Source organism: Hakea prostrata, chromosome 3 (assembly GCF_041222555.1).
Source record: "Hakea prostrata isolate BN-2017 chromosome 3, UWA_Hpros_2, whole genome shotgun sequence".
In the NCBI taxonomy this organism is placed as follows: Eukaryota; Viridiplantae; Streptophyta; class Magnoliopsida; order Proteales; family Proteaceae; genus Hakea; species Hakea prostrata.
Window position 1 is genome coordinate 27,281,851 of NC_142602.1, and position 144,179 is coordinate 27,426,029.

The 144,179-nt window shown below is 37.5% G+C and overlaps 4 protein-coding genes across 5 annotated transcripts; all 4 read right to left on the minus strand.

The window, feature by feature from the left end:
- Positions 1-29,759: 29,759 nt before the first annotated feature.
- LOC149021943 (pumilio homolog 4-like) lies at positions 29,760-63,989 on the minus strand. Its single transcript, XM_089150150.1, has 10 exons — positions 62,713-63,989; positions 58,956-59,793; positions 58,291-58,870; positions 58,050-58,191; positions 57,758-57,865; positions 43,975-44,187; positions 43,781-43,891; positions 36,432-36,626; positions 31,537-31,711; positions 29,760-31,451 (listed from the first exon to the last, which is right to left on the minus strand). Exons 1-10 carry the CDS (start codon positions 63,391-63,393, stop codon positions 31,414-31,416), a joined length of 3,081 nt encoding a protein of 1,026 aa, XP_089006276.1. The 5' UTR covers positions 63,394-63,989; the 3' UTR covers positions 29,760-31,413.
- A 16,442-nt stretch (positions 63,990-80,431) lies between these two features.
- On the minus strand, positions 80,432-90,887 carry LOC149021944 (putative receptor-like protein kinase At5g18500). The gene is made up of 8 exons (XM_089150151.1): positions 90,196-90,887; positions 88,974-89,651; positions 88,767-88,871; positions 88,201-88,323; positions 87,942-88,112; positions 87,615-87,744; positions 81,513-81,725; positions 80,432-80,910 (listed from the first exon to the last, which is right to left on the minus strand). Exons 2-8 carry the CDS (start codon positions 89,624-89,626, stop codon positions 80,788-80,790), a joined length of 1,518 nt encoding a protein of 505 aa, XP_089006277.1. The 5' UTR covers positions 89,627-89,651; positions 90,196-90,887; the 3' UTR covers positions 80,432-80,787.
- A 4,835-nt stretch (positions 90,888-95,722) lies between these two features.
- Positions 95,723-119,408, minus strand: LOC149021945 (amino acid transporter AVT1C-like). Of its 2 annotated transcripts, none has more exons than XM_089150153.1 (14): positions 119,090-119,408; positions 118,837-118,918; positions 118,424-118,640; positions 116,869-117,212; positions 113,356-113,570; positions 106,230-106,253; positions 105,475-105,655; positions 103,969-104,188; positions 103,319-103,454; positions 102,348-102,371; positions 102,011-102,152; positions 101,715-101,758; positions 101,531-101,593; positions 95,723-96,262 (listed from the first exon to the last, which is right to left on the minus strand). In XM_089150153.1, the coding sequence occupies exons 3-14, from the start codon at positions 118,603-118,605 to the stop codon at positions 96,167-96,169; spliced, it is 1,671 nt and encodes a 556-aa protein (XP_089006279.1). In that variant the 5' UTR covers positions 118,606-118,640; positions 118,837-118,918; positions 119,090-119,408; the 3' UTR covers positions 95,723-96,166. The 2 variants fall into 2 exon arrangements, with proteins under 2 accessions (XP_089006279.1, XP_089006278.1); XM_089150152.1 differs by having other exon boundaries at positions 118,837-118,921.
- A 13,881-nt stretch (positions 119,409-133,289) lies between these two features.
- Positions 133,290-136,122, minus strand: LOC149021946 (Pentatricopeptide repeat (PPR-like) superfamily protein). Its single transcript, XM_089147222.1, has one exon. The coding sequence runs from the start codon at positions 135,882-135,884 to the stop codon at positions 134,013-134,015; it is 1,872 nt and encodes a 623-aa protein (XP_089003348.1). The 5' UTR covers positions 135,885-136,122; the 3' UTR covers positions 133,290-134,012.
- Between the last annotated feature and the right edge of the window lie 8,057 nt (positions 136,123-144,179).

Here is a 144,179-nt window from a genome sequence, read left to right on the forward strand (position 1 = left end):
CTGTCCAACAAACAAATGACATAAAAAGTACCGACCGAGGTGTCAAAATCGTGCAATCTTCAGCTTGGTATTGAAAGTTGAGTTCCTTTGTGCAATACCATGTAAACGATGTTCATCATATATCAAAGAATAATGCTTCTTACGCTAAAAAGGCTGACATCTTGCATTGTGAAGGCAAAGTAACAGACCAAAGCACCAAAGAAGTAGATCCAAATATAGACCAAGATGCAATGCAATAAAATATTTGATCAATGTTCAAAGAATGTATGCTTATTTAGGCACCACTAAAACAAGAAACATTACATTTAGAGTGGTTATATAATTTTACCTACCAACTTGGTCAAGATGGGGGGGGAGGGGAACTAAAGAACCAAAAAGATTCACACCCATTCTTTCTAGTATATACCATCTTTTCTTCTTTCATTTGGAGGGGGGCTGGGTAGCAATCACACAAAATAATATACAATAACAAGAGCAATTTAAGAACATTAATTTTGAACATCAAAACCTAATTATTTGAAAAAAAAAAAAATTTACAGTAAATTGTGAGCAATGATCCATATATCCAATCTCAAGGTGTCCTAATCAATAAAAGAAACTTCACAAAGTGTGATAGGTCTGAACTTTTATTAACTCGAGGCCTAGATAAGTGTTAGGAATAACCTCAAATGCGCAGCAAAATCAAGCATAAAAGAGAGACAAGAGACAACGGCTTTACTTGGTTCAGTCAAGTGACCCACATCCAAGGATGAGTCCAAAGGACTCAAGATAACATGCACAACTAAATCAATGTAAAGTTGGGTACAAGGAGACTCTCAAATAACATAGACAACCTCTCAACAAAAGGAACTTTCAAGAGATCAACCAAGAAGACATGGCATCACAACCGAATACCAAAGGAAAGATCTCACCTGGAACATGCACAGCAGCATCACATCCACGCACAGCACAAACCTAACACCGGAAGCTAGAACACCATTGAATCACAGAGGAAACCAACCACCAAGCCTCAAACCAAAGAGCAAGACAACTAAAGAGGAATTGCAACTCAAAGAGAAAGAAAACCCAACGTTGAACATATGAAACCCTAAACTCAAAACAGGGGTTTAAATATACAACAATAGAAAGTACTGAAAAGCCCCTCTAAATGAACACAAACTAGAAGTAAAACACTTGAACAGAGAATGATCAATATGCCCCTGCTAAGAGAGAGATATTCCAACACTAAGCCAATACAGTAACTTTTATTTGTCTAGTCTATTAGAAAAGCTTTAGGACATTCTGGTGAAACTAACATGGTGATTATCATCTATAACAACCATTTCATTCTCAGCAAAGGGGAAAATACCATCCATTTTATATGCTTACTTGGGACAGTCAGCTTGAAGTTGATAGTTATCTGTATCTACATAGAACCTCCAACTAACAATAAACAAATCAGTCAATGTTTCAAGAATTCAATAGATAGATTGAAGCAGTAACATGGAGCCAAATTCTTGAAAGAAATTTAAGGCAATCCATACAGTAATATGATAAAATAATTACTAAAAGTTTGACTTAGCTCGGACAGTCAGATCTAGAGTTGCCACTATGATTCTGGCCTTCAGGTTTTCTAGAGCAGTAGACAAAATCAGACTTCTAAGGATCCAAACCAGCAATCAAAAGACGAACAAATTAGTAACAGATCTAAAATAATAGCAATATAATTCCAATCTGGTACCTGAACTGAAAGAAAAGATCAAGCTTCATAGATTTAAAATATTAGACTAATGGGACTCTCAAGGAATCAATGTGAAAAGTAGATTGTGAACAAATGAATAGATTGATAGGTTAGAAATCAGAATAGAAAACCATTTTATTAAAATTTAAAATTTTCAAAAAATCTTACTAGAAAAGATTCCTTGAAATTGGTGCAAAGTTGAAGATTTTCCAGTATTTGTGTCTTGAACTCTTGTACCCGTTTCGGAGATTGACCAATTATGACATTTTTGTCGCAGCCGGAATGGGACTTTTCCCAAGGACTGTGATGGTAGAGTAGGCTTGCACCTATCAAACCTATTTTGGAGGTGCAGAGGCAAAAGGAAGGCACACAATACATATTGACCTATCTTGTAGGAGTATAACAACATACTTCATTGGCTTGGGGGTTTTTGAATTGGGACTTTTCTGGGTAAATGTTCTTCCATGACTATTGGTCTTTTTGAGAGATCTCCGATGTCCCTCTCTTCCCAACTTCAGCATCACTTGGGAGAAAGCATATCTTAATTGTGTATATACTACATTAAATCTGCATGTGATCTTTGATCTGTTTAATTTTTTTCTTCTTCCTTTGTTTTGTATGTCTGTTCACAATTCCAAATAACGATTTGAAAACAAATCCTGAAGATTATAAACAGAAATTAAAGTTGCAGTTTCAGAATAAAACACTCAATCAGAAGTACAATATTAGAAGAAAAGAAATTGAAGGAATGCACATAAGCATGGTATTCCAAAATACTAATCTAAAGCCGCACAGAATCAAAGAAGAGCAAGAACCAGGAATAAGGAGATGTGGCGGGCAGTTGGTAGGTTGAGCTTGGGCTAAACGCCTCCTGGACAACAACCCCATTAAAACAAACAAATAAATCATTTTGAAAGTCAACAGAGAATTCAACATTTTCTCAAGGTCAAACTATTGTCAATCACAAACAAGTAGTGGGGATATACCCATTAGAAGATAGTAATGAAAGTAATCAATCAAAATCAGGAACTCAAATTGAAGTTGAGTTCTTGAGCTCTTAGGAGGTCTAATCAATTCCCAAATTATAAATCAAACCTAGAGATATAATTGAGATAATTTGGAAAACTTAGTTCTGGACCGTAGCCTTGAAAAAACAGGAGATTTTTAATGTTACTCTAGAAATAAAACTCAGAATGGAGAGACAACCCGCTCGAAAGATCCTCCTGAGTGGTTCCCTTAAATGCTTCAGACATCGCTCCTACCAATGAAAGACACTTGTGTATACCTAGATTCACAAGGATCAACTATCGGCCAGCCAGTACACAAGGACCTTGCATGAACCAGCCAAGTTCAACTAGGTCAATAGAGTACGGGGATTGGGGACCACTTAGGGAAACAAAAGTTGAAGAAATGGCAATACTTGTGCACCCAAAGCTCTTGGCAGCTACAACAGCAAAACCTTTTATTCCGTTCCAACACTGAAGTTAGATGATTACATGCATCAAAATATAAAGACTAAGATCCTAGCTTATACCCTGGAACAGAAAGTGCACTAAAATCGAACTCCAACACAGACTAAAACAAGACTAAATGTTAAATGACAACAATAACCCCTAATAACTATAAAGGCCCCTATTGAGGTCAGTCCTACCTTGCAAATGCATCATCAATGAACAGAAGAAACATTTCTTAAATGTGTTCATGAAAGTAAACTTTCAATTTTAACTAGAGGCTGAAGAAGAAAGAAGTATAAGCATATCTGAAATGAAGTTAAAATCTACTAGAACTACATACTGGATGGTGCCCAGAGCAAATATGCATTTGGACAGGTTCATCATCATCCACAAAAGTTGGACAAACATGATTCTGCAACATATGATTAAAAGAATTAATATAACCGGACCATCCAACAAGTAACAAATGACGTGAAAAAATAAGTGTATGCCACTAAGAAAGACATAAGTTATGACAGAATTAACCTTATTTCTCGAAAGGCTGGCAACTGAATGTAGACAATCCAAAGCAGCTAGGGCTTGAACAACAGCTTGAAATTCAGGATAATGTTATAGAGAAGTCCATTAACCATGCAGCCCGACAAGCAACGGCAAGTTCCTCTTTGGCGAGTGATGATGAACTGTCACTTTGGTACTACTGACCTCAATCCATTTTAATAGAACCTTTACATTCGAAGGCAACTGCAGCCAAAGCTGAATCCATATAACCTCCAACTAAAAACCAAAATGATGAACAAATTATCCCGAAATTTCAAGTTACTACATAACCAGTACTCACTGAAATCATGAGCCTTGCAAACTTACATGAACGGCCTGAAACGACTAGGATTGAAACAATGCCATCAACTAGTTGTAATTTTAACTACAACAAGATAATATTATCCAATAATATTATCCTAATTCCTAAATACATTAAAAATGAAAATGGTAGAGTATATATAATTAACAAACGAAAAGGCAGAACTTCTATTGACAAATCACCTACTAACTTTGATGAAAACATTAGGAAAAAAAATAATAACTGAAAAATAGCCCAAGAATTCTACCTTATTACGAGTCCTCACCTGCTGAAATTGTTTCATGAAAACCAAGCACAAAAAGAACGAACATCAATGTAAACCTGAATCCAATCTGAAATTAGAGGCTGATCTCCCCATCATATTAGTCCGATTACCATAATACTAAGAAAATCCCCAAGTACCATTTACAAATAAAAGCTTGCAAAAGATAAGAGAAGAAAAGAAAACAGTCTCAGGTTCTTATAGATATTATCAAGGACCATTCACAACAGAGAGAAGTGTCCTGACTGTGATGTGAGTTGAGTCATAGAGTTAAGTTAGTTTGTATCTTTTTTTATTATGTTGTAATTAAGTGTTAGTAAGGTTCTAAACTCAGTTTCACCCCAGCCCTGAGACCCAGATGGGCCAGGTTTCAACCATGTCTCAGTCAAAACCAGAACTTTCTTGAGGCCAACTCAAAACTTATTTCCATGTCTCAGAAGGTTTTCGTGCTGCCCATTTTTGACATTGTGAACCCAAACCATGCATTGTTTTCTTAAACAAACACTCAAAATAGTACATGCATATTTAACCCAAGTTTGATACTATATTTTATTCTTGGAAATTGTACCAAACCAAAATTGCCACATCTTGCATATGAAAATATCATTTGAATGTTATTCCATTTACTTGATATTATTCAAAAAATAAGCAAATAAATTTTAATCCAATGATAACAGTCAGATAGAAGTACTGAGAATGGCAAAGTATGAACTGAACTAAAGCAAAGGCAAGCAGACTAGAATTGATTGGTTAAAAGAATGTTATGGAGGCAATAAAATTAAAAAAAAAAAATTCTGGTCTGGTACTGATCCATGACAACTGACTTCATAATATTTCTTTTCAACATTTCAATGTTGTGAAATTACCTCTATTAATTCATCCAAAAAGAAAAGAAATTACCTCTATTAGGTGTGTGGATTGTGATACAGACATGAATTCCGAATTCCAAATTGTGCATCCCAAGCTGTTTTCGGTAAAGATCAATTAATAAATCAAATTTGCCTTTGGACCTGTGCAATTGTTGGGTATCTCAAATAAGCACACAAACAAGTTAAGAAGTCACAAAGTTAAAGCAGAAAGACAATTCTGCACTCACCTCTGGGTTTTGTCCTTTAGAAACATCAAATAAGTCCTCCAAATCCCCTTGATCTGCTACACCTTTGCACGACCAATAAAATTGGATAATGAGACTGTCAAAATCATCTCAGCAGAGCTGAATACACAACCTGCTCCTCCACTCTCCCACTGCAGTCCGAATCACTCAAAAAAACTGTAGCATTTTGGCACAGTAAACGTAAGTGCACAGGGACAAGATGACAAACTGATAGTATATTGAGCTATGTTCAGAAGTCTGGGAAACATGTGCAGAACTTCATGAATTGATAGAAGTGAGAAAGAAGATAGAGGGAGAGAGAAATGATATAAAATTTTATATTATTCAGAGAAAAACAAGATGAACTGGAAGAGTACATTTGGTGTACATTCAAAGCAGTGTTTGATAGTACTCAATTGACCAGAAAATAATTCAATGCATCTGAATTGCCTTTTTTATCATAAAACAGATCTTTTTAGGACAAAATAAGCATAAGCAGGCTTATTATTTTTGAGTGAAGACAAACCATCAAAAAGGCAAAGTTTTATTTATTTATTCAAAGATGAAGTATGCAGTGGTACCTAGGAAGCATCTTAAATAGGTAAGCTATTTAGATGCCTACATAACACATAAGTAAAATAAGCAGCAATTCGTATAGGCCAGCATTATAGGAAATGCCTCTTAATCTTCGTCATCCTCTTCCTCTTCTTCTACAAAATACACCATCAAATTCTATCACCCAATACAATACAATTGATATTTAATGACACCAAGGACTCAATCTATAAAAAGGTTTGAGGATGTGTTAATACCTATAGGATGCATGTGTACATATCAAGATGCATCCGCCAACACTGGTTGATACATCTCCATACGCACCAATACGATAAACGTTCGATATGCTCCATAAAAAACCCCTTTTGATTCAGAAACTTAATATAAAAGGAAAATTCGTCAACAAGAGTCTAATATCTTGCACTTAATCATGGTTTTTTTCTTTCATGCTCTTGGTTTAAAAAATGAATCAAGGAGTGCTACAATACCATCCTTTCCAAGTTTCCATCATCCATTGCTCTTCATGGTTATATGATGATTATATATTGCTTATCTATGTAAGTATTTCTTTTTCTTTTTTTGGACCTTGACTATTTTCATGTGTATCTGCAGTGTTGGATATGCATCACCAATAGAGTACTTAACATTTGCTAGTCCTCAAGCAAATATCAGGATCAGACAAACTCTCATTTTGATTAAATATTCAATCTTAGTCAAGTTCAACCATAATTCAAAGGAATGTATAAAATAAGCTAAATAAGAGATGAGTAGATAGATCACAAAATCAAAACTTTGACCCGTGTGTGTGTGTATACCTTAACCAATCAAGTGCATGCATGTTTGAGATCCCAAATTCAACCGACAACTCCCTAGTTTCAAGGTCAATTCTTATATGTCCAGCCTATCATCCCTATCTCCACTAATGAAGAGCAATCACTTATCCAAGGTCAAGAGGACTTGTGAAGGTGGAAGAAATATAGACTAGAGCTGAAATACATATATGGAGATGATAACATTGAAGCACCAATTTTCTTTTCTTTTCTTCCTTTTGCCAAAAATTAGCAATTTCATACTTCTTCTTCTTCTTTCTTTTTTTTTTTTTATTTATTTTTTATTTTTTTAGGTGATAACACATTTCCCAAGAAGCAATCCAAGACATATCCTACACCCGTAACATGGCTCTCAAATAACTATCTATCTAAGCGTTGCGGTGGCCTTTGTCCCTAAGCCCCAATTGTGCAATGTTAACCTAGTGAGAATCCAAAAGGCTCACTCAGTGGCATTAACTACGGAGACCCGCAACTACGAAGAAGATCTACTCACAATGCTTTTAACCCTCACCATGCTTTTAACAATCCATATCACCTTCGGTCTATTCAAGGGATCACACGACTTGGGAGAGTCACCAATGAGATCTAACATATAAACCATATACATCTCCACTAAGTGAAACATGGTATAGTAGAAGTGGAACAGATTAGAAGAGAATATATATATTTTAAAAAATTTAAATGAAAGAAGAATGGCCTCTATCATATCCCTAAACAAGTGGCACTCATGAATTTCGCCTCAAGAGGAAATCTTGGTGGATTCTAATATGTTGACTGAACAAGAAAATTGCAGTCTTATTTGAAAATCCCTAAATGCAATAACTCAATAGCAAGGTTTAGTGCTCAAAGGGTGGGTCGCATAATCAAGGTTAAAGTGATTCACATACTCATCTGATATTTAGCAAAGTCATCATATTCAAAGAATTATAGAGGAACACAACTAAAACATGAAATACTAAATAAGATTAGAGATTTACATGTCATACCTTCCTTTTATTTAACTCTACTAACTAGACAAGTAAGCTTCAACCACTGATAAAAAGTTTTGAAATGATTTGAAAATTCTGCTTTTGAAAAGAAATTTCAGCATAGTGAGTCTCAACCCATAGACAGAAATCTTAACATCCACCCCCAACTTTATAATGAGCATTGTCCTCAATGCAGCGAAAAAATGAAAATATTAAATGTATGCAATGGGAAAGAAATGTAACAAGATGTGAAGTAAGGTGAAGGAGACTCCCTTGATTCATAGCTGTAAGAGTGATGTAGTCCAAATCTGTCCTCTTCTTTTCATTCTCCTAATAAAAAAAATTAAGGAAAAAGAAACAAAAAACATCAAATCTAAAAAAATTAACAATTGAAAAATCAAAGAAGTAGTAAAGAAAATCACCAAAGATATGATACATGACAGTTGATACATTAAACCTTGAATTTAATATTACAAATATGTCCTGGAAAGACTGTTTAGTACCTCAGAGATGCTGGCAGTCCGATGGAAAATTATTGCAATCCCACACTGAATAAGCGGTGACCTTCCTAAGGTTGTTAAAACTGAAGAAATCAAAGACATGACTTAACATCTTGCAGTCACACATGAATCTTTCTCACAAACTCCACCAAACTCTGTACAGCTCCACACAGTCCAATTGAATCTGCAATTTCAGAACCAGCATTCAAACACAACATAATGAGCTTCTATCACACAAAGGATGGGTTACCTGCTAATCAAATGAAAGATATAGTAAGAGTGTGATCATTAACTATAGCAAACAGCCAGTCTCAGACCCATCAGAATTACTCTTCAACACCCTAAGGACCGTTAACTGAATAATTTAACAGCAGACCTATGGGGAAAACACAAAGAAAAACAATTCAACTAAATGAAGGGAATTCATGAACATTGACAAGGGGGTAGTCAAAAACCACCACTATAACACATTAACCATGTAGCCTACACAAGTGGCCCACCCATTTGACTCAATCCCTTCTGAATATGTAAGGGCGCACAATAAGCTGAAACCCACTTTGGATTGTTGAACTGGTCTTTGGGCCCAATTATTTCTGACCATCTGTGTTTCCTTTTCAACATATACTAGTACCTTTGGAAAACTCATCAACTGCTTTCATTTTTCTTTTCTTCTATGTCTTTTTATCTTCTTCTTTCAGTGGGGGGTGGGGGATTGGTTAAGTTAACGAGGATTATCAACCACCAGCGATGAAATGCTAGTAACAAGTCTATTTCCTAAAACCAAGATAAAATCTCCATTCAGTCTCCATCTGTATAATAATGTACTTGAACATCTTTGAGCATGAAATAGTAGGCTTTCTGATATAACTTGACATCCTTTCCCCTTACTTCCTATGAAACAAACTCCATAATTGCAAACTTCGCAGCCAATAATAAAGTTCAAGAAGCACAAAAGACAGAGACTTGCCAAATAAAGGAGCACAAAGACAAGAGATGAAAGAAAATACACACAATCACCCTCTGCTCTCAATGGAATTTCATATCGGGTGGGAACATCTGAGTAAGAAGATACCAACGAAGGACAACATCTAGTCCTTTTATGACGTCGGTCAGTTGTACATCAAAAAAAAAAACAGAGCCCTAAGGAAATCAATACATTCTTTCTATGGATTTTTTTCCCTATGTAATGCAAAACGGAGACAACCATTCAAAGAGAAGGCAACAATAAGAATAAATAAATAACTCTGATTCAAGATTACTATGCAAAAAACAGGCAAAGCAAAAATAAAAGGCTTTATTACACAGGGAAAGTACAGATATGGGGTGGATAGGCTTCTTCTACCTGATTACTCAATACATTAAACCACAATACATCCAATCCCCATCCCCATATCAGAAATCAATTTACACCTCACCAACCATTACTTTTCCAAGTTCTTGGCCTTCGCTATAGCAATATCAAGCCAGACCAAAGAGCTCAATTGATAACCAAATTAGACAGTCCAACATGAGTGAAGCACTCAGATCTCGATAAATCAATAGGACGCATAGTCGATTTACAAACAAAAGAGAGAACGATGAGTGAATTGATGGTAATAGGAGGACATAAAGTAAGACAAATATGTGAAACGGAAGGATAACGATCAAGGATTGTGGTGAGCAACTCAGCTTCAAAGTCTTCCTGTGTCGAGCCTCGGAAACATAAAAAGATTTGCAAACCAAAGAAAATTATTTCCTGTCAAGACTCGTCAAGGAAGTCGATGATAGAGAAGACTTTAGTGAGAGGATCAAAAGGATTGAAGTCAAGACATCCCAAATCTTATTGACGATTATTGAAGTTCCGATTTGTTTGCAGAGATTGCTATTGTTATTAGCGAGTTCATCAGAACAGCAACAGATTTGAGGGCTTTGGTAGAAAAGACCGAAGAAGATAAATGATGGGAGCACATTGGCTGGGGAGAGGGAGTGTCCAACGGTTTTATTGAATGAAGTGTAACGGTCAGATTTTTAAAACTTCAAAATTGAATGAAGAATAATGATCGTTTTTTCTGAAAAAGAAAATCAAATCAAGCTCGACCTTCCAACTTCCAGACATGCACTCCTCCATCAACTAGTCTCCATACATGCACTCCTCCATCATTTGACATGCATTTGTTTTTATGCACATCATTGTATAACCACCATGTATCATAAATCAAACAATTAGGCCTCCTATCCAACAAAAAAAAGACGTAATGCAACGTTAAGAGAAGTACCGATCAAGGTGTCAAAACCGTGCAATCTTCAGCTTGGTGTCAATAGTTATGTTCATTGTGCAATACCATGTAAATGTCGTGCATAATATATCAAATAATCATACTTCTTATGCTAGAAAGGCTGAAATCTTGCATTGTGAAAGCAAAGTAATCAATTGAAGCACAACAGAAGTAGATCTACATATAGACCAAGATGCAATGCAATAAAAATGTTTTATCAGTGTTTGCTCTTAAGCACAATCACAACTCAAACAATCACCTAGCATTACAACCAACATTAAAGGATAGAAACATATATTCAAAGATTTTATGCTTATTTAAGCACCACTAAAAAGAGAAAACCTTTCATTTAGAGTGGTTATATAATTTTACCCTTATAGAATACTTATCAACTAGGTTAGGAAGGGGGAGGGAAACAAAAAGAACCACACTCATCCTTTATAGTATATACCAATCTTTTCTTCGAAGTGGGCTGAAGTACCAAATTACTAAAGCACATTGAGCAATTTAAGAACATTATGTGTGAACATCAAACATAATTATTTGAAAATCAAAATTTACTTAGAACATTCTGGTGAAATTAACAAGGTGATTATCATATATTCCAACCATTCATTCTCAGCCTAAGGGGAAATAACAACCATTTTATATGCTTTACCTGGGACAGTCTGCTTGAAGTTGCAATAGTTATCTGTATGGACATAGAATCCTCCAACTAACAATAAACAAATCAGCCAATGTTTTGAGAATTTCAGTAGGCAGATTAAAGCAGTCACATAAACTCAAATTCTTGAAAGAGATATAAGACATTCCATACAGTAATATGATAAAATAACTACTGAGACTTTGACTGAGACCTGATAGTCAAATCTAGAGTTGCCACCATGATTTTGGCTTTCAGGTATCCAGAATGGTAGACAAATCAGACTTTTAAGGATCCAAACCAGCACAACAGACAAACAGATTAGTGACAGATCTAAATAATAGCAATATAATACCAATCTGGCACTCGAACTGAAACAGAAGACCAGATACATAGATTTCAAATATTAGACTAATGGGACACTCAAGGAATCAATGTGAAAATCAGATTGTAGAACAAAGGAATAGATTTAGGGTTAGAAATCAGAATTGAAAACCATGTTAAAAATTTAAATTTTATTTTCAAAAAATCTTACTAGAAAATTCCTTGAAATTGATGTCATGTCATGTTGAAGAGTATCCGTGTCTCGAATTCTTGTACCCATTTGGAGATTGACCCATTATGACATTATTGTTGCAACTTGAATGGGACTTTTCCCAAGGATTATAATGGTAGAGTAGGGCTTGGACTCATCAAGCCTATTTTGGGGGTGCAGAGGCAAAACCAAGGCGTACAATACAAAATGACCTCTTCTAGGAGTATTAACATACTCATGTGGCTTGTTGTATAAGAAAGTGAAACAAGAGGTTTGGGGGTTTTTTGAGTTGGACTTTTCTGGGTAAATGTTCTTTCATGACCATTGGTCTCCTTGAGAGATATTTGATGCCCCTTTCTTCCCAACTTCAGCATCACTCGGGAGATACCACATCATAATTGTGTATAAACTACATTAAATCTGCAATTGAACTTCGCTCTATTTCACTTTTCATTCATTTGTGTTTCATTGGTGTTTGTGTACACAATTCCAAATACTGATTTGAAAACAAATCCTGAAGATGATAAACAAAACTTAAAAGCTGTAGTTTCAGAATACGATACTCAATCAGAAGTACAATATGATAAGAAAAGAAAATGAAGGAATGCAAATAAATACTCAATCAGAAGTACAATATGATAAGATAAAATGAAGAAATGCAAATAAAATACTAATCTAAACCTGTGCAGAATCAACATAGAATAAGAACCAGGAATAAGGAGATGAAGTGGGCAGTAGGTAGAATGAACCCTATTCTAGGGCTAAACAACTCCTGGATGAGATCTCCCAGTAAAAACAAACCAAAAATCATCTTAAAAGTTAATAGAGAAGTCAACATTCTCAGATGAAGGTCAAACTATTTGTCAATTACAAACAAGTACTGGGAATACCCATTAGAAGATAGTAATGAGTTTACTGTCTGATTTAATGTAATCAATCAAAATCAGGAACTCAAATTAAAGTCAAGTTCTTGAGCTCTTAGGAGGTCAAATCAATTCCTTAGAGATATAATTCAAATAATTTGGAAAACTTAGTTCTGTGATTATAGTTTAAAAACAGGGATTTTTAATGTAACTCCAGAAATAAAACTATGAATGGGGAGATGCCCTAGTCGAAGGATCCTCTTGACTAGTTCCCTTAAATGCTTCAAACATCACCCCTACCAATGAAGAACACTGGCGTATCCCTAGATTCACAGGGATCAACTACCAGTACACGAGGACCTTGAATGAACCAACCAAGTTCCACTAGGTCAATAGAGTATGGGGACCACTTGAGGAAACAAAGTTGAAGAAACAGCAATACTTGTGCGCCCACAGCTCTTGGCAGCAACAACAGAAAAACCTTTTATTCTGTTTCAACACCGAAGTTAGATGGTTACATGCATCAAAATATAAAGACCAAAATCTCAAATCATACCCTGGAACTGAAAGTGTATTGAACTCGAACTCTAACACAGACTAAAACAAGACCAAATGTTAAATGACAACAATAACCCCTAATAACTATATAGGTCCATTGAAGTCAGTCCAACCTTGCAAATGCATCACCAATAAACAGAAGCAATGTTTCTTAAGTTGTTCACAAAAGTACACTTTCAGTTTTAACTTGAGGCTGAAGAAGAAAGACGTACAAGCAATACTTATTGAAGATGGTTCAACATATTTGTAAAGCAGTTAAATTCTACTAGAAATACATACCAGATGACGCACATATCAAATATGTATTTGGATAGGTTCATCATCATCCACAGAAGTCGAACAGACATAATTCAGAAACATATATATAAAAGAATTAAAAAATAAACTACCTATCCAACAAGTATCAAATTAAGATGAAAAATAAGTGTACTCCACTAAGAAAGAGATCAGTTATGACTGAATTAACCTTATTTCTTGGAAGGATGGCAAGTGAATGCAGACAATCCAAAGCAGCCAGGGCTTGTACCACAGCATGAAAATCAGGATAATATTCTACAGAAGCCCATTAAGAAACTATCCCATTCAGCCAGACAAGCAACAGCAAGTACCTTTTTGGCGAGTGATAACTGATCTAAAGCTGTCAAAACTTTAGGAGGGTGATAAAAAAAAAACTGTCTTTTTGGTACTATTGACCTCAATCTAACTTAATGGAACCTTTACATTTGAAGGCAACTGCAGCCAAAGCTGAATCAGGTTAACCTCCAACTAAACAACAAAAAGATGAATAAATTATCCAGAAATTTTAAGTTTACTACATAACCAGTACTGACTGAAACCATGAGCCTTGCAAACTTACATGAAGAGCCTGAAATGACTGAGATTAAACAATGCCATCAACAGGTAGTAATTTTAGGCATAAAAGAAAATATTATCCAAAACATGTTAAAGATGAAAAAGGTAGAGTGTATATAACTAACAAACAAAAAGGCAGAAAAAGAATAAACATCAACTAAATCCTTTATCCAATCTGAAATTTGAGGCTAATCTCCCTAGCATATTGGTCCAATTACCCTACTACCAAGAAAATCCCCAAGTACCATTTCAAAATAAGACCATGCAAAAGGAAAACAGTTTCAGGATTTTATAGATATTATCTAGGACCATTCACAACAGAGTGGAGTGTCCCCATTATGAAGTGAGTTGAGTCGTAGATTTATTCAGGATTGTATCTTTCCTTATTATCTTGTAATTACGTGTAAGGTTATAATCTGAGGATCACCCCAGCCCTGAGACCGACATTGGCCAATTTTCAACCATATCACAGTCAAAAGTTTTCCGTGAGGCCCATTTTTGGCTTTTGAACCCAAACCATGCATTGGTTTCACAAACAAACACTCAAAATAGTACTTGCATATTTTATATGAGTCTGATACTATAAATTATCGGGCAAATTACATATAAACCCCCTGATTTTGAATCAATTACATCCACTACCCTGGGAAAAAATCAATTACAAATGCCCCCTACTGTTAAGTATTGTGGTTAAATGATGATGTCATCGGTTAGCAAATATATTAAATGCCCATTTTATCCTTGTTTCTTTTGGTGCCTTTTAAATGGAAAATGACATATAGACCCCCTGGATTTTGAATCAATTACATCTACTACCCATGGAAGAAAATCAATTACAAATGCCCCTTGCTGTTTAGTGTTGGGGTTAAATGATGATGTATTACACTAAACTAAAGGAATTGGTATAAGAACCCCTAGAACATAGTAAACTGAGAAAACTGTAACTTGATTTTCAATAATAAAATACCTTTCCATAAAATAAAATAAAATATAAAATGTTCCTATTTACGATTTATGAACTTTTTCAATTTTTAGAAGAAAAAAGGGTAAAATGGGTATTTAATATATTTGTTAACCGATGACATCATCATTTAACCCCAACACTTAATAGTAGGGGGTATTTGTATTTGATTTTTTTCTGGGGTAGTAGATGTAATTGATTTGAAATCCAGGGGTCTTTATGTAATTTGCCCTATATTATTCTTGGAAATGGTACCAAACCAGAATTGACATATCTTATATATGAAAATATCAATTAAATGTTATTCCATTTACTAAAGATATTATTCATAAATAAGAAAATACATTTAATTCCAATAAAAACAATTAGATGGAAATATACAGAACAGCAAAGTACGTACTGAGATAAAGCCAAGGCAAGCAGAGTAGAATTGAGTGGTTAAAATAAAGTCTATGTACTGATCAAAATAAACCTTCTCAGCAAATCTGAATACAAAACCTGCACCTCTCCCACCGCAGTCCTCTTCTTCAATGTAGAGTTTCTTAAGTTGTTTTCCAGCATCTAAAGTAGCATGCATGACTGAAACAAACTGTCACATTTTGGCACAGTAAACGTTTGTGAACCTTCCTGCAAAATGTAGAAATCACACTTGTCATTAACTGATCCCCATCTCGGGCAATCTTTTCACTCTCCCCAAGTCCAATCCTCTTCTGATAATTTAACTCCCTCACAAGTATGCAACCTCATGACCACCCCATCTACTCTTGCTATAACCTGACCTCTTTATCTTTGGTCTGCGGCTAGAAATGCCTCCTCCAACCATATCTCACCCCTTGGTGAATCGTGATCTGGTTTTGAGTTTGGAATGATGTGAAAGATGGGTGTTTGGTTGTTGAAAAGATCAGGTAAGAAACAAGACATGTACATAAGACATAGGAAAGCATGGAGTAGATTTAATGAGAGATCAGATAAGTATAATAAATAGGCACACACTCTCAAAACTGCTCTATCCGAAAAAGACACCAAAGAACTAGGAAAGCAAGGAGTAGAACTAATGAGAGATTAGATAAATGCATGGTAGATTTTTGGGTACATGCACACTTAATTTTTTAGGGACGTGCAAAAACCAACTAATTGTAGGCACAATGTAAGTAGAGGTTAAAAAAGAAATAAACAAAGAAAACTTAATTGCTAAATAAAAATGGATGATAAGTAAAAGAAAATCAGAATATATCACGACCAACAAACATTAGTCAACAAAACAATTTCTTCAAAAAATTAAAGAAGGGCCAAAGGAAAGGAAAACTGAATAGTAGGAGAATATTTCCTTCCCTTCTGTGTGACCCCAGCAAAAAAAGATGCTATTAATGTCCATAGTAGAAATCTCTCATTCTAGGTTTGAACAGAATATAGAATCAACTTACATAATGATAATCACCAGATTCAAAACAGAATACACTGAGCAAAAAGCTAAAAGGGAACATTCTCTTTTTTCCAAAATCTAGAAGAGTGTCTAAAGCACAACAGCCAAGTATCCACTCATGAACTCAAATTTGTAGAAAAAGGGATAGCAGGAAAATGGTTACATCCCTTCTGTGTGACACTAGCTAAAAAAGATGCTATTAATGTCCATAGCAGAAATCTCTCATTCTATGTTTGAACAGGATATAGAATCAACTTGCATAACAATAATCAGAAGATTCAAAAAAGAATACACCAAGCAAAAAGTTAAAAGGGAACATTCTCTTTTTTCAAAATCTAGAACAATGTCTAAATCACGACAGCCACCAATGAACTCAAATTTGTAGTAAAACCAAACAATAAGTATCTAGGGATCCAATAACAATCTGAAGAGGAAACAAATTCAATAGTTTTAAAAATTTAATATCGAACATCGCAAAGAATCCAAACCCTTCAACATATTAAATATTTCAAAAGAGTTCCCCTTCCCTCCTCCCTCCTCCCTCCCCCCCCACCCAAAAAAAAAAAAAAAGAATGACCACAAATGAACACAAACTACAATTAAACACTTGAACAGAGAATGACCAATATGCCCCTGCTAAAAAAAGAGATATTCCAACACTAAGCCAATACAGTAACTTTCATTTTTGGATGAAAAATACAGTAACTTTTATTTGTCTAGTCTATCAGAAAAGCTTGTGGATATTCTGGTGAAACTAAGAAGGTGATTATCATCTATAACAACCATTTCATTCTCAGCAAAAGGGGAAACACCGTCCATTTTATATGCTTATCTGGGACAGTCAGCATGAAGTTGATAGTTATCTGTATCTACATAGAACCTCCAACTAACAATAAACAAATCAGCCAATGTTTCAAGAATTCAATAGATAGATTGAAGCAGTCACATAGAGTCAAATTCTTGAAAGAGATTTAAGACAATCCATATGGTTATATGATAAAATAGCTACTAAAAGTTTGACTTAGCTCTGATAGTCAGATCTAGAGTTGCCACTATGATTCTGGCCTTCAGGTTTTCCAGAGCAGTAGACAAAATCAGACTTCTAAGGATCCAAACCAGCAATCAACAGACGAACAGATTAGTAACAGTTTAAAATAATAGCAATATAATACCAATATGGTACCTGAACTGAAAGAAAAGATCAAGCTTCATAGATTTCAAATATTAGACTAATGGGACTCTCAAGGAATCAATGTGAAAAGTAGATTGTGAACAAATGAATAGATTGATAGGTTAGAAATCAGAATAGAAAACCTTTTTATTAAAATTTAAATCTTTCAAAAAATCTTACTAGAAAAGATTCCTTGAAATTGGTGCAAAGTTGAAGATTTTCTGGTATTTGTGCCTCGAATTCTTGTACGCGTTTCGGAGATTGACCAATTATGACATTTTTGTCACAACCGGAATGGGACTTTTCCCAAGGACTGTGATGGTAGAGTGGGCTTGCACCTATCAAGCCTACTTTGGAGGTGCAGAGGCAAAACGAAGGCATACAATACATATTGACCTATCTTGTAGGAGTATAACATACTTCATTGGCTTGGGGGTTTTTGAGTTGAAACTTTTCCTGGTAAATGTTCTTCCATGACTATTGGTCTTTTTGTAAGATCTCTGATGTCCCTCTCTTCCCAACTTCAGCATCACTTGGGAGAAAGCATATCTTAATTGTGTATAAACTACATTAAATCTGCATGTGATCTTTGCTCTGTTTAATTTTCTTCTTCTTCCTTTGTTCTGTGTGTCTGTTCACAATTCCAAATAGTGATTTGAAAACAAATCCTGAAGATTATATAAACAGAACTTAAAGTTGCAGTTTCAGAATAAAACACTCAATCAGAAGTACAATATTAGAAGAAAAGAAATTGAAGGAATGCACATAAGCAGGATATTCCAAAATACTATTCTAAAGCCTCACAGAATCAAAGAAGAACAAGAACCAGGAATAAGGAGACGTGGCGGGCAGTAGGTATGTTGAGCTTGGGCTAAACGCCTCCGGGAAAACATACCCCGTAAAAAAACAAACCAATAAATCATCTTAAAAGTCAACAGAGAAGCCAACATTTTCTCAAGGTCAACCTATTGTCAATCACAAACAAGTAGCGGGGATATACCCATTAGAAGATAGTAATGAGTTAACTTATTGAATGTAATCAATTAAAATCAGGAACTCATATTGAAGTCGAGTTCTTGAGCTCTTAGGTCTAATCAAATTCCCAGATTATAAATCAAACCCAGAGATATAATTGAGAAAAATCTGGAAAACTTAGTTCTGTGACTGTAGCCTGAAAAATCTAGAGATTTTTAATGTAACTTATTGAATGTAATCAATCAAAATCAGGAACTCAAATTGAAGTCGAGTTCTTGAGCTCTTAGGTCTAATCAAATTCCCAGATTATAAATCAAACCTAGAGATATAATTGAGAAAATCTAGAAAACTTAGTTCGTGACTGTAGCCTGAAAAAACTGGAGATTTTTAATGTAACTCCAGAAATAAAACTCAGAACAGGGAGACAGCCTGGTCAAAGGATCCTCTTGACTGGTTCCCTCAAATGCTTCAAACATCACTCCTACCAGTGAAGGAAATTTGTGTATACCTAGATTCACAGGGATCAACTATCGGCCAGCCAGTACACGAGGACCTTGCATGAACCAGCCAAGTTCAACTAGGTCAATGGAGTATGGGGATTGGGGACCAATTAAGGAAACAAAAGTTGAAGAAATGGCAATACTTGTGCACCCAAAACAGAAAAACCTTTTACTCATTTCCAAAACTGAAGTTAGATGGTTACATGCATCGAAATATAAAGACTAAGATCCTAGCTCATAACCTGGAACGAAAGTGCGCTTGAACTCGAACTCAAGCACAGACTAAAACAAGACCAAATGTTTAATGACAACAATAACCCCTAATAACTATAAAGCCCTTATTGAGGTCAGTCCTACCTTGCAAATGCATCTTCAATGAACAGAAGCAACATTTCTTAAATGTGTTCATGAAAGTAAACCTTCAATTTTAACTAGAGGCTGAAGAATAAAGAAGTATAAGCATATCTGAAATGAAGTTAAAATCTACTAGAAATACATACCGGATGGTGCCAGATTGAATATGCATTTAGACAAGTTCATCATCGTCCACAAAGGTTGGACAAACATGATTCTGCACATATACTTAAAAGAATAAAATTATAACCGGACCATCTAACAAGTAACAAATGACGTGAAAAAATAAGTGCATGCCACTAAGAAAGAAATAAGTTATGACAGAATTAACCTAATTTCTCGAAAGGCTGTCAACTAAATGCAGACAATCCAAAGCAGCTAAGGCTTGTACAACAGCTCGAAATTCAGGATAATATTTTAGAGAAGTCCACTATTTCCCATGCAGCCCATAGATGCCATACCAACACCACCCTTTGGCGAGTGATTACTGACCTAAAGTCAAAACTTCAGGAGGGTGATAATGAACCGTCATTTTGGTACTACTGACCTCTATCCATTTAATGAAACCCTTACATTCAAAGGCAACTGCAGCCAAAGCTGAATCAATTTAACCTCCAACTAAACACCAAAATGATGAATAAATTATCCAGAAATTTCAAGTTTACTACATAAGCAATACTCGCTGAAATCATGAGCCTTGCAAACTTACATGAACGGCCTGAAATGACTACCAATTGAAACAATGCCATCAACTAGTTGAAATTTAGCTACAAAAAGATAATATTATCCTAAATAAATTAAAAAAGAAAAACGAAAAAGGTAGAGTGCATATAGTTAACAAGCAAAAAGGAAGACCTTCTGTTGAACAAATCACCTACTAACTTTGATGAAAACATTAGGGGGGGAAAATAACTAAAAAATAGCCCAAGAATTCTACCTTAACAGGAGTCCTCACCTACTAAAACTGTTTCATGAAAACTAGGCATTAAAAGAACGAACATCAACGAAAACCTGAATTCAATCTGAAATAAGAAAGGCTGATATCTCCCCAGCATACTAGTCTGATTACCATAAGACTAAGAAAATCCCCCAATACCATTTACAAATAAGACCTTACAAAAGATAAGAGAAGAAAATAAAACAGTCTGAGGTTCTTATAGATATTATCAAGGACCATTCACAACAGAGAGGAGTGTCCCCATTGTGATGTGAGTTGAGTCATAGAGTTAAGTTAGTTTGTATCTTTTCTTATTATATTGTAATTAAGTGTTAGTAAGGTTCTAACCTCAGCTTCACCCCAGCCCCCGAAACCCAGATAGGCCGGGTTTCAACTTTCAACCATATATCTCAGTCAAAACCAGGAACTTTCTTGAGGCCAACTTGAAACTTATTTCCATGTCTCAAAAGGTTTTTGTGCTGCCCATTTTTGACATTGTGAACCCAAACCAAGTTTTGAAAAGTACATCCATGTTTAACCCAAATTTGATACTATATATTGTTCTTGGAAATTGTATAAAACCAGAATTGACGAAAATATCATTTAAATGTTATTCCATTTACTTTTCACAAAATAAGCAAATAAATTAAATCCAATGAAAACAGTCAGATAGAAGTACTAAGAATGGCAAAGTATGTACTGAACTAAAGAAAACGCAAGCAGACTAGAATTGATTGGTTAAAAGAAGGTTATGGAGGACAGTAAAATTAAAAAAAGTCTGGGTACTAATCCATGACAACTGACTAATGCAAGCAGACTAGAATTGATTGGTTAAAAAGAAGGTTACGGAGGACAGTAAAATTAAAAAAAGTCTGGTACTGATCCATGACAACTGACTCCATAATATTTCTTTTCAACATTTCAATGTCATGATATTACCTCTACTAATTCATCCAAAAAGAAAAGAAATTACCTCTATTAGATGTGTGGATTGTGATACAGACATGAATTCTAAATTGTGATTCCCAAGCTGTTTCCGGTAAAGATCAATTAATAAACCAAATTTTCCTTCAGACCTGTGCAATTGTTGGGTATCTCAAAAATAAGCACACAAAACGAGTTAAGAAGTCACAAAGTTAAAGCAGAAAGACAAGTCTGCACTCGCCTCTGGGTTTTGTCCTTTAGAAACATTAAATAAGTCCTCCAAATCCCCTTGGTCAGCTACAGCTTTGCATGACCAATAACATTGGATGATGAGACTGTCAAAATCATCTCAGCAGAGCTGAATACACAACCTGCTGCTCCACTCTCCCACTGCAGTCCTCTTCTTCAATATTGAGTTGCTGAAATTGTTTCCCAGCATCTGAAGTAGCATGCATCACTGAAACAAACTGTAGCATTTTGGCACAGTAAATGTCAGCGCACAGGGACAAGATGACAAACTGATAGTATTGAGCTACATAGCAGCAGCTTAGACAAAAGCAAGGTTCAAAAGTCTGGGAAACATGTGCAGGACTTCATGAAATGAATGAAGTGAGAGAGAAGAGAGAGGAAGAGAGAAATGATATAAAATTGGATATTATACACAGAAAAACAAGATGAACTGGCAAAGTACATTTGGTGTACATCCAAAGCAGTTTTGATAGTACTCAATTGACCAGAAAATAATTCAATGCATTTGAATTGCCTAGTTTTGATCATAAAACAGATATTTTAGGACAAAATAAGTATAAGCAGGCTTATTATTTCTGAGTGAAGACAAACCATCTAAAAGGCAAAGTTTCATTCATTTATTCTAAGATGAAGTATGCAGTGGTACCAAGGAAGCATCTTAAATAGGTAAGCTAATTAGATGCCTACATAACACATAAGGAAAATAAGCAGCAGTTTGTACAGGCCAACATTATAAGAAATGCCTCTTAGTCTTCATCATCGCCTTCCTCTTCTCTTCTACAAAATACACCATCAAATTCTATCAGCCAATACAATACAATTGATATCTAATGACACCAAGGACTCAATCTATAAAAAGGTTTGTGGATGTGTTAATACCTATAGTATGCATGTGTACATACTACATATCAAGATGCATCCGCCAACACTGGTTGATACATCTCCATACGTACCAATACGATAAACGTTCGATATGTTCCATAAAAACCCCTTTTGATTTAGAACTTAATAAATTCGCTAACAAGAGTCTAATGTCTAGCACTTAATCATGGTTTTTTTTTCTTCACGCTTTTGGGTTAAAAAATGAATCAAGGACTGCTACAATACCATCCTTTCCAAGTTTCCATCATCCATTGCTCTTCGTGGTTATATAATGATTATATATTGCTTATCTATGTATGTATTTCTTTTTCTTTTTTTTGTACCTTGACCATTTTCATGCGTATCTGCAGTGTTTGATATGCATTACCAATAGGATACTCCTCTTAAAATCACCAAAGATATGATACATGATGGTTGATACTTTAAACCTTGAATTTAATATCACAATATGTCCTGGAAAGACTGTTTAGTACCTCAGATGCAGTGGCAGTCCGATGGAAAATTCTTGAAATCCCACACTGAATAAGAGGTGAAGAAATCAAAGCTCCACCAAACTCTGTACATCGTGCAGTCACACATGGATCTTTCTCATAAGCTCCACCAAACTCTGTACAGCTCCACACAGTCCAATTGAATCTGCAATTTCAGAAACAGCATTCAAATGCAACATAATGAGCTTCTATCACACAAAGGATGGGTTACCTGCTAGTCAAACAAAAGATATAGTAAGAGTGATCATTAACTATAGCAAACAGCTAGTCTGAGACCCATCAGAATTACTCTTCAACACCCTAAGGACCGTTAACTGAATAATTTAACAGCAGACTTAGGGGGAAAACACAAAGAAAAACAATTCAACTAAATGAAGGGAATTCATGAACATTGACAAGGGGGTAGTCAAAAACCACCACTATAACTCATTAACCATGTAGCCTACACAACTGGCCCACCCGTTTGACTCAATCCCTTCTGAATATGTAAGGGCGCACAATAAGTGAAAACCCACTTTGGTCGTTGAATTGGTCTTTAGACCCAATTATTTCTGACCATCCCAATTATTTCTGACCATCTGTGTTTTCTTGTCAACGTATACTAGTACCTTTGAAAACTCATAAACTGCTTTCTTTTCTTTTCTTCTATCTCTTTTTCTCGTTTTCTTTCAGTGGGGAGTGGGGGATTGGTTTAGTTAACAAGGATTATCAACAACCAGCGATGAAATGCTAGTAACCAATCTATTTCCTAAAACCAAGATAAAATCTCCATTCAGTCTCCATCTGTATAATATTGTACTTTAACATCTTTGAGCATGAAATAGTAGGCTTTCTGATAGAACTTGACATCCTTTCCCCTTACTTCCTATGAAACAAACTCCATAATTGCAAACTTCTCAGCCAATAAGTTCAAGAAGCACAAAAGACAAAGACTCCGCCAAATAAAGGAGCACAAAGACAAGGGATAAAAGAAAATACACACAATCACCCGCTGCTCTCTATGGAGTTTCATATCTGGTGGGAACATCTGAGTAAGAAGATCCCAACAAAGGACAACATCTAGTCCTCTTATGACTTCGGTCAGTTGTACATTGAAAGAAAAAAAACAGAGCCCTAAGGAAATCAATACATTCTTTTTATGGATTTTTTTCCTATGTAATGCAAAACGGAGACAACCATTCAAAGAGAAGGCAACAATAAGAATAAATAAATAACTCTGATTCAAGATTAATATGCAAGAAACAGGCAAAGCAAAAATAAAAGGCTTTATTACACAGGTAAAGTACAGATAATGGTGTAGATAGGTTCTTTCTACCTGATTACTCAATACAATACATCCAGTCCCCATCCCCATATTAGAAATCAATTTACACGTCACCAACCATAACTTTTCCAAGTTCCTGGCCTTCGCAATAGCCAGATCAAGCTAGACCAAAGACGAATTGATAACCAAATTAGACAGTCCAACATGAGTGAAGCACTCAGATCTCGATAAATCAATAGGATGCATGGTCGATTTACAAACAGAAGAGAGAACGATGAGTGAATTGATGGTAATAGGAGGACGTAAAGTAAGACGAATATGCTGAACGGAAGGATAACGATCAAGGATTGTGGTGAGCAACTCAGCTTCAAAGTCTTCCTGTGTCGAGCCTCGGACACATAAAAAGATTTGCACACCAAAGAAAATTATTTCCTGTCAAGACTCGTCAAGGAAGTCGAGGATAGAGAAGACTTCAGTGAGAGGATCAAAAGGATTGAAGTCGAGACATCCAAATCTTGTTGACGATTATTGAAGTTCCGATTTGTTTGCAGAGATTGCTGTTGTTGTTAGCGTGTTCTTCCGACCAGCAGCAGATTTGAGGGCTTTGGTAGAAAAGACCGAAGAGAAACGATGGGAGCGAATTGGCTGGAGAGAGGTAACGGTCGAATTTTAAAACTTTAAAATTGAATGAAGAATAACGGTCGTTTTTTTTGAAAAAGAAAGTCCTATTGACGACCGTCCGGTTCAAGTCTCAAATCAATTAAACCCGTTAACTCAATATGTCAGGTTAAAGTCTCAAATCAATTAAACCGGATAATTCGATATGGGTGGAAAATTGATACACGAACCGAAATGTAGACTAAAACTGGTTAACTCGATATGGGTGGAGAATTGATCAACGAACCGAAATATGGACGGTCTCCTTTGCTAATGCTTTTGCCACATGGCTTACGGAAACTGTCTTTTTTTTTTTTGGTAAACAGCACTTCATTCATATAACTAAAAGTACAAACATAACTGCATGAGAACACAAGGTTCGAAACAAACCAAAGAGCGGACAAGGACCAAAATGTCGTACATGCAATAGACAGGGTCAGCCAGGGTAAGGGTTGGGTCAAACCCAAAATGGATCACGTCCACAAAACCCTTAGAACAGAAACACCAATAAAGCACTAACACCCACATAGGGGGACAGACATACAACATGGCAACACCCACATAGGGGGACAAACAACACGCCTCAAGGGCGGACACATAACTTCTATAGTTGTAGCGATGGTAGTAGCGAAAATGCGGATCAGACCTGCCATTCGGCTCTGCCGTATAGGCGTACCTATCAAGTTCGACGCAGAAGAACTTGTACCCAAAGCTGGAGTTGTTCTGCGGTGAGCACCAAGGAAACGCTGCAAGCAATGGAGCTGTTATGTTTAAAAAAAAAAAAAAAAAAAAAAAAAAGTACTGCAACCGCAGATCTAAGGGGAAACCCTAGATTTGATTATTAACGGAGAAAGTGAAACGAAGGCAGACGGAGACGGGAAAGAGGACGGAAAAGGGGAGTAGGGAAGGCAAGCGCGAGGGGACGGGGGTGAGAAATAACAAAGCCGACGAGAGAGAGAAACAGATAGAAACTGAGAAAAAAAGGGAAAAACAGGGAAACGGGAGAGAGAGAGAGAAAAGAGAGGACAGGAGAGAGAAACAAAAGAAACGGAGGAGGTGAGAAACGGAAGAGAAAACAGAAAGGGCGGGAGAGAGAACAGAGATGCCGGGAGAGAGGACGGTAGAGAGAAACGGGAGAGAGAACAGAGATGAAGGGAAAGAGAGAAAACTGGAGGAGGTGAGAGAAAAAACAGAGAGAAGAGATGGGAGAGAGAGCGGCGGAAGAGGAGGACGGAGACAGCGACGGAGATGGAAAGGAACAGAGGAGGCGGAGAGACTACTCAGGCGAGCCTCTCCGCCTCAAGCTTCTCGATCTGGTGGAGGAGTTGCAGAACTTCTCGATCTGGAGGAGGTGGAAGAGCTTACGGAAACCGTCTAGTGGACACTAAATAGATATTTAGCATTACCTACAAAAAAATGTGGTGTCTAACTACGAGGGGTTGTCTAGTCGGCAAAAAACCAATGCCTTATAGTATGAGGTTAAGAGTTCAATTCCTTTCAAGGTTAGGGGCAAAATCGTACCTTTAATTCAAATTATATGTAAAAACTACCCCTAAAGATACAGTGAAGGTGTACATAAGCTGGCTTAGGCCAACCTCAGCTCCAAAAACAAATGTGGTCTCAATGGATCTAAGTTGGCACTGTAAAGTTGTTTCAAGTCTTGCCTTGAACTTGGCACACCAAAATTATGGATGTTTTAGGTTGTAATTTCATTTTTCAAATACTAGTAATAACACACATGTACATGCACTAGTGACGTGTTCATGAATATATTGCTTTATTTGTGTAATTTACAAATTTTAACCTTTTTTTCTCTGAGTTGAATTTTAGTCTAAAACCTATATATCCGTGATGCCTAATCATAATGGTGGTTGCAAACGGACTAAAAATGACATTTTACTACTATGGTCAAACATATCACCCTTAAGTTTGGATAAATGATAACATGAGTATCTCGCCTAAAATAGTGGATACTCCCCTAAGATAGTGGAGCAACAATATCTTAGCTTTGGGGATCTTGGAGATTACTTCGAGATCAATATCTTTAGAGACTATCAGAGAGATTGTGTTATAGTCCAAAAAAAACTTAAGGCATAATATTGTTAACCTTTTTTTTTTAGATATGATTTTCCCCCTTGTAAGGTGCGCTAGAAATTATGTATATGTAATTGCCAAAAAGAATTATATTTAGGGGAGGTACTAAACGGCCGTTTAAATTGCATGGTTGAATGGTCCTGGAAATCCTACCATTAAAGTTTGTAGTATTCAATCTGGATCGTCCATCATAAACGGTTCAAATTTAATTCAATAAATTTGATGGTAGGATTTATGTGTACATAAAACTATTTTTCTTTTATTGTCAACTACAAATTTATCTTTACTTTATAATAGAAGGAGGCTAGATCTTTCATTATAAATTATAAATTTTATTTTTATCAATAGCATAACTATAAACCACAAAAAAAAAGTTTTTTATTTTTTTTTTTTGTTTAAATTTCCTTTTGTTGAGCACATATTCTTTTGTTAGTTTCTTCAACGTTCTTAGGGGTAATTCTATAGTACAAAGCCTCTCTGTTTTTTATACGTGATACATCATTACGATCTATGAGTTCTAGCTTGCACCGTTGTTGTCATTATTGGAGTAATCTTTGACGTAACTCCTCTAGATTATCAAATATATTCATCTCCTTTATTAGGATAAGAAAATCCATAAAGACCATTATCACCCTATCTTGACAATTAATTTGTTTGAATAACTTCTTCTCTTGAACTATGTGAGACATGAAATTTCTTAAAATCCCAAGAAAAGAATACAAGTTTTGTATGAGTCTATTAAAAAGCTTCATAGAAAGTTGCTTTGCTTAGAGAAAAACCTAAAATTGTAATGAAAGTGACACTAAGGATGTGAAATGAAAGTTTTGTTTTCAATTATTGAAAAAATTTATAACATTAAATATAATTAAGTGGAAGAATTTGTACAATTAGATATAAGTGATCAGCAATGAGGAGAAAAAGGACCCGATCAATATTAGATGTAGGATCAAATTATGCTAAGGTGGAATATTTTCATGAGAGGTAAGATTATTGTATTCAAATTAGAAAACAAAGAATATATCTCTATTGTTGGGTTGATTCAACAATTGAGAGAGTCAAAACCATGATCATGTATATAATAGCAATAAAAAAGCTTGAGCTACCTCAAATAACTCAAGCGTCAATTAATGATGAACTTAAACTAATCATCAAGGGTGGGCTTTACTCACTTCCGACTGAAACCTTATCTAAAGAAAAGCACTTCTATTTCTCAAAGTGTTCTATCTCAAGAATATATAGCTCGGGTGTTTTTCGAAGACCAACAATTGCTTACACGTATGCATTTTTCAAAGCAGCTGTCAGTCGGAGACCTCATATCTACATCAAATACCATCATATCTAAGGAACCAAATGCATCTTTAGTATATAGCTACAAGATTAAATCATAACAAAATAACTTTGACAATTAGTTTGAAATAAATCTTTCTACTCTTATATTACTTATAATGCTTGGAAAACCATAGATCTCATTCACCAGAATCGTGTGAGAATGGGGCAACAAACAAAAAAGTTTTAATACGTATTTTGATCAAATATTCCACTGAACAAAAGCATGGGCAATCAAACCATGTCCAGATATCTTTAGATTGGATGTGTCTCAATTTAGTAGTAGATACTTTGAAGCGCTGTTCTTTATTTCCTAGGGTTTCTTTTAGCTATATTCCTAGAATTGGCAATGTCTTTGCTGATTTCCTTGCTAAGGGTGGTTGCAGGTTATCTCTAGACAAATCCTGGTGGGTATACCACCTTTGTTTATTGTGGATTCCTCTCATTTGTATAGGTCCTTTGACCTAAACTCTTTCATTTAATATATTCGTTGCTATTTTGTTTTGGCAAAAAAAAAAGGACGAGAGGGCATAAAGTGTAGAGTTGGATTTCAGAACAGGAAGTTTTTTATTATTTATTATTTTTTTGAAAATTTGTAAAAACTTAAGTTTTGTAAAATAAAAAAACTTATGTTTATCTTCGCCCATGAGAAAAATGGTTATTTGAGTTTCAAAGTTCATAGAGAAGTGACAGTGGGCCACTTATAATTTTTGAAAAGGGCCAGTGTGGGTAGCATGTAATTTTTGCCATTAAGTGGACAATCAAGAATTTTGGCCCACCATTAAGTGGACAACATGAAAAAACCTCTGGAATAAATCTATTTTAAACCAGAGACTACAATAAGGGTGTCAATTGTGTACCAAAACCGTTTAACCGTGCCGTCTAAAAAGCACCGTTCAAATTTGGTACTGTTTGTACTGGTATGATACTGGTTTGATGGAACATATACTGCGATAATGTCCTGAAACCATACTGAATTTTCATAAAATGGTATGGTACCATATAAAACTGTAATATATATGTAATTTGCACTTAGATTAGAAAGCCCTAACCCGGTAACCCCATCATGCATGAATAAAATTTAGATTTGAGTTTTTCGAATTAAGCCCCATTAAATACCCCACCATGCATGAATAGAAGTTAGATTTGAGTTGATCGAATTGTTGTTGTTTGCAAAGTTGGTTGTTGCCTTTTTATTCTATGAGAGAATCATCTAGTGTTTGTTTCAAGTCAAGTAAAATGATTAGCCCTTTGATGTTTAAAGTATGTGCTGTTGGAGGTTCCTTGGTGTCTAAACTCAAATTCTCCAAACCTACCGTGAAACCACTCTTCCACTTCAACCTACAAGCTGCTGCGTTAAAGATCATGTCCATAATAACTCAATAAAATATTATTTTAATTTATGCTCTTCTTGATCAGATATTTGATGATACATATAAAAAGCATTGAATTATCTTTCATGATCCTACGGTCATAAGTACACATTGCCGATTTGGACAATAAACGCTTTCCTTTAAAGCATAGGATCTTAATAAACCAATAATAAAAGTGGAGTGGGTTCTTTGGTACTGAAATCATACCGCACTATATACCGTGTTTAAATTGTTTTTCTGCACTAGTTTCAATATGAAACCGTACCATGTCATTTTTACAATACAGAAATGGTACCATATCGTGTAAATTCGGCATGGTACGATACCGTTTTCAGTATTCAAAGTCAGTACCATATCGAATTACCAGAACCGTACTGATTGATACCCTTCTCAATGCACAAGAAAAATATTAAACAAAATTACTATTGGTAAACACAGATCATGGATTGATAGTGACACATTGTGAGTTACAATTAGAAAGAAGAAAAGAAATACTAGAGAGCTGGTCGAACGGCATCATATGCTACAGCTTTCAAAGGTTATTTCGAAAAGGAGGTGAAGCCAAGAACGCCAATCCAAACCCCCTTAAAACCCAAAATTTTCCCAAAAACCTTAAAAAAAAAACGTTTCCGGTCTTGAACAAAAAAGGATGTTGATCCCATTCTAGAGTACAAAACTTGGTTGAAGAGCCTCACAAAAATGCTAGGCCCAGAAAGGAGAAGCATGACTCTAACCAGGCATTCCTTGAAAGGCTAAGGGGTCTTTGTTTGGTGGTTCAGATAAACCTAAAAACTAAAAGAGATCCCTTCTTAGTAAAGATTTTAGAATCAGATGAAATACAGCAAGGAGTGAAAGACCATTACTGGGTAGAGGAGACTGAAATGCTGATCAATCGATCTGGTATTCATAGCGGCCATAACTGATAAGGTACCTAAACTGTGATAAATAAATGGTCAAGGGTGTGCTCACCAGTACTGAAATGATGGTTTAAGTTGGCCAGAAAACGTATGATCAGTCTATTGCAACCGAGCGGTCATAGATCCCGACTGTTAAGCCGAGAAACTCTGTGACTAAGTGGTCACAGGTCTGAGTCAACAAACTGTCCTCTGCCAAAGAAGTGGTAGGAGACTCTCAGTCTCATGCATTTTGGTGTATTTCATGTCATGTCTCTTTCGAGGACTGCAGTTGACAGTATTTGAAACAAATAACAAGCCAGAGTCGCAACAAAAACGAAGGAGAGATGCACATGAGGACAACCGAGAAATCTAAGAGAAACAAATAATAATACATACATGTTCCATGAAATGAAAATATTTGTAATACATACTAGTAAATCTAGAAAATAAAATAATAATATACACATTGATGAGTCTCAAGAAGAGGTGAGAATATTTATTGATTTTATCTCCCACATTCAAACCAAGAACCTGACAGCTGACCCTCCTCATAGATACATTCCCTTTCTTTCTTTACAGTAACAATTTATAGATTAAACCCAAGCAAATTTCTTTACAGATTCTTGCGGGCATTGTAAATTTGCCTCGCAAGGATCATTCTGCCTCTAACCTCAATTGCCTATTCAACCTAAGTATGACCTCCTCATAGATGCTCTCTCTTCATAATCAAATTACAATAATGAGCCGCATATACATGGTATGGGAGGGATGGGGAGAGAACAAAAACTTATTACAGTGAAGAGCCTACAATTTCTTTCCTTATTTACAACCACTTATAAGCTCACTTATGCCCTACCTCTAAACTCTAATAGCTCCGGTGGTTCCGACAAATTCTCGGAAGAAAACAAAGACTCAGGGTGATATGCTAAGACAACCTGCCTTGTTAGCTGTACAAGGATGCCCGCCGATTCAACGCCCAAAGGGACTGCTTAAGAGGAATATGAGGATGAAATCCCTATGCGCCTTTCTGCAAACAAAATGGAGATGTAAAATTAGACTCGATGGGCTCACCGAGTAACAAGAACCCATTATTGCGGCAGAACCATTCTCACCTCCAGCTGTGATGAGCTTTTCAACACGTGCGACAATATGTTTACCATAAGTGTATCTCTTAAGCGCATTCAAATGGACCTTGATTCGAGACAGGATTAACTCACGGCTTTGGTCATCACATGTTTCTAAAACCTTCTGTACAACATAATTTGCAAATGGGTCTTTCATCATGGCCTGTCATTTTTCATTTTGTCAATTACCATCAACGAGCACTACATATATACACACACACACACACACACACACATGCATATGTATAGATGAACCAACTCCTTAGGTCAACCAAAGTTGCATATACCATAGACCCTTTTAGGCATATTTGCTTGAAGTAGTGAAGATAAAAGCAAGAGATAAAGCTTCACCATTTGATACAGGATTAAAATTATTATAGAGACATGTAGCAACAGAAATGGTCCACAATGAAGAGTCTAACTGTAAGTTATGCATGAGGGAAGTATTTAAGTCCTTAGGGGTGTCATTGATGCCAATGTTCAACCAAAATGTAAAATGAGTACGGAGAGATGGTTTTGCTTCTTTCTGGTTTCGTTTATTTCACCATAAAGTTTTCAACGTTAGGGAAATAATGAGAGTTGTTGCTTATCGTTGCATAACTTCCTGTAACAATTCACCAACTTAACTTGAATGCAGTTCATAGGACACCAAGCAGTTGACTGTCAAGCCAATGATAATCAATGATGGGGCTGCATGATAACAGCCCATCAGTCCAGCCCCAGCTATGAACTCTAATTAGCAATCACAACTACCAGACTCAAATTATCAGGATAACAGTACAACCCATTCCCAAATTTCCAAATGACTTGAACAAAGTGTAATGCAGAAACAGTAGGCCATTTCCCAAACAAAGCTGAACCACACCCTGTTAACAAACAAACCTGACCTCTCCCACCACCTATTGTAAGGCTGATAAAACTGGATCATAAAGACACTATGACAAAGTTCAATGCTAATTTTGTCTTCAAAAACTGAGCAACATTTGATGAACTTGTAATAGATACTCCTTAATTGATCGCAGAATTTAGCAGACCACACAATGAAATCGATTGAAATAAAATAAGGAAAATATAGAAAATAAGATAGTCACTCACAGATTTGGTCTCTCACTGTACTATGGTCTCCAATGGCATCTCACCATACTCTCAAAAAGCTATGTCTTCTATTTTTCTCGATCACATCATTCAGATTCGTATACAATGTTGTGGCTCCTTACAAACTCATATAATACTAAGAAATAGACTCAAACACTGAAAAGGAAAGATATAACCGATCCTAATCCTAACTAATAAGGTAACGTAAATTAAGGAAATAAAAAGAAAAAAAGTAACCGAGTCAAAATAGGACTTTAACTAAATTAATGGAGTAAAATCCCATTTTCATACTCCGTAACCATGTTTTAGTTTCATTAATTGGCTAATTATGAGGAAAATCCATGGGATCAAACACCCAGCACCAATATAACCAAAGCTTATTTGTTATTAACCCTTTACATAACCAACAAAATAAAATATGATAAACAGTAATGCACCTACACAGTCACCTAGGTAGAACAAGAAGAAGAAGACCAACTAGTCCTCCTCTCAAATGAACAAGGTTGGTAAGGATCCAAAGTATAGAGGTATAAAGTATTGGAATCGAATACCGTATTGTTCAGGTGATTTTAAGAGACGTATCATCTCGTATTGACTTAAAAAAGAGAGAGAGAGACAGGTGTATTGATTTGACAGTATCCAATATGGATACATATCGGTGAATATCGTATAGTATTATGGGATACTTTAAAACATGAGTAAAAGAGAGGTGATGGTGCTCTAAATGAGGTTCTGGAGTCATCTCTCCCGAATCTCGACTCAAAAATACAGGGTTTATGGTTTTAAGATTTTGGGCTAGTATTTAGAGTAATTGGGTGTATGTGTGGATGGTGCAGTTCATGAAATATGGGGTAAAAGGTAATTGGAATGGGGAGAAACTTGGAGAGAAGTAACGATATATGGGGATGATCCCTAAAGTTTGGGATGGTTTTACTGTTTTATGTTTTAACTGTCAGATTGTTGATCTAAATTTGAAATCTGGTTTTTTTTTTGGGAGTTTGAAGATAGGAAAGAATTAGAGAAAAGGGCCGCCGGGGTTTAGAGTTGGGGAATTTAAAAGGTTAGAAGAATAATTGGGGATGGGGATAATTCAACTTACTTTTGTTGAAAATGTTCTTAAAAATCAGGTTGAATGAGGAAATGTATTCTTCGGAGAAGAACCAAGGAGAAGAGAAGACAAGAAATCACAGTAAGAAGGATAGAGAGGGAGACAGAAAAGGGGGGGGGGGGGTTTGAATGTCATTTAGTCATTGTACCTCATCGGTAAAACTAAAGATTCAATTCATGAATTCATAAATTAATGGTTCCACTCAGCAATTACATTTATACATACAGCCACATTGGCTGACATAGTTTCAAACTCAAACTAGGACTCTAAATTACAAACTAACTTTTAAAATAGGCTCTCATCCTAAAAGACAAAGGACTAACCTAATCCTTAACCTATAAGGCAACCTACATTCGACTAGGAAATTGAAATAATAAAGGAAATATTTAAAATACGACTCCAACTAAACCAATGAAAGAAATACCACTTTCCTACTTTCTACCCATATCTTAGGCCCATCAAATTGGCCAATTACAAGATAAATCCACAGAATTGAAGCCAAATAGATATATGATCCAATCCTAGACCATTCCAAGAAAAGAAGGTCAATTTGGTGATGATTCTGCATCAAGAGGAACACCAAACTGTCGACAAGAAGGCAGCAATATCCCACCTATATGTGGTTAGCTAACTTGATACTTACCCTCCAATCAGCTCTAAAGCCTCTACTCAAGGTCATGCATGAGCTAAGGCCTAAACTGTGCATGTCCCTCACCACCACTTCTCCTATGTTCACGTTAGACCTAGCTTTGACTCTTTTAGTCCCTCCAATCTGATTCAGATGACTGCCAAAATGGTGCATCCAAGCTTTTTATTGGACATGACCATGACACCTCAAACACTATGATGAAGCTAATCATGAGTTGGTGCCAATCCCAAGTCCCAACCCAGTCCTAATATGACCCTTTCTTACACTGTCCTTCCAAGTTTTGACATCACATCCATCACAACATCCTCGTCGCAGCTACAATTAGTTTATCCATATGGCCATTCTGAACTGCCCAACATTCCACACCATAAATCACAGCAGGTCATATGACAGTCCTATTTTCCTTAAACAGCCTTAAGGGAATACAACAATCACCCAACACTCCAAATGCATCCGTTCAATTCATCCATCTAACTAATCCTTTGGACAACATCATTCTTTTGTATTGAATAGCCACCTGGAAATCCAACACAACCTCACCTACACTAGGCTCACCAAGATCCTGATTGACCAAGGTTCAAGAACTCGAACTTGAGGCCCAACTTGGAACCTCAAAAACTAAATTGGACAGAGATCTCGGCGAGTTGGGGTTTTTCTTTCCTTCTCCTATTATTATTATTATTATTATTTTTTTTTTTTTGGGGGGGGGGGGTGTGCTGAAACTATACTTTATGAAACAACAGCACCATCATATTTCTGAAAAAAAAATGAGTCTATGTTAGAGTTTCATTTTGGACCATAAAATGTAACCATTACAATGAACTGAAGTATATCCTACTCCAATACGTTGGAAATGTTTAGACTATGTTCTCTTGAATGTGCTTGAAGTAGGCACGATTGGTTGTAGACATAGGTTAGATAATAGAAATAATTTGCAGGGGGCAACTCTGATGAATTTGTAGCAAAAATCAACCAAGATCATGAAGATCTGACCTTCCAGCAGCAAAATGCAGGAACTTGATCGAGTTGAGGCAAGAACTCTCATCTCGACTGAGTTCTAGGTCCTTTCTTGTGTCAAGCTGGTTTGAGATCAAGTCATCGAGATCTAAAGCTAACTGAGATACCTGGTGAGTTGGGGTAGTTTCCTAATTCACCTTTATCTCGTCTCTCACCTTTACAAAGTAAAGAGACAGCACATGAGATCTCGTTCTTAAAGTATGTGGCCACCTAGACATACAGCCATGCCTTGAGAGCACTTATTATTACTCTCGTAACTTTATATTTGATCTTCAGTCACTCATGAAAATTTTGTCAAACCTGCTGCTAGTGAAATTTTCTGTTGACAAGTAATATTTGCATATTGCTGAGACTTTGTAGTTGTCATTTTGCTAACAGGCACAAAACTAATATTACAAAATTTCAAGAACAAGATGAGCCCAATTTGAAAATAGCAACCATACACCAAGAAAACTAAGATCGATGGAATTCATGACTCTCTAGGTCTACAAGGTTTTCCAGATAAAATTAAGAATGAAATGTAAGAAGGTTATCATATGACTGATTTTTTCCAGATTTATGTTGTCTTCTTCATACCTTTTTAATATTCAATTTAATTCCAAACATCCAAGTAAAGTAAACAAGCTACAAACCAAATAAATAAATAAAAGATTGCCAAAGTTTTTAATAAATAGTTCAAAAATGATTCATTGTGTCACTGACACTTGCATATTTATACAAGAACAGTGGACATATTGCAGTGCAGCTGTCTGATTGATAGGAAACCAATCTTAACTAATAAAAAAAAAAAAAACACTTCAATTTTCATATTTTTATTATGCAACTAAATAATAGCATTTCAAGAATTAGAATATACCAAAATTTGTTTGGAAGAACATGACACAGTGGAACCAGATTGCTTAACCATGTCGTAAGAAATAACTTCAGGTAACGTCATTGCAATTAATATAGAGTGTATGATTTGTTTTTCATTTTAATATCCTAAATATTAGCTCATGAAAATGTCTCACATACCTGCAATGGCTCATTCTCCTCTGTGGAACCAAGCATCTCATTTACCAAAAGTTGACGTTCTTTGGGACCACCATAAGTCAAGCACTTCTCTACAACATTAGAAGCAAACTTCTGTTGACTCATCTTTACTATCTGTCCAGCAAGCTTGCTGATTATAGATGATCGTTCATGTGGTCTCCCCTTTTGCAACACATGCTAAACAAAGAGAAATGGGAGAAAATGAAATGCCACAAACTTCAGAAACGGAAAAAAGAAGAAAAAAAAAAATAGAGATCTTGAAATAACGATACCAGGAAAACGAAGAAATTAAGGTAGACCATCAGTACAACATTCAAAATAGGACAAATCGCTAACAAAAATTCAGGATGCAAGAAACATCTTGATAATGTTTATATGAAAAGCTTAGCTACATGCCTCCAACTGTAAATGTGGGATAATATAGTCTAGGCAAAGGTGAGGGAGAGCTACATGGAATCTGAAACTGATGGACTACTATTTTATGCTAATTTTTAACAGGGGAAAGGTTGCCATAATGCCAGATTTTAGGCAAAGCTGTGATCTGACACCCCTCCCCAAGAACCAGATTATTGTAGCACAGTTGGGAAGGCATGAAACTTCATGTCCCCACTACTACCCCTCTCCCAAAGGCATGAAACTGCAAAACAATAGTGTAGCAGAACCTTTCCATTTTTTATTGTGAATTGTTGCCAATGGGTTCTTCACAGCCTTATGGGTACTATTTAAACCCCATTTTATGATGACATTTTTATTAACTGCTAAAAAGCAACAATATAACAACTTCAGCTACATCTTTGGGTTCCCAACCAAAACTGTGCTACAGTTGCAGATACATGACTGGGAGCAGGATGGATCTGGAAACACCTGGACCAATGTGAACCTGGCCAACAGAGTTTCTGGTCTAATAGGGGTTGGTGGGTTTTTCTTATTAGTTGTAATGGTGCAAATATTATGCGTTACTGTCCTTTTTCCACTCCAATGCAGCCCCAGATTTAAGGGAACCAATCAACCAACTAGGGGCCGGTTTTTCCAAGATCCTATATTAACCACCCAAGTTCAAGTAGGTCAACAATTGGTATGGATCCACTCGAGGTTATGGTCAGTTACAATTGGTTTGAAGGTACAGTTAAAACCAATGACTGATGGGTAAATTAACAGTAAAGGTTAATAAGGGGCTAGGAATTTTGACCAATGCTTAATTAGGAATTCACTCTATCAGAAGATGTTAAGAAAGTCGATTGTGGTAGAACGGCTTATTGATCAATGTGATCTCAAGCCCTCAATTTATAATAAAGTGGAAAGTACACTATTACATAAATACCCTTACTTGGTTAACAAGAAATATAAATTTAAATGAATAAAAACTCCAATAGGGTTGAACTCCTAGTAGAACTCAACCAACACTCCCCCTCAAGTTGAGGCATAGATATTAGTCATGCCCAACTTGCCTACAATAGGAAGGTAATCTCCTTCTTTCAAACCCTTAGTGAAAACATCTGTGACTTGGTCTCCAGACCACACAAAAGGCATGCAGATAAGCCCTTGTTCCAACTTTCCTTTGACAAAAAACCTATCAATTTCAATGTGCTTAGTTCAATCATGTTGCACAAGATTATTAGCAATACTAATAGCAGCCTTGTTGTCAAAATATAGCATTGTAGGGTTTGGAACTTGGACTCCAATATCTTGTAGCAAGCCTTTCAACCATAGTAGCTCACAAACTCCACCAAAACCATAGCTCTATATTCAACTTCGGTACTGAATAAAGCTACCACATTTTATTTCTTACTTCTCTAAGTAACTAGATTACCTCCAACAAAGGTACAATAACCTGAAATTGACTTCCTGTCTGGAGATCCCGCCCAGTCTACATCAGTGTGTTCTTCTACTCTTAGATTATCAATGGGTGACAAAAGTATTATTTTTTCAAGAGTTCCCTTCAAATATTGAAGTATTCTGGTAACAACCCTTCATGTGAGCTAAATATGGATCATGCATGAATTGGCTCACTATCCCCATGGCATAAGCGATGCCCAGCCTGGTGTGTGACAAGTAAATAAGCTTCCCTACCACTACCAGCCTTTGGTATCTTCCTTTGTCCATTGGTTCTCCCTCTTTTTCTTTAAGTTTAGCTCCAGCTTTAATAGGGGTATCAACTGCTTTACACCATAATATTCCCACTTCTAATAATAAATCTAGGACATACTTTCTTTGGGATAGGAATATACCCTTTTTTGATCGAGCAACCTCAATCCCTAAGAAATACTGTAACTTCCTTAGATCTTTAATCTCAAACTCTCTACCAAGAAAGTCCTTCAACCTTTGAATTTCTTCACCGTCATTCCCTGTGATGACAACATCGTCTACATAAACAATGAGAAGTGTGATGTTAGTACCTGACTTCTTGACAAATAGTGTATGATCAACATTGCTTTACTTGTACCCAATAGAAGTCATTGCCTTCATAAGGCGTCCAAACCAGCATCTAGGAGACTGTTTTAACCCATACATTGACCTCTTCAACCAACAAACTTTCCCTGCAATACTGTCATCGAAGAAACCATGTGGGATTTCCATATAGACTTCTTCATCTAACTCCCCATGTAAGAAGGCATTCTTTACATCTAGTTGGTGCAAGTTCCAGTCTTTGTTTACAGCTACAGACAACAGAACTCTAACAGTGTTCAGTTTCGCAACATAGGCAAATGTGTCCTGATAATCAATCCCATAGGTCTGGGTAAACGCCTTTGCAACTAGTCTAGCCTTCAACTTGTTGACTGATCCATCCATATTTTGTTAAATCAGAAACACCCATTTGCAACCCACTAATTTTTTTCCTAGAGGAAGTGTAACCAGCTTCCAAGTATCATTTTTCTTCATTGTCTGCATTTCCTCTACCATAGTTGCCTTCCATCTCTTATTAGCATAGGCTTCCTGCCAATTTTTAGGAACAAATATAGATGATAGAGAGGATATAAAAGCACGGTAAGAGTTAGACAAAGAGTCATAAGAGACATATTTAGCTATGGGATGCTAAGTACAAGATCGGACTGCTTTTCTAATAGTACTAGGAAGATCAAAAGAAAATACCTCAAGGGGAACAGTAGAATTTGATTCTAGAGCAGGAGACTAAAGTGGTAAGTAACATGTCACCTTTCTCCACCTACTTTAGCCTGTTGTACTTCCTCCTTTGATAAGTCTGCACCTCTTTATTCTGGTCAATCTTGTTTTGAAAGACCTCAATAGTGTCCCTCATAGGAGTAGTCTCCCTCTGACCAGGTTCTTCACATGGTTCAGAAAACAGAGGGGGAGAATTAGAGTCTTCAGGTATACTGGCTGAAGTCTCCTCCTGGTCATGACACACTTCTTGAACTCCTAAGTTGTGTTGCAGTGGTGTAATAAAAAGGTCTAGCGTTGGAAAGAGCACCTCTCCTCTAGGACTCTCCCCCTGCAAAGGTGTATAGTAAGGACAAGACTCATTAAAAATGACATCCATGGAGACAATGGTTTTCCTAAAAGGAGGAATATTTGTCCCTTTTCTGAGTAGCAGAATACCCTAGAAAAATGCAGCGTAGGCCACAAGGAGCCAACTTACTTTTATGGGCTGTGATTCTGGCATAACAGACACATCCAAAAACCTTTGGGGGGATAATAAAAGAATAAGTTCCCTGGAGAAGCTCATTAATGCATTTAAAATCAAGTATCCTACTGGACATCCTATTCATAAGGTAAAAGGCAATGAGTATAGCATCACTCAAGTATTGGTCAGGGACATTCATTGTTAATCATAAGGGAACGGACTATCTCTAAAGATGCCGATTCTTTCTTTTGGCAACCCCATTTTGGGCAATTGTATCAACACAATTGGTCTCGTATATTATGCTAGAGTCAAAGAGATATCTCTGAAATTCACCATCAAAATATTCTGTGCCATTGTCACTGCGAATGATCTTCACAGTGGCATTGAACTGAGTCTTAATAATATTATGAAAATCACGAGAACATTGAAAAACCTCATTTTTTTTTGTTTTAAAAGATAATTCCATGTAGAACGAGAGTGACAATCAATAAAAGTAACAAAGTACATATGGCCAGTAATAGACCCACGTTGGGAAGGGCCCCACACATCAGTATGAATTAGTCCAAAAGAAATAGATTTTCTATTATGAAAAGAAGGTAAATAAGTAGAACGAATCGCTTCGTAAAAATGCAAGGCTTCACAAAAAAATTCATCCTTTTTACAAGAAGAAACTAAATCGGGAAATACTTTCTTATGAGTTCCTAGCGGGGGGGTGACCTAGCCTACGATGCCACTATTGAAGGTTTGATATTACCGAATGGACCTAATTAGGAGATGCAGTTAGAGTAGAAATGGATCCTCCAATTGGCTCCAACAAATAAAGTTCATTGTTTAGTTTACCACGTCCAATCTCCTTCCCCGTTACTAGATCTTGGAAGACACAATAAGATGGGAAAAAAATCACTTTACAATTCAAGTCATGTGTAAGACTACTGATAGAGAGCAAGTTAATAGGGAAAGAGGGAACGTGTAAAACTTTTCTAGCAATTGAAGAATAGGATCCATCAGCAATTCAAATTTTATCTTTTCAGGAAGTTTGAGCATAATGTAAGAAAAAAAAAAGATTAACACTGTCATTTGATTTGTGGCTCCTGTACCAATGATCCAAGGAGCAGAAACTGAAGAATCATGATAGCCTATAAAAATTTTACCTGAAGTAGCAAGGTAGGAGTTGGTATGGGTAGTGGAGGAAGCAGTAGTAGAGGTTGTACTGACAGTAGAAGACTGTAGAATACGTCGCAGAGTAACTAACTCTTCATGTGAAAACCAATGTTTGCAGAGGGTGTTATGGAAACTATCTCAGAAAGATTAGCTTTCCATATTCCCCTTCTTTATGCTTTTTTTTCTCAAAATCAGCAAGCTTCCCATAGAGCTTCCAACAATTTGCCTTGGTATGATATGTTTATGACAGTGCTCGCATTTGACAATCTCCTTAGCCGAATCAGATTTAGTGCGAACAGACAGTAAGGCTGATTCCTCCACAATAAGAGCATGAACCATGGCTAATCGACGACTTTCCTCACACTGAACAAGGGCATAAGACTACTCTAGTGTAGGAAAGGGATAACGACTTAATACTTGCATTGTGAGCTGATCATACTTCACATTCAAACTTGCCAAGAAGTCGTTACCCGAATCTTATCAAGGTGATTCCTATAAGTAGTCACATCATCTGGATTAGTGGGGTGATAATCCCCATAATGATCCAACTTTTGCCAAAGAGATTGTAACTCAGCATAATATTGGGCCACAGTCAGTTCCTTTTGGGTAGTCTCATGAAGCCTTTCGTAGCTCATAAACCTGTGCATCATTCCCCAACTGTCCATATGTTTCAGTAGTAGCTTTCCAGATTTGGGCTGCAGTATCAAGTAATAGGTAACCACGGGCAATATTTGGATTCATGGAATTCAAAACGAATGACATAATAAGAGAGTCATTTGAGATCCATTTATCATATGAAACACCTATGGACTAGGTTTGATAGTGGTGCTCATAATGTGTCCAACAAGTCCTCTTCCGACAGTAGTCAGGTAAGCAAATCAATACTAGATCAAATAATTTGTTCCATCAAATCTTACTGAAAGAGGATAAAGAGTGGGGTAATGTTTGGAGCCAGTGGGAGCAGTAGTACCATCAGTAATTGCCATGTTTAAAAGATTGTCTATAGTTCTTTAGTCTTCACCCTTTCAAAAATAACTAAAACGTCGCAGAATGCAATAGCCAAACCACGATTCAAAAAGTGCATATAAGGAACACCAAGTTTCTCTCCTCTTCTTCTTCTTCTTCTTCTTCCTCCTCCTCTTCTTCCTTTCTTTCTTCTTCTTCACCCTCTTTTTTTTTAGAGTTAATAGACCCGTAGGTAAGGAGGAAAATACCTAAATATGATTTGAATAAAGTTGGGCTTAATTCAAGGGTTGAAAGAAGAGATTCAGACGGAGACGAAAAGATTCAGACGAAAAAATCAGAGGAAGGCGGTGGTGGAGGTTCTTCTTCTCTTCTTCAAAATAACTATTCTTGGTTCAAAAAAAAACTCACTGTTTGAGAAGACGATCGATGGGCCAAAACTCACTGTTTGGCGGTACTCACATTTTGTATTCTGCGATTTCTTTCCTAATCGCAACTGTGGTGTTGCAGGAGTAGGAAGCAGCTGACAGTTAAATTCCTCAACGTGGAAGCAACAGGGTGTTTGTAATCTGCGATTCTGTTCTTGTTCTTCCCTAATCGCAAGAAGCAGCAGGAAGCAGCAGCGGTAGGTAATCCGCGATTCTCTCCTGTTGTGGCGGTACCAGTGGCGGCGGTGGTTCTTCTCCTCTTCTTCTCTCTCTTTTTTCTTCTGTTCTTGTTCTTCCCTAATCGTCTCGAGGCTCTGATGCCATGTTGAGAAAGTCGATTGAGGTAGAATGACTTATTGATCAATGTGATCTTAAGCCCTCTATTTATGATAAAGTAGAAAGTACTCTATTACATAAATATCCTTACTTGGGTAACAAGAAATAGAAATTTACACGAATAAAAACTCAAATAGAGTTGAACTCCTACTAGAACTCAACCAACAAAATAATTTCTTTCGGAGTGTAAAAACCCACCTTTTTGAATACTCATGCTTCCCAACATTTCCCAATTTTCTCATCCCTCCCCCCCCCCCCCCCCCCAACACAATATTTCCTCTTTCTCACCCCTCTCCACGCAACAAAACCGTGAACACATGGGATTGCATATAGGGGGAAAACCACACTCCATTGTTAGATTTTTTATTTATTTTAATTGACTTGGGTTCTAGGGTTTGAGTCACTTGTTTATAGACTTGGAAATGGAAATAGGGATCAAGGAAGTAGAATAGCATACCCAAGTTAAGAGAGAGCAATAATTACAGCCTGTAGAGTCTAGTAAACTGAAACAGGCCTAAACCAAGCCATTTCTTCAAAGAACCTGCTGTATATTCAAGTAGCAAGCAGGGTAGTGCTCAGCTAGACTGACCGCCAGCCCATGAAGTGTATAGATTATTAAAATTTAAAATAAAGAGAGAAGGAAAAAGGGAATGCCCTGGATTACATGTTCCGAAATTATAAAAGGAAACAATGAAACTTAACATGCCTGAATGTTAGCATCAATAGGAGTGACAACATAAGGATAGGAGTGACAACATAAGGAACCCACCTCCACTATATAGACTAATTTTTGAAGGCAAGAACATTTACCAGCTAACAGAGAGACCCTTAGAACTACAAAAGATATCTACACAATCACATACCTGAACTACATAATTTCCATATTGGTCCTGTGCCAGTGTACAAACAGATTGCAAGATTTCTTCCATGATAATACGCTGTGTATTAGCATCATGACAGTACTCGAGAACCCTCTGCTAGTACCAAGACAAATTATTAGAGGTTGGCATACAAATACCTGGTGATATAGAATGATGACAAAAATTGAACTTCTCACCTGGATGACCCGGCAGCCATACGGATGGGTGGATAGTGCCACAACTTGCCCATAGAAAGATAATATAATAAACTGAATGCGATCCTGAGGGACACACTCAATACACTTCTGGATGACATGATTACCATTTTGATCACGAACACATTTCATGACTGAACCATCAAGCTCTGCCACCAACTGAGTCTGCTGATCCACATCAACCACCTCTAAAGCCTGTAGAATAAGTAATGTAAATTGATCAAGGAGTAATACACTCTCAAGAAGAAGAAAAACCAAGCAACATTTATTTCTTATGTCCCATTTGATGCAGTTTGGGTGTCTAAAAACAGCCCGTGGTGTAGAAATACCTCCCTACCCCAGGTCAGGTCTAGGGGTTCCCTACACCAGCCGCTAAAATTATGGGTTTAGGTTATTTTAGTTTTTGATTAGCCTACGGTATATTTAAGTCTTAATTGAAGTTGTAACATGCTGAATTTACTATTCACGTGAACAGTACCCGTGAGTGGTAACTCTAGTCCTAACTCCTAATTGAGTCCTAGTTTCTATTTTAGTCCAAGTATTATGTGCATGGTTCAAGATCTTGCTCTTGAGCAAGATCTCGACCGAGTTGACGAGATCTCGGTCGAGATATGGTTTTTTATTTTGAGCCAACTCGATGGGTTTTAAGGTCCAGGTTGGAATCAAATTGGGTAGTTTTTTTTTTTTGGGTAAGAACTTGGTAGTTACTAGTTAGACTAATTTATGCCTTCCAAACACACGGGTGGCCTTGGATTTGTAAGAAAATAACCCTAAGTGTGAAACCGAAACGCTACAGGATTGGGGAATGTAAGGTTATACAATATGTACTATAGAACCTTCAACGCTTATAAATGAAAAGTAAGTGTACCAAGTACATCAAAAAACTTAAATGTCATCAAGATTTTATCCTTAATGAGTATCAAAATCTCGACTCTCAAGAATAGAGTAATAAAATTATGCAACTATTAGAAGTTCTATATAAGTCATAACTCATAAGTTTATAAGATAAGCATAGAATGATTGATCTTCCTTTGGTGTTGCAGATGTGCTAAGAGTAGTTGCAAGCGAAAATCCAGCTGAAATCCGGAAAAAATCCAGCAAAAATTGAGAGTTCAAAAGAGATATGACGAGATCTCGAGCGAGATGTGGGAATCTCACCCTTTATCTCGTCTAGCCTTCTTAAAAAAGCAGAATGCCTCACGAGATCTCAAACCATGATTATGTGTCGGTGTTTGTGTGTTTGTGTCTGATGTAATAGCTCAAGACCATGATTTGATTAATGAAATTTTAATTTGAGCATTGTTGCTTTGTGAATTAGTAACCTAATTCCCTATCTCTCTCCTACAATTCCCCTAAGCTGTCCCATTTGGTCTCCATTGAAGAAGCTTCAACATTATACAAAATTCTGAAAGTTCAAGGATTGATTCAAGCATCCCCTGGGCTACTCTTCAATAATAGAAAGTTCTTTTTCTTTTAGTCCTCTAAATTCCAACCCTATATATGATGTAACAACTTAGTGGAGGCCAAGATTTGATTCATGAAAGTTTATTTTGAGCATTGTTGCTTTGCGTATTAGTGTTACTAGTTCCCTATCTCTCTCCTGCGATTCTCCTAAGCTGTTCCATTCGATCTCCATTAAGAAGCTTCAACATTGTAGAAAGTTCTTAAAAGTTTAGGGATTATTCAAACATCACATGTTGTTCTTTGTTGAAAAAGCCGATTGTGGTAGAATGGCTTATTGTCATCAGTGTGATCTCAAGCCTCTATTTATAATAAAGTGGAAAGAACACTATTACATAAATACCCTTACTTGGGTAACAAGAAATAGAAATTTACATGAACACAAACTCTAATAGAGTTAAACTCCTACTAAAACTTAACCAACACTCCCCCTCAAATTGAGGCATAGATATTAGTCATGCCCAACTTGCCTATAATAGGAAGGAAATTTCTTTCTTTCAAACCCTTAGTTAAAAACATCTGCCACTTGGTCTCCAAACCTCACAAAAGGCATGAAGATAAGCCCTTGTTCCAGCTTTCCTTTGACAAAAAGCCTGTCAATTTCAATGTGCTTAGTTTGATCATATTGCATTGGATTATTAGCAATACTAATAGCAGCCTTGTTGTCACAATATAGCATTATAGGGTTTGGAACTTGGACTCCAATATCTTGTAGTAAGCCTTTCAACCATAGTAGCTCACAAACTCCACGAACCATAGCTTTATGTTCAACTTCAGTAATAGATAAAGCTACCACAGTTTGTTTCTTACTTTTCCAAGTAGCTAGATTACCTCCAACAAAGGTATAGTAACCTGAAATTGACTAGCTGTTTGGATATCCAGCCTAGTCTGCATCATTGTATTCTTATACTCTTAGATTTTCAGTGGGTGACAAAAGTATTCCTTTTCTAGGAGTTCCCTTCAAATATTGTAGTATTCTGGTAACAGCCTTCATGTGAGATATGGATCATGCATAAATTGGCTCACTATCCCCACAGCATAAGCGATGTCTGGCCCCGTGTGGGAAAGTAAATAAGCTTCCCTACCAGCCTTTGGTATGTTCTTTTGTCCACTGGTTCACCCTCTGTTTCTTTAAGTTCAGCTCCAGCTTCAATAGGGGTATCAACTACTTTACACCCCAATATTCCCACTTTTGATAATAAATCTAGGACATACCTTCTTTGGGATAAGAATATACCCTTCTTTGATCGAGCCACCTCAATCCCTAAGAAGTACTGTGACTTCCCTAGATCTTTAATCTCAAACTCTCTGCCAAGAAAGTCCTTCAACCTTTGAATTTTTTCACTATCATTCTCTGTGATGACAATATCATCTACCTAAAGAACAAAGAAGTGTGATGTAGTACCTGACTTCTTGACAAATAGTGTATGATCAGCATTGCTTTGGTTGTACCCAATAAAAGTCATTGTCTTCAGGAGGCATCCAAATCAGCATCTAGGAGACTGTTTTAACCCATAAATTGACCTCTTCAACCGATAAACTTTTCCTACAGTATTGTCATCGAAGAAACCATATAAGATTTCCATATAGACTTCTTCCTCTAACTTCCCATGTAAGAAGGCATTCTTTACGTCTAGTTGGTGCAACATCCAGTCTTTGTTCACAGTTACAGACAATAGAACTCTGACAATGTTCAGTTTTGCAACAGAGGCAAAAGTCTCTGGATAATCAATCCCATAGGTTTGGGAACAATAGATCAAAGTACAAGATCTGACTCCTTTTCTAATAGCAATAGGAAGATCAGAAGAAGATACCTCAAGGGAAACAATAGAATCTGAATTTGGAGCAGGAGATTGAAGTGGTAACGTGTCACCTTTCTCCACCTGCTTTAGCCTGTTGTACTTCTTCCTCTGATAAATCTACACCTCCTTATTTTCGTCAGTCTTGTTTTGAAATACCTCAAAAGTGTATCACATGAGTGGTCTCCCCCTGACTAGGTTCTTCACATGGTTTAAAAAACAAAGATGAGGGGGGGGGGGGAATAGAGTCCTCAGGTTTACTGGTTGAAGTCTCCCCTGGTCATGAAATACTTCTTGAACTCTTAAGTTGTGTTGTGGAGGTGTGATAGAAAAGGTTTAGAGATGGAAATAACACCTCTCCTCTAGGACTCTCCCCTTAGAGAGGTGTATAGTAAGGGCAAGACTCATTAAAAATGTCATCTATGGAGACAATGGTTTTCCGGAAGGAGGATGATAACATTTGTACCCTTTTTAAGTAGCAGAATACCCTAGAAAAATGCAGCATAGACCATGAGGAGCCAGCTTACTTTGATGGGTTGTGATTCTAGCATAACGGACACATCCAAAAACCTTTGGGGGGATAATAAAAGAAGAGGTTCCTTGGAGAAGCTCATTAGGATATTTAAAACCAAGTATCCTACTGGGCATCCAATTCATAAGGTAAGAGGCAGTGAATATAGCATCACTCCAGTATTGGTCAGGGACATTTATAGAAATCGTAAGGGAACAAGCTATCTCTAAAAGATGCCGATTCTTCCTTTCGGCAACCCCATTTTGAGCAACGGTATCAATATAACTAGTCTGGTGTATTATGCTAGAGTCAAAGAGATAGAAATTCACCATCTTGTCATTGCAAAGGATCTTCACAGTGGCCTTGAACTAAGTCTTAATCATATTATGAAAATCTCGAAAACATCGAAAAACCTCTTTTTTTTTTTTTTTTTAAAAGATAAATCCATATAGAATGAGAGTGACAATCAATAAAACTAACAAAGTACCTAAGGCCAGTAACAGACACACTTTGACATAAGTATGAATGAGTCCAAAAGGAATAGATTTTTCATTATGAAGAGAAGGTAAATAAGTATAACGAGTCTACTTCGCAAAAATGCAGGCTTCACAAAAAAAAATCATCCTTTTTACAAGAAGAAACTAAATTGGGAAATACTTTCTTAAGAGTTTCTAGAGAGGGGTGAGTCAGTGACCTAGCCTGCAATGCCACTTTTGAAGGTCTAATATTACCGAATGGACCTGATTAGGAGATGCAGTCAGAGCAAAAGTAGATCCTCTAATTGGCTCCAACAGATAAAGTCAATTGTCTAGTTTACCATGTCCAATCTCCTTCCCCGTTACCTGATCTTGAAAGACATAGTAGGATGGGAAAAAAGTCATTTTACAATTCAAGTCACGTGTAAGACTACTAATAGAGAGCAAGTTAGTAAAGAAAAAGGGAACGTGTAAAACTTTAGACAGAGAAAGTGATGGAGAATGTTGAATGGTCCCTTTTCTAGCAATGGAAGAATATGAGCCATCAACAATTCGAATTTTATCTTTTCCGGAAGTTGGAGCATAATGTAAGAAAAAAGAGGATAAACCTGTCATATAATCTGTGGCTCCTGTATCAATGATCTAAGGAGCAGAAACTGAAGAAACATGGTAGCCTATAAAAGTTTTACCTGAAGTAGCAAGGTAAGAGTTGGTATAGGTAGTGGAGGAAGCAGTAGTAGAGGTTGTACCAGCAGTAGAAGACTGCAGAATACATCGCAGAGTAGCTAATCCTCCTATGAAAAACCAATGTCTGCAGAGTGTTGTGGAAATTGTCTCAAAAAGATTAGCTTTCAGTTTTCCCCTTCTTTGTACTCTTTTTTTGCTCAAAATCAACAGGCTTCCCATGGAGCTTCCAACAATTGGCCTTAGTATGATATGGTTTTTGACAGTGCTCACATTTGACAATCTCCTTAGCTGAATTAGATTTAGTGCTAACAGACTGTAAGGCTGATTTCTCCACGATAGGAGTATGAAGCATGGCTAATCAACGACTTTCCTCACACTAAACAAGAGCACAAGACTGTTATAGTATATAAAGGGAGAACGACTTAATACTTGCATTCTAATCTGATTGTACTCCACATTCAAACCTGCCAAGAAGTCATATACCCGAATCTTATCAATGTGCTTCCTATAAGTAGTCACCATCATTTGGGTTAGTGGGGTGATAATCCCCATAATGATCCAACTCCTGCCAAAAAGATTGCAACTCGGCATAATATTGGGCCACAGTCAGTTCCTTTTAGGTAGTCTCATGAAGCTTCTTTCATAGCTTATAAACATGTGTATCATTCCCCAACTGTCCATATGTTTTAGTAGTAGCCTTTTAGATTTTGGTTGCAATATCAAGTAATAGGTATCCCCGAACAATATTTGGATGCATGGAATTCAAAAGGAATGACATAATAAGAGAGTCATTTAATATCCATTTATCCCTTTTCTTTCTATTTTCAAATCCTCAAACCAACCATTACAATCCATTAGGAACCCATCCTATAGTCTGCACCTATCATCCCCTTTTCCCAATCAAGAGTATACATCACAAGTCTTAAGCACCTATCTTAAACTTTCGTACTCCCAAAAAAACCCAAAATTTGAACTTAGCTATATGCCAATGTAACCATTAGAATAGTCTCAAACTTAAGGGACCATCCTTATATACGAGTATGTAAGTTTTCTCCAACTTTCACCTTATTCCATAACTCTTCATTCCATATATGAAGAACCTATCCTTCCATCTCTGTACCCCATTACTTGAAATCTCTCTAAAACCACTTAATCTTTTCTTGGTATCCCAATTAAAATTTCCAAAATCTAATAACCATAAACCCTTACCTTTTGAGTTAAGATACTGGAAAGTTGATTCCAGTTGAACCTCGTCAATTTAGGGCTGCATCACCATTCAGCCCAGGTTTGAAAGCTCACTTGCACCTGATAGGCGAGGCCTAGACCCATTCAGGCCCTTTATAATGCCTCGCACAGGAAGTCTTCAGTAAAAGAGTTTTAAACACATTCAGGCCCTTTATAATGCCTCACAGAGGAAGTCATCAGTAGAATAGTTTTAGTATTTGTTTTGGCTCTTATTATCACATCGTTTGGTAAAAGTGGCTGTGGTCTGATCTAAACATGATGGTGGTGAGGTTGCTCCATTAAAACATAGTGGTCACAGCCTCACAGGTTCTAGTCAGCAAACAGCCTTTCCACAAAGTGGTGGTAAAGCTGCACATATTATGACCATTCCCAGAACCCACAGCAGCAGGATCCTCATGCAGCGGTATGCCACTATGCCCTTTTCTAGTAATGGTGGTTCCAATTGCAGCACCACATAATGCTTTCTGTTTCTAGATATATCTATTTGAACAGATCACATTATTACTAGAAGGTGCTGTAGATCTCCAGGATTTTGAGATTGAAAAGATAGGTTGTTGACGAGGCACTAGTGGAGGTAAGTGGCCCTATTGGTTGGTGAAACCGTGAAAGACTGACCGTAGTTGAGAAAATTGGCTAACAAGGTCGTGGTCTTCTTGTGAGGGCCACAGCAGATTTAGGAAGTTTTCTTCTTCAATTTCAGCAAGAGATCTTGAATTCCAGCAGCATTCTACCCCTCCCTCATTCTTGCGTAGACACCCGAGCCCCTCCCCTACCCTGCAGCACCATCAAGAACCACTCCCCTGCCCCTCCACTACCCTGCGGCAAACCTGGGAACCTTCCCCCCACCATTCCCAAACCCCGCGGCACCCCCCCCCCCCCCCCCCCCCCCCCAAAAAAAAAAATTTCGTTTTCTCTCCCTTCCACATTCTTTTTCCCATTTCTTGGATCTTGTGGCAGCTCAAGAAAAGAGAGACAAGAAAATTCAGAAAAGAAAAAGAAAAAAAGCAAGTGAGAGAAAAGAAAAGAGGAAAGAAAGATCAAGATGAGAGAAAGAATCCAAGATCCTCCCAAGATCCCAGAAACCTGCTCAAGATCTGTCCTATACCCTATAACAGCCCACATATTTTTCAATCCATCCCTAAACCCAACCAACGGCAGTTCCCCCTTTCAATCCTAGGGTAAGTCTAGGTATCTCTAATTTTCTCAAAACCTTAACCATCCCTTCACCATCGGACCCATCCCATATATGTTTTGTTAAAAACTCTAATACCGATGTTGGGTTCGTTTTTTGCTTGTTCACAAAGGAGAGGATCATGGAGAAACTTAATTTCAGGGAAATATCTGCACGTCTCAAAACCCTCAAATCTGGGTTACATTATTTGGCATCAGAGCTATGGACAAACCAGCAATTGCCAGACAGCTTGAGAACATCCAGAAGGCCCAAAATGAGATGTTGATACAACTCCAAGGCATTGCAAATCAGGTACAGGACTTGAATACTAGGGTAACCAATCTAGATTAGACAAGACAAGGGGAACCCATTCAAACTCCCCCACCAGCCCCAAGTCACAATTCTCAAGTCAATGTAACCCATCATGAAGAAACTAGTGGAGCCCAAAGGTATAGGAACGAAGCTGAAGGAGAACCATACCACCCTAGAGCTATGAAAGACAAGAATGGTCATACCAGAGAATCAAGGCATGACGATGTGTATGATAGGTATGATATTGAGGAGAGACCACAGAAAAGGCAACAACCAGCACCAACCACATTGGAGGATCACATTCAATCCTATTTCACTGGAGGCCAAGACCAAACAAGGGGTGTAGATCACCAGAAGGTAAAATTAGAATTGAAAGAATTCAATGGCTCCTTAGATCCACAAGTTTTCTATGATTGGAGAGCTGCCCTAGATGACTACTTTGACTGATAATGACCTATCAAAGGATAAGAACATGAGGTTAGCTAAGACCAAACTTGTAGGGGCTGCCAGGGATTGGTGGAATACCATGAGAAAGAATTATACTATGAGGGAAGAGAAACTACAACCTAGAACCATGGTACAAAATTTTAGCGAAATATCGCTGAGTTGTTGCTAGGTGGCGAAACGACTTTTGCAAAAAATCGGCGATATATCGTCGAATGGTCAAAATATCGCCGATTTCTCAAATTATCGCGATAAATTCGGGTGATTTCTCGCCCTTTATAATCTATCTTCCAGTGAAATTTCGCCCATTTTTGGGTGAATTTGGTTTGATTTTTTAGTGTTTTCCGTCTTTGGTTTCCAATTATAGGAGCCAATCAATCGTGAATGGGAACATACTTGACAAGATAATTGGAAACCAAAGATGTGATTGAAATGCATAAGGTACAATTGATTGACTCTTGTAATTGAATCCAAAGATATGATCGAAATGCATATGGGAAGATTTGATTGATTATTGTAATTAAAATCACAAGATATAACAGAAATGCATATGGTAAGAGTCAGCCCTCCAATTCGAAATTTGATTGAAACACCCACCAAATGTTGGCGAAATTTTGTCAACAAGTCAAGGTTTCGGCAGTTTTGCCAACCACCGAAAACCCGACATAGGGCAAAATTTGGGACATTGCCTGGAACTAGATAAGGAATTGACTTAGACATACCTACTTGAACACTACAGAACTAGACTCCTGGAACAATTCCATATACTTAAATAGGGAATTATGTTAGCAGCCGACTACATCTAGCAGTTTGACTCCCTAGTTTCCAGAACTAGTACATTAAGGAGCAAAGTGCAGATCCTGACTCGGTCCAAACTGGGTCTAAAACAGAACATACCCTAGGAGTTGCTGATATATTAAATCTCCGAGATCTATTTGATAAAGTCCTACGAGTAGAGGCCCTCCTTTCCTCAAAGAAGCAGTCCACTCAAGACTACATGAAGGCTCTTAGACCATACACTCTAGCTGCTACCACCCCTCCCAAGGTGCCGAACCCAATCAGAGTAGAGAACAGAGGCCCAATCTTCAGAACCCTGGTGAATATTTCCACGGCCATGCGAGAAGACACTTTGCCAAAGAGTGTCCAAAGAGGAGGACTTGTAGTCCTAGACACCAACCAGCAGGAACCAGAGGAAGTACTAGAATGTCCACCACTAGAATTTGAGCCAGACGAGGAGTTCAGTGAGGATGGTCTAGATCTAGATGCCCAACTGAATGTCATGTCTAAAATATGTTGAAGGAGAAGACTGGAGAAGGAACATGATCTTCTATTACTAGACTAAGTCCAAGAGGATTGTTAGCTCAGACCACTGTAGACAGTCGCAGTAGTGTTAACGTGGTCTCAGAGAGTTCGTGTTGAGGACAGGACTGAAATCAGAGACTCATCCCCAAGCCTACAAAGTCACCCTACTCAACAGTGCCAGGCTTGACATCACAACCAAGTGCCTAGTTCTAGTCACTTTACATTCCTATTCTGATGAAATCTGGTGTGATGTTGTACCCATGAAGATGTCTGATATCAAAGTTGGAAGACCCTGACTCTTCGACAACGATGTCATGATTGCTTAGTAGGAAGAATAAATGTGTCTTTGAACATAGGAGCCACAAGATAATGCAATTATTATTGAACCTATCGAAGGATGCTAGGAAGAGACGAGCAATTTGTCTCAACCTTGACCATGGAATCAAATTTCCTCGCTACTATCTTCCTTCCCCTTTTCTCCTGGTTGGCTGCAATTTTCGAGCTAGGGATCAATCAATTCCCAATGAAGCTCCCTGAAAAGCCCTCAACCCATCTTTATCTTGGCTGGCTGCCTAGATTGAGTGTTGGTACTGATCTTACAGTTGACTTTGCTTTAGCAGTACTCACAGTGTAAGGTCGGTCGATAACATCCCTTCTCTCTACTACGAACCAACCAGAAGGACTCAAACCAAAGCATTGATGGCTTAAACCAATGGAGTTACCAAGTAGCCCAATAGAGGTTAACACATGATACATACAGGAAGCATGAAGTTCAACCAAAGATAACCCATTCATCGGCGATGAATGGTTTCAAGAGGGCGATAAGTGATGTTTTCTTGTGCTTTCAAAACTCTTATAATATGGTTAGGACACAGTTTTGGGCCACAGTCAAAATCCTTCGTACGGATAATGGAACTCAATACTTGGGTGGTGCCTTCCCTTCTAACCTAGCTGCATGGCATCATACACTAGACTAGGTGCATAGACACTCCACCTTAAAATAGGGTTTCCGAACGCAAGAATAGACATCTACTTGGGGTAGCACATTACCTATTGTTTACTATGCATGTGCGTCCTTAGTTTTGGGATGATGCTATTCTTATTGCAGCTTATCTGATTAACCCAATGCATTCCTGAGTCTTGGAATAGGGTTGCCCCCTTGAGGTTCTTCTAGGAGCAAAAGCCTTTGCAGTACCACCTAAGGTTTTTGATTGTGCTATATTTGCTCAAAACCACCATGTTCATGGCAAGCTGGATTCATATAGGTTATGGTGCATTTTATTTTCTTGGGTTATCCTCCTACACAAAAGGGTTGTAAGTGTAATCTTCCTGGGTGTCGTCGTTACTTTGAATCTATGGATGTTGTGTTCCAAGAACAGGTTCCTTTCTTTTCCCTACACATCTTCAGGGAGAGTCTTAGTGAGGAGGTTCCAATCATGATTCCTCCTTTAGCTATTTCTCCTGAGATTCCTACAGATGATCCTCCTCTAGAAGATGGAGTGACCAGACAAGAACAGCTGGTGGATGATGTGCAAGGAAAGCAAGGACCTCTAAAGACCTACCAAAGAGAGTAGCGAGAACCCCCTGTTGTGACGAGCCAGTTGGAAACTTCAGCCCCTAATCTTGTAGTACAAGAGCCTCCAAATGAGCCTATCTCTGACCCTTCTTTTGACCCTACTTTATACATACCAATTGCATTGAGAAAGCAACCATTGACTTGCACAAAACATCTTATTTCCAATTATGTATCATATCAATCCCTATCCCCAGAGTTTTCAAAGTTTTGTTTCCTTTACTTTTGTTTAGGAAACATTATACAACTCAAACTGAAAGGAAGCAATTGATGAGGAAATGCGAGCATTGGGGAAAAACAAAACATGAGAGTTGGTGACTTTGCTTGCTGGGAAGCGAACTATTAAGAGGATGGGTGATTGTTATCAAGCACACGGCACAAGGTAAGATTGGTGGCCAAAAGGCTTCATTCAGACTTGTGGGATTGACTTTACTAAGACATTTTCCCCCACAGCCAAGACGAACATAGTTTGGGCTGTTCTTTCATGTACGGTGAATAAGGGTGAGCCTACAACAAGTAGATATCAAGAATGCTTTTCTACATGGAGAACTCTAAAAGGAGGTGTACATGGATGTGCCACCTGAGTATTCCACTATTGAGACTCATGGGAAAGTGTGCAAGCTGAAGAGGGCATTATATGGATTGAAGCAACCTCCAAGAGTGTGAGTTGGAAGGTTTTATAAGACCATGATCTTTAATGGCTACAAGCAAAGCGATGCAGACCACATTTTGTTCATTAAAAAAGATGGTTCCCACATGCACTTTTAGCATATGTAGATGATATTGTGATCACAGGCAGCAGTGAGGATGAAATTTCAGCCTTAAATACGGTTTTGAGAACTGAATTTGAGATTACAAATACGGGGAAGGTCAGACATTTCCTAGGTTTGGAGTTGGCATATTCATCGAGTAGTGTCTCTTTTTTAGAGAAATTATACTCTGGATCTACTTGAGGAAATTGGGATGCTAGGATGTAAACCTACTGAAACTCCTATTGAACCTAGCCCACACTTGAAGGCAAAAGGAGAAACAGTTGACGAGATGATGTATCAAAAGTTGGTGGGAAAGTTTATAGATCTGTCTAATATAAAACTAGACACACATTTGCAATCAATCTTGTCAACCAGTATATGCATGATCCCTACTCCTCACACTTGGATGCAGTATATCGTATTCTAAGGTACCTGAAGGTCACTCCAAGAAAAGGAATTTTAATTAAGCTCATAGACACTTAAAAGATTGAAGCATATATGGATGCATACTAAGCAGACTATCCAAATAACAAGAGATCTACCACTAGGTATTGTGTGTATGTGGGAGGAAACTTGGTGACTTGGTAGGGGTGTCAATTTGTAGCCCGAATTGTTGAAACCGAACAGCACCAGCCTGTCATAGCCCAAACCTTAATGGGCTGTGTTTGGGCTGAGGGTGGTGGAGCCCGCACCAACCCAAAACCGAACCGCAACCCGTTATAGCCCGTTTTACAACATGTTTTAAAATTTTACATTAAATAGTATTTGAATCATTATATTACCGCTAGGTAGTTGGTATAGACAATTAAAAAAACTAAGCATGAATTCAAAGATCAAATAGTCATTCTACTACTTAATATCTAGGTTCTTGATTTCTATAGGATTGATGGATTTTTTTAATAGAAATTGACCAATAGCAACTTTATTTTTCATAGGATTTTGGCTTTTGTTGTAGGATGTTAAATTATTTCTTCTTATTCTTTTTCTTGAACACCATAAACCGTTAGTCAACCCGAGTCTAAACCGTTAGCCTAATTGTTAGTTAGCCCGAACCCAGACCGCACCAAACCGAAACCGGCCTGAAACCGTTATTTTGCTAATCGGCCGTGTTTGGGCTAGGTGTTTTTCAGCCCGAAACCGTTATGCCCAGCCCGAAACCGCCCCAAACTGCACCGTTGACACCCCTATGACTTGGAGAAGCAAGAAATAGGTTGTGGTTGCAAAGTCTAGTGTCGAGGCCAAATTTAGGGCAATTGCTCAAGGCATTTGTGAGATACCATGGTTGAAAGGGTTGCTTCATGAGATTGGGTCAGATTCAAAGGTTCCTATACAATTGTACTCAAACAATAAGTCAGCGATCAATATAGCTCACAATCTAGTGCAATATGACAAGACCAAACATGTGGAGATTGATTAATAGATATTTTATCAAAGAGAAGATTGAGGCTGGATTGATTCATATCACCTTTGTTACCTCAGACAATCAGCAAGTTGATGTGCTTACAAAAAGCTTAAGCACCAAATGTTCAGTAGTATCATTGGCAAGTTGGGCATGATAAATATATATGCTCCAACTTGTGGGGGGAGTGTAGTAAGATTGAGTAGATTTGGTGGTGAGATTGTGATCTGACTGTAAGTAGATTTATTTTTTAGATTTACTTTTTATTTTTGTGTTGTCGTTATTGAGGGTAGATTTACTAAGATCTTTAGGATCTTTTAGGATATCTTTTTTTTAGCGGTAAGATTCCCACACTGGGAAGATTTGATTTGTTCTGTATTTGGTAAGTTACAAGTATAAATAAAGCCCCTGCTATGTCCTTTAGCAACAAGTGATTGAGTCAGGATTTCTCTAGCTCTTTTGACAAAAATGAACCTTGCCTAAAAAGCCATAGGATATAGAAATAGCATTCCAAGTAGATAACCATTGGGCAAACATGAAACTGGAAATTGCAGACTTCATAGCAACATGGGAAGTAACACTAGAGAATTTGAGAACACATGAAAGCAAAGAGAGCCAAAATTTAGAAAGCACCTTCTGAATCACTCTGCAACCATACATTTGAAGACTTAGAGGCAAAACATGACCAGTAAGTTGGCTAGCTAACTCCTTTCTTTGACTCACTGTACCATGCTCAAAAAACTGCCATCCAAGAAAAGTTATGTCAATACAACAACAACAACACAATGGGCCTTCCCCCTAGGGGGGGGCGGCTGGGGGTTTTTGCCCCCCACCGGTTTTTTCGGGGCCTGCGGGGTTATGTCAATGATGGTTCAAAATATTTTGAGGCAAATTTGTTGACTACTATTAATGGTGGAATAAATACCTTCTGAATAACATAGTTCCCAAAGACATCTGTCATCAAGGTACGAGCATGAGGAATGATCTCCGGAAATATCTTGTTCTTTTCTTCCACTGTTGCAGTTTCTAGTTTCTGCTGAATAAAACGACTCCCATACTGATCAGCACTACATTGAAAGATGGGAAAGACAAGTGAGCTCCCTTGCCTGCAGCAACATGAATAGAACAAAATACCACAAGGAACAAGGGGGAGGGGGTGTGGAAACCTGAATTCAACCACATGATCAGTGATCTCAGAAAGTTCAAAACAACCCGTCTTGTTGTTCTTGAACTCTTCCAATAATGATGAAGCAAAACTTTGTTCCACAGTATCACCATTATCCAAGTGCCAGGATCCCATTGAAGTTCTTATCAAAGATGGCATATGTGAGATTCGCTCATTCTGCCTAATAGGACTTCCAGCTCCCACTGAAGAAAGTACAGGACTTCCCATAGAGTTTCCTGAATATGGCACGCCAAGACCAAACATGGGATTCCCATAATAACCATGATTTAGAGAACCTGACTTATCTAAAAATGACATGCCATACTGTTGTTTCTGTTGTGCAACCAATGCCTCGAGGTATGCTTTCTGAAACCCACGAGAATCCATGTGTGATGTGCCAATGTAATTTCCCACCAGAGAAGGATCCCTTAGGCTAGCTACAGCCTGTGTTGCATAATCAGAAGTTCTCTGCAGGTACTGTAAATAAAGTGGGTCCATACCAGACATTTGAAGATCAGACCCTACTTGATTTCCACTTCGATTCAAACTTTGTCCTTCTACATTCCCTGACAAAGGCACACCTGAAAGCAAAACATGTATGATGTATCAATAAACCTGAGATGCTTAGATGAAGGAAGCAGAAGAAATTGGCACGAAAAGAAAGACCTGAATCAAGGTGATCATTCATCGTTAAGTTCAGCCTCTGACCAGTAGAATGCACAGGCACATAACCTGCAAAGTCAGTACTTGGCAAATCCATATTCTGATAATGGACACTGGATCCTTCTAAACCAGCAGAACCACCCACGGAAGGTACTTTTGAATACAGACTGGTAGCAAATGACTCTCTACCTGGAAAGTTCACTTGCCCATTAAACTTCGTATTAGAAAAATTAGGGTCTGATACGGTTGCATTCTTCTTTGCCCAATCTTTATACATAGTAGGTATGGTTTCAGCTTCACTCTTGTCAATAAGTTGGTTCTGCAAAGTTTGGGAATGACCATTTGGAATATCAAAAGGAAATTTCTGATTGTGATATTCTTGTCCAAGTTGAGATTTTACATGATTGGCTTCATCAACAAGTCTAACACCAGATAATGTTGCAGCAATTGCAGCAGTGTCACTCATGGTAGAATTAATACCACTGAAGGAATTTGAAGCTGCAACTTTCTTTTCACTAACAAAACCTCGGTTTCCCATTGGAGGAAGACCAGGAGCTGGAGACCTCCCAACCAACTGAGGCTCTGGAGTTGCATTCCTTGATAATGATGAACCCATAGAAGATGCAAAAGAGTGAGAAACTGATGAACCGAAACTCTGAACTCGAAGCAGGCCAGGAGAAGCAGTTCTAGAATGTAAGCCCTCTAAAGATTCCGTTCCATTTCTTAACTGTGTTAATTGGGGGTCATGAACGCCCATGGGCTCCACAACATCATCAAAAGCACTACGGCTCACTGGGCGTGAGATATTACCTGATGCTGGAGCAGGCTGAACCAGTCCTTCCTGTAAAAGAAATTATGTCAGAAAAATCATGTTCATAAAAGGGCTAAAGAATATCAGTAACTGACAGACAGTCTTCTCAAGTGATAACAAAGGACATAAAAATGTCTGAGGAAATCATCAGTACACACAGCTCAAGTTACATGACCGATGGACTTTGAACCAAGCAAAACTGCTAAGTCCAAATTCAATGAATAAATGGATAAGTTAGCACCCATTTAGCTTGATTTATAGATATTTTTGTTATCATCCATTGCTTAATAAAAGCATCACATGGAGTCAGAGATCTGTTGAATCCTCTGAAAAGAAACAAACACAAGGAAGAAATTATTAACACAAGATAGGTTGCAGGTGCTTGCAGGAGTTAGGGGATGGTTGTTTTGTCTTCTCCTGCATCTGCAACTTCATCTTTTCCAGCGTCTGCAAATTGCCAAAGCAGGAGCAGCAGAGTGGAGCCGTGTTTGACAATAACGAGAAAAGTCCATGGTCCTAGATATGAGTGTCGTATTACCGCTATTGAGCAATACACATCGATGTTGCACCTGACCTACCTATACTGATACCAAGCCAATACCGTATTGGTTGCATGGAAACGAGAAGGGATAATGATGTCTAAAAATCCATTTTTAAGTAATATTAAGGGAAAATCTGTCCAATACCAGTAATACTACTGATACCCACAGATATAAAATCTGATACTGTCTATATTTCCGTGTTGACAATACTGTCCTGATACCATGAACTACAAACCATGGATCGTTCCCTATACCATGCCAATAAATAAAAGGGTCCCTTCATTGCCCTTAGAGAATAGTTTGGGCATTTAATGATTTTTCTAACCAATGATGCCATCACTTAATGGTGACTAACCAATGGGCAGGGGCTAATTGAAAGGAATATTAAGATGTGGGAAGTGTTCAAAGTAATAGTTTCAGAAAGTAGGGGTGTCAAGCAATTTATTACAAAATTGAAGACAATCTCTAGGAGTACAGATTCAACAGTATACAATCTCCAACTGTTACCCATGCAAGATTTTGCCTAAATGAAAATGTAAAGTGGATAAAATCATGTCAAAGTCGTAACTAGAGTGTCACTTAGGAAGCCTACTATTAGAATATGGTAGACAACATAGGAAAGGCTGGAGAAGGATTGCGGAGGCCTACTATATATAAAAAGCTAATGACTGTCAATTTCCCTCAAACAGAGACATGAGTTCAGGGAGTATCTATAGACCCTTAAGGGCACACAAGCAGATTACAGTAATATGATGTGAATTCCAAGTTCTCTTTCCCCCTCACACAAAACACCCCCCCCCACCCCTAGCACTAAAAAAAAGAAAATGAAAATTCAACTTTCAACAAGGGAATCAGCAGGTTCAATACAATGAAAGTAATAAAAATAGCAGAAACTATTCTATTACTTTCTGTTTTTCTATAGCATATGGAGAAGAATCATAAAGAATAAGGAATTGGAGGGGATAGGACCAGCTTTCTCAGTCCATTATCCTCTCATCCATGGTCTCACATCATTGCCACATCCCACAGCTTCAACAGTAACACTATTCTCTTCAATCAATGTCCTCTTCTGCTCAACCTCATACTCTTGTTACAATAACCCCATTACAACGCAAACCATTTCCAATCTAATTAGAAACTAAAGAGTTGTGGAAAAAGAAACTACTAATTCATAATACCGATAAAACAGGAACTTCTAATACAAGCTAAGCAACCAAAATAGAAACTGTTATTGTAGTTTTTCAGGGGGGGAAATCAGATATTTGTCATAGAGGAAGCTAACTTGGTCTTCAGTAATAGAAACAGTCCAATCGATCCTGGAGTATCTTGCTTCCCAAGGATGCTGATATATAAAGACATGTGATCTAAGTTGGGACCCAAAACAGTGTCCAGGTACTGCTCATGTGAACACATTAACTTTGTTTATGAAATCTGTTTTGCCCTTCTGTTCTTCATGCTTTGATCTACATCACCATACCCACATAAGAAATCTCAACAGGAGGGGATGTGGAAGCCCATAATCGATTCAAATAATACTAACCGTGTTTGTACTTCAACAATTTTGTGACAATAGCAAACTCTAGTCATCCGAAGTTGACCATTCATCACAGTGTAACCACATCTTAGTTCTTGTCATCATGTTCACTAGTGTAAGATTATTTTTGTAAGTTCTTTATGGGGACTTGTATTCCTAGTTGTCCAAAAATAAATAACAGGTAACACAAGTGGTATTATGACTCATCCAGTTTTTATCAACACTTACTTTCAACCTTCAGTCCCAAGAGTAGAGGATCACAAATTAAATCAATGTTATAAACAACCTAGTCACTATTTATCGAACATAAAAGCCATCAAGGTGAAGCATTAGAATTTAAAAAGATAATAATAATTGGGAATTGAGAAACATAAAACACAATAGCATTTCATATGACAAATTCTACCTTGACGATATATAATTATTAAAAAAATTGTCTCTTCGGGGGAAGAAAAAAAACTTCAACAATCTGCTGCCAAGAACAAAGTAACATAAACACCATTAAGAATAAAATGGCAACACCTCTTATCAAATAAACATTGCTAATACATCACACGCTCAACCCTTCCTAACTCAAGGAAATGAATATCACTAGAGAAAGAACAGCATAAAGTAAAGAACAGCATAAAGTGAAGATAAAATATTTTAAGACCACTAAGCAACAAAAACCGGGAAGCATTTAACATCCGTAACGCAGAACTACAGCTATAATAATATGGACAAGAATCAGAATATACATGAGAGTAGAATTAGTTATAACATTTTAATGAGAAGCTTCTTTTTTTAAGGGGTTTGAGGTTGCAAAAGTTAAATACGACAGGAGCATTCCATGAATAGAATAGAAAGCTATGCATTTTGGGATACATCTAACACCTGTAGCATGTCGGCCAGGCTCTTCCTCCTCGCTCCCAAACCCACACCAGCCAATCCAATAAGACCATCGGTCCCTCTCTGGAACCATTCTGCGGAAGGTTGCCTGGCAAGGTTTCTCGGTGTGACCGTCGTCGGCTCCAAAAAATCTCCTTCACCTCCCTGTGCCGAAAGACCGGGTTGCAGTGAGAACAGTGACTTACTTTCGCCCTCCTTCACTGAACCCTTATTCCACCGGTCTCCAATTCCCCCAAGTGACGATGCCCCAGCCTGGAATCTCTGTGCAACACGCCAATCCTCCTTTGAGAGCAAAGGAAGAGGCAGCCTGGGATTGATATTTTCAAGGGAATAGTAGTACGAAAGATAGCTAGGATGCGAGCGAATTTCTTCATCTGAGAGAATTCCATTCGGACTAATCCCTGGAAGGTTAGTACCCTTATTCCTAAACAGACCATCCACAGCATTCAAGGATCCCTCCACCGTCGGGGGAGCGCTACCGCTTCTATACATATTGAGATCCCTCTCAAGATCGATAAACTCTTTACCACGCTGCTCTCGAATCAAGTAGTCAATCTCATTCCCCAAACTATCTTCTATGTTCCCGTTTAATCCTCTAACGCTGTCCCTTAGGGTGGGTTGCCTGCCTAGATCCGATATCACATTTGACGAACTTTCTGAGACCATTTTCAAAATCCTGGATTGCGAAGAATCAAATCAATCCAGACGGTAAAGCCTGATGTCTTAAAGCGATACAGAGTTTCAAAGAACCAAATTTCACACCTTTACTCCACGAGATGAACCAAAAGATGCAGCAAAATAGATTGGAAACAAGAAACAGGCCACTAGCGAACAGAACAAATACCAAATCTGACCAAAATCCTCCAGTAATTTCGAACTTATTTTTCTCCGAAGAAAATTGATGCAGAAACTTCAATTTAAAAAGAAATAGAACAATTAAACAGTCGCCTTATACACCCACCAATCGAACACCGAAGATCTTCAGGTATACCTGTTGGTTCCTGAAAAAATTGAGGCGAACGAATGCAACTAAGCCATGGAAGTCTGTAATTATTGGAGAAAGCTTCCGGTTGATGACAAATGTGAGATTCTGAGAGGAAGTTCACGCAGAAGCCTCATCGCTGAAGATGAACAGAGAAGCAGGTGAGGAAATGAAACACGGAATTTCGGAATGGTGGCGTTGGGTGAGAACAACAGAACTAACTACAGCGACGCGCGACGCGCGACGATAAGAACGAAAGCATGGAAATTGAGTCGTTCGATCATGGATGCACGGTTGAGGATTCCTAATTTGGCGTTGTGTAATATCGACTGTACGGCGATATTTTAGAGTGGTAAGTTTCCCTTTTTTCGGTTTTACCAAAAACAAAAATATCCCTCCTTTGTTACGAAAAGAATTATACATTAGTTCAAATGATGTAAGTGTATCATTTGTGACCAACTACAAAGGGGATCAGGGATACCAGTCATTGAGTTGGATTTCGAGGATAAGCAATGTCATTTATTCATGGAGTTTCACCTTCTCATTGTTTAGAAGTAACCCCTTTCCTAAATTTGTGGTTGAAAAAGTGTCAAGATAACGATATCATTTACCCTCGAAGGTAGAAGACTCGATTTACTATCATTTACCCAAAGAAAAATTTCTCTGTCAAGATAATGGTATCATTTACCCTCGGAGGCAGAAGACCCAATTTACTATCATTTACCCAAAGAAAAATCTCTCTCTGTCTCTCAACTCTTACTTCCTTATCAATACTTGCTATCTATCGACTCTTACTTCCCTATCAAAAGTTTTCCTTTAATTCTCCCAAAAAGTTAAACACTATTGTCTCTCATTTTCTCCTCATATTTCAAATTGACCAAGCTACCTTGTATTTTTATTCTTTTAATTGATTAAAATGATTTTTTTTCCCTTGTTTCATGAATCCACTGATAAGCTCCCAAGAACATCAAACACTTTATGTTTTGGCCTTCTATTAAAGATCTAAAGGATCTTGGCATTACAGCAAGGGAAGCCATGGATATCGAAGCTCATTGTTATGTCTTGCCTCTCTTTGGTGGCAAAGATGATGAAAGGGGACTTCTTTTTTATGGATTTTTAGGTGAGAAAATGCAAGTTCTCCTCTTTCTATATTTACTTTAAAACATGTGCACCTCAAATGTTCCGAGGTGATCTTGTATTCCTTTGGAATAGAGGGGAGACGGTTTCATCTTTGATACACATTCTAGAGAATGGAACTCCTGATTCTAGTAGGTCCAACGTGGCTAATGCATTCAACAACTGCTTTGGCATTGGTGCATTTTTTGTTAGGGTTTAGGGTTTAAGTAGAAGGTTGCTTAAAGCATTACACACTGAGTATCTAGTTTGGAATACTTAGACCATTGCTTCCAACTAGTATTATAGACCAACACTAGATTCTACACTTAATTGGACTCTCAAGTGAGGCCCATTACACTATTGGATCGAAACTAATTTGATTGCCTATATTAGAACATAAGTTGGGTATTGATATGGTCGACCCTTAACATATCGACTAGGGTCTATCAAGGATGAACTAGGCCGGCCTAACTTTGGTTGAACCATGAACAATCTAAGTCATGTAGCGTGTACGCTAAGTAACGTACACCATTAAAGTTACAACTAACCTCCTCAACGTTTTGGGTAAGGACTCTATTGAGTTTAAGGAGTTCGAGTTGCTCAAGGAGTCTAGGTCGGACTCAACAACTACAACATCAAGGATACGCCAAATCTGACGATCAACACATGTTTGAGAGATTGATTAGATGGTCAAGGTAACTTCCCAAAAACTATATAAACCTCCTACATGGCCATAACTAGGTACGCACACTTCAAGTACGTCTCTTTGTATTGAGAATGCTACAATTAATGTTATATTTCTAAGGCTATATGAATTCACAAATTTGATCGTTGAAGACGTTCTTTGAGCAATCCAGTCGAGCATGTTGTCTTGCAGGTCTATATCTTGCATTGGCGAATAGGCTTTTGGACCAACATTTTTTGGTGTTTTCTATGGGAAAGTGATCAAGAAGCCATGATTGTAACCAAGTCTAGATTGCTAATGAATGATCATGAAGGACTGGAGGTCCAGCAAGGGGATGCAACATGAGGATGAACTCCTCCTCATAATGATGATCTAGTTGGTTCCTCCAATTAGAACCAATATGTGACTATGGATAAGTATAATGAGTTACAAAGACAATTCCTGGATATGAAAGAGTTGATCAAGCCAGCATCTGTCAACAAATAATTCCACAAGGTTCTGGGTAGCAAATAAATCCACCTCAATTGTCTCTTGATGGAAGGCAAGAAGATAGGGGATCGAAGCAGGACGATGATTGACCACCTCCGCTCAACTATTCTTTGCGATCATCTCAAAGAAATCTCAACAAAGCAAAAGAGAAGGTTGGTGATCCAATCCAACAGGCATGTAGGATAGCGTCTGTGCATAATGACAACCCTCCCCCAAGAGATAAGGGGGATAACTACAATCATGAAAGATATTAAATACGAGGTAGTCGACTACTATTTGACCACCGTGAAGGAATGGGCGACCATAAAGTGCCAGGCAGTGGAACTGCCTATGTTGATAAACAATTCAAGGAGCTAGATGAAAAACTGAAAAAGTTGAAAGATGTAGGAAAGGATGACTTGTATTCTGTACTAAAGGATGAACCATTTGTTTGGGCCATCTTAGTAGCAAATATGCCAAAGGATTTCAAGTGTCCTACCTTCACCATGTTCAATGGGATTCAGTGTCCAAGGCAACATATCATGCACTATAAATCAATGATGTCTTCGTACAAGCATAGCGAAGTAGCTTTATGTCGGATCTTTCTAGCCTCACTAAAGGGTGCAGCGTCCCAGTGGTTCTTAGGGTTAAAAGACAAATCAATTTCAAATTTTGACCAGCTTGGTCGAGTATTTCTATCATGCTTTCAAAGTGGAATAAACACAAAAAAGAGAGAAGATACCCTGTTCTCAATACGATAAGGTCGTTCAGAGTCAATTAGATAATTTCTCCATAGATTCAATAATTTGACTATTCAAATTGAGATGATAGCTTTTCATGCACTCTATCAAGGAATCACTCATCATCACTTGCTTGAGAATGTCATGCAAGACATGCCTGAGACTTATGTAGACCTGCTCGACCACTGCCACAGGCAGATAGTACTATTTGAAATGATCAAATCTAGAAGGGAAAGGAAAGAGCCTACCACAAAGACAGAAGCTAATAAAGACAAGCCTCAACAAAATAGGAGTCCCACCATAACTATTAAAAGAAGTGGTCGGTTAGAGCCCAAAAAATAATCTTTGGATGGAACGTTCACTCCACTAAACACAAGCCGATCAAAAATTCTAATGCAGTTCAAGAGTCAGGGCCTTCTCAAATGGCAGAAAAAGCTTCATTCTTGATAAGAGGAATGAGATAAAAGTAAGTATTGTGATTTTCATGAGATCATAGTCACTGAACTAATAATTGTAGGCAGCTTAAGGAAGAGATCGAGAAATTCATATCACAGGGACATTTGAAAAAGTTTCTCCGAAATAAACAAGAAGCAACTCGGTCACGTGTCAAAGACAGAAAAAGAGCAAGGTCGACCAAGAGAGAAAGATGCCGAAGATTGAGAAGAGGTCAACCAAGGTCCAAAGAAGATGATCAAAAGAGTAGGCAGACTCCAATCTACATAGTGATCGGTGGTCCAACTAAGGAGTTTATCAGGCAGGCAGAAAGAAAGGCCCGATATATAGGCAATGTCGAACTTGAGAGGTCGGAAACCAGGGTTACAATAGAACCTATTACATTTTCTGCAAAGGAAATGCAGGATATTAAGACTCCTCATGATGACGCTTTGGTGATCAAAGTAATCCTAGCCGGTTGTGTAGTTCATCAAGTCTTGGTTGATATTGGTTCATCAGCAGACAAATTATCTCTTGAGGCTTTCCGAAAGCTCAAGTTGAGAAAGAAGATGCTCGTTCCATGTGGTGCCCAACTATATGGATTCACAGGAACCTCCACTTGAGATGAGGGAACAATTAGGTTAGATCAAAGGATTGGAGAGCACCATCATGACAAAGTTTTCCAATCAATCTATATGGTGGTAAGGGACTTGTCAGTTTATAACGTCATCCTAGGTCGACCAACCCTTAGTGCCTTGGGAGCAATAGTGTCTACTATGCACTATTGAGGAAAATGAAGTTCCCAATAGAGAATGGCATTGAGGAATGTAGTTCCGACCAGAAATCTAGTCGACAATGCTACATCGATTATATAAAGAGGAGAGCCAGAACAAGTTTCACGATGACAGTTGAAGTAAGGGATGATTAGGATGAAGAAGTATATAGAGAGCAGAACTAGTTGAAAAACTGGAAAGGATATAACTTAGTTCTAAAAATTCAGGTCAGAGCACAATGTTGGTGTCGAGTAGGAAGCAAACTTCAAACTCAAGCTTAACCAATTCTTAGAAGAAAATTCTGATGTCTTTGCCTAGTTGGTGGAGGATATGCAGGCATCGACAAAAGAGTGGCAGAGCACCAACTGTGGAATCAACCCCCATGCAATTCTTGTCACACCCCACCTAGCCAGATCCGATCATACCCGAATACCTATGGGGGTGATACAATACAGGACCAAGGTTCAATGACAAATCCATACAATCATATGACATAACATAATCAAATGACAAGAATAAATCAATGATCAATATTTAAAGTTATAAAAACTGAATTATCAAATGAGGTTACAGTTATCCATTAACTAGAGATAAAAACATAATTTGAAGTTAATCAAAAATGAACATCAAAGGCTAGAGGAAATAATTGTTTGCAGCAAAATTCTAGTTACGTTGATGGAAGGCGACATCGCCCCTCTCTAGAGGTTTAAAAGTGAAGATATAACATAAAGCTATGAGGGACACTATTGTTTATAAAATTATTGCCGGATCTCCACTAGTACGCAGCTCCATAGGAGCAATCTGATCACAAGCACAAAGCTCCATGCGAGTCCGCCTCCTTGCCAGTCGCTTCCTCAAAATATTATACTGATGACGGATCCTCCATTTGAATGGAGTCCTCATAACTTGTTGTAAGATCTAAAAGAATATAAACATCAAAGGAGTGAGTTCAACGAAACTCAGTGAGGTCAACTCAACTACATATCAAGCATCCATTCACAAATTCCCACATGAAACATATATCATTTATGATAATAATATGAATATGAAATCATGCTTTTAACTCTATTATGAGGTCTCTATGGTAGACATGCATTAAGCTATACACTAGTCTCCTCTAGACGGTCTCAATCCCTCTCCCTCAACAAGAGACATCTATTAGGTTCTCCACGGTTGTTGGGTCAAGTCACATCAATCCATAATTGGGGATATAACTCACCACTCTCTCACATCACCATTTGGCATGAGAACTGGCGCATGTCAAGGACACCTCTAGGCCCAATGCATAGTCATACAATCTCGTACTACATATGGTCTGGATATCATTCCTCAACGGGAGGCATTTGTTGGATTCTATTTCTTAACCCTATGGTCATCCACATAAATATAGGCGGACACTCTCATGGCTTTCCCCAGAAATTGCACATCGTGCTGAAAGTGACATGAGCCCAAACTCGATACATATGCAACCCTACCATCTCATGATGGCAGTGGGCTGCTTGATGCTCACAGGACCTAGCCACTAACATCACGGGTTAATCGGCTTCAATACCCCTATTGGAAGAGTAGTAGTACTTGTGGGGTTACCTAACCAACATATCTAGACGCCTAGCATTCACGTACTTAGGTATAAGTGCAAAAAGCCACTAAGGTAATGGGAGAACCCCACAACCTTAGTTGGCATATAAGTACAAGAGGAAAAAAATCCCAAAATTAAGCCCACACATTCACACCATTCTCATATAACAATTCATGAAATTTGAAAATAGAAATAATCATAAATAACATTGCTTTCTGTTCACGCAAAGTCACACACAATTTTATAATATAACACATGATATCAAAATAATACAAATTTCAAATGAAGAAGATTTAAATAATACCATCAATCATACAAGATATGGTTAAGTGTATTCCTCACCTTTCAAGCTTATATCAATCTCCAAGTCCTAAAGAAATCCACAAAAAGAGAGTGCAATTGACCTAAAATAACCCTAGAAACATAAGAAATTAAATGAACAACAATCGGGGTTCGTCCAAAATCAAGGGGGGGGGGTAAAACACGCACCCGAAAAGGAGGCCGGGGGGGGGGGGGGTTGAGCCACACAGGGCCTGTCGATCGCCTAGTCTAGGGCTCCAAACATTGTGCTCGATTTCGTCCCCAATTCAAAATCAACTTGCAATGGGACTTTGGGGTCTTCTATTTGACAGCATTATCCCTAAACTACCTTTCAAATACCCCAATTGGTTCCCAAACGAAAACCCCCAATTTGGGCTCTCCAAGTTTGCTTATGAGTGTCTCTAAGAGGTTTGAATCGGTTTCAAATCCAAGGGATTGCATGAACCAACTCTCACAAAGGTTGGGAAACATTGATGGGGCAATAAGAAGCATTCAATGTTGCCTAACAACAATAACCACCACAACAATGCAAAGATTTCATCATAAATGCATCAAAAGAGAGATTGCAAAGGGGTTTTTGAGTCTCCCTACCTTATCGCATGATTTCCTTCATATCTTGCAATTTGACACCACCAAAGGACTAAAGAAGCTTCAAAATCACGAGCTCTCCTTCCCTCCCATGTTCTCAACCTCCCTCTTGCATAAACAATGTGTTTGTGGGGTTAGAGAAACATAAGATAGGGTTTTTGTCACACCCCACCCAGTCGGATCGGGTCCACACCCGAATACCCGTGGGGATGATACTCTATAGAATCTCAATTCAATGATAAAACCCATACAAACATATAATATAGCATAATCTAAGGACAAGAATAAATCAAGTGTAAATAACAAGTTATCAAATCTGAATTATCAATAGGTTACAATCATCCATTATATAAAGTTAATCAAAATGGATATAAGAGTTTAAAGGAAGAATAGTTTGTTTGCAACAGATTTAAACTAAACTGGTTCTCTAATGGAATCTAGCCCCATAAGAACAATCCTAACATTAGCATGAAGCTCTATGCGAGTCTACATCTTCTTCAGTCACTCCTTCAAGAAAGTCTGTCGGCGAGAATCCTCCATTTGGAAGGAGTCCTCATAACTTGTAGTATATTCTAATAGAAATAGACACATAAAGGAATGAGTTCAACAGAACTCAATGAGGTCAACTCAACATCATATCATGCATTCATTCACTAGATTTCCACACCACACATATAACATTAATATCGATAATGTAATTAATGATAATGACATGATACATGAATGATTATGATATTATGCTCCTAACTCTATCATAAAGTCTTTATGGTAGACACACATTAAGTCATACACCAGTCTCCTCTAGGCAGTCTCATTCACTCTCCCTCAACAAGAGATGTCTATTGGGTTCTCCAGGTTGTTGGTCAAGTCACATCAATCCATTGCTGGGGATATAAGTCACCACTCTCTCACATCATAATTTGGCATGAGAACTGGCGTGTGTCAAGGATTACTTTAGGTCCAATGTATAGTCATACGGTCTCGTACTAATGTGGTCTAAATACTTCCCCTATGGCACCAACCAACTTGGTTTAGTATCATTTTCCACCTAGAAATGGGATCCTCAACAAGAGGCATCTGTTGGATTCTATTTCTCAACCTTATGGTCATCCATATATAATGGATATGATGCTCTCCATGTCCTCTCACAGATTGGTTACCGCTCTTAAGCGCCCATGAGCCCTTATCTATTATATGCAACCCTACCATCTCACGATGGCAGTGGGCCTGTTTGATGCTCACAAGACCCATCCACTGGCATTACGAGTTAGCCGGTTTCAATACCCCTACTGGAAGGGTAGTAGTACTCATGAGGTTTCCTAGCCAAACACTTCTAGACACCTAGCATTTATGTACTTAGATCTAGATGCATACTCATATAAGGTCACTAGGGTAATGGGTAATGGGAGAACCCATAACCCTAGTTGGTAAATAGATATAAGAGAACTAAGTTTTAAAACCAATCCCACACACATTCTTATACCATCATTCACAAGAATTGAAAAATAGAAACAAACATACTTTAACTAGGATTATGTGTAAGATAGAAACACCCGAATGGTATTCCCCAGTTCACAGTCACAACCTACATTCACATTACAATATGATTCCAATCACATTATCATGTTACAATTCATTCCAAATCCAAACAGTCACATATTTAACAAATATGCATAACATCATTGATCAACCATATTTTGAAATTATAAAGTCATAATAATCATTCCTAAACCCTAAAACAACAATATGAAAACATACATTCAAGTTCCATAACAAACAATAATGTAATCCATGACAAACAATAATGTAACTAGGGTTATGTGTAAGTGAACGTCCTCACCTTGCTATCAATTTGCAACCTTTGTAAGTTAGGTCAAATAATTAGTTCAAACTTGTCAAAGAGTCTTAACAACAACATGATGGTTTAAAGTTAGAAACAACCCTAGAGGTATAGAGTTGAAAAGAGAACAAACAACCCACTAGGCGGTGGGTGGGTTGCCTGGGGCAACCAGGGCAATCAACCCAGCCACCAATCTACCAAAACTAGGCTTGGTCGCCTGAGTGGGTTGCCTGGGGCGACCAGGGCAGGCAACTGGAGCTTTTGTGTATGGACAAAATGTGCTTAAATCGATAGGAAACTTTTCGTTTGGGTTTCAAACTACTATGAAATTAATAGAAAATTATGAAATCATGGTAGGACATTATCTAGCATAGTTTAGAGATCAATCATGGCATAAAGAATGAAAACCTAACAAATCCTATAGTAGGTTTTCTCCGAAATCATACGGCAAGATTCACGGACGAGCTAGAGTGAATGGGGATTCACTCTGGAGTAAAGAGGATACAAGATATAGGTCTGAAATCATAATAGATCATGGTCTAATGTGCTTTGGAGATCAAACCAAAGAAAAAGGATGAAATCCTAATGGATATTATACTAGGTTTTCTCCAAAATCTTACCATGAAGTTTATAGACGAGCTAGAGTGAATGGAGATTCACTCTAGAACAAAGAGGATAGAAAGGATAGGTCATAACAACAAGTATAGACCTTCTTCTAGGTCTATATAGTAGGTAGAACAAGCAAAAGAGAAGAACTAGAATGAAGAAGATGAATACTAACCTTTTAGAAAGAGAAACAACTATTGGAAACCTCGACGGATACTTCCACACCTTCCTTCACCTTGAAGAGGGTTCTCTTGAGAAGTTCTGACATTCTCTGACGGCTTTAGAACATAATGACACGTTTTAGAAGGAAAAAATTTTTATTAAATAGGGCTTTAAAAACATCACTTTCCCAAAATGCCCTTTTGCCTAAAAACTAGTTGGTCGCTTGGGGCAACCAGAGCAAGCTTGGTACTTTTGTTCCAGTAGTGATATTGATGCTCCGAAAGCCCTAGCTCCTTCTTGGGTCCTTTTCTAAGTTATAGAAGGGTATTACCTAATTTTCTGGGACATTCTACTTTTGTCATTATTGTACTCTTGAGCTATCTACTAAGTCTGTCAATGTTCGAGATAGATCTTCTTCCATATCCTGACAGAAATCCCACCTTAGCATCATCTCCATCTACTTCCATTGGTTTAGAGTCTAATCAAATGGTTTCAATTTGGATGGCCCACAGTTGCCTTCTTCCCACACTCCGGGTTTTCGAACCTACAATATAGATTTTCGAGTTAAGGTTTTGAGGGATTTCACACCAACATCAAGCCTCGGGTCAAACAGTTGGGGTCTCTTGGGTCTAGTCTTGACCTATAGCCTAGTTGGTTTGAGTAAGTAAGTTTGACTGGTGTTCTAGACCTAGTCCCTAAAGGCCATCTTGCTTGAGAGTGATTGACCCAACCCTCCCTACATGGGCCATCTAGAAAGCTTAAGAGGCAGGACATTGCCCGGACTAGAATTGGGCGTGTTAAAGAAATAATCAAATCAATATACTTATGAAATGTATAAAGAGGTCAATATTGCTTAGACCCTAAGTTCTTGGTATTGCTTGATACCTAGACTAGTCTCATCTAAGGATGAACTGGTGGTTGGAAGATAAGAGGAGACTTCTCGCTTGAATTGTTTGCCTAGAGCTAGACTCAAGGGGGGGGGTGTAAAGAGCTTAAGTGTGGGGGTGCCTATATTCCCTCTAGTCTTTAATGGAGTGACTTTGTCTTGGAACATATCTTTTTACTCTTACTATTACTAGAACAATTAGAAAAGCACTTGAGAATTTTCTATGTATATTCTCAACAAATGCTCATGAAACACAACTCATCCACTAGGGTAACTTAGGGGTTTAAAGGCTTGTTGCACATGGTAAATGCAACCGTGATTCCTATGAAAGTGAGTTAGGTTTTTTATTCATTTATTTTTAGTATTGCTTTTATTGTCTCATTTTGCTAAGGACTAGCATACATAATTAATTAGAATATAATTAATTGAGTATCTTTGTGTATTTTTCAGGAACAAAATTGGTAATAAGATCCGAAAATCTTGCAAACAAACTCACCTCAAGTACTTTGGGCATAACTCTCTCGTCTAAACTTGGATTGAGATGATTCAAGATGTTATGAAAAGATAGACAAAAAAAATCTATGACTTTCTAGTTTTGAGTTTTCCCAAAATTAGAATGAATAAGGGTCAAATTAATGGGTAAAGAGGACAAATTCACAGTGTGGGGGAAAAAAGAGAGGAGTTAGCCACGGATAAAGGGGAAGAAGGTGAATAGGGATCTTGGCTTTCATCTCTCTCTCTATCTCTCTCTCATTGTGCAAGGAGAAGACCACAAACCAGTCGCCACCCCTATTTTGTCAAGGAGTTCAACAACGTTTTTTGTCCAAAACTGAAGCTTTCATCAAAGTGTTGTCTACAATTAGTGGCAGCCATTGCAAGAGTTTCAAATCCATTATTATTTGTTTTATGATTTTTTTTGTTTGTAATGAGTAGTTAGTTTCTTTTTTTTTTTTGGTATATAGGTGAACCATTGGCTATTTCATTATTTTAATAGTAATATGCCTTTTGGTCGATGCTTTTAACTGTGAGCCTGACCAATGATGCTCTATAGCTAAGCAACCTAAGCGTGCCAAGCTTCTATAAAGGACGATAGTCTTGCAAAGATAGGATAAATCTAGGAGAAACCATCTTTTTTCTCTTTTAGGTGTAGGGTTAAATTGGTTAGTGAAAAGCATTGGGGGTTCGAAATCCCAAAGACCCTCACTTTTTCATAGTAAAAGTTTTCGCATTAATTATTAGTTTAATTTCTTTGTGTTTCTTGAAGTAAAATAAAAAAAAATTAGATTTACTTTAAATTAGGTTTTGATCAATTCAATCTTGGTAACTTATGTTGGATTTTGGTTTTAAAAAAACAAATAATATAATATAATATATTATTTAGATTTTTTTTGGTAGAATATATTATTTAGATAAGTATCAAAAAACATTAAAACTCCATCTCCCTAATTTTGTTTTAGGACTCTTGTTTGATTCTTACCTTTATAGGACTCTTCTAGATGTAAAGATTCCAATCCAAGCATTTTGACAATTCGGCGTTTATAAGGTATTCTAGTTTACCATATTTGTTTAGTCCCACGTCGGATGGAGCTAATGATAATATCGATTATATATACATTGATTGCTCCTAAGTGGAGTGTATGCCGGTAGAAAGTTAAATATGGATCATGCGCATGCGCCGAGTTGGGCCAAGTTGGACGTGGTTGTAGCCGTGGTCTATGGACCCTCAGACCAAGCCATGGGACATTATTATATTATTTAACTAATATTAAATATCTATGATGGGACTTGGGACTTGAAGATGTGAGGTGTGGGTTGTGGATCATGGATTATGATCCAGAAAACGCATTTTGGGTTTTGTTGTAGGGAGGTGATTGTATGATCAGTCACAACTCTTTCCCTTTAGAGGTGATCTTATGTACATATGCCACTCTTTGATATAGGTGCCTATACAAGTTTAGGAATATATATGAGAAATTAAGATGAGTTTTTCACTCTATATTTTAGCAAGAAAAAATTCGTGTTTTGAAAAGTGAGAAAGTTCAGTTTTGCTTTCTTCCTTCATGTACTGTAAACTACCTTCGTATCTCCTCTTCAAGTAGAATCTGTTGGAGTGCTAGACTTCACATTTAAAGGAGTTGTTGTATCTTGGAGGTGAGGACGCCAAGGTCAAACCAAGTCTGCACTTAAGGGGACATTCAAATACCTTAAAGAAAAGTACTGTACGTACGCCTGAACTCACCCTGTTCGAGTTCTTGTTGTTCTAATTCTTGCTTCTTCTGTTTCATTCGAGTAAGTGCTGCTGACATAAGATTATAGTACTTTGTGATTCTATCTCTTATTGTTTGATATTGGTCTATCTATACTAGGGGTGTCAACGGTTTGGTTTGGGGCGATTTTGGGTTGGGTCTAACGGTTTCGGGCTGAAAAATACCTAGCCAAAACACTTCCCATTAGCAAAATAATTGTTTTGGGTCGGTTTCAGTTTGTTGTGGTTTGGGTTTGGGCTAACGGTTTAGACTCGGGTTGACTAACGGTTTATGGCGTGCAAGGAAAAGAATAAGATACAATTGAGCATCCTACAACAAAAGCTAAAATTCCATGCAAAGAAAATTTTCTATTGGTCAATTTCCATTAAAAAATTAAAAGTCATTCCACATTGTAGAAAACCCAACCACCCTATGGAAATCAAGAACCTAGATAGTAAGTAGTAACACATAGACTACAAGCTCATTTCTCAAGCTCTGCGGAATAATCCTCCAGAAACAAATCCTCAAACCAAAAGCCCTTTTAAATTCCATTTTGTGCTATGATTGATTGTCTTGAAATTTAGGTTCTTGTTCAGTGAAAATGTAGATTTTTTTTTTCTTCACGTTTTATGAAATCCATTTATCTTTTGGGTTGGTATTTAGTTTGATATACAAAATCAAAAACCTCTGGATTGGATAAGTATTTACTCAATTTAAACAAACTTAATACATTCAAGTTGGACATTCATACTTAATCCTTGTGATTGTCCCTTACAAGTAATAGAATGACTAGTTAATCCTTGAATTCAAGCTTAATTTTTCTAATTGTCTATACCAACTACCTAGTGGTACAATGATGATTCAGATACTATTTAATGTAAAACTACAAACCAATTGTAAAATGGGTTACTGGTTATAACGGGTTGTGGTTTGGTTTCGAGCTGGTGTGGGCTTTACGACCCTCAGCCCAAACACAACCCATTAAAGTTTAGTTTGGGCCAGTTCGGGCTATAATGGGCTGGTTCAGTTCGGTTTTAACTATTTGGGCTACAAATTGACACCCCTAGTCTACATGGTGCCTCGTATTCTGATTCTAACAATTTAACCTTTGAGTTCCCCTATAGTTCGACCTCATTCTTTTTGCTAACTAGGTTAGTATAGGACTTTACTTTTGATTGGTTAGTGACATGATCAGTATCTAGTCAAAAAGCATAAATCTGAAATGAAGAATGCCAAAGGGCCTTGGATGAGCTAAAGGCAAAGTTAAACGAGTCCCCTACTACTCGTCCAGCCAACCCAAAAGAAAGAATTTCTCATTGACTTAGCAACATTACCCATTGTCGTTAGTGCAGTGCTCGTTCAAGAAGAAGGTATTGTTCAAAACCCTATATATGTGAATCATATATTAATTGATGTTGAGACCAAGTACCTAGAGGTGGACAAACAGGCTTTATCTTTAGTGACAGTTGCTCGAAACTCCAACCATATTTCCAGTCACATCTTATAGTTGTACTAACCAATTTTCCTTAGAAGAAGATTTTGCATTGACCAAACTTGGCTAGTCGACTAGTTATGTGGGCAACTGAGCTCAATGAACATTAGATTGAATTTTGACCCTAGTTAGCCATAAAAGGTTAAGCCTTGGCGGATTTTATAGTAGAGACTCAACATCCCCAAGATGAACAGGAAGAACAGGAAGTTGTTCCCAAGCGGGCAAAAAGATGGTTGCTTATGTAGATGGTCCAGCAATGCACAAGGCAATAGAGCAAGAATACTTCTCCAGAGCCCATGAGGATTCGTAGTAAAGTATGCACTCCGATTTAAGTTTAGGGCTTCTAACAATGAAACTAAGTATGAATAATTGCTAGTTGGACTTAGACTAGCTACAACACCTGGAATTTAGAATCCATAAATGAAAAGCGATTCATAGCTGCTCATGAATCAGGTAAATGAAGTGTATAAAGCAAAAGAAAAAAGGATGGGAAAATATCTCACCTTGGTCGACCAGTACAAAAACCAATTTTTAGACCTATTGAATAGGCAAGTACTCATGATAGAAAATGATCAAACAGACGCATTATCTCGCATGGCCATAGAAGAACTAAACATTATAGAGCCAGTAGTTTATCTGATCCAATATCAGATTGATACGAACTGAATTTTTGGGAAGACCCAACTCCGCTAGATTCTTCAAAACCTCCACAACAGACCCCAAGTCAAGCGCCACATCCAACACTTAAGCCAAGGAGTTGCACTCACTAGGGGGGGATATCCAGCACCTAGAACTGGTATCTTGCAGTACTCCTCCTTAAACCCATCATCACTAGTAGGTCCACTAGATGGAGATGAAGGTGACCCACCCACTAGGGGGCTTGAGAAAGCACCCTATTTGGATGGTCTTCTAAAAGAAAATCTGCTTGGAAAGCACTCTGTCTTTTGCTTGAAATGAACACTACTCCTACAATAGTCCAAAGAGATGAGAGTTTATAGGAAAGACATTCACAGTCACGTTCTGGAAACCTAAGAGTGTAGCCATAGAGAAATCTCTTCGATAGGTGTTCAACTGAGGACCACAAAGCAAAATGGTCCCCTGCTCACATAGTCCTCGCCGGTTTTCCCAGCCACCATACCATCCAGGGTCTACTATCAGTAAGTCTTCTACCTCTGCGCCTGACGCCACCCCGAGACTGTCACCAAGGACAACCCTGAGAACAACCAGGAGGAAGACTTTTTGGAGAAGTTGGAGGTGCCTTGACGATGCACCTACTACACAACAAGCACAACACAAAAGAGGGGAAAGAATTAGACAAGAAGAGAGAGTTATAAACAGGATGGGAAGGAGAATACATGCAAGGATGAATCTATCGAGAGAAAAAGACGCCCAAGGATATGGGAGAAAAAAGGGGGGCTCAACTTTATTGCTGCACATTAAATGCAAACACTGAGCTGCGTATGGCCATGATTGAACTGAGTGGTCGAGGTCGAAATCTCAACCACCCTATTCGTATTTTTTTTTAAATGTTTTTTATTATTTTTTATATTTTCGGACATACCTAACTGTAACCCCCCCAAAAAAATACGAATTGGGTGGTTGAGATTTCGACCTAGATCATTCATTCAATCCACACCGTATGCAGCTCAAGATTGCACATTAAGTGCACAGTACTGAAGCTCTTCGCAAAAAAAGATGTCCTACACAAAGAAATTCTAAAGAAACAAGACAAAAATGGCGAAGGTGGCTGATTCTTCAGGTTTTACCAAAAAAAAAAACCCAACTTTCAGTCATATTATGGAGATGGACACCCCCCCCCCCCCAAGGGCCACCAAGGGGGCCTCGAGGATTAAACTACGGGAGGAAGAAGAGGAGACAAGAGACATTATAAGGGAAGAAAGAGGATGAAGCATTGAATGAACAAAAATTGGTGGGGGGAGGGAAGAAAGGAAATGTTAGGGGGGAGAGGGTGCAGCTAGTGAGAAAGAATAGAGTTGCAGAGCATTCATTTTCCGGTTTGTGAAATGGATATGTTATTTTTGTGCCATGTTAAGAGTGAGATCTTCAACGGCCAATGATGACAACCCTCAAGTAGTGTCTATGTCAAAGCTAGGGAAAGAGGTGAACTTCACAAGGTTGAGAGAAGAGAAAACTCTATCCTTGTTTAGCAAGTGCAGTTTCATTGTTTATATTTAATTTTTTTTAAATTCTTTTTATTTTGAAATTGTTCTAATAAACATATGATTCTTAAATAACCAATTTGTTAGAGTGTTTTTAGATCAACCTAACTTGTGTCCATGAAAAATTCCAAAAGGGCAATTTCAAAGCCAAAGGCTTCCACCCAAGCATAGTTTGAGAGGATAATTTTCCTACACAGTCTTATCCCAACAATTTTTACTGGGAGACTATTTCAATGACTTGCCCTCGGGGCTGCAACTGGTCCACCAACCATTGCGCCAAAGCCCACCCCTCTAACTCCAAAATCCAATCATGTTACCTCCACTAAGTTGCTTTCACCTTTCATCTTTCTCTAATGCATTGCATTTTCCTACATCCAAGTAACAATTTGCCATCGCATGTATTTCCCTGGTCACTGTGAAAACTGAACATACAGATTTTGTGCTAGAAATTTTGTTGGCACGATGACTATATTTTGCCGTATACTTCTCTCCACTATCCATTTACAAAGATGAGGTGGTAGCCAAAGAGCAATTTTTCTCCATGAACCTACCCACCCACACACTCTCCCCTCCCCCCACAACCCAAAAATGAAAAAAATAAGAATCCAATGACTGTATGCTATAGGGTTTGAGTCACCAACAAACAGCTTTCTCCACAGAGTGTTCCAGAAAAACATAAGGGGGAAGAACATGCCAAACCTGCAAACGGTTCATTTTCAACATCAAGATAATTTTATAAAACTCTTCCATGTAACATCTATACATACTGATGATGATTTGGGTTCTCCATTGTAATGTCTATATTACACAACAATCTCTTCTCCAAAATCCACAATAACAATGTAATCCAAGCACCAATAGCACTCCACTTCCACCACCGATCAACCTTCCCTCTGCTAATGCAAAAGCAAAGCTTGAGTATGGAAAGGCCAACAGGATTAAGTACCTTGCTCCATTGATGCAATTACATCCGGTTGTTCCTTCTGTTGTCAAGCCTGAAATCTGGATTGTCACTTCTATCAGTGTCAGAATTTTCTTTCTGGGAATCAAGCTCCACGGTCCCTTGACTCCTTCGGTTTCTCCTATCCTGGGAATTTCAAAACAAAGCTCTAAATCAGAATCACAAGTTGGAAGTACAATTCATAACTTCGATAATATACCTCACCTTCTGTTTCCCTTTCAGTGAACAGGGCAAATGGAACCTTTAATGGTTAGAATCGTCAAATAGCAAAAAAGGACACAAACTCATTTCAGATAGGTTTTCTTTTGTTTGTTTTTCTCTCTTTTTCCTTCCCCCCCCCCTTTTGGCGAGTGCATGTATGTGTGTGGTTGGGGGGGGGGGGAGGTGGAATCAACAGAGACTAGCAAAGGAGAAATTTCGACAAATGTCCGAGTCTCAGATATCTAAATTAATCCAGATACTGATAGAACTGTCAGGTCCAGGGTTGTTTTCTAAGGTATGTGTTCCATCAGGTTTCAAATTTGAACCATGCATAATCAGTAGGTTCTTTTAAATTGCACCAATTTGTAATTGGATCAAGAAATAGACAACTTTCCCAAGACCAAAAAGATCAATGAAACTCCTTTTCTGACAACAATGTTGAATGCATCATAGGGACAATCCCTATCATAGTAAGCACTGTTACATTCTATGGTTAAGGAATCTGGAACATCATATCAGACACATACCTCCCGAGGTATAGGATATTCCTCTGACTCAAGCATCCGAACAACTTGGCTCATCTTTGGTCTCTTGTCCGAATCTGGATCAACACACCTCAAAGCAGTCAGAAGGGCTCTTTTGAGGGCCTTAGTTGATGGCTTTGTCTCAATATTTGGGTCCAGAACTTCTTCAGAGCGCCTACTGCCAACCATCATCTTGAGCCAGTCAACCAGATTCACCTACAAGCACCACCAAATCACATTCAAAGAGATTGAAGCATATACATTCATGAAATATATTTTTTTTTCAATCAACTCAAAGCAACAGCCTAGAAAAAGGTCTTTTTTTTTCCAGGGGGGAATTGGATATAACAAGAACCAAAGGCCTGCCATATTTTGGGACAAGAAATGTCCCAAGAAGTCATGCGAGGCTCAAGTCTCCAAATCAAGTTCGTAATATTCCAATGCGAACTCAAAATTCTAGAACTAGTCCTTCTTCCCACCACCCACCATCAATCTGGAACCAGAACTAGTCCTTGAAAGATTAAGGTACAAGGTTGATTCACAAGCTTAGCAACTGAGATCATTCCTGTTTCCAACATAGATAATAAGATCCACTTATACATCAAAACAAATAAACACTTAGCAGCAGTGCAGACCAGAGCTTTTTTCAGATGGAGCTATAGAATTTTAATACCCAGACTAAACAGTGGTAAAGGATAAAGCATGCTTTACTTGTTGCCCCATAAGAGTAGCGACTTGGATTCTATAGAAAGTGATGAGAAGGAACATTGGTAAAACTTGTCTGTCATATTCGGTTGGCTATACAATAGCAAGCATGAAAATACCCTCAAAAAGATAAAAATGAGATAAGATGAAAACTGTCTCCTTTTGTTCTAATGCCTTCACCTCCCTTTTCCCAGAAATGAAGGCCCACAAAATTTGACCACTGGCCACCTGACCATGTGAAGTTCTACCCACCAATGGATTTCGTTTTGAATCCCAAACAGCATAAATTTCTGATTTGTTTTGGTGACCTCTCTTGATCCAACAACATCTCATAAATGATCACAACATTAGTCTACCAGATTTCAAATAAACACAACAATATAAAGAGAAAACACTGGTGATGAATCATTTCCACTGGTTTCTCCAGCAAAGAAAATCTGGAAAATTCTACATGCATAATGATCTCTCAAGCAAAGACAGTCTCAAAAGAGACAGAAGGGAAAGAAAGAAAAAAAAGAGCTTTCTCAGCTAATAGAGCCAGAGGGTCAACAAATGCAACTCTTTCCCTGGAATTTAGATTGGATTTTGTGACAGTGGATTATAAATGGTGAACAAGGAAAGAGTCAGCACACAGACATCCAATAAACACTTACGAATCAACCAAACATTCAACAGATGGTAAGCAAGGGAAGTTGGTAATCCCAGGATTAGAGACCCCATCTAGGATTCCCAAGGGGCCACCGAAGTGCCTAACAACCAATTTGTAATGGTAGTAGCATGCAGTAATTGACCAGATCTTCTATGGATTAATTTGTAGGTAACAGAAAAAAAGTACATATCATGGAGAGTGATTATAAAAGGTAGTGAACTATAAGATTCTAGCCGAACTAAAGAGAGAAAATTGCATAATCATGCACCCCCCATGCCAAATACAATCAACTTCTATTTCCGAACTTCGCTTTTGTTAACAAGATGCAAATATGTAAAGAGGAAAACAATGTCTCCTAACTATACTCTAAAACTGAAACTAACTAGCAACTAAACTCTTCTCTCTACCTCTTACTCCTACCAACTCAACAAAACAAAACATGAATGGAAGGCATAAAGACTGACTAAACTACTGTCAGCCCTTATCAGGCCAAAAACCCAAGTGTTTTCTCCAATGAAACGTCATAGGGATTTGGATAACAGTAATTCATAGGGATTTGGCTGTCACCATGTCTGCGGTCCTAGCTTATGAAAGTTCTCTTCAGAGACAGCATTGGTATAACTACCTCCATCAGCCACCATGATACATAATTGGCCACAGCACGTCACACAGGTTTGGAAGATAAAACTAAGGTGCCAATCTTTATCCTTGGAGACCTTGTAAGCAATCAAACAGAATGAGGAACATAACAAGGGTGGTGTTCTTCATCAATGTCACATGAACATCACCTAGATTATGCTCTGCTTCCAAATTAAATATTTCAATATCCAGGTGCTCTTTTGGGAAATAAGATATAAAATGATCCTAATTGATATATTATAGGCTGCCAAATTGTTTGGAAACTGAGCACTAATATGTTCGTACCCCTTAAAGTAAAACACTAAATGGCAGCCTTTGGAATCAAAGGTGGTTGGTCAAAACTACGCCGAGGTTGAGTATGTGGTTGGTTGTCGTGAAGATGCCATAGATGAAACATTAGCATAGAATCTGTTGAATGACTTCTCCTAGGAACAAGGTTGAAACTGATTGAAATGATCACCCATAGGAAACAAACCGTAAACATCTGTGTGTATGGCCACTTCAGACTACCTAATGTGCCACCCATACAACATCCACCATTGTAGATAAACAATTAAGATTCCAATGCAACAAAAATATGATGGTGCAAACCATTAGGGAACCATGCCACAAGACCTTTTCATCCCACTTAAAATCAAATTGGATGGTTAAATAGTCAAACCTGGAGACAGTCCTCAACTGTCATGCTTTCCTATTGCAATTCTGCAAGTTGAGGTTCATGTACTGTTTTGCAGTTGGTAGGCAAGAATATGGGGTTCATGTCTTCATTCATCTAGTAGTCAACCCTATGTCCACAGAATTTTATACTGCTATTGATGGTACTTGATCCACTAGACTCGCGCAATGCCCTTCAATCCCTTTGAAATCAGAAGGTTTTTCCAGTGCTTTATGCCTACCTTACCAACCTGACTTAAATCATACTTTCATTCAAGTCCAAAGGCCCAACAGAACCTCATTTAAATCTGCTTCTCCTCCATGATTCATTCTGCAAGAATCCCCTGCAGGATTCTTCATTAGTTTCTCTTTCAGCTCCATAGACAGTATCATCATATTCACCAGCTCTATATGGGGATGCAATAACAAGAGACGGATCCTGGCTGGATTTGGAAGAATCCCCAGACTACAGGGGCTTTTATCCCTCTATCAAAAGTGCTCATCATCAGTCAATAAAAGCTTGCACAAATGCCATCATCATTTGGATGGAACTAAAAGCTGCGTTGAGGAGGGTATCAACATATCTATGAGGTTGGTTTCCTGTTTTCATCATTTTAGGAAACTTTATTTCCTTATTAAGCCATTTAAGATCACGAATATTTGTAGCTAAAGCTAATTACTGTTTTTCCACTGGTAGTTCAAATTCAATGTTCAGTTGCCAGGGCCCCTACTGATTTCAAACAGGTTTCAGGCCTGGGAACACCAGTAATTTTGAGATTTTCTCCATATCCTAACCAAGGTGACCAATAGCAAGATCCAGATATGGAAGGGATTTGGTTTATTAAATAGGGGTAGACTTTGAAGCAGACAAAAATTTAGAACACTTTTTTTTTTTTTTTTTTTTGGGGGGGGGGGGGGGGGGAGGGGGGGGGGGGGGGGAGATAAAGGAAAGGACAAAAGAAGAATAGACAGAAGAAGTCGCCATGCCCTACCTCACAACCCCAGAAACACCACCAAGCAAATGAGAACTCTCCCAGATCTCACTGAAATTTTGGGATTGAATTAGTTACCATCTCCTACCTCACAACACCATAAACACCACCAAGCAAATAAGAACTCTCCCAGGTCACACTGAAATTTTGGGATTGGATTCTACTATGGAGCTTTGAAAGACCACATATGAGTTATGAGTACACCTACACACTGGTTCAACAAACAGAGTTATTATTTTCTGAGAGTTGTTTTGATGGAAAAGATGGGAGATTAAGACGTTTGCAGCATTTGATCTGACAACATGAGAAGCATTGAAACTAAGGGATCTACGTTATAAATTACCCTAAGGGAGGATGCTTAGTCCCTAATCTGGAGATAAGAAGGATTGAAGTTTGTGGATCAGTAATGACGGGCTATGATGGGAAAGCTTTCCTCTTGTGGAAAGACCATTTCACATTTCACTCAAGGGGCTTAGTGTTTGAAGTGCAAGCAGGGAGTAACCAAGAGTTGATTCCCTACTTTTAACAGAAAAAATCGTTGAATGATAAGAGTAATGATGAAAAAGATTAAGAACCAACAAACAGCGAGAGAGGAGACACATGAAGAAAGAAAGAGATCATAACTTAGTGGAGGGAAGAACGAAATTGATAGGGCAGGAGATGGATGCATTTCAGTCAGGCACCAAATTGATGGAGGACCTACCAGAGAAAGGGATGAGGTTCTAGTTGTATGGAGAGAGAAAATTACAGTGTCATGCCACTCACAGTAGTAAAACACAAACAACTTTTATTTCTACTCTTCATCTTCTGGAAGACCTCCTAGAGAAAGGGATGAGATTCTAGTTGCGTGGAGAGAGAAAATTACAGTGTCGTGGTACTCAAAGTAGTAAAACACAAACAACTTTTATTTCTACTCTTTTTTCTTTTCTTTTCTTTTCTTTTTTTTGTGGGGGGGGGGGGGCATATAAATAAAACAAAGGTTCCTAATTAGACTAAAAAACTGAATCTAACTTGCAACCAAACTGTACCTTTCCATCTCCTATATCTACTTATCCAACTCAAAAGGGCGAACACAATGCCAAAGGCTTCCACACAAGTAGAGTCCAGGGGCCAATTTTCCTATGCAGTCTTACCCCAATACTTTATGCTGGGAGGCTATTTTGATGCCTTGACACCAGGGCTATAACTGTGGTCCCCAACTGTTGTGCCAAGGCCCACCCATATCTACTTATCCAACACAAAGAAATCAAAACATGAATATCGGCATAAAGACTACCTAAAACTGTGACCATCCCTTATTGGGCCAGAAAATCAAGTAGAACCGATTCCACATGGGCTTGAGTTTTCCAACGCCAATTATATTCAACCAGTCAGGTGCTATTACGTCAACACAAAGGGGTTTGAAATGATTGAACTTGGAAGGAAAAAAATAAAAGGGTAGAACTTGATTAAGAAAGTTTGCAAGGGAAATATTGAGAATACCAAAGAAAACGGTAAGTAACAAAAAGAACTCTTGTGTGCAGAGCTGAGACCATTGCAAGTTGGGCTCCTTTCCTCTGGACAGTTCGTTGAAGGGGATGCAACAGTGTTTCAAGTTGGGTGTTTCACCCTGGACACTGGTGTCGTGGGGATCTTCTACCCTAATGTTTATGCAAAATAAAGAAGCCATGTTGATGTAAAACTATTATACTAGTAATGGCCTAACATGAGAAAATCAATATATAACAAGCATAAGGTAGGATTTAATATAAGCATATTCATAAAAAATAAAATAAAAATAAAGCAATAAATATAAACTCATGATGTCAACAAGGCATGCTGTCACAATGGACCCAAGAGAGAGCTATCAGACACCTAGTCAACACCTTGATAATTATGGTTCATAACATATACCAATCAGTTCAGTGAGCCAAATAGTTGATCAGGTTAGAAATGACTTTGGATTTAAGATATACGTAATATCATAATGGAACTTTAAGAATTACTTAGGCTGAAAAGTTATTTAAGGTCAAATCAAATCAAGATTCTCAAGAAATTAAAATATTTGCTGATATTCCATAAATCACGATAACTCAATTCGAATATCCAGGATTTAACTTGATGTCATTTATTGGCACACTTAATTGATTCCTCCGTAAGATTTTAACTGGAATTTGGTTAATCATGAGATACAATGATCCCTATTATGCATCCATGGCTGAATGGTTAAAGCACCTAACTCATAATGGGTAAATTCGTAGGTTCAATTCCTGCTGGATGCACACCAATGGGAACATTTAATAAGTCTATTGAAATTGGCTCTGTATTAACGGAATCTCATCATCCGTACATAACCAATTGGTATGGTATATTCACACCACAACATATGAACAGTAAGAACTAGAATTTTTATCAATAAAAAAAGATAAACATGGATACTGAACAGCAGAATTTGATAAAACTATCCTAGACTTCTTTTTAACGTACCTCATGGGCAGGGCGACCATAGTCCACAGGATCTCTTCCCGTTATTGCTTCCAACAGCAAAACCCCAAAGCTGTAAATGTCACTCTTCTCATTCAAAAGGCCAGTATTTGCATATTCTGGAGCCACATATCTATGGAATCAAAGAAAATATATACATGAGAATGAGAGAGAGAGAGGGAGAGGGAGGTCCCTCTACTCATGGCATCCACACCTTCACAATTGAATTTAAACACGTCTCACTCAACTAAACAAATTTGGCAAAAAGAAGTAGCAAGAAAATGACAATCATAAGGAATCCTACTAGATGTAGACTATAAAGCTAATTACCCAAAGGTGCCCATAACTCTGGTCGTGATATGACTTTTGCCAGCACCTAGAAGCTTAGCCAGCCCAAAATCAGATACTTTGGCATTGAAGTCATCATCAATTAATATGTTGCTGGACTTGATGTCTCGATGCACCACTTTAGGTTCAATAGCTTCATGTAAGTAAGCAAGCCTGTAACAATAATCAAAGTCTATAAGAAAATTAAGCAAAATGAAAGCAAGAATAAATTGACAAATTTTGATATGGTGAATCAACTTACGCCTTGGCTGTGCCTAGGAGAACCTTCACCCGTGCCTCCCAAGTAAGATATCCATGCTGACACATAGCTCCATGAAGCCATTGCTCTAAGTTCCCATTGTTGACATACTCATAAACCAGCAACCTACATAATTAATACAAAGAAACCAGAAACATTAATAGAGCAATAATCATAAGCCAACAATACTCTATGAAAATTACAACCAATGCATCAATGGCGTTTACCAATGAGCAGTATTTTAGTACATCAATTTCTAGGTGATAATTTCCAGAATACACAAAGTAAAGAAGTGCATCCATTGTTATGGTACAATATGAAGTAAACATTATATGTTACTTGTAGCAGGATATGTCAGTGCATTCAAATGCTTCCTGATCCAGACAGTTATGAAAGGGGCTTTGGAGACAAAGGCACTTCATGGATGAAAAATAGTATCCTTGCTAAGACACACCATACACTTACATATACATGCATGCATGTCAGTTTTGATGGATGGGAAAAACGGATTAATGGTATTACTATGAATGATGGCCATCTTCCTCACAAGCATGGAAAAGGGATCATACCTGTGAGTCCCTTCAACACAGTACCCCAGTAGCCGAACTAAATTTTTGTGACGCACATGGCCTATAGCTTCTACCTCTACTCTAAATTCCTTCTCTGCTTGGCCTCTGCAGAAAAAGATTTTAAAAAGTTATTATAAGTACACAAATTGAAATAAGAGAAAAGGAACACACAATGCATTTGGGGATACAGCAATATTTCAAACTTACAGATTGTTAAGGAGCTTCTTCACTGCCACTGGACTATTATTGACCAGACAGCCCTGGTATACAACTCCATAACCACCTTCACCAATAACATTTTCCTTTGAAAATCTGTTTGTTGCAAGCTCAAGATCCCTTAATGTAAACCAATGGCCCCAGCCAAGGTGAGAGAATTCAGGCAGGCCAGTTAGAGGTGATGGAGTAGTTATGGCACATGAAGAGGACGATGGCCTGTGGGCATTATATGATCCAGAATTCCCTTCTTCTCCAGATTGAGACCCAGCACCATCTTTCTCCGGGTGATTAAATGAGCCTGATTGACTGTTACCATTCTCATTCTTTGTTTTACCGACACTGGGTTGAAGCTTAAACTTATCTGACTCTTTATCACTGGATTTATCATGAATGGAGACGATGAGCCCATCATTGTTTAACACTTGGTCCATCTTCACCTCTTTGATTTCCTTTGAAATAGCTGGGATTCGGCTAAATGGGAGCTTATCAATTGTCCTTCTTGATTTCTTCCACAAAGTAAGGCATAAGGAGAGTACAGAGAGAATTATCACAATAAACATGCCCACAGCTATCCCAATTAAAACCCAAACCTTGAGATCGAAAATGCCTGTTTTCTTGGATAGTTCAGCATTAAGATTCACCATTTTTCCCTATCACCAACGTCAACGCCTACAAGAAGAATGCAAGAAGAGTGACACTGAATTCCAATTCCCAAGTTCACGAAAAGTTTTATTTGTATCTTTTATTCTATAATTACTAGGACTGGCCTGAGCTTCCATTCTTTTCCCATCTACCCAAGAAGAACCCAGCAGGTTAAGAAGGTGCCCAAATTTGGCGTATATAGGCATCATACCTAAACCAAAATGGGGCATTTTGGGTCAGGGAGAGACCAGAAATAGATCATTAGCGATCTAACAGAAAGCATCAGTAAAACAGAAATGAGAACGGAAAATTTCTGACTCCCGCACCTAGGTTTGCTAATATAAACAACATAACTGAAAAACAAACTCAAAAATGCAGCAAGAGCATGATATAAACTAAGAAAATCATAGACGTTCTGATTCTTCAAATTCTTTTCCTAGATAAACAAGCTAAAACAACGCATGCTTTCCAACTACCAGTCATATAATTTCTTCCCAAAACAAAATTTAGAAACATACAAAAACTACAGTAAGGTGGAAAAGTTGCATCCTTTCAACAGCCATTTTCGCACCTGGAACGGTTTTCAGAAGATCAAGATTCAGAGTCCAGGTCTCTGAACTTGAGTCCCCAAACAAAAAGCCCAGATCTTCAAACCACTTCTCCTCACCTAGTCCGAAAGGGCAATTAACTGAACCTCAATGCTGGATCTCTAGCGAAATAAACGCAAGAACCCATGTTGAGAAAGGCCAAAAGGAAGTCCATATCAACCTCATTGTGAAAAAAACCAGATATAACTGCAGTTGCTAGGGATTTCCCCAACGGATTTTCCGTGTTGTGCAGCAATGGGTCTTTTTCTTTCTTTCTTTCTTTCTTTCTTGGTGCAGCAGTAATGGGTCTTTAAAAATCTAAGCTCGGAAGGAGCTTTCTGACACCACACCTGCCCCTACCCGAAAACCTTAACCCCAAAGCCAAATGACAACAATGATACTCCACTGTTGCTGACGTTTGGCTTTGCAGGAGTTACCTGAACATGGTATTCAGTGTTTGGAGAGGAGGAAGAGCTGGGTGGGGAAATTATAAGAAGGGTTGGAGCTATCAGTTGTTGGTGACTGAGAGATGCCTTCACAAACAGTAAAAGAGAAGCATTGAAGTAGAAGGTTTCCTGGACTTTTCTTAGAACAGATGGCTCTCTTTATGATGACGACTGGTAATCAGAAATTTAAATTTTCTTCAGACAAAAAAAAATTCCCAAAGGAGAAACACCACCGACTTAAATCATGTGAAAAATATCCACATTCCAAGGCTTTAATCTGATTTTAACCCCTTTTCTAATTCCTTTTCTAAATATAATATTCAGCTTTTTTGTTGGTCAAATGTCAAAGGAAACAATGATAATGATGGGTAAACTATGGTAATCAATGTGGAGTTAGTAGTCTAATTTAATAGGAAAATCTCTAATCCAATCTAACTTTGAAAGATTCAATTTAGACTAAAGCCTCTCGGATTGGGCTGATGCTTCCAAACTAATGCCATGATAAAACAATACTAATATAATTTATCTTGTGCTTGGAGGATTAGCAGCAAACAAAGCTTAATGAAAATTAAAGAAAAAATTACCTTGCTAAACATGGGTTGTTTCTAGAGGGTTGACCTCCTCAATCTTCCCCACACAAGATTTTCTTTTCTTATCATATTTTCCTACACAGACACTTCCAAATAAGCAAATAGGGATCTTTTTCGTGTGTAATAATTTGGTAAATAGGGCCCACCCAGATGAGCTAAGCTCAACTTTTGAATGTACTAACTAGCCCCAGAGACGGATCTCCCAATGCCAATAAATGGCTGGACAAGTTACAAGAAAGAAGTCTTCACCAAAAAAAAAAAAAAAAAATTACAAGAAAGAAGATTTACCAGTTAGAATATAACTTCTTTCTTTTTTTTTTTGTCTATTTTATCTTTGTTCAGAAGTGCATCCCAAATGCAGGAAACCTAATCTATCTATGAGCACTTAAATTGGTGCAACATCATCCTAAAAACTAATAATATTGTATTAATATGTGCAAGAGCACCTAACCAGCACCTAGGGATGGCAGGATGGAGCATTGGGATGCACATGAATGGACATATAGAGTCCATCAATTTTGAAACCGTGCAGATACCGGACAAGCTACAAGCAGCTCTTTTTGGAATACAATATGGGATGGATCAGGCAGCAACACAAGGGATTGGGATACAGGAAATTTGGTGCAATATAGAAGAGTTGCCAAATCTGTTACCAAAACCAAATTTTGGAACATGGTCTTTACAACATATAGATATGTTAATCAAGGTTACTAAGACAACCAAATATGTAATATTTAACAAATTCCCATCCCAAATACTCCAAGGTTTGTTTGAAAAGTTAGCACTATCTGATTCCAAACTAATAGGAACAGGTAATGCAACTAAAAATTATGGGTGTAAGTGTTTTTAATTTAATGAAATTTTCTTCTTATCAAAAAAAAAAAAGGAATATCAATGAGTGTAGAAGATTCAAATTCAATGTTTATATTTTTTTCTGTAAATAGAATATTATATTATATTAAGCTATTATCTAAAACACCTGAGGGATACATATAGGGAGTCGAATATAGCCAAACAATCAACATATTATAGACCGAAAACTCTTTACTAGAGTGTCTATTAAGTAGTTGAACAACCTTGGTACATGAAAAAAACTACAAACATTAAGAAGTCCTATCAAATAGTATGCATCCTCTTAACACTTTGTACATACAATGGAACATCTATACTCTACTTAACAAATAGGAGATCTGATTCAAAATCAGCAATTCAAATGATTGAAGGGGAATGCACAACACCATGGTCATTGATGAATCTCTGTCCCCCTCCTCCCCTTCTGATTTAATAAAGCTAACCATATCCAAAAAAAAATAAAAGGAAATAAGCATCATAGATTGTACGGCATAACGGTGTGGATATGTCATTGATCATTGGGTTGAGAAAGTTGAAGAGGGTCTATATGAGCCAAACTGCCTGATAGTTTTGAGGCATTCCTGAGAAAGTGAGAAGATGTTTAAACACATAATTCACCTGAGTAGCACCATTACCTGTTACTCTTCCTATGGAAACCCTTGTGTTCACCATTATTGTTACTAGTGAGTTATTGCATTGTGTTGCATCTTAGATCTAACCAACGTCTAGACTGGTAGACTGGTTCTTGATCAATGTCCTGATGAATAAAAAGATGGCTCCTGCAAAAGAAGTCAAACGCGGGCCGACTAGGATGCCAGACAACTGCCTTCGATGGCTAAGCCAGTCGGAGATCAAACTAAGATTCCGAATGAATTCTGCTTAGAGATTATCCAAAAAAAATTTGTCTTTATCTAAGGGTTTGGACCTTGATAAATAGTGTGTGGGTTACCCCTTTCTTAAGGTCAATTGTTTTGGGATGGACTTCCGATTAGGAGTTTCCTTTTATGTTGATAGTCCTTTTTTTGTCTTAGCATTAATGCAGCATTCCTTGTTGGTTTCATTCAACAGGGGTATGTCCCGACCAATACGCCAGGTGATAGATCGAGTGATCTGCTGACCACATACTCGTGTATGTCCACACATGTGTATCTTATTCGTAATACATTATATGAGCTTTCCCAATAACTGTGCCAAATAGTAAAGGATACAAATCGTGAAATAGGGTAGACCTAAGAATAAGGGTAATGTCAAAAGAAAGTCAATATTTGCCCCTTGGGGGAGTTCGGCCTCTTAATCAGGTGTTGTTACTAAAGTTACACATACTGATAAAATGTTTTGCAATTGCTCTTCTATTGATGGTCCACATCTTCATTTGGAATTCTATTTTATTTTATTTCTTTTCCCTTTTTTAAATAATAATGATTAACTCCTGTTTGTCTGTTACTTATGGAGCACTTATTCCAGACTCCAAACATGAATGATATTGAGAATATTCCAATCAACCACCAAAATAGGAATCAAATCAATATAAGCATCATAATAATTAAAATTAAATAAATAAACAAATAAATAGAAAATTTAAAAAAATGTGTGCCTTCCCAGTATGAACAGAAGCCATGAAAATAGGCTTACTTTAATAGAACACAAAGACAACATGTCATTCAAAAGGTAAACACTGGAACAGAAAAAAGAATAAAGCAAAGAAAGAGATGCTAGCTCCAAAACAATGAGACATTGTAACATCTCTTCCAAGCAGGGAGGAAGAAAATAAAACTAGGGAGAATTCATAAAGGTCATAACCAATTATTCCCTTTTATGACAAAATTTAGACTCCAGGGACTCCAGTGATATAGGGTTATTCCCTTTAATGTATGCTTTGACTAATGAGTTCATGTAATTACCAAAAAAAAAAGACTAATGAGTTCATGTTTTCATGCGGATGTGGTCCTTCGGTTTGAGTTTTTGTTTGTTTCTATGGGTCTTTTGACCCCTTTCTTTTCTTTTTTTTTTTTTTGGAAGCTAAGGTTCATCCGGGCTAATTTTCGCGCACCTTGATTACATCCTCGGGGGGAGACGCTGTTTGCAAGGATCGAACCCATTACCTCTCTACTAAGAAGTATGGATCTTTACCACTGTACAAATCCTGCATTGGCAAAAAACAAAATAAGTATATTATGGACATGGGGGTATAAGGGGTATAAGTTAATGATGAGAATCCATTAGTAATATCAAATCTTGGATAAAAGAGATCCGTGTGACACATCAGATGTTAGTTGAGCAATAGTTTTAGTGCATTAGTGAGAAAAACTCAATAATTGAATGTGATAATGCTTCCCCTTAATTATTTTAGTTAGCAGGAGAAGCCTTAGGGGGTCTCCTACCACCTTCAAAAGTTAAAAAATGTCTGATATTCTATTAAATTGTCTATATTGACAACCATCAATCATCAATGGTGTCTTGTCTATATGGATTGTGGAGCCCCTTGTACCCCTAACCAATGCCACTTCGATAGATGGGTTAGATCCTGAGTCTTAAAAATGATGCCTTTTGAGGTAAGAAAACAACCTATGGAGCTTTGAAAATACATATCTTCTTGAGTCATCAAAGAGTAGCATTTGCAATTGAAAATCCTTGTGATCACCTTATGCAATTACAGGAATTGAAGCCCTTTCATTTGATTGATTTCTCCTCTTGCTTTTGGCTGTGAAACTTTGGATGTTTTTTTCTTTAAAAAAACCTTTAAAGGAAGCTCATGAATCATCTATTCTCTCTCTTTTTCCTTTTCTACTTGAACTGATGACCCTGCAAAACGTTTTTTTAACTACAATCTGATTCATTCTTCTTTAGAGAAGAAGTATAGAACATTTGCGTAATGTTTAAACTATTGTTTGAGAACTGGGAAAATGATGATGAGTTTGGCAATGACTGATTCTGATTCTAAATCTGAATATTTTGGAGCAGCTGATTTCAGTATTTTTGGGATTAGATTGTTAAGTATCCTGATCTGAAAAGCAAATATATCCAAGGGTCTCTGGAACCAATTATTTTTGAATCAGGATCAATCAAATTCAGTTGAGACCTGACTTTAAAATTCTTAGCTTAAACCCCAAGCTAGGAAGATAGCCATTGAGGAATATATATATATCATCTTTTTACTCTTTTATGTGGGCAACAGGCTCTTTAGCTTTTCCTAAGGGCTGCATCATCAGTAGGAACCCAGAAGGAATTTTAAAGGCTTGTTCAGAAAGCATCTACTGTTATTAGTGGTCAAATCCCTTTCTTTAAAGAATTCTACCAAAAGAAAATCCCTTTCTTTAAAGAACAGAATGAAAAATCATGGTTCATCAAAGAGTAGCTGTCGGCAACACCTCTCAGTGAAGTGGTCAGAATTTAATTCTCCCTGATGCTGTATTTAAATTATATATAAAAGCTACCTAGAAAATGTAGTTTGAGGTCCACCAAATATTTTTTTTTTTTTTGATCATTATCAAACAAATCACAAGGACTAGCGGTCCATAGACCCAGGGGAAGGAACGGTGTAGAGGGACAAAGGTTCAAACTCAAGACCTCTACATAGCAAGCTGACACCATTGTGCCAGTAGCACATTTCATATGATTTTTCCCTACTTAAGATCTACTTGGACACAAATACTTAGGTATGCCGCCATTGTGCCACAAGCACGTCATATGATTTTTCCTTATTTATGCTCTACTTGTACACAAATACTCTCATGTAATGCAAGGGTGCTTGTATTTGTTATTCTGACAATAAGAACACCCAACCACACCCACACACACCCCCAAAAAGTTAAAAATAAAATCTTCAATCGAATACAGGAATATAAACAACCAATCAAGGGCTTGAACTGAATAATAGATTCCAAAATGCCAAAATTTATGCATAATCAAATGATTATAACAACTTCATCAAAGCCTGCTATCAAATCCCTCAATAATTTTCATCAACATTGGAAATATATACTCAGCAAAATGGAAAACTAAACGCCATTATATGTAGGTAAAGACAATCCAAGAGAATTTTTCTTGTTGGAGAATCTGTTTATTTCTTAGCTCAAACTCTCTATTATTTTAGCAAGGGCTGAGAAGGTTCCAAAAGCAGATGACACAACACCTACTGTAAGAATCGTAATACAAAATATTACCTGCACAGGGAAATAAAGAAGAATTAATAATCTGCAACAAGGAGAAAAGATTTCAGTGTCTAATTTTAGAAAACGACACAAGAAAAAGAAAGGAGAATTGGATCAGTGTGACTGAGACTTATTTCGTTGTCAGGATTCTGCACTTTCTTTTATCCGGAAAAGGAATAAACAAGTTTTTTTTCTTTTTTCTTTTGGGTGGGGGTGGGGGTGGGGGTGGGGTGTTATATCATCCACTTCCTCCCCATTGTAAAAAAAATCCCTATTGTAGGTGGCCTTTGAATAGAACTTCAAAAAAACTAGTTAGCAAAAAAAAAAGGAACTCCAAGAAAACTAGACTAGCATGAAAGCTACAACTTTTTAAAGGTCTTCTTCGTGGATTAGTCTTAATTTAATAACATAATGTAACTCAATTAGTATACAAGTTACCTTACCAGTTTCCAAATATAATTTCCTTTAAATAACAATCTAATTATCTCAACAGTCTCACATGATTTTGTTGCCTACATAACTTTGTGTGACCAGAAGTGTGGAAATTTGGAACTGCATGATGCATACAATGACATGATAAAAGAATCAAGCAGGGATTGCAAAGGGTATTCTGAGATTGGTTTCATGACACTAAAGACTTCGATTGATCCTATGGAGGCGTTTCTCTGGTGATACTATTAATCATATGGTCTGGCCTGTGGTGTTTAGTTTCTACCTCTATCTGCAAATTTTATAGTGAACTCCGCATTAGCTGATTTCCCTTCTTTTCAATTTAATATTTTCCCTACAGAGGAATTTTTTTTTCCTTTTCTGGAGGATGGAGGTGAAAATGGGGCAATCACATACCTGAGAGTTCCATTATTTACTGTTTTAACTAAAAAAGAAAAGGTTTCACTTGATAGGAACATGGTAACCGCTGATCAGTTATGTAAACATATCATACAAAAGAATTTCAGGTGAATTTTTTTTTTCAGGGTAAACCAGATTGCATTGAAAGTTGACAAGATGATACAACCAAGCTCACTAGTTGCTACCATTGCTTTTAAAGGACTTTTTTTTCTTCTTTTTGGGTCAACTTCATTAGAAACAGATAAAACAGGCATTAAATCATTGACTACTTTCTCACCAAATTAATCCGAGGAACTATCCCTCTAAATGGCTTATATGGCTGGAGCATGGTAGGAGATCTCGCTCGAGAGTGAGATCTTGCCTCCTAGAAAAACCGAGATCTCGACCCTCTCGGCGAGATCTCGGTCGAGATATACAATTTTTTTGCGTCAACTCGGTGGTCCATCTCGGTGGATTTTAGGGTCCCAGTTGGGTTGAAGCTTGGTATTTAGACTATTTAAGGCATTTTGAACACATTGGTGGCCTTGGATTTGTCAAAAAGCAACCCTATGTATGATTTCTAAGTCTACCCATAGTGTGAAACCGAAATGTTGTAGGATTAGGGAATGCAAGGTCATACAACATGTAATATAGAACCTTTAAGGCATATAAATGAAAAGCAAGTGTATCAAATGCACCAAGCAACCTTAATGTTATCAAAATTCCATCCATATGAGTATCACAATCTCAATTTTCAAGAATAGAATAATAAAATTATACAACCATTAGAAGTTTTATATAAGTCATTAAATCATAAGTTTATAAGACAAGTAGAGAATGATTGATCTTCCTTCGATGTTGTAGATGTGCTAAGAGTAGTTGCAAGTAAAAATTCATCCGAAATGAACAAAAAAAGACAAAAATTGAGAGTTCCAACGAAATCCAGGGCAAAATATGACGAGATATAGCAAGATATGGCGAGATATGGCGAGATATGGCGAGATATGGCGAGATATGGCGAGATCTCGAGCGAGATATCCCAACTCTCTGCTCTCGACCTCCATCTCGTCTCGCCTATGTCAAAAAACAAGATCTCGTGAGATCTCCCACCATGGGCTGGAGTACTATTTAAGCCACACATCTGAGCTACAAAGAAAAATGGTTGTACCCAGTGCACAAGGCTTTTGGGTTTATTAAGGTCTGGGGAGGCTAATATACACAACCTTATCCTTGTTTCCAAACAAAATGCTTTTAGAACTTGAAAATGTAACCAAGCATTCAGCAAGTATGCACTTGACCAACACGCCAAGCACAACCCTAAAAAAATACTATGCCATACCGATAATTAGTAAATATGCATATTATGTGTACATATATGAAAAATAGTTCATTATGACATAGCCGTATTAATAAATATATATTGTATATGGGCACGCACGGCTGCTACAAGGTCAGGTCAGGCCAGGCTTGACCTTGACCTTGGATACCCTAGCTTGGACCTGACCCTGGCCCTAAACGATGATGGCCTAGAAACCCTAACCCCAAGCCTGACCCTACAGTGCCAAGCCTGGCCCCGATCCACCTGATTTACCCTAACCCTATTTCACTATCAAGTGCCAGGTCTTAACCCCAGCCCCTGACCCTGACCAAAAAGCAGTAAAAACAACCCATAAAATAAATGAAACTATCACCCCCAAGATATATTGATAACTAAACCTATGATGCGATTCAATTACTCAAATCATGAATATGAATGTCATATTAGGCATTTAGGCCCAACAGTTTGGCGGTGGTGCTTCATCAAGTCATCATGTCAAAGAGGACATGGACTAAAAACCTGGCTTCAAAATCTGGAGTTCCAGCTATCAATCATATACACCCAATTAAATCAAATTTAAACCAGGAGGTATCAGCCAACTAAGATTTCAATTACTCAATCCATGAATATGCTAAAACATTTCTGGCCACCCTCCTCTTCTTCTTACATAGTGTGATGTAGCTGCTGGGAAGTGTCCATTCAGAGGTACTAAGCTGCTTGCGTGAGTTTGCTTCCCGGGTCTACATCAATTGTGGATTGCAGCAACAAGTCTCATCGACATTCCCCATTGATTCTAGAGAAATCTTCGATCTCTAACTCTTTAATGGATTGCAATGACCCTTTCCTCTTCTCCAACATTGTCTCTATAAGTATCTCTCTTCCCTTTCCTGGTTTACTCTCTTGGAATTGAATCACTCCTTTGAAATAGAACCATATGAAGCTATCAATTTGGAAATTGATTTCTGGGTAGAGAAAGTGAGGAACAATCCAAGGGTGAAATTTAACAGGGGTTATTTTTCGTTAGAAATTATTTTCATATGTAATCTTCTCTGAGAGCTACGACCAATTATCTACAGTTTCCTTTTATAACCTAGAATCCTTTGTTCATCAATTGAGTTATTTTGAGTCTGAGAAGCCCAATTACCAAGCAACATATGGAACTACCCCCTTTTGATGCCATCCATGGTTATGACCAATACTATAGCATTCATTCCTTCAACTAAGAAATATAAAGCCCTCTATTATTTTCCTTGTGCCTAATACATGGAACCGTATGGAAGAGTCTAGTGTCTCTCAAATACACGATGCTGTAGTGATCGTTGTCACCTTTTTGTCAATGTGATGGGTACATAGATACAGAGATAATTAGAGAAAGAGAAAGAGAAAGAGAGAGAGAGAGAGAGAGAGAGAGAGAGAGAGAGAGAGAGAGAGAGAGAGAGAGAGAGAGGATATTACCATGATCGCATTGAAGAGAAAGAGGATGAAACAGCCGCTACAATTCGTTAAACTCAGAGCTTGGAGATTTCACCATAATACATTGGAAATGGAGAAGATCACCCATGCAATACCTTGGAAATGAGAAGACACTCACCATTGCATTGGAAATAGAAATGGAGAAAAGGAAAAGAGTATGAGTCTCAATACTCTCAGATGGATACTTGTCTGCCTAAATGCAATCCACTGGAAATGGAGATGAAGAAGGGGATGCTTGAAGGGATTTATGGTTCCAAAACCAGAAAACCTAAGAGGAATATTTATTTATTTGCAAAGCAATTTAAGATGTATAATATACATAGGTCTTTTAATAAATAGTCTAATAAAAACAGTGCTTATACAATACTGATATTTATAAATAAAGAAGTGTTTTTTGGTATGTTATGTACACAGGTTATAATACATTTATGTGCTATGGTATATACTTTCTCAATATTTTATAGGAGGACATTAATTATTCAACTTTTACACATAAAAAGAATTAGTATTGGATGTTTTCGTTATATGCACCATTTTCAAATTCACTAATTATCGACAATTCCAAGTAAAAAAGTAAATAAATGAAAAAGTTGAGCCCTGGTTGCTGATGGCATCTCTAACTCCTTCTGGCCCGACCGCAAGCATCCTATATACCTTCTTTAGCCCCAACTTTTGTACACCTCACGCATCCCTAATCCACCCTTCTCTTGGATTTCATCTCTCCCTCATCCGCTCGGGTCTCACCCAAATTCCCCCAACTGCATCCTTTGCTGGAACAGCTTTAAAGACATAGCCCACCTATTTTTCACCTGGCCCTTCTCCCACCATATATGGATGAAGGTCATCTTTATCATTCTTTTGTTTGTGATATGGATGGCAAGCTAGTGTTTTGTGCATCGATCTCTCCTGTCTGGGGGGAATGCAACCTCAGGAGATTGACCTCCAACTCAAGATCCTCGGGTCAATTTGGAAATCCACCTACTATGATGTTTCCTCTAGACTCCAGCAGTTACCCCCCCCCCTCCACACACACACAACCAAAAAAAACCCAAACTACTTTGGACACCCCAAGGAATAGGTAAATTGTCATTACCTAGGGTTAGTTCCTCTCTACAACCCTCTAGTAGGCAATAGGCTGTTTTTCTTACTCCCCCTCTCTCTTGTATTGTACATTCTTTCCTTTGGGTTCTATAATATTAGTTTATTCACCCCCAAAAAATATATATAACTTAAAAACACCTCATTAAAAAAAAAAAATCTAAAAAATTCATTGACTAATTTCCATCCCCTAGACTGTTACGAAAATTTTCCCACACCTACTTACAATATTTTAGTTTGTAAAGAATTAAAAATACCTAAACCTTGTGATAAAAATTTGAAATATTTCTATGCTAACAAATAATATATATAAAGACATAAGGACTAGAACATTGAAGAGCAATCCCACTACTTTGCTTTTGACGTCGAGAGTTGCTTTGAGTGTTTCAAGAATTTCAACGACAAACATTAAAAGAAAGGATTACTGGATATGAATCAGCTTATCAGATATATAAGTGTAAAATCTAAGCATTATTCAGTAAGATTCTTTTATTAATAAAAGTTTCCAATGAAAAATGAAGAATGAAAGCTATTTTAAATTTGGGGAGCACATAGGATTTTACCTGCAACCAGCTTACTTTACCCCTCAGGATGCTCAAAAAGCAAGCACAAGGAAGTATTAAAGTCTGCCAAACAAACAATTATACACGGATTATCTAACACAATTTCAATAATAATTGACTAATGCAGGGAATGATTTTGAACCATCAGAAAAACACTTCAGCGACGAAACAAAAGAAGACTCACCACAAACATGGTAAACAAAGATCCAATCAGTGCCATCACAAGACCTGTAACAATAATTAACAAATTGATGGTTTGAAAAGAAGAATGTCAGATAATCCCCCCCCCCCCACAAAAGAAAAAAAAAAATTTACCTACTTTATACAAAAAAAGTTAGCCACAGTACATAATTTGATCCTTCTATTTCATGGACAACATGTTAACCTCCCACAAAATTTGAAGGGTATTAATTTAGCCTAGATAAGGGCATTGCAAAATTTTAGCTGATGATTCATGAGGAGAATCTGAAAGAAACTTACCAAAGAAAGGAACTGAGAGGCCAACGAGCAATGTAGAGATCACCAAAGCTGTCCTGATGAGGATTGCATAAATGCGAGATTTGCGATGGCTTGAAGGTATCAGTTCCTCCAAACTCATTGCCACCGGGGTCATGGTTAATGCATATGTGAATCTCAGTTAAGGAAAAGGAATATAAAACAATTCACATTTTAGCACAAACAGAAGAGGACTATATGAATATGAAAGAAGGATTTTTTTTTCTTCCCCCTGATGAAATCCGAGGAGAAAAAAGACATCGCCGGAATGCCACCTTTCAGAACTATTAGCACACATTATATGATAAGTTCCGAGAAAAGGATATTTAGTGAAAGGATTGACCACCTGCAATGATTAAAAGATTCCCAAAGAAAATTAGTGCCTCAAATTCAAGATTAATCATTTAAAACACCAAACAGTAAACACAACCTTCAAGTTTATTGAAGGTTTCCCCAGTTCTCAAATATCTATGATGTGTTCTGCTATAACCTTGAACAATACAAATTTAATCACCATAGAGAAAAATGATATCCTCCAAAATAATAGCACTGGTGTTCACAGTGAATTATTTCCTAACATGATCAAGTTTCTGGACCTAATAGCCTAGTACCTATTAATTAATTAATATTATAAATGTGGTTTAATGAGCTAAGCAAACTATGTTTCAGTGTGGGCACGTATGAAGTTCATATGAAGTAGCAAATTAACATTTTAGCCTGAGAAATGCTAAAGAGACTATCCATGGTTGCTTTGACTGGACCTTGACCTACCAATTTTAAGCACCTAAGTAGTAGTATGGTTCTATATGTGTCCTATTAAAGGCCAAGTGCAGTGTGAACAGTAGGCACTACCTAGATGATAGTAGTCTTTGTAGCATTTATTCTCATTGACCAGGTTGATGGACTAACTGAACTTAATAATGAGCCTAAGAAATCTGTGTGAACAAGGGATGAATCACAACAACCCCACCCAAAAAAACCAAAGTACCGAAGGACATCTTGCTATATTCTTTATCATGTGTTGGTACTTCGGCATCAACCCAAGCCGCATGAAGATTTTAGTATGGGCAATGGAAAGCAAATTTGCAAAAAAACTCATAAATGTCAGCAATCCAAAAGTACTTGTTCTATGACCAATTTTATGTACTGAAAGCAGAATTCCTTTATCTAAACACAGTCAAAGGATCAAGGAGAAATTACTCCAGCCACATCAATGTCTCCAGATGTTTTCTATAACTCTTCATTTCATCATACAAGGAAACAGAAATTGTACCAGGGAGTTCAGGGGTATACCGTAGTCCAAACAGCAATCTTTGATGCAACTAAATCCTGGGGCAAGTTGAGAGTGAATTGTGACTGTATTGACTCCCCAAACATAGTGTATCCCATCAAAGCAACTCCAGCATACAATAATGTACAAAGAACAAAGCTGCAAGGAATTAGGAAAGAAAAATAAACTGAAAGTAAAAATGTAAGCCAAACTAGCATGTTTTCCCTATCAAGGACTAGTTTGGTAAGCAAAGCAGATGGTTGGTTAATATTCCCCAACTTCTATGGCAGAGACTAGTGTGATAACACAGTTGGTGAGATAAAACAAGGGGCATCAATTATGTAATGAAAATGCATTCTTGCTGTCAGCACCCTCTAAGAACTTCTGGAGGGCTCCTTCAAAATGATAAACTATGATTGTTTTATCCATAATATTAAGGACGGAGGGTGGTTCTTGGTCTTTCTTAGGGATCTCAACCTCAAATATCAATCGGTTACGATTGAAAATTTTCTTCAAACTTGAAGAGTACTCATATGTTGAAAAAGTAGGAGAAACTTTGCTGCTGGCATTCAGATGCTAAATTTATAAATTTTCATAAATTAAAATTTAACTAAATTGTTTGCCAGTGTGAAATTTCAATGCTACATGAAGTGTTTAAAAGGAGTAAGCTTACGTTGTTAGGAGCACAGATGGGAATTGACTTGGTTTTTCCATTGAAGAGTAAATATTTGGGAATACAGCATGTCCTGAGTAGCAATAACCATAAAGGCCAATTGCAACTGGAAGTGTTGGGAGATTTAGCATAGTCCCTTTGTTCTGAAAGCCAACTTGATCCACCGATCCCACCCAGAACAAGCAGACTGCAACCAATATAGATGCAACAACTCCTCCAGCTGGAACAAGAGACAAAATTTAAGTAAATAATATCAAAAATAAAATTTAACACGACTTTGGTAACATCACCAAGAAAGTCACATAGTAGTCATAAGCCCTAAAGAACAGATTCATGTGCACAGGTAATTTGACATCATGGTCAACTTGTATAAGATTTGGTAGATCAAAGTCAGCATGATAAAATAATTTTCTATCATCTGAGCTGCAAGATTTTCCATGAAACATTCATGGAAACTCTTAATTGTCCAAAGGAATAGGATAAAAAAAGCTGACATAATCTAACTCTCTTTTTTCATGGGTGGGATGGGAAAGACCCTATGGAATAATTGGTCGTAGCTTTTAAACTCTTGTTACGAGATCCTTAGATGCTAGTCTATGTAAGGACCAAGGATTTAATGGTTTTGAGAAAATTTGATTGCCAACAGTTCCTTGATTTTCCTAACTAGTTATCAATTTTTAGAAGGCACACACCTATTCAAATGGGGTTTATTAGTTGGACATGTACAAGTTATCAGCTGGATCATCTATCTAGAGACTTCCCTAAGGGCCTGTTTGGTTACATGAATCCAGAGATTTCAAATCTCTGGATTCATGAATGCAAGATTTATACCCGTTTGGTTGTGAAAATCTCTAGACCCATGAAATCTAGAGATTCATCTTTTTACACAAAACGTGAATCTGTAGATTTATGGGTATGGGGTGAAATCTAGAGATTTCATCTCTACTATAAAAACGCTAAACATTTGCGTATTCACGAAAACTACAGATGAATCCACAAATTTCATTACACATATTCAATTAACCAACTAGTTAATTTTATAAATTATGAATCCATAAATTTGAAATCTCTAGATATTTGAAATCTCCAAACTCATGTAACCAAACAGGCCCTAAGCAAATCTGGATCCAAAATTACTTCAGTAGATATGAAAGCCTATTTAATTCATTAATATAATTCACTCAAATACCCTGTGTTGGTTACTTGGTGAATAATAGTTACCATAAAAAAGGGTAAAATGAATTAGATTTTTTTTACTGTAAAGGAGAAGATATACAACCATTTAATAGTTAAAACAGGATTCATCACCCCCCCCCCCAAAAAAAAAAAAATAATAAATAAATAAATAAAGAAAAGAAACAGAGACAATAACAGTTAAAACATGAATTATGTCGTAAGTCAAGGCTGAAGACTAATAAATCTAATTGGTGGTGCCTAATGAAGGATATTAAATTCACCAGTATGCTGAAGCTCAGACTCTGGATTTTGAATACAGTTGCTACTGACCTGAAATGTAACTAAGAACACTAAGATCCCGAAGCCAAACCGTTGGAAGAACAGCAAGGGTGGTCATCAATGCAAAAAGATGGTGGGAATCCAAAAGAAATCCACCTATGCTTAAATGCGCATTTGGGAACAACGATGACAAGTTATCACTCTCCAAAATTATATATTCAACACAACAGGCCTGCAATGAAAACAACATTATTCTAAAAGCTAAAATACAGATTGGAGATATGAGACGACGAAAGAATGCTAAAAAAGGAAAAACCAACTTGAAGAAATTTAATTGTGGAAAGAAAGCGAACAGACACACTATACTATAGAGGCCAACAAACAAAATCAACCAACCACTGAGTTCAAACCGAGGAGCACTATCATCCATTGAAACTTGAAACATCATAGTTGAGACCAAACCCAAATAAGTATGCAAGTAATAAGCAGATTTCACATCCCATGACATTCTTACACTCTTGTGCAGTTGCAGATGATCTCTGAATCTTGATGAGGATGTTACAAGTGCTACATATATAATGAGACTACAAGACATCTGCTGGCGGATAAGAAAGTATTATGCTGCCAATGCACTGGAAAAATTGGTGATGATTGACTTACAGCCTTACAGGCTAATAGTTATAGTGACAAAGCACCTTAGAATGTGCTTTCAGAAAATCCTTTTTAGGCTAAGAAAACAAGATACATTCATATTACAGTTCCATAAATTTAAATCGCCAAACAAATATTGAGTTCAGTGTGCTTACATAAAGTTCCACATAGAGAATTATCTGCATCCAAAATAACACAGGTAAAAGTGTGAGCCATTATCATCATGGTAGTAACCATTTTAAGAAAGAAAAAAAAGACTACGAAAAACAACCGTCTTCCATACAGACACAAAAATGTCATTTAGAGCAGTGAGATCTAATAAAGTAACTGAGAAAATTTTTAAAATAGGATAAGAATGGGCAGGCCTTCGTCCGACGGGTTAATTTGTGGCACTGCTAACTGTTGATTGCAGGTTCATAACTTGAAAACAGCTTCCAGTTGATCCAGCTTATCAATTGTATTAAGTTTTTCTTCATCATTTTTCTTTTTCCCCATTTCTGTCCTAATTTTTCTAAATTAGGTAAGTTGAGCCCTAAAGGAAAATAGCTCAACAAGCACACCTGGGTGGAGGTCTATGGCAAGGACCATGGCAAGAGAGAGTTAATAACCAGAGGTTTTTACCATTTATAGTAAAAGATCTTCGAAGTTTGAGGCAATTGACTGAATACATGGTTGGGTTCTTTTTTTCCCCTTTTCTATGAAAAGTTATTCTAAAGTAGGTAAGTACAAGAACACCACAACAAGTGCACTTGGGCGGAGTTCATCGCCTGCAGTCACTGAAGACCGCAGCGAAAGAGAGTTTATAGCAGAAGCTTTTACCAAATGCAGCCAAAAGCCCAATCAAACTTGAGGCAAGAGATTGAATGTATAGTGTTCTATAGATTTCATATTAAGTTTCTTTTTTCTATATTCTTCTAAACTAGGTAAGTGCAAGCATTATAAAACAGCACACTTAGTAAGAGGTAATTGACCATGGTTGTTGACGATTGTGGCAAAAGGGAAGTTACAGAAAAAGGTTTTTACCATATGTGAATTATGTCTACTAATTTGAGCCAAGAGACTAAACGTAGGTTGAGTATAGCTTTGGTATTGAGTTATTTAATTATTTTTCTGTCATAAGTTCTTCTAAATAGGTCAATGCAAGTACTACAGAAAAAGCACACTTGCACAGTGGTTTATTGTGGGTGGTTGCCAAGGACTGATTAATTTACCAAATGTGGCCAAAGGGTCTGACAAAACTTGAGTCACGTGACTGAATATGTGGTTGGGCATATATTTGGTATTGAGTTCTTTTTTCTACCTCTTTAGCCTAACTTCTTTTAACCTAGGTAAGTGCAAGCACTATAAAGGAAAGCACACTCAAGAGTAGGTCTATGGCCATGGTTGCTCAGGACCGTGATGTAAGAGGTTAATAGCAGTGGAATTTACCAAATGCAGCAAGAGGTTTATAATACCTCAGATTAACCAAATGCCAAGGTTACACAGCTTTTACCATGATGAAGTCAATAATATCCTACCTCTATGGGCAATACCCTCTTGTACCCTTCCAAACCCCTTAGTCAATAGAATCGTTATTGATCATATATTTAGAAAAAGTCAGCCCCTAATTTTAAACCACCTTAATTTTAAACCTTTGTAATAACACATTGGTGTCATGCTTAGTAGATACCCCTATCATAAATAAGTAGTAGAACAAACAATATATCCACAAATTTGAGGCAATGGCCCCATGACATCAATACACATATGATAGAAAGAGAAACAGAAGCTAATGTGACATGGCACCTTTCTTTTAGTTAAGCATTACCAGATTTGGTGATGCCATAGTGGACTTAAAATTAATAGAAGGCCTCCTGAACAAATTTTTTTTTTGTGAAGGGGGGGGGGATAAGTGTTTAAGTTTCATGTGTGATTTGCTTTTAGGGTAAACAGTACTATCCAGTACAATTTTCTCTCCATTAAAACCAAAACTGAATTAAATTAGTAAACGATTTGGTTTTAAATTGCCTAAAATTTAATTCTTTATTCAAACTGACTTCTTTTTCTTGTACATTTTCATTGAAATGGAAGCAAATTTAACATATCCTTGAATGGTTAATGCTATATTTTTTTTCTATTTAATAATTATATGATCATAGATGTTTATGTTAGGAAAAGTCCACATGAGTCGAGTGTAACATAATTGTATCTGTTCTATTCATGTACCATAGCTTATCTTATCTTTCTATAAATAAAGGATAAAACTCCTCAAGAGAATCATCTTGAAAGATTATACAAATCTTTTCACTGTTCTTAAGGTATCAGATCTGAATTCTCACATGTTACCAGATCTTGCTTTCTCGGTTTCTTGACCGTTGCAATGGTGCTTCTCAGTTCTTCCTTTGGTTCTTTGATCTCTTCTATGGTGTTTCCTTTGCCGATCTCGCAGAATGTGGTGACTTTTGCCACTGTCAAGCACACAACCAATTTTCTGTTCCCAGATATGAAGAACTTGTCCTCTGTTACAGAGTCTAATAAGTTGATTATTCGTCGCACATTACTGATTCATTCACCCACTGTTAAGTCGTCTCAAGGTCGCGGTACAGGCAAGAATGCTGGTTCTTTCACTTCACAGGGGAGTGGTTTTTACCAAAATGCTCAATCTGATAAAGAAAACCGAGGTTCTTCTTCCGGCTCTAAGAAATTCATCTTCTGGTTCTAGTCAATCTGTAAATGTCAGATCTGTTAGAAGCTTGGTCATGGCATGTTGAAATTTTACAGCCGCTTCGACAATAATTATCAGCCTGTTGAAGTTCCAGAGGCTTTTGCTGGTATTAGTTTAAAGGATACACAGGGTAATGCTTGGTTTCCTGATACAGGTGCAACAGTGCAAGCTGCTGCTTTTTCAGGTAATCTTCATTCTTTGTTTCCCTATCGTGGTTCACATACGGTCTTGGTTGGTAACGGCATTCAGCTTGATACTATTCATATTGGTGAAAGTGCTCTTGTTACTTCTACTGGTTCCTTACCTCTTAAGAATGTTCTTTTGGTTCCATTTATCAGGAAGAATGCATAGAAAATTACCCCCTCCCCCCAGACTCTGCTTGTGCAGAATCCTTTGGCATTGGGTTCGCCCTTATCAAGAAGGATTTGCTTTCTGTATTGCAGTTGACTGATGATTTTCCCTGTTCTTTTGAATTTGATAATTCTGGCTTTGTTGTTAAGATTCTTTGGACCAAGAAAATTTTGGCACTGGGGAATAATACTGGTGGTCATTACACTTTTCACTCTGACTGTTCCCTGAATCGTCCACTAGAAGCCTTCTTTTCCACTCGTTTTTGCTCTACAACTTAAGATGTTTAGCACCAAGGCTTAATCATCCTCAGCTTCACATTGCACAATTTCTTTGCATGAAGCATTTGATTCCTGTAACTAAGAAAACTGCTACACTTTGTGCTGGTTGTCAACTTAGCAAAGCCACAAAGCTGACTTTTCTTTCTTCTTTTGCTAGATGTACGCCGCCTTTTGAGCACATTCACTTTGACTTGTGGGGACGAACCCATGTTAGTGGTTCTCAAAATTGTCATTATTATGTCATTCTGATTGATGATATTTCTCGCTATACTTGGACTCTCAGCTATGGTTGAGAGGCAGTTTGATTGTAAAAAAATCTTTTCAGTGTGATGGTGGCAGTGAGTTTTTAGATAAGGCTTTTCTCTTACGTCTTCAGAATTGTATTAATCATGTTTCATGTCCAGGGCACCTAACAGAATAGTGTTGTGGAACAAAAGTATCATCATCTTGTTGAGCTTGGCCGTCTCACACACTGCTTCTGTCCCACTCTGTTAATGGGTTGAGGTGTTCTCCTAATCTCCTTTGCTGTTTTCTTTTTGACTAATAGATTCCCATCTCGTGTGCTTGCTATGGGTTGTCCCTAACATGTTCTTTTTAGTCGTATATCTGATTACTCAGCCCAGAGGGTATTTGGTGTTTTATGTATTCCTTGTTTACAGGCTAATGTCACTAAGAAGTTCCAGCCATGCTCGTTACCTTGTGTATTTTTGGGCTGTAGTGATAAACATAAAGGGTAACGTTGCTTACATTGTTCCACTGGACAACTTGAGACTTCAAGGCGTGTTGTGTACTTGCATTTGATGAGCTTGAGTTCCTCTATCATCCTGCTCCTGTTATGACTCCGTCTGTCACTCCTGCTGATATTTGCAGTTTCGAGCAATGGATACAACCTGTTGTTTCATCGCCACTGGCACCAAAATCATCTATCCCTGGACCTGGGTTGCATCTGATGCAACAGCGCCTGTTTCCTCATTATCTCAGGTTCATATTCTGTCTCATACGTGTTTTGGTCCACTGCCTGACTCAGCAACACCACCTGTTGTTTTGGCTCCACAGCCTACGGATTTGATTATTTCCCACCCAAGTCCACATCTTGTGGCCTTGCCCATGGTTTCAGCAGACTGCGTTTTGCCGGAATCAGCACCTGCAGCTTCTCTTACGCAGATTCTCTCTTTAGCTCCTGACCCCTCACCAGCTCATCCAATAGAACCTAGTTCTTCTCATTCTAATGTGACCCGTGGTCATTATGGATTTGGAAACCAAATCCTAAATACATTCTTCAAGCTTCAAACATTCCCATTGAGTTCACTAGTGTAAAGGCTGCTCCTGCACATCTTGGTTGACATAATGCTATGGCCGAAGAAATTTAGGTTTTGGCTTAAAATCAAGCGTGGACCTTGGTATTCGGAAACCAAATCCTATATACATTCTTCACGCTTCAAGCATTCCTATTGAGCCCACTAGTGTAAAGGCAGCTCCTGCACATCCTGGTTGGCGTAATGCTATGGTCGAAGAAATATAGGCTTTGGCTTCAAATCGAATATGGACCTTGGTCCCACGACTACCTTCTATGAATGTTTTTGGTGTAAATGGGTCTTTAAACCCAAGCTTCATGCGGACGGTTCTCTCGAGCGTCTGAAGGCTTGTTTGGTTGCTAAAGGTTTAAAACAAAGGGAGGGCACTGACTTTATTGAAACATTTAGTCCGGTTATCAAACCAGGTTCCATTTGCCTTGTTCTCTCTGTTGCCACAATGCTTAGTTGGCCAATTTGGCAACTTGATGTCAAAAATGCATTTTTCCCCCATGGTCTCTTTATCCACACCGGTTTATATGCAGCAAGCTCCTAGTTTTGTCATCCCTTCTCAACCTCAAGCTGTTTGTCGGCTTGAACATGCTATGTATGGTCTTCATCAGGCTCCACATGTATGGTTTGATCGGTTTAGTACCTTCTTACCTGAGTTTGGCTTTCTGCAGCTCCTCCAATTCTTCATTATTAGTCTATCATCATGATCGTCGGCTCCTGATCCTTCATCTAGATGTTGATGACATTGTTCTTACTGCCAATGATTCTCCTTTTTTGGAATCAGTTATGTACCCCTGGGGACCACTTTTGCTGTAAAGGATCTTGCTTCTCTGCATTATTTCCTTGAAATCAAGGTTTCTAGTACTTTTCAAGGATTATTCTTGTCTCAAGCTAAGAATGCCACCAATTTGTTACGGAGTTGTCATCTGACTAATATCAAATCATACGCTACTCCCATGGCTTCTTGTCCCGTTCTAGACCCTACTATGCCATTTTCTGATGTTACTCTTCATTTTAGCACTATTAGCGCCCTTCAATATTTTACCATGACTCAACCTGACATTTCTTATGTTGTGGACTGTCTGCTAGTTTATGCATGCTCAAACTGAGGCTCACTTTGGTATGATCAGACACATCTTTCGTTATGTTCACTGCACTTTGTATGGTCTTCAGATCATTTGGGATGGTTCCCCTGACTTGTACGCCTTTTCTAATTATGACTGGGCTGGTTGTCCCTCCACCCGTCGCTCCACTTTGGGTTTCTGCAGCTCTCTTTCTGCCAGTTGTATTTCTTGAAGTGCAAAAAAGCAACCTACTGTGCGCATTTAGTACTAGGTTAGAGTATCGTGCTATGCCTACTGCAAGGCTAAATTGACTTGCTTATCCTTTCTTTGTGATCTTGGTATTTTCAACCTCGGCAGGCAGTATTATTTTGTGACAACTTAATTTCTCATCATATGATAGTTAACCCTGTCTTCATGCCTGCACTAAACATGCTGAGGTTGGTTAACACTTTGATCGCGAGAACATGGCTTTGGGCTCCCTGGTTACACGCTTTGTTCCATCATCTCGTCAGTTGTCTGTGTGTTTACCAAGTCTCTTAGCTGGCAGAAATTAGTGCTTTTTGTACTAAACTGGGACTTTGTGCCCTTCTCAGCTTGCATGGGGATGTTAGGAAAAGCCCACAAGAGTTGGGTGTAACATAACTCTGTGGTCCAGTCCTTATTGTATCTACTTTCTTCCTGTACTGCACCAAATCTTATCTTTCTATAAAAAAAGAATGAAACTCTTTGAGAGAATCTTCTCGCTGTCCTTACTTTATATGTTTTAAATTATTATTCAACTGACGTAAATCTAATATATCTGTTTAAACAGTTTATAATTAATTTAAACAGTTTGTGTTGTTTTAACCATTTACTGAACAGTCTCAATTTTCAATCCAAAACCAAAATGTAATTCAAACAAATGATTTGATTTAAACCATTTAACTAAACGGTCTCAATTTTAAACCCAAAAAGGAAATGTATCATTGGTTATACATTATCAATCATTTGATTCATTTTCAATAAATGGTTTCTATTCTCTTCATGTGCTATAGCTTTTCTTATCTTTCTATAAATGTAAACCTAAAATATCAGGGAGAATCATCTCAGAGAGATTATACAAATCTTCTCAATGTTCTTAGTTTATATGTTTTAAACTATTATTCAAGTATCGTAAACCTAAAATATATGTTTAAACAGTTAGAGTTGCTTTCTACCATTTAACTAAAATCTCTCAATTTTCAATCTAAACCTAAATGTACTAAATGGTTACACAGTATCAATCATTTGATTCATTTCTAAGAAGTGGTTTATGAGTCATACTCAAATATAGTTGAAGTATTTGAGTTATACCCAATGTATGTTATAATATATAGGCCATCAGATTAGTTACGATCCAACAATGTTGTTCTATAAATATTAGTTGGAAGCAACGGTTTAGATATTCCAAACTAAATACTCAGGTGTAATTCTTTAGCAACCTGTGCTTAAAGCCCTAAACCCTAACAATTTTAGTGCCTAAGCCCAGCCAAGACTGAAGCTTTGCCAAATAAAAATGCAAAAGCAAACAAACGATGATTTTTCAAGCAATGGTAACTTACAGAAACTGCCACACGACCCACAGTGCCAAAAGCGGCCTGGCCAATGTCTGGATATGTTTCGAGGTCAGGTTCGCTGTCTAAGCAGTCGCGCAAGAGAATTCCAGTGTACCAAGAGAGCACCGCAAAGAGAACCAAGATGGATAGTCCCATCCAACCACCTTCCTTGGCTGCATAAGGAGTAGACAGGATTCCAACCCCACACAGAACGTTTATGCCTGCAGTTACAGTTTAGTCAGCGGCAACTAGCAAAAACAATGAATTGGAACGAAGCGGCAACATTTACAATTAATAGAAAAACACAAATACAAATCAGCTTAGGCATTACAAAGGAGTAATAGATGCTCTACTCTTACGATGGATGCTTGAGGTCAAAGGGAACTGACATAATCAAAACCATTGACGACAAAGAGAAAATTTTGAACAGATAGTGACGACAAGATTGCCTTTTAGGCTTGAAGGTCGCATGAAGAGGAGGGAGCACTCGGCCGCTCAGGGGCATATTTGGTGTAAGAGTATAGAGTTTCTCCTGTTTCCGCGTTTCGGGCGCCCGAAGTACCGCATCTGACATTTTTGAATTAATTTCTTCTTTCCTAATTGTTCTAGAAGTTCAATTTTTCTTATTCGAATAAGAAGTTAGATTTACACATGGATCGTATTTCTGTTGCAGATAATGTTATCCCAATTGCTTCTAAGAAAAAATTTGGTCATTAAAATAAGGGAAAGCGGTGGCTGAACAGTCGTTAAATTGCTTCGCTGAACTGTACGAACACCCGTTTTGAATTTTTTTTTTTTAATTCAAGATAAAAATAAAAATAAAATTTGAGATCCAATATCATTTTAAATATGGATCATTTGTAGTTCAGTGTTACGCATGCATAGCATTAACCCAAATTAATACTCTCCCATAAAACAAAATAAAAAAAATAAAATTTTTCTCTTTAAAACTAAGCTTTCCCACCAGTTTCAATGTTAAACGTGTGATTTCATTATTTTTTTCAGACAAAATAAAAGATTCCATTATTTCTCATAGATTATAGAAGTCAACTATTTGCTAATTTCTACCAAAGGAAAAACTGTGCACCACCGACCTAGGGTTAAATATAACGTAGTTTCAAATGATAATTACTATTAGAGGATTAAAATAGGGGAATTAGAATTTTTTTTTTCTTTTTTTTTTTTTGTTGAAAACATGGGAATTACCGAATTAGATGACCCAAAAAGCATTGACTTAACTAAACTGATCAATCTGCCAAAAAACAATAAGCTGAACATTAATGAGGTCATAACTCTCAATCTGCCAAAAAAAAAAAAAAAGCTGATCATTAATGAAGTCATAACTCTCAAATTAGGGAATTAGATTACCCAAAAAGCATTGACTTAATTAAGCTAATGAATGTACCAAAATAATTAAGCTGGTCATTAAAGAGTGTCATAACCCTCAAATTGATTATTCTAACCCTTAACCTTACTAAAATCTAACCCTGTGTCAAGTTGTGGCCTGATGTCTCAATCAACTACGTAGCGACGCACCAACTTTTCATTTTTAATAGTGTTTAATGCTTAATTAATCACTACCGTGGCTTGCTGTCTCAATCAGACTGGTGTAATATGGTAATCATATTTAGGTTTACAGAAAAAACACTTTTTAGCCAATGACATATGCGTCAGCAATTGGGAAAGCTTTTGGCAGTCTCGGACTTCTAGATTTATTACAATTTTGTCCTGTAGTTTTCAAGCGCGGCACAATAGTTCTTTTGTCAACAATGAAAAGCGAAAGGGTTACCCAAGAAAGGACCATCCTTTTTTTTTTTTGGTTTGGTAATATAAAGAAAAAAACCTTTCAGTATGGTTTAAAACTAGGAATCCGATATAAGTTGTCGCTCGGGAAAAAGGAACCAGTTCATTTGAATCAGAATTGGTTAATCAAAGGTCCAGAATCTTGATACTATTTTGGAGTTGTTAATTCACAATTCTTCGGTTCAAGCAAAAATGGTCGCTATGACTTAAGGGCCTGTTTAGTTAAATGAATGAAATCTTTAGATTCACAAATAAGAGATTTATACTTGTTTGGTTATATGAATCTTTAAATTCATGAAATCTAGAGATTCATCTTTTTACATTAAAAACGTGAATCTGTAGATTTATGGATATAATGTGAAATTCAGATTTCATCTCTACAATAAAAGTGTTAAACATTTTAACTATGATTCCATAAATATTTGTTTAGGATAAATCTATAGATTTCATTTCAAAGATTAAAAAAACCAAACAGTTAATTTTATGAACCATGACTCCATAGATTTGAAATCTTTAGATTTTTGAAATCTTTAGATTGTTGAAATCTTCAAGTAACCAAACAAGGACCTGCACGATACACAAAGGACTTTTATGGTCCAGCTGATTCAGAATGAAATCATATTGGAATGAGCAAGGACCTATTCACGACACACAAAGGACTTTTATTTATATAAGAGATAGGTCTTGCTGGTTAAGTTATTTTTCTTTTTTCTTTTTTTTCTGGGTGAGACTTGCTGATGAACTCACAATTTTTTTCCCATCGTCCCTTATCGTATTCCAAAAACTATTTAAAGTCAAGAATAAAAACATATATGTTTGTCTTGTCCCATAAACACATGGGAAATTGTTTAAAAAAAAAGCATGGCATGTCACAAACTCACTTTATCAACAAAAATTAACAATAAATAATAAACTATTTGTATTTCTTTTAGATATATTTTATGTTTTATGAATCTATTGCTCTTATTTCTACCCAAAAAAATCTTTATTATTAATATATTTGGTAGAGATCTTACGTTAGTCAAAAGCACACAAGCTTCAATGATAGTAGTTGTCATAATCTTAAAAATAAATAAATAAATAAAAGAAGAGAAGAGAAGAGAGAGACCAAACCACTATATAGGAATGAGATAAGAGGACCTATATTTAATTATCATGCTACCTACTATAATTTAGAATTAGTAAAGGAAAAACATTTTGTGAAAGTATTTAAACATGCATCTAACAAAGATTTTTCACAAAAAAAAATACATTTTGAAAAACTGCATCATCAGTTTGGATAAGATCTAATATTTGATGACACTCAAAACATATGACCCTATATCATCACATGACAACAAGCAAGAGCTCAAAAATGAGAAGGAAAAGAAAAAGGAAAAAAATGAGCATCCAGTCTCTTTTCATTGTCAATATTATTAGTTCCTACTGTAACTTCCTAAAACGTAAGGCTGCATTTGGTTGTCACTTAATTGTTTCCTATTCTATCTATTATACAAGATAAACTAACATGAGTTTTTTTTTTTTTTTTTTTTTTCAATAAGTTAGAGAAGTGGTTTGGTTTTATATTCTGGTTGGCATATGGTAGTTTGGTGAATTTGGGGTATTGAAGAGAAAACATTCATTAACTACGAACCAAATTAAAGCAGCCAATGCTTCATTGGCACGTGCCTTTGCAATTAACTGCATGCGGGTAAGAAATGTGATATAGTAGCTTACCATTGAGCACGGCTTGTCCATAAGAGCATTTTCGAGTCACTCCCGGTAGTTCATGTGAGATTGAGACCTGGGGTGTCTGGTCCTGGGATACCCTTTTAGCTGAAGGCTTCTTTGAGTGAATAGGAGGAAGCAGAGAATGAGAACTCCTGCGATGCTGTTGTTGGTGTTCTTGTTGCTTCTCATCTGTGGGTAACAAAGGCTTTTCTACTGAAGGGAGTATTTCAGGCGTGTGTCTCCTTGTGAGGGATGACGAAAGGAAAGAGCTGCTTAATCTGGAAAATGAAGAAGTGCCCAGAAAACCGACATTCGGAGAAGGTATGCTACTGTACAGATCAATGGATTGCCTGACAAAATTAATGGAAAATAGTGTTAATAAATACCAAACAGATGGAAAGAAGAGACTCAATTTTTGGAGATAATATATCTTCATCCAAGGGATCTCCTTCAATTGAATTAAGGATGGGCTTGATCACTTGCAGGTGAAAGGAAATTTACCAAGCATTGAATTCTTTGGAAGTCAAAAGTGCATAAGAGATGAGATCATTAATTTCATCTTGAAAAGGAGAGTGAATTGTGGCAATTGTGAAATCCATATCTTGTGTGCTACATTCCATCTATGTTCAACCAGGATCAAACGTTTCCGAGTTTCTCAAACAGATTTAACTTTTTTGTGTTCTACTACTCAAAGCCACTAAAACTCCTTCCTAATGCAGCTCCATGCACGATGCAGTTGACTAGCTAGGAAGGTTAAAATGGATCTGTCAATTGAATCTTAGTAAATGCAACCTGACCATTCAATGGTTCCATTCCAATGATCTGAGCAGGATCTCAAAACCAATTAAGAACCAGAAATATATGTTTGGAATTAGGGAAACAACTTAATCGTCACAAAATCTATTTAGGGCCTACAGGGAAGGAACTAATCCAGTTCCTCTCCCCGTACATGGAGATTGATTAATCTTTGCACATGCTGCCGTCTTTCTTCTCTTTTCTTTCTAGACTCGGAATGGTCCCCAACTCAGCCAGAATGATTGAGAACAACTCTTACCCTCCGTTTGGCAATACTTCTGTTCCAGAAGTACGACAACTACAATTGCAACTAAAAGTAAGTTGCAATTTCTGTTCCGCAGAACTATTTTTGCTCTGTTGGAGTTCTTCTACATGGCAAAAAAGGATCACTACCAGATACAACTACAAGCCTGGCAGCTGAAAAAAACAAATTATTGCCAGTGAAAAGCTATCAATAGTAATGTTAGCCCCAAGATTACTGAGGTCCCTCTTGAAACTTGGAAGGAAAAGACCAGAAGAGTGGATGCTTTCAGAATTCGTAAGTGCCAATGGGATAAGCTCAAAATCAACATCGGAGAAAAGACAAATCAGTGATCCACTGCATCAAATCTAAAATCTAGAAGCTAAAAACGAGTTAAAACGCAAATCATAGTTAGGAAGATCCAACGAAACAGAGAAAGACAGAGAAAGACAGGATGGACCAGAGCATAACACGGGAACAGAGAACTTCCGAGAGTACGTGAGAGGCTGAGCGTTGTGTATCTACCTGTAACTCTGTGGCCACTGAGTATTGTAGGAACTAGGCCGGTTTTGCTGGTGGCTTTCCAACGATGCATTTGAAGAATCCGAATCATAGCCATCAGCTCCAACTTTTTCAGGCACCTTTTCAACGTCTTCGTCATCGCTTTCGATGTAGAAACTCTGCTCCTCCGAAACTGAATTTTCCATTTTTACTTTCGCTCGGAAAAGACCGTATTCTCTACCTGCAAAAGATCTCAAAGTTCATGCCTCTTAGTGGAATCTGAGCAAGAAATGATTTCACAAACGTAAACAAAAGTAAAGATCCAAAGATCCGGAAGTAATAACTTTAGCGAGCGAAAGTCCATAAAGAGAAACAACCAAATTACAAGTACAATGAGCGAAAAGAGACGGAAGTTATCCTCGAAAAGTCTGCCAGACCTGTTTTCACTGGTGATGAAGTCTCTCTAGGTTCAGAATGCCTTTTTCAGAAACTTCGAACGACCGAATCCAGAATTATGAACTGCTGAAAATAGTCTCAGAATCAGAATTTTAAGCACGAAACGGATTCTAGTATTTTGAGAAACTCTGCATAAATAGAGATAATAGACACGCCAAAAGCCAGAGAAGAGGATCAAATTATTAAGGAAAGAAAAAAAAAATCTACAACATAAGCTACGAGCTGAATCCAGACCATCAACGTGTTGCTGTGATGAATCAAAAATATCTCCAAAACACGAACTCCGTTCTTGAAGAGAACAAAGAAAAATTTCGACTCCGTGAGACTTTAAACGAAAATTCGATCTCTGAACTTCTGAAAACAGAGAATAAAGAGAACAAATGTCACTGAACAGCAAATGTCGCTGAACAAGATCCGAATTTCGAAGACGGTGTTCTCAAACAAAGCAAGAAAATTCGGGATTCGCGGAGAAGTTTGGAAAGAAAGTCCAAATACACTCTCTCTCTCCTGTCTTGAAGTCTCCCTGAGTCTTTTTTTTTTTGGTAGGAGTCTCCCTGAGTCACTGACTTGTGCAGAGAGTTGCTTTCTTTGCAGCTATATATATTGTCTCTTCTTGTCTCTTCCCCGTTTCGGCGTCTCTGGTTGCCCTCGAACTTCCGGAAGGGTCAATAAAGGGCGTTAACGTCCATCTATTTACTGAATTACCCTTATAAGCATTTTTTTTTTTGCATGGTTTTTGCGTATGCGTATGAGGGATAATACGACCCCTTTAATAGATTCATATATAATATTCCATTTTGGGCCAAATTCATATACTATATTCAAATTTACCGAAAGATATAGTAGATTGAGATCTGTCTCCCCTCCGTAGAGGACGGATCCTGCATTTGTAAAATAAGGTACAATGATATCTTAAGAGTTCTTACCAAAAAAAAAAAAAATCTTAAGAGTTGTTTACCGTAAGAAAAATAATAATGACATCTTAAGGGTTAATCATATGGAATCAATCGAGGGATTCTCAGTAAAGTGATTATATTTTTGAAGCATTGGATTCTACATGGTTGACTAGTAAGGTGTCATATACCTCATCATAAGGTAAAGTATGGACCATCAAAGGGTTTGTGCAATCAATAATGAGTCTGAATCATCACCTCTGACGAGGAGCACAAAGTTCTCCCTTTACAGTTAGTTATTAACCACAAAATCAAGTTGGGTGCATAGATAAAAAAAATAGAAAATACTTAAGAGGGGTGGGACTCACACCAATTCCCTGTGGCCCCCTCTTTATTTTGTGCTTCCCGAAGTAATCACAAATTCGAACTTGTCAATAACTACCTCTTAGTGAAGAGATTGCGAGTTGACTTTCTCTATGATCTATTTTCCCCCATCCCTAATGTAAAGCTACCAAAGTTCCGAAAAGATAATAGGATCTAAACTCCCGAAGGGTTACCAAACTGTCTAGGTGTAAGGTTGGTTAAGTGTCAAGTGCCTACTCTTTTTTTTTTTTTTTTTTGGTAGAGTGTCAAGTGCCTACTCACTGATACTTATTAGCCCAACTTCTAAATGGAAAGGAACACTCATAATGTGATATTTATTTTATGATTTTGACAATACATTGATTTAGTGATTAGTTTCAAGAGTCAAGATTTCCTGGTAGTTGTGTTTCAGATGCATTTGAAATGTGAAAATCTAGAAGAAAAAAATAACCCTAACCCTAACAACTTAAATTCCTTAATTGTTTTTCTTGAGAAAATAAATTTCACTAGAACGTTTTACATATAAGGTGGGCATTGAGCACTCATAAATGGGAATAGTAGAAAAGGAGCTCCACATAATATGCTAATACATAAGTACTATAAGTCTATAATGCTCCAATATATGCTGACCTTGGATTTATTCAAAGATATTTTGTATATTATAATAATACTATCAATAGGAAACATTGACAAATATTTATATGTTTTATGACCATAAAGGTATTTTTAAGTATGGGCAAAACTTTAGTTTTATACACACAAGCTAATTATAAAAATTGTATATACAAAAAAACATATCCTAATACACCCTTTCATTAGTACTATACTAAGCTAGAGAATATACCATATGATATTTTTCGTTTGGCTTGCCCCTCACCCTTTGTTCCTAGTGAGTGCTTTTAATTGATTATTAATTAGTTTTTATTTTTAATTTTTAATTATTTTTTGTTAAAATGATATTTACATGTTAGGTGTACGTTGCACCAATCTCATCAATAACCTGACTCGATCCCGAAACAATGGCTCAACGGAGTTCATAACCCTCTGACTAGGAATATCCGAGTTAATTGGGGGCCCTCAAGCCTATGTCCTCGGGATGATGCAAAGACACTATAGACAAATGACTAGGGTGCTAACCTGATGAAGGAGACTTGTGTCCTCCATAGGAGAATCCCCGCACAAATGAAGCTTGAGAAAGACTACAACTCCAGATTACCCAAAGCCATAATAGGAAGGGACCGAAAATCTAACACCATATCCACCTCATACAAGATATTTGGTGCCATATCAATGTGAATGACGCACTAACCAAAGAATTTGCTATATACATATGGTAATTAAATATTAGGCCGAGATCTACACCAACTGAAATCCGACATGTCAGGTTAAGAGAAGTTCATGACCAACATAAAAAGAACCAGTGGTTGTTGTACCTTAAGTTACTCTATACAAACCCTCAACTTACCCTAATCGAAGGTAAGAGAACACAACTGAAACTTGCTCAGTGCATTTTATATGTTTGCTTGCTATTTTCCCTCTCGAGTGTGCAATCAGTTTTGAGCCCTTAATCCCTCATTTAGTGATAGCAATGTTACTTTCTTAGTCTAATTTGCTTGTCAAAGGTATCTACAATCACAGTTGGCTTGCTCTCACTGTTTGTTTATGTAAATAAGTTTTGAATCACTTCCTTAGGTTCAACCAAGGTTTCCCTTAAGGTCAGGTTTAGATGCAAAAATGTATATTCACTTCAATGTCAATTAATTAATTATGTATCTTGGCACAAAGTTATGGGAAATGATCATTATACCATATTATAGTCAAGGAAAATCCTCTTCCTCAAAAGTTAATTTTTATTATCATGTCAAGATAATTAACTCATTAAGATAATGGGATCATTATCTTTTTGGAATAGGCATCCATATGTATATAAAAGAAACTGTACAAGAAAAATACACGTGATAGAACCGTCTATCCTTGGCTTCCTCCTACATCAAACTTTGAAGGGTAGCAGAGAGGCACTTAGGATCCAAATGAATCTCTTGAACCATCGAAACAAGCCACGCCAAGAAATTCACAACGATTTGTCTTGTTGAGGTATCTGAGTCATACTCAAATATGATTGAAATATTTGAATTATACCTAATGCATGTTCTAATATAGACTATCAAATAAGTTATGATCCAATGATGTAATGAGTCTTTTGTGAGAGAGTTCAATTAACTATGAAATTATTATTGTTCTATAAATACTAGCAATAAGCATGACGATTTCAAAATAAATACTCAAGGTGTAATGCTTTAAGCAACCTTGTACTTAAACCCTAAATCGTAACATATCTTTCTAACTTGATGAACAGTCTCTGAAATCCTGAACTTACTAGATAAGTCCATAATATCGTCAAGAAGACTCAGCGCATTCCAGAGAGGCGGCGGGGTCATTATCTTATGATATGATATGCTTTTAGACATCATACTAGAAAAAAAAAATACTTTTAGAGATACTGGAATTGTTTAATGCAACATGCACCTCAAGTAAAAAATTAAATTTTTAAAGCAGGGAGGGGAAAAATAAGAGTTCCCTTTGAGCTGGGGATTCTCCTAGTAGAAGTGTCAAAGACTGGAGCGAGAATCTACAAGATTAATGATTCGGTTAAAGTTTAGGGTCATTCGGTTTATCTTGGAATCTACCTTCAATGATTAACTTGTATTACTTGAGGTCGTCATCAAAGTAGTGTTGGACGAATCATTAAAACTAAACCCTAATTACAGTCACAACTCACTAAAGCTTTTAAAGAAACCTACGTTCTTTATGCTTAATTCTTGGTAATCTCCAAATGGTAGGACCTTGGATATTTCTTTCAATGATTCTATTATTCTATCATTGAATAAATGGAGCACTACTCTAGATGGGAGTGATGATGCATGTTGGAATAAAATATATGATGATATGCATTATCTTTAGGGTTGTCAATAAGATTAATCTCACATTATTTGACTAGTTCTTCAAGGTCGGATTTAACTGAATCTAACTTTGATAACCTCTCATGATTTTCTTTATTAGTTGTTCTTGCTGCCGTATCTGACCAATTGGTCGTATTGCTGGCTGGGATGTTCACTAGTTAGAAGATTGAATCAGCTAATCCAGAGCTGTTCTAGTGGTGAAACCAACACCTCTTAATAAGAATTTTTTTTTTTTTCAAAAAGTATTTTTCACCGTGGGCCCCACTGCATTTTGTGGTCAGGAAGTGTGGAGGGAGCACAAAGTGCTTCCCGTCGGGGTTGCTGATCCGGACTCTCTTAATAAAGAGGTCGTGGGTTCAACTCTTGTTGAAACATATTAATATCCCCATCCCCGGCTTAATAAAGCTCCTTTGTACAAAAAAAAAAAAAAAAAATTGAATCAAACCTGGTTTTGCTTAGAAAACAAAGAAGAGTATTGCGTCAAGTGGATTGTCTCTAATGGTTGAGTTGCAACACTTATGAATTAGGGTTTTAAGAATTCAATTAATGCTTAAGGGAGCTGGGATTGAGAACTCGAAGTGTGTATCCTTGTTTTGTCATGGATGAGATATTTGTACTTAACCTATTTAGGGTTTTGTATGTGTCCCAATATCTCTCTAGGTCGAATATGTTCTAGTCATTTGATTGTCCATGTAGGATAAGATGCTATGAATGAAAAATGTAGCATGCCAAGCTACCATATAAGCACCAGACACATGACCCAAGTTCCATGAATCAGCTATCGGCTAGTGTGTCCGCCTAACTTAATACGGTCTAAACTAAATTAGATTGAACATTCAATGCAACGGGTTTATAATCAAGTCGGAGGATAAAAAAGAAAACTCAACATATTTTATCCCAACATTATTTTTAATTTTTTATACATTTAGGATTTGAATTTACGACCTCTTTTGTCAACAAAGCAAGCAACCCTACTATGGTATATCTCAATATCATTGATAAATCCCTAAAACATGTGTTACTTGGATAAGCTTCACCAACTTTTTTTTTCTCCTTTGAATTAATTTAGATCAAGATCTTATCTAGATTGAAGACATGTTTTTTTCCCTTAATTTTTTGTGTAACGTGGAAGAGGGGTGACCTTGCCCTAATCGAAACAGCTATGTGTCGGGAACATGTTGGCTGCTGCTATGAAATGGAATATTCCCAGAGGGGACGCGGTGGCCAGGTTGCGTTTTGGTGTTTTCCCTGGTCAAATCAAATAACCATTTATTTATCTTTACGAAAAGGACCCACAAACAATTCAACAATGACATTTTGAACTGTTTGTATCACTGCATGTTTCTGACGCCCCACGCAACTCTCTCTACTTATTGTTATCTTGTTTTTGTTTCAAATAATTGATCTTATATAGTCTTTACCAGGTGCTGAGACATTACCACTCTGAAGAATGGACAATTTTGTACATTGTCTATGAGAGGAGAATCCTCTGGATGGTTGCGAGATGTGTTGTCTGTGTAATTTCAATCACGTACTCATTTTGCAGCACTGACTTGCATATGACTACGATCAAATTGAGTGGTTGAGGTCGAAATTTCAACCCACTCATTTTACAAATAAGTATGATTGAAAAAGTAAAAAAAAGACATACGAAATGAGTGGTCGAGATTTCGACCTCGACCACTCATTCGATGTTCATTATACGCAACTTAGTGCTATGACACTGAAACTCTATTCCGTGTAAGGGTGTCAATTCTTGAACCAGATCATTGAATTGAAATAACCTAAGATGCAAATCGGTCCAAATTGAGGTTTATTAGATAAGATATGAGTTGAGATTTCAAAAAATCTATTAGATTTAGATTTGTCTATCTAACCTGATAGTGGTCCATTAGTCTAAATCAATAAGTGGTCAATGCCGGGTTGGTAGAGTGAACAAAAGCTCCCATTGAGGATATAATTGAGGTGTGCAAAAAACTGTCCCAGATCGATGAACCTTAAAAAAGAAGAAAAGAAGAGTGAACCAAACTGTTAAAAAGTACTCAATCTATTATAACCCGATTCGTTTTAGTCTATGGTTTAATAATTTAGCAAAAAAGAAAAAAAAAAAATTTATAATCATCTATTGAATGAAGTGACCGAAATACCCCTCAAATTCCTTCAATGATCATTATTCTGTAATCATTTTCAGATTGATATGATAGGAAGCTTATATTTGAAGGGTGTCGGAAGGAGTTCTTATCCAAATCTGATGTCCTCCAGTTCAGCAAGACAAGACAATAAAATATAAGATATTAAGGAAGTGGCCAAGTGGGCAGAAGCCTCAAAGTTGGTGAGTCATGTGATGGATCAAATCAGATGAGGGCCGGGGTGGTACATGTTACTTCCCCTGCCAATTTTGGATGGTCAATGAAATTATAAGAGAAGAAATTAAATAAAATGAACAAGGTAGGGTTTTCTTTGTCTTCTTGTCTAGCTGAGGTGTTGCTGTCGTGGGTCCATGTGATGGCCCCCACTGTTTTCTACAATGAAATTCATATCCTTTCTAGCTCCTTCTCTGGTGTTCGCACTTCGCAGAGGTGGTTGTCTTGTATGTTCCATAATTCATGGAGTGGGTTCAGTGAGGTATGCCGTATGCGCTATTAATTTAAATACTAAGGATAAACAACACATGGTTTTTAATTTCCCTTTATTGCTTTTTTCTTTCTTAAATATCGGATCAAATCTTTAAGTTGAATCAGATCCATTGAATGTGGACAGGTCTGTGACTTCTTTTTGTTATTAAGCAAATTGTAAACTCAAGCTATACTAGACGAATCCAGAGCAATTAGGCTTTGAATCCCAAGAGAGGATAATGGGCTAAACCACCTCACTCGAGAAAAGTATGTTCCTCTGTTTCTCGTATTGGGCAGTTGTGTGCTCTTTAACCAGCACATGGGATTACTATTGGTTTTTGTAGACTATACTAGGCCTCTGATGGGACTACGCTGATAGGCTCAGTGCTTGTGTTGGTAGTTCATAGGAGTAATGGGGAGTAAATGCATAAGTTATTCTCCCTATATGTATACTAGAACCTACAATCTTCAAACGTGGACCCTATATGTTTATATCTCCAACAATGGTATCATTTCAATTGGGCCTTGGCAACCTTGGGCTTGAAGTGGATGAACCAAGATCCTAATTATCTAACTCAAATATCACCTTGTTGAAGCACTCCCCAATCGTATAAAGCATGTCTCCCTTAGGCTGCGTTTGTTTGCTGGAATAAAGGTGGGGTGGGAAAAAAGGGGTGGGAAAATTCTTGAAAAATGTGTAAATTTCTTACTTTTCCTTTAAATCCTAAAATGGTAGAGTGTTTGGTTGCTTGGGGTGGGAAAGTGGAAGAATCAAGGTTCCTTGAATCAAGGTTCAAGGAACCTTGTCTGCTGATGTGGCAGTTCAACTTTCCCACCCCATGCTATTTTAAAACCCCACATATTTGGTGGGATTTTGTGAGAAAGTTGGGAAAAGTAAAAAGTGGGACCCATCCCATCACTTTTCCACAAAACCCTTTCCTTTTCTTTTCTTCTCCCTCACCCCACTACATGTAGGATCCACATGTTTTTTTTTTCCCACCCCACCTTTGCAAACAAACGCAGCCTTAGAGTCATTCCTTCGACCCTCAAAGTAGAGTGGGCCAAGTTTGGTTTAGATGTAGCTAGCTTTATACTCATGCCTTGTATTTCTGATCAAGGAGCCCAACCCACACTTCCTTGAGTCCTGCCTCCACTAAGCATCAGAGTTTAGCTTCATCCATCCCTCCACAGGCAGCACCCAATTCGGTTCTCATTCTCTACTCAATGAGTTCCTTTCTCTTCTTAAATCATCTGTAGATTTTCCACCCTATATTCCTTTGTGACCGAGTGGCTCTCTCAATCATTTCCTCCGATGTCCAAGTCTTGCATCCATCATTTTTCGCACCCCATTGCTGCGCCATACAAAAAACTTCACCATACTCAACTAAAGCAAGACCCTTCAGACAAGCTCGCCAAACCAACTGTTTCGTTTTTGGAGTCGCATCAGATTTGCAAATTGTTTCCTACACCATGCTTTTAACATGCATCCAGATTGCTGCATTAGAAGAAGATGCTTTCCTGCTTAACTCCTCCAAGCTTTTCTATTTCAAAACTTTGTAGTCCGATTTCATAGTGAACTTTCCATAGAAATTTTGCAGCCGAAAATTGATAATTTGGTTTGGGAAATAATCCAAAATTTATGATAGCAACTTTCCAAGCCTCCTCTTTAGGTAGGTTGGCATAGATCACATCCTTCCTCCATTTCCAAGCCTCCTCTTTAGGTAGGTTGGCATAGATCACGTCCTCCCTCCATTTCCGGTTCTCCTGGTCTAGAAAATCTGCTATCCAATGAACTGATCAGTTTGCAACAGAAGGGATGGAATCCAATATGTCCCCCAAATTGGAATTGATTCACTAGTAACTATTCTCTAGCAAAACCCTACTCGATTTCCTTTCGTTCTCGCTCTTCGGCACCACCCAAGGAGTGAAGAAACTTCTAAATAAATGATGCGTTTGTGGGGTTAGAGAATCATAAAATAGGGTTTAAAACCTCAAAATCCTGAATCTGCCTCGAAATTAGGCAAGGGCGGTTGCCCAGGTCAATCAACTGCCTCCGACCAACCAATCCTATATCTCCTTCATGAGAAGGTCAATTGCGACGGGCTCGGAGGGTACAAAGGTCATTTCAAAGGTTGATCATTGGTATAATTTACTTCAAATTTCAAGTCCTCTAGCATTGGTTTACAAACATGCCAAAACCTCCTTTTTATGCCTTCACAATTGATCTTTTCTTTTCTTTTGAAATCCCTTAGAGTGATCGGGTCTTCATCGCGATCATCCACCTCCATAGGTTCGATTTCCCAACACCTAGCTCAAGTCTTATGGTCCAGAGTTGTCGCTTACTTCTACTCCGGGTTCACGGTTCTAGAACCAATGGGTTAAAGGGTTATGAAATCCAAGGGATTTCACAACTTACCCCATTTTGAATTATATTCCCAAATTACTTGTTCCCAAATTACTTGAAGAGGTTGATTGTCTGTTCTTGGAAGCCATTCCAACAGAGGAGGAAATTAGAAAAGTTGTTTGGGATCTTGATCATGAAATCGCGCCTGGTCCAGATGGTTTTCCAGGCACTTTTTTAGTCATTGTTGGGACATTGTTGGCAATGATTTTTAGGCAGCGGTGATTGTGTTTTTTTTTTAAGGGAAACTTCCTAAAGGTGTGAACAACAACTTCATTACGCTCATCCGAAAGGCAAAAAATGTGGTTTCCTTGAGAAATTTTGCCCAATTTGCATGGGGAATTTCTTATGCAAAGTTTTGTTGAAGGTGCTAGCCACTCGATTATCCTCTCTCATGCCAAGATTAATTTTCAAGGAATAAGGTGCTTTTCATAAAGGTAAAATAACATTTGAAAATATTTCTGTTGTTTCTCAATTAGTTCACTCATTACATGCCACTACTAGGGGAGGCTAGGGGAGGAGGGTTGGGGTTGAAACCTGATATAAAAAAAGCTTATGATTCTCTTTCCTAGGATTTTTTTTATTTGTTGTATTGAGAGGTTTTGGTTTCTCTGAAAAATGGGTTGAATGGATTCATGAGATGTTAGCCTCAACCATGATTTCTATTCAATTGAATGGTGGCCTTATTGGTTTCTTTGGCATGGGAAAAGGCCTTCGACAAGGGGATCCACTCTATGAGAAATTACAAATAGACCCTTGAATGTTTGCAAATTCACAAAAGGGACCCCTGAAACATCAATTCTTTTTTTTTTGGGGTGGTAAATTAGTGTAGATAGTTCTGGTTCAAAGGAGAACTAACGAAACTAGTGCAGGGTGAAATAAGAAGATCAATGGAGTACATGGCGATGGGTTGTAGGTGGCTCGTTGACAAAACGATGGGTTGCGAGTGGTATGGCCAGCCAACAATGAGTTGTAGGTGCAACGATGGATTGTAGGTGAGTTGCAGGTGCAGCAATGAGTTGCAGGTGAGTCGTTAAGGGATAGAATGGGTATAGGTGCAGGTGTGATGGTGTTTCAGGTCTATGATGAGTCGTTAAGGGCTGGAATGGGAATAGATGCGGTGCATTGGTGGTTTCAGGTTTGCGATGTTGTTACTTGTTAGGTTATAGGTGGTGTAGCGGCAACAGTAATGGAAGAAGAAGAATTAATGTCATGATGGTTTCAGGAGGCAGCGGTAATGGAAGACGAAGAATCGAGAGAGAGAGAGATCGAAGACCCCTGTTTTTTCTCTTTTGTTTTTCTTCCCTAAACAAATTTATGCTCTAATGCCATCTTGAGAAACACGATTGTGGTAGAAATGACTTAGATAGATCAATGAGATCTCAAGCCCTCTGTTTATAATAAAGTAGAAATAGCACTATTATATAAATACCCTTATTTGGGTAACAAGAAAATTGAAAATTACATGTAACAAAGTTGAACTCCTAGTAGAACTCAACCAACAATATGGGTTACGACAAGTAAATAGGTAAAAGATAATATATGTTATTATGGAACCAAATAAGTAGATAAAAAGTAGAATGTGTTACTACAAACCAAGTAGGTAGATAAAAAATAACCAAATAGATAGGTGTTAGTGTAGACTACCATCTTAAGAGGATAAAAGATCTTCACAAATAATAATACTCTTCAAGGTGTACATATAGACTAAGGCTCCAATCTCCTCTTCAAGGAGTACATATAGACTAAGGCTCCAATATCCCCCTCACGTGTAGCAGTACATGTGGACAAATAACAATGGCATTACCAATATCTTAAAGTCTAAACTGAGGAACCACTTGGGTACTTGAAGGAACCATGTTACCTGATGATCCCAAGTACAAGAACTTCCAATCACTACAATAGAAATTTATGAAAGATCAGCATCAACTCAAACAGGGCAGAAGCAAAAGCAGTAAACCACTTAGCAGTAAGGGAAGCCCCAACCAATATTAGAGGAAGAGCCAATAACTAGTAGTATGTCTCAGAAATCCAAAAAGTAGCCATTAACTGAAAAATTACTGCAGAACAAATTATCATTATCATAATATTTAATCCATCAGAAGAATAACATAAATTGAAGTCGATTTTGGTAGACAGAGAACTACGGAAAAACGGGGCTACAATAATGAAACAAACTCAAAGCAAATTCCTTTTCTTGTGCGTTACAAGATGAGGCTTTTACTGAGTTTCATGTTCAAGACTTGCTTGATCACTTTCTCCCAGGGAGATATGGTGCATTAGATGAATAATGCAGATTCTGAATGTGACAAATGTTGAACTCTTTCTCCTTTACTCATGAATTTCAAAACCACTCCAACATAGCAACTATAGATGGACCAACAGTAATAGCTCACAGCCATCTCTAATGGGACTGAAACTAGAGAATAAGTTCAGACATGGGAGATTTCAAATAGAAGCAATAAAGGATGCAAATAAAACTGATAATCACATCATGTTCAGAATATATATATATATATATATATAGGACTAATTCCAGCTGAACCAAGTGGGTACAACCACAACTCAACATGAAGAGAAATCAGAGAACAAAAACTAGATGAGCAGCCATTTCCAATTACAGATTATAAATCTCAGCAAGAATGTCAATAAACACAACATACAATCACAAGGCCTCATGATTCTCACAAATCAGTCAAGTGGTTGACTTTATTTTGAGTTTTACTGTTCTTTAAATCTCTCTTACCCAAATTGCAAAACCAACAGTAAAAAAGATGAAAGGTGATGAAAGGCCTCTGTTTCACTTGTAATCTTCTAATTTCACCAAAAATAATTGAAGCACTACATCACTCTGAAAGTAGACAGATTAGCAGGTCTGCAACAATACACATTATCAATTTCCTTTCAAATCAAGTTCATGAGATAGTCTAAAATCCAAATTGACAAACTCATGAATGAGGTATAAACAAAAAAACAGCACTTAAAAGAGAAGATTTTTTTTTCTTTCAAAGTGATGTTTCAACATGCTCTCACTAGTAATAAGATTTTAGACTTCAGATCATCATTAAGTCATTCATAATAGTTGTCTGAGTTAAAATTCAAGAAATGGCCAGTCCATACGGTTAAAATCCTCTTTGTCACCTTGTATCAGGCTTCATTTTGATTATAACAAAGGCTTTTCCAACTTGGCTCCCCTTCTACTGCAATATTTTCTTGGTATTTCCAGCAATATAAATTGGTCTAGTTTTTATATAATTTCCAACCTTAATCATAAGCACAGGTACACTGATTTGAACTGAAACTCACACATCGGAGTGGGTGAATAAACCTGATATGGGTTTAGGATCTGAACAGGTCCCTGGTCCAACATATCCAATTAATCAAAAAGGTTACCCCAGTTGGCCACTAATATGATGGCTAAGAATGCAAGGGAAGACTACTAATTGAGGTAGACCATGTGTATCTGATAACTAGATTATCCAAACTCCCAAGTGTGTACTAAATTGGCCACAGAAAGCCTCCATTTACTGTGAAACTGTCGTATCATGGGATCATCGAGGGAACCAGACAAGAGAAGACATTTTGAATTGTAAACTTGCACCAGATCCAAATGACTCCCAAGAGCAAACGGAAGGGGGAAATAAACTTTGATGAGCTTTCAAGACCACATGTCAGAAAATTGAGGTCCACAAATAACAATTGTGGAGTTTTGTAGCAATAATTGCTATTATTCCCATCCCAGTTACCTTCAAAGTCAAAAAATCCAAGAACCCCTCTCCAATCACTCAATCTGAGCAGAGTGCAGGACACTTTACCCACAAAAAAAGTAAAAGCCACAAAGAAAAATTAGGACACAAGTCTCCCTTGAGGAATTCTTCTCTTAACTTCTCCAACTCTTTGAGGAGGCCAAATTATATCTGAAGCAAAGTTGCTGAATGGTTCGTATGGAGATGAGATGGACAGGTCACAGAATTAAATTTCAGATTGCTAATTCAGGTGAAAGTATAGGAACTTGGTTCTTACGCCACTAAAAATTTTTGAGTTCTCTTATGCCTTTTCACAAATAGCTTTTTGCAATGGATTCTAATGCTGTTTTCTCTCAAATTCTCTTCTTCTCTATACTACTTTAAAGATGGAATTCCAGAATTTTGATTTAGAAAAAAAAAAGAAAACACACATTATCAACAAAGATGGTCAGATTCAGTTGTTATAAAATCTCAACTATGCTTAAGCTTCAAGGAATTAAAAAACTGTAGGACAGACATGGAAAAGAAGAAGAAAATCCAGACATGGAAAAGATGAAGAAAATAAAGAATGATAGATGAGGGAGAAGAGACATGCACCACAGCATTCGACAGCAGATTAAACGGAATAGTTTGTTGAATTATTCACTGTACATAAGAGTTGATTACAAGCTGAAATATAGAACTAAGCAAGGAAATCATAATCTTATTATAACATTGAAACAGACTTTAAGCTCTAATTCTACCTATGACTCAATCAACGAAAATAAAGAATATAAAATTAACTTGGAACAGAAGAAGCTGATGAGACAGAGACAGAGAGAGAAAGAAACCTGGAGGTGGAAGACACAGGTCAGATTTGCAGAAGTTAGCTCAGTAGCTTCGAACTGGGATATGTGAAATACATATGTTGATTCAACATAAAAAATCAATGAAATAGTTTAGAGAGGAGAATAAGAGCCAGATGATTGATGAAATAGATTAGAGAGGAGGTTACCTGAGGCATGTAGTTGCTGAGACATCCACGAGAGACCTCCTCGTGTTGCAGAGAAATCATTCAAGAGACATGAAGTCCCTCAAGCTAGAAGACTGGGTTGTGTAGGGGTTTTATATCAGGCACAGTTTTGTTATAACTTGTTTTTGGAATGAAAAACAAGATTTACTTGTTTTGCAAAACCTGTTTTCTGAGCTAGATTTACCACTGGTCCGTTTTTCTAGCACACAAAAACAAACCAGTCTACCAACGCATTTCAGCTGTTTTCTATTCTCACAGCACATCAAAACAGGAAAAAGGTTTATCGAGAGAGTTATCAAATGCACTCTAAGCTTGAGGAAAACACATCAGGTACAACCTCAGTATTAGTTGGCTGGTTTAATTAGGAAAAAAAATAATAAAAAAGGGAAATCTGAGGAGAATCATGTTGCAGACTCAGAAAGGAGAAGGGGGGGGGGAGAAGAAATTACACAGCCACCTAGGCTACTAAACCATGAATCAACTATTCCATTCTATTTAATGTATCTCCAACAATGGGGAATTATATCATATAAAGAGATAAGATGCTCCTGAAAATGAGACTAATGCTTTAACTAGGAAACTTATTCAATCAAGTAAGAATAGCAATAATTGGGAAAAATACTCTACATAGATGACTTCTAAATAAACTGAATACCAACTAAAAGACAATAGTTTCAAAATAACATAAGACATGAAGAGGCCAAATAGGAATGGGTGCAAACTTAGAAATGCAATTTTCAAAATAAGTAAAACCTGAAGAGCCCAGGGTAGGAATGAATGCAGGCTTAACAGGAATGTAACTATCAACATGAAGATAAATGCTTTTAACTTCTTGGGGGTGGGATTTTCTTTCTTTCTTTCTTTCTTTTTGGGTTGGGGTGGTTCAGTATATCCCACTCTAATGAAAATCCCACTCACTTTCTATGATTCAATTAATTTAAAAGATCTTCAGATCATTCACGAGAACAGAAATCCCAAACAGCATTTCCAGCTGTCATTGTCCCTTCCAAGGGATCATCAAGATAGTAGATACAGTGGATTTGACCGACAACAAAAGACAATTGCTTCACTTATTGAACATTTGTTTGATAACAATCTCTTGGACACGTTAGTGTTTGCAGAGAAGGATTTCTTGAACACTCTATCTGTAAGAGCAGTGCCAAACTATCAAGATCTTGCAGGATGTAGGCTACCCACCAGTGAAGAATAGACAGAGTCATCAGGTGTAATTCCTGCCTGAATCATCTCATCATACAACGTAAATGCCTCATCGGATCGCCCTACCTTGGACAATCCTGAAATCATTGCTGCATATGTGACCACATTGCGCACTAAACCCTTCTCAGGCATTTCATGAAAGAGCTTCAGTGCTTCTTCTACCTTTCCTGCCACACAGTGGCCATGAATAAGTGATGTGTAGGTGTACACATCTGGCATAAACCCTCTCACTTCCATTTCATCTCTAAGTTTATTAGCTTCCTTCATATTTTCTTTCTTGCTATAACCATCTATTAGAACATTGTATGTCACAGAATTACACTTCACTTTCATTTTTTTCATATCACGAAACACTCTCCTGGCTTCCACCATATCTCCTTCCTTGCAATATATGTCAATCAGTGTAGTGAAGCTAACAGTATTCGGACTTATACCTCTTTCGCCCATACTGAGTAAAAGATTCTTCGCCTCGTTAAATCGGTTTAACTTGCACAACCCACTAGCTATGGTGTTGCATGTGAATGCATCCACCTCAAGACCTTTCTTCTCCATCACAACATGTAATTTTAAGGCTTCATCTACCATCTTTTGCTTGCAATACCCATCCATTAATGTATTGAATATCACCTCATTTAAGTCAATTCCTTTGCTTTGCATCTCATTTACCAACTTCTTAGCAGCAATCATCTGCCCGATCTTGCAAAGGCCAGAGATCAAAGACCCATAAGTTTGTACACTTGGACTGAGGCCTCTCTCAGTCAATTCATCGAACAGTGCAAATGCCCTCTTTATGTTCCCTACTCTACAGTACCCATGGATGAGTGAACTGTACACATAGATATCTGGTTCAACACTATATGATTTCATTTTCTCAAACACTCTTTCCGCTTCATGGGTCTTGCCAGAGCTTGAGAACCCAGAAATTAAGGAAGTGTAGGTTCTAACATTGGCCACTACCCCTTCCCGGGCCATAATGTTCAAAATCTCATCTACTTGATGGAATTCCTCTCTCTTGACATAGGCATCTATCAGGGAATTGTAAGTGACAACATTAGGTTTGACCCCTCTCTTACCCACTTCATCAATCAACTCCTTAGCTCGAGTGATCTCTCCTTGTTTACATAAAGCATCAACCATTATCGACAATGAATACACAGATATTTCAACACCTGATTCGAGCATACGGAAAAGGAACCCTAAAGCCGATTCCAACTGACCAGAACTCTTGAGGGCGAGTAGATAAAATGTGCAAGACCTCTCATCAATCTTAGAACCAATGCTTTTCATGTACTCGAAAGTCTCCAAAGCCTCTTCGCACTTGTTATTTTCCGCATAAACCCTAAATAGCATATCTAGTAATTTACTATGAATCCAGGATTCATTACAGCTACTCTCCACCAAAGACGCTACGACTGAAACTCGGCAATTAAGATCTACATTCAGAACTGCGGATTTGAGGATATCTTTCGCCACTGCAAACTTTTTATCCTTAAATAGGCGGCAAACCAAGGTTAAATAGGCTCGGAGATCATGTTTGTATGAAGTTATGTGTTGGTTTCTGTTGAGGAAATTAAAGAAATCCAAGCAAGTCTGGCTTTTGAGAGCTGAGTTTAAGAGAACAAGGTGAGCTGTATCGGAATCAAGGTTGGAGAGCAGGGAGGATGTGGCACGGAGAGACCTGGAACCCGAGCTGATTAATGTTTTGGATATTTGATCTGCAACTTCTTGATTAGATATGCAAGGGGTCATTGATTCTGAAGCGATCCATAGGTTACCCAACAGTTTCGCCTTTTGCTTTTGAACCGTCTTCATCGACGACATGTACCAAGAACAATATAAATTGCTGAGGAGATCGTGTGAACTCTTCAGCTTATTGATTTTGCTCTGACGAACTCAAACACCTACGAACGTTTTGGCCTTTTGGCGGGCACTAACTAATTGTGCAAATCTGTTGAAGTAGTGAAGAGTAAAAGGAGCGTCTGAAATTTATTCCTTCCTTATTCTTAGCTAAACAAATTTGGCTGCGGGTCTCCTTATGCTTACCCTCGCTCCGGCGGCTTATTCGTCTTTCTTTTGATCTCTGCCTATTCATTTTTTAGTTTTTCACACGACCCATTATTTATTGTTATTATTTTTTTTCCCAGTATCATATTGTAAATAACATGACACACACTTTGAAAAAATTTAGAAAGTTATTTACAGTTAAGTTTTGGTGTTAAATGACATGTAAAATTACCTAAATTCTCTTATTTCTATTTAAGTAAGGGTAATTTTCATATGGACCCCTGAGGTTTGGTCCATGTCTCTTCCTGGACTAAAAATGATATGGACTAAACCTCAGGGGTCCATATGAAAATTACCTTTTAAGTAATTTAAAATAATCCCATCCAACTCTTAGCATCTTCTATCTACATTTCTCTAAACAAAACCAGAAGCAAATGTATTATTTTTTCAAAAGATAGCAGTAGTACATGACGCACATTTGATTGAAAGTGCCCCCGCTATGCACTATACCTTGTCTCTACCTTGTTAGCGCCAAAATGTGAACCCTAACTCGGAAGAACATACCAGCAATGGAGAAGAAAACAGGCGTAACCCCTGACCATTGAGTCTATATCTCTGATTCGTCTCCCATGTTTTTGAGCACTTGAATCACGTCCTACGAGGGGGACCACCAACGAAATGCTCTGATCAACCTTACCGCCTCACCTCATACATAACCGAACCTCACCACCCCTTTCCCACGTCTGTCTCCACCAAGGGACCACAATCGATAGCCTCTTGACAACCCTAGAGACTCTTTTTATGGCCCAAACAACCCCAGAGATCCATAACCTTTTTCTTCTGGTTTTGATTAGAGAGAAAGGGAGATGTAGATAGAGGATAGGTGCAGGGATTCCTATGGTTTGGTGAGATAATTTTAAATTACTTAAATAGGGGTAACGGCATTTAGGTAATTTTACTCATAATTTAATAGTAAAACTTAACTTTGGATAACTTGAAAATTTTCAAGTGGATGTATAGCATAATAGTGGGTGGTCACTAGTATCACATAAAAAATAGTAAGTGCCATATAGAATTTCTTATTTTTATTCTTTTTTAAAAAATGACAAAATTGTTACGGTAATGCATACTGTGGGACTCAAAGGAGGTCCCATATCTATAGTTTTTTTAATTATTATTCAAGTGTGGGCCCCACCTAAATCTAAGCGAAGAAGCGAGACTAGTATGTGCTACCTCTGATTGAGAAGCCGCCTCTATAATAAGCCAGAATATCATTGTGGGGGCCATGTCGGACGGACCCACTAGGGTTCTCAGCTCTAAATTTTTCTTAGAAAAAATTATACGGCACCCACTATTTTTTGGGTGAAATTAGTGACCACCCTCTATTACGTCTAAAATTACATGGCACCCATATGTATAATTACCCACAATTAAATTATGTTGTTAAATGAATGGTAAAAGTATCTAAATGCCCCCTTATTTTATTTTAACTCATTTAAAATTTGGAATACAAAATACTCAAATGTCCCTTGAGGAGTAAAATAACCTTATTGTCCCCAGTTTGACTCACTAAATAACCTAAATGTCCTTACTTCCTTTTAACTCATTAAGTGGTTCATATTATCCAAATGCCCCTTGAGAAGTAAAATTACTAAATCACCCTCCCTCTCTCTCTCCCCACCGTTACTCCTTCTGCAACTCACCGTGTCAATTGGAAATGATTTGTAATCTTGGTCTCTCTTAATATGAGCTCCATATTCTCCCTTCAATGAGTTCTAACTGAACACGTTAATAGAGGTTTTTCTTCTCCAGACGAAGATTTTAACAATAGTTCCACTTTCTCCTTTGCTTCTGTTTCCTAAAAATGATCAGTTAAATAATTAAAAAACATTGAATCAAAGTGAAGAACAATTAAGGCTTCAAGAGGATTTCAAATCGATTGCCAAAAAATAGAGTATGACAGATCTCCAAGATCCAAGAGAAAAAAGAAACACAAATCTAAAACATAGATCTAATTCACAAAGAGCTAAATCGTAGATCTAAACATTGATTTAAGTTGCAGAGAGAACTCTTGATTGAATAGTGGATTTTCTAAAGCAACAAGAACTCAAGATCTGAGTTGCATAGAAGAAGGAAAAAACAATAAAGGAACAAGAAAAGACCAAGTTGCAGACACAAGAACGAGAAAATCGCTAAAAAAGAAACAAGAGAAATCGATTTGGTGGAGCAGAGATAACATTATAAAAGTAGATTGTTGAGATAATTGTATTACAAATTCTTCAAACATACAAAGATGAAATCGCAATACAATTGAGAGATGAAGATCGTCTTTAGCAAATTTGAAGAGCTTGAAGTAGCAACCGAACGAACCACTGATTGATGAGGTTGAGTCACACCTTGATGCTGTCTTTAAGGTAATTGATGCACCCTACTACCATGGGTTCTTCGCACCACCACCTCCAAGATAAAGCAACCTCCAACTAGAAGATGAGGTAGTTCTTCTAGTCCCTTAAAGGAGCCAAAAGCTAGAGCACAACACTTAGACAACTCAAGAAAGAAATGAACTTTGTAAAACAAATAATGTGAGTGAGGAGAGTCACAATAGCACACAGTATGCAAGGAAGGGTTGGGTTTATATAGGCCCAAACCACACCTCCCCACAAGGGGAGAATCAATTCTCCACTAATGGAGAATCAATGGTTTGTCCCTCCTCCACTAATGTGAATAAACCCCCTTGACCTAACCTCCCCACTACTTGGGGAAGTAACTCTCATATTCACTTCTTTGGAATGAATAGGCTTTAACCCATTCAAAGACCTTAACCCCCACTCATGGTAATGGCCATGAATGGTTATGAAGTTGAAATGAGAAATAATGGTCAAGAGTTAGAATTTGAGTAATTCCACCATTCAAGTTAGCCCACCTCATCACCATGATCAAGACCTTTAAGACCCATGACCAATGTTATGAAGAGCCTCATAACCAAAGTCATGAAGGGCCTCCTTTAACCAAGGTCATGAAGGGCCTCCTTTACTCATGGTGCCTCATTACTACCCTTACCTCAAGGATCCCACACACAAACAAAACAATTAAATAAAAGAAATGCAAAAACTAATTTTGAAACTTAATATATAGATAATATAGATTTTAATAAAAAACCTAACATAGATGAATCGAAGATTGTAGATGAATTGAACACAACCTTAGCTAAGAACTAGAGATTTCAGATGAGTCATTGAGCAAGATTCTTTGAGGGTTTCGAGAGCAATGATGAAGAACACTGAGGGAGAATCACATGTCATTTGATTTCAACTTCCTAAGAAACTCTCAATGTGAGTACGAAGGAGCGGGAAGATGGAACAACTTTGAAGCTTTCAAATTTAGTTTCCGGGGTGGCAGCGGAGAGGATATTAAATAGGGGATGATAATGTCATTTCACTATCCAAAGAATAGTTGAATAATTTGTATTTTAAATTTTAAATGAATTAAACAAAATAGGGGTATTTAGGTAATTTACTATCCATTTGAACAACATAATTTAACTGTGAGCAATTCGTAATTATGAATGTGGGTGTGATCACTAATTTTACCCCAAAAATAATAGGTGCGGTATAATTTTCTCTTTTTCTTATTATTAATATCATGTGGGCTTCGTCCAAATGTTGAAGAAGCGTCAAGGAAGAGTATATGCTCTCCGATGATTTTATCAGCTTTGATCCATCCACAATGATTTTAATCAAGAAATCACTCCCTCTTGAGGTAGAAGCAGAACACATTTAATTGAATTGATGTGCTGCCGTTGTAACGTTGTAAATGAGGCTTGATAGAAGTCCCCTGTGGCCCATAATCCTTTGTAAGTTAAAGCCCATCAAGATATGTTTTTTTCTCTCATTCTCTGTATGCAGTAGTTTTGAGTTCAAGAACAAAACTAGTCCCAAATCAATTCTTAAAACTAATCTATACGGATCAGATTTTTCATGCTGGCCTAATGACTCTAATTTTTACTGTTAGATAGTAGGTTCTGGGATAAAAGAAGGGGATTTCCAGGTGGATGATGGTGTTTTTACTGTGTCTACAAAGGACATTGTCTATACAGGAAAGGTGGTCGTCTTTGTTTTGGAGATTTAATTTGCTGCATCTGGTCTTTTTTGGTCCTTTTATTGCCACCATTCTGGACCCTTTTGGTTTTTCTGGAGAATTGATTGTTTGCGCCAACTCTTCGACTTTGGAACAATTTTTGTCTACTCCTCAAAACACTTGGCCCTATCATCATGTGATCTACCTATCTCATGCTTATATTGTATTTAAGAAGATCTAGTTTATTTTCTTCTTCTTTTTTATTTTTATGATAAACTAATTTATTGCTTAAGGGCTTGTTTGGTTACATGAATCCAGAGACTTGAAATCTCTGGATTCAAGAATGCAAGATTTATACATGTTTGGTTGTGAAAATCCTTGGATTCATGATATCTAGAGATTCATCTTTTTATACTAAAAAAGTGAATCTGTAGATTTATGGATATGGAGTGAAATATTTGGATTTCACCTCTACTATAAAAGCACTAAACATTTGCGCATTTACAAAAATCTCGTTGACCAAAAAAATTTTAATAATGAAATTTCCACAAATTTAGGTTAACCAAACAATTAATTTTATAAATAATGACTACATAGATTTGGAATCTCTATACATTTGAAATCTCCAAACTCATGTAACCAAACAAGCCCTAAAGACATTTAGAGGCAAAGGCATCATTCCATATAATATTCCTAGGGCCATACAAGGTTTGCAAAGCAAAGTTCGCAAATCATTTCAGCAAAATGTCATTCCTAAAAGGACCAAAACTACAATCAGTTGACAAGTCAAGAATGCCATACTTTTTTTTTTTTTTTTTTGGGGGAGGGGGGGGGGGGGGGGGGGGGGGGGAAGGAGAGGGGGTTGGGGTGTTTAGATAGAAAAAAAGTATAATTCTTCTTGGAGCAACCGTTGACTGTGGTAAGATATCATATTGTAAATGAAATTTTATGATGAAAGAAATGAAATACATACATAGATATATTAGTTAGGAATTGCAAGTACTAAGGTGCTTTAAGTCCAGCTCTGTCCATAGAGTACTACATTACCCACCAGTCTCCTAGTGCTTTGATTCTAAAAAGAGTAAAACTACCATCCGTAGTCTGAGGTGCAATGTCCATAAGTGAGGGTACACTCCTAATGGCTCAAGCTTTCTTTGATTTAGGTAGTAAATCAAGAACTTCCTTTTCATTGCACCATGCTTCTTGTTCTTGTTGTGAAACCCAGCCCTAACCTTGACCCGGAAACCTTGTTATTTGTAGGTCCGATGACCCGAAGTAAAGTAAGAAGTCAGCTTTGGGCCATCCCAGTAGAGGACTTGGTGTCTGGCTTTGAATCCATGAAGGTTGATGATGAGGTGCTATTTATGGAAACAGAATCCTGATGAAGATCTAATTAGTTGATGGACTTGGAGTGATCTCTATCTTGGTTTGAAGGCATTTCTACCTACTAGGTAAGTCACTTGACTTGTGTGCAAAACCCCTTTAGGTTTGGATTTGATCTGGGCCTTCAATTCCCTGTTTTTGGCCTTGCTTTCTGCATTGGTCGTTGATTGGTCGGCTGGGCCGATCGACCAATCCACTCGACCAATGGGTCTTTGTCTTTGGCAATTAGGTTGATTCTTGCTCTATTTAAGCCTAACCTCGAGTCCACTTCGTATTTGCTGCCTCCAAACCCTCTGGAGCAGACCAAAGACCTCTGCAAGTCATCTCTCTTGCATCCTTGGAGTTTTCTTGGCGGATCTTCGTCGGAACTCTTCTTTTTGCATCAAAAGGTATGTCTACTCTCTCTTCTTCTCCTACATCTTTGTTTTTCTTTCCTTTTTGAGTTGAGACAGTAGAAGAGATGCTGCATCCTCTGTTGCAAACATCTCTGAACATGTTCTCATGATCATCCTAAGGATTAAAGGCTAGAACAATGATCTTAACCATGATCATTGCAAGCTTTTGAAGGATTCATGATCAAACCATGATTTAATCTCTGTTAATTTCCTAATCTGAATTCCGATCTCTTTGGATCTTCTTTCATTGATCATGTTAGTGGTTAATGGTTGTGTTTTCTTTCTATGATCCATAATCCATAGAATTCTAGTTGTTCTCTTCTACCTTACTATGTGTTCTTCATGATGCATGATAGTACATATATGGTAGGTTTTATTTCCTTATTTAGATTCATGCTTCTAAGCCTTATACCATGAAGACCTATGCATGTTTTCATGTTTTCATTACCAAAAGCAATGATCCATCTTCCTATTGTTCTTGTCCTTGTTTTCTATTTCAAAATTCATCAAGATCCATGTTTGATTTATTTATGGTAACTTTTTGTTTCCTAATTGGGATCTTGATACCTTGATTTGATTAGTGTTTTGAGGTCCCCTATATGCTAGAATACTACTGATGTAGTCTACCCCTTGATTAGTACCCTTTTGAACCACCAAATTCGGATTTCATATCTCAAAACTCCGATTTTCTAAGCTCTGTCTGCATTGGTCGACTGATTGGTCGTTGGACCACTCGACCAATCCACTCGACCAATGAGTTCAGCAACTCCAGGAATTGGTCCGTTTCGGATGTTTTGCTATATTTTCTGTTAGGGATCTTTCCTAATATGTTGTATATACTTGTTTAGGACCTTCTTCTCAAGTTTGCCAAGATCTTACTTGATTTCTTAGGATTCTTTGCGAGTTATAAAAGGTAAGGATGGTTATTTCCTTAATTACATAGATAGCATGAATCTAGTTTCTATATTTGAATATCATTAATATGTTTCCTAAATTAGATTCTTACAATGATATACTACTTGTTGCATAACTTTGATTACGGTAGCATTACTTATTCATATTGAATTGATTCATGTATGATTTACTTACCAATGTTATACAAATGTTTGTAAATATTGATTTCTTTCCATATATGGAGTTACCATATATGTGATGATATGAATTGATGCATGTGTATGCTTACGTATGGTTTGGGAAGGAGAGGTGTCCTTTTGACATTTCTGTCCTTGGACTACTACGGGAATATTATGGGATGTTTCCGGAGATGCCCTCTGGACACCTTCCTAAAGCTGTTGGATGACATATCTAGGATTGTCTAGTAGTGTTTGGCTAGGATGTCTGTTATGTCGGACCCTAATCGGAGGGGTATTGAGACCGAACGACCCGTGGTAGCAATGGGGATTCATGGGCGCTCAAGACCGGTAACCAACCCGTGAGAGGACAGGGAATCACATTGTGGGGGCCATTTATTGGTAGGGTTGCATATGGTTAGACTTGGGCTCACGGGCGCTTAAGACCGGTAACCAACCCGTGAGAGGACGTGAGAGCTTCCCGTTTACCATATGTGGATGATCAATAGGGTTGGTGAGTCCGTGGTCGGGGACTATGAGGACTCTAGTGTGAAGGATACCGGAAAGGATCGTCGGGGACGAGGAATGGAAGTATCTGGATCGACTTGATGTAACCAAGTAGAAGACTTGCATTTTGGCTAGGTATTACCACGACATGCGCCGGTACTTATACCAAATGGTTGTGAGAGAGTGTGTTGACTTAACCCCCTGCCAAGGTTTGTCTCGAGGGATGAAGGACCCATTACCAATCGGCTGCTCAAGACCGGTGAAATGATCCGTGAGAGAATCCAAGATATCTTAAATGGTTGAGGATGTGAGTGGACTTTCCTAAAGAAGTACGGTGTTATGACTTAAAGCATGTCTGCCAATAGAGACCAGCATACATAGAGTTAGAATCATTCATTCATTGGTTGTCTCATATCATATTGCATTATGTTTGTTACGGAATTCTGCCATGTATGTTATTATGGATTTTAAGCGCCTTCTTGAGTTTCTTTGAAACTCATTCCTTTATTGTACAATGTTGTTAGACTATCCTGCCAGTCTTGAATACTATGACGGTCCCTATGAGGAAGCGCAAGGCGAAGAGGCATATCTCCGGGGAAGGTGATTGCGGTTACCACAATTACTCTGAAGATTCCACGGGTGGTTATGCTCCGTACGATGCTTAGTCCGACCATTGAGTT

Bases quoted from the DNA above. Each gene is read 5' to 3' on its own strand.
- LOC149021943 (XM_089150150.1), bottom strand. From the start codon at position 63,393: ATGGTCTCAGAAAGTTCGTCAAATGTGATATCGGATCTAGGCAGGCAA. The intron at 59,794-62,712 runs GTGTTAGATGTA...TTTCTTTTACAG, and splicing joins GCCTGGCCGACATGCTACAG to GAAGGACTGGTTCAGCCTGC. The intron at 31,712-36,431 runs GTATGTGAGACA...GAAAAATGACAG, and splicing joins AGGAGAATGAGCCATTGCAG to GCCATGATGAAAGACCCATT.
- LOC149021944 (XM_089150151.1), bottom strand. From the start codon at position 89,626: ATGGTGAATCTTAATGCTGAACTATCCAAGAAAACAGGCATTTTCGAT. The intron at 88,872-88,973 runs GTAAGTTTGAAA...CTTTTTCTGCAG, and splicing joins AAGAAGCTCCTTAACAATCT to AGGCCAAGCAGAGAAGGAAT. The intron at 88,324-88,766 runs GTATGATCCCTT...TTAATTATGTAG, and splicing joins TGTGTTGAAGGGACTCACAG to GTTGCTGGTTTATGAGTATG.
- LOC149021945 (XM_089150153.1), bottom strand. From the start codon at position 118,605: ATGGAAAATTCAGTTTCGGAGGAGCAGAGTTTCTACATCGAAAGCGAT. The intron at 113,571-116,868 runs GTAAGCTACTAT...CTGTAACTGCAG, and splicing joins TGGACAAGCCGTGCTCAATG to GCATAAACGTTCTGTGTGGG. The intron at 106,254-113,355 runs GTAAGTTACCAT...TTTTGGATGCAG, and splicing joins TGGGTCGTGTGGCAGTTTCT to ATAATTCTCTATGTGGAACT.
- LOC149021946 (XM_089147222.1), bottom strand. From the start codon at position 135,884: ATGTCGTCGATGAAGACGGTTCAAAAGCAAAAGGCGAAACTGTTGGGT.